The sequence below is a fragment of the Rattus rattus genome, chromosome 1, assembly GCF_011064425.1.
Source record: "Rattus rattus isolate New Zealand chromosome 1, Rrattus_CSIRO_v1, whole genome shotgun sequence".
NCBI lineage: Eukaryota > Metazoa > Chordata > Mammalia > Rodentia > Muridae > Rattus > Rattus rattus.
Window position 1 is genome coordinate 199,016,119 of NC_046154.1, and position 144,179 is coordinate 199,160,297.

The window sequence follows — 144,179 nt, forward strand, 5'->3', positions numbered from 1 at the left end:
TCCCTCCGTCTTTCCTTTCTCACAAAGCTCTCTCCGCTGAGGCTTTTGTTTCAGAACTCGTGGCTGCTTGGGCTCCATCTCTTTCTCCCTAGAGACTTATCTGCTCTCTGCAGGTTTCAGCACCACACACACTAGACGGGGATGTGCTTTACAGTCAGCGGACTTAAATAATTCGTTTCCTTCTCTTCTGAGGTTTACAGTATTGCACTATGTCGCGTTCGATGTCTTAAGATGATTAAGAGAAAACCGTTTTGTCTTATTTTCTAGTTGTTTTCCATGGACAGATACCTACAGTAACATTTCCTCCGTTACGGCCGGAGGAGGAAGTCTCGCTTCCATAATTATCTTATTAGCCATTCATAGCCAGGGCTGTTTTATCGATGCCGCCACAGATCCCTTCTCTCCTATAGAGATGTGAATATCATAGAAGCAGTCAAGTTTAAGGGTGGATGGAAACTCATCGAGGTGTGGTTGTCATAGGAGCTCACACAAAGATTCACTGTGTGCTGTAGATGTTGGGATGCTGCAGTTGGGGCATGAGCCCCCCTCATTCCACCTCAGAAATCCTTGGTTCAGTTTACAATCAACAAAGACTGACTTTGGTTTTCTGTCTCAAGACATGTGTTTTCATCCAAATCAAGAATCATTACTGTAAGAAGACTCGTGAACCTGACATTTATTTGGTTGTTTTCTTTTAGAAAACGGTGTACACTGGATGTAAATCTCAGTCTTAGTGTGTATGTTATCAATCAGTGACTACATGCTAGGTTGCTTCTACTAGATCGCATGTGAGATTACTTCTGCTTGCTTGTGTAGCTCCATTGACCCATTCACTGTGTGGCAAGAGAAATTTAACGTCCACTCCTTTAACACCTGTTATTGGAATGCTCTCCAAATTAAAGTCTTATTAATCTCCCCTAATCTTAACTGTCTACAATAAGCAGACTATTTCTTTTTTCTTTTTTTTTTTTTCCGGAGCTGGGGACCGAACCCAGGGCCTTGCGCTTGCTAGGCAAGCGCTCTACCACTGAGCTAAATCCCCAACCCCCTATTTCTTTTTTTAAATAGTGTTTTCGCTTTTTTTTTTTTTTTTTAAGATTTACTTATTTCATGTATATAAGTACACTGACGCTGTCTTCAGGCACACCAGAAGAGAGCATCAGATCCCATTACAGATGGTTGTGAGCCACCATGTGGTTGCTGGGGATTGAACTCAGGACCTCTGGAAGAGCAGTCAGTGCTCTTAACCGCTGAGCCATCTCTCCAGACCAAGGGAACTATTTTTACATGTTAAAGTTTATCAAAGTCATTCCAGGAAGCTACATAATAGACAATTCATTCATTCTCTCTCTCTCTCTCTCTCTCTCTCTCTCTCTCTCTCTCTCTCTCTCTCACACACACACACACACTGTCTCTCTCACACTCACTGTGTCTCTCTCTCTCTCCCTGTCTCTCTCTACACACACACACACACACACACACACACACACACACACACACACGAGACCAACAATCTTAACAGCTGAGTCAAAGCACTGAACCATCACAGACACATTCTGAAAACACAGGGGACATTCTCATCATTACAGTATTTTATTTTTGACGAATGTCAACAGTGTTTCCGTTGTTGTTTATAAAAGAAAGCCAGTTTGGTTTTGTTTCCCCCATTTCCTTTTTAATAAACATAGGTGGCTCTGTAATGTGAGGACTGGCATTTATTTTATTTTATTTTATTTTATTTTATTTTATTTTACTTTACAAGTTTTACCCTGATGATGAATGGCAAACTCCAAGAATGGCTTCCTTCCACTTTAGCACAGAACTTGTAAGGAGAGGGAAAAATCCATTTTCTCCAATAGAGTTACTCTGGGTATAATGGCTACTCCAGGACCAGCTAATATTCAGGAGTAACTGACCGACATTGTATAATGAACTCCATGGTTTTGTTTGATTGTTTGTTTGGTTTGCTTGTTTGTGTTTGTTTGTTTGTGGGGTTGTTTTTATTTGGTTACAGTTTGGTGAGGTTTGTTTTTTCTTTTGTGGTGTGGTTTTATTTTGTTTTCTTGGTTTTGAGGGTGGTATTGTACTGGGTTTTTGTCATATTTTTTTGAGAAAGAACTTAAACCTGATGGGTAGGGATGGGGAGAGGATCTGGAAGGACTTGGGGAAGGCTGTGATCAAAATATACTTAGATTTAAATTGTCTTCAGTAATAACAACCATAATTAAAAGAGCATTTTCTGTAAAAAAAAAATGTATTCGAATTTGTTTTCCCACTCCTCTGATATTAGGCAGTGAAATTGTGTTCCATCTTCCCCTTTATCGAAAAGCAGTGGTTTTGTTAAATAGCACAGGAAAGAGAGCAGCCTGGGTGAGCAGGGCATTCCAGATGTGAATTCCGGAAGACAGGCTCTGCAACGTTGCCTGGTAATGGCATTGGCTGAGCAAAGCAGGGCGGTTGATGATGCCCGTCTGGCTGTGTGTGCTGCAGTAATGAGCTGTCCTGTGTGGCGACAACGTTCAGTTCTTAGGTGATCAAGTGTGTAGGAGGAGGTGCGTGCCCAGGCAGGTGACAGCTGCTGACTTGAGGACAGACTGACTGAAGCACAAAAGAAACAACCAATTTTCTATTCCTAACTAAAAAGAGCATCTTATTAAGAAGAGGCTATGTGTGCATGAAGCGAAAATCATTTTCTGTTCCCATCCCTTAGGCTTCATACATGCGTACTGGAAATATCATGGCATGTACTCTTCAAGATGGTATTATATAGAAATAAATGTGAATGTATTTATGACCGATAGATACGTTTTTGTGTTATTATAGTGCGAATCGTCTTCTAAAAGCAAAACTAAATTGTGCGTAACACTCAGCTCTTTCCAATTTCTCTTTGCGACCGTTCCTTTCCACAGTAATGTGTTACAAACACAACTCAGGTATAACTGATATGCCCAGTTTCGGGTCCAACACCTATAGATGCCAAGATAACTCTAGTGGGCATCTGGTTGCAGAAAGGCTGCTCATTTGGGAAGAAATCACTCTCCATCTTCTCTTTTCAGTTAACTGCCCGTCCTAGCGCCTGTACGATGTACATGGCAAACTCCCTGAGAATGCTGGGAATGCTGTAATGCTGTGAACAAATGCTCAGAATTTTGGATGCCAGATTTCCTCTTTGAGCTTCTGTCAAAAGCTGCTATATTCCTCTTTATGTCAGGGTTGTGTGGTGCTTGTCATTTTAGTGAGTCTGGTGCTCTAAGGGAGGTCATATTCTTTTTTTCTGTTCTAGGTCAGTACCGAGTGTTTAGTGGATCTTACAGTGAATGAGTGAATAAATTAATGAAAAGATAAATGAGGTCAGAAACACAGTGATAAGGCTGAAACACACAAGGAAAGGAAGCATACTGAACTAGACCATAAATGGGAGAATTCTCAAAGCAAACACAATGACTCCTAACATATTATAGCCAACATTTATCAGTCAACACGACCATAGTTTTACTAGAAAAATTTAAAAACACACCTATTCTAGGTAAATAAACTTATTTAAAACGGTGGGGGTAAAATTTCAGTTCTTGGATGGATTTCCTATAAAGATACACTCTATCACTATTAAAAATATCTGACCCCGTATACACAAACTAAGGGTTTTCCTCCTTAGAACCCAAAAGTTATTCAATCACAGATTTCTTTAAGACAGGATTTTGCTTTGTAGCCCAACTAGCCATGAACTCTGGTGCTGTTCCTCCTCCTTAGGTGCCAGAGGGCTGAAATTACAAGATATCATGTGCCACCACAGGTGGCCTAAATTCAAGTGCCTGTGATTGTGTGTGACTGTACACAGAGTGTGTAAGAGTGTGTGAGAGTGCGTGTGAGTGACTATGTATGAGTGTGTGTGAGTGACTGTGTATTTGTGTGTATGTAAGTGAGTGCGAGTGAATGTGTGTGAATGTGTATGAGTGACTGTGTGTGAGTTCATGTGTGTGGGTATGTTGTGGGTATGTGTGTGAGCATGTTTGAGTGTGAGAGTTTTTTGTATGTGAGTGTGTTGTGAGTGTGTGTGTGTGTATGTGAGAGGGTGAGCATGTTTGAGTGTGAGAGTTTTGTTGTGTGTGAGTGTATTGTTAGTGTGTGTATGTGAGTGTGTATGTGAGAGTATGTGAGAGTTTTATTGTGTGTGAGTGTTATGAATGTGTGTATGTGTGTGAGTGTGTGTGTGCACATGCATGTGCACATCATGCACACAGGACAGAGGAGAGGTCAGCTGTCTTGCTACTTCCCTTTTCGCCTTATTCCCTGAGGCAGGACTTCTCATTAAGCCAAAGCTAGGCTAGCAGCCATTTAGTCTCAGGCATCCTCCTGTTTCAGCGTTTCAGCACTAGTGTTACAGAAGCACAATAGCCCGGACAGCTTTTTATTCATTTGTCAGGGATAGGGACATGCTTGATCAGTAAGGGTAAAGACTCTCACCTGCTTAGATAGCTCTCCAGTACCAATGATTTTAAAATAACATTTTATATACCTCTACAGATACGATATAACATCTCCTGCTGGAGAAAAGTGAACAGAATAAATGTTGTTGTGGTTCGTGGTGGTGGTGGTGTTGCTGCTGCTGCTCCTGCTGCTGCTGCTGCTGCTGCTGCTGCTGCTGCTGCTGCTCCTGCTCTGCTGCTGCTGCTGCTGCTGCTGCTGCTCCTGCTCCTGCTGCTGCTCCTGCCTGCTGCTGCTGCTGCTCCTGCTGTATCTGCCGCTGCTGCTGCTCCTGCTGCGGCTGCTGCTCCTGCTGCTGCTGCTGCTCCCTCCTGTCATAGCTGCTGCTGTCTTGTTCCTGCTGCTGCTCCTCCTGTTGCTGCCCTGTTCCTGCTGCTGCCCTCCTCCTGCTCCTGTTCCTGCTGTTGCTGCTGCTGTTCTGCTGCTCCTGTTCCTGCTGCTGCTGCTCCTGTCCTGTTCCTGCTCCTGCTGCTGCTGCTGCTCCTGCTCCTCCTGTTGCTGTCCTGCTGTGCTGCTGTCCTGCTGTTGCTCTGCTTCTGCTCCTGCTCTGCTCCTGTTCCTGCTCTGTTCTGCTCTGTTGCTGCTGCTCTGCTCCTGTCCTGTCTCCTGCTGCTGCTGTCTTGTTGCTGTTCCTGCTGCTGCTGTTGCTACTGTTCTGCTTTGTTGTTGTTCTGTTCCTGCTGTTGCTGCCCTGCTGCTGCTGTCCTGCTGCTCCTGTCCTGTTGCTGTCTCCTGCTCTGTTGTTGTTCCTGTCCTGCTGTTGCTGTCCTGTCCTGCTGTCTCTGTTGTGCTGTCCTCTGCTGCTGTTGCTGTCTTGCTGCCTGCTCCTGCTCCTGCTGCTGCTGTCTTGCTGCTCCTGCCCTGCTCCTGCTGCTCCTGCTGTTGCCCTGTCTGCTCCTGTTGCTCCTGTTGCTGTTGCCCTGCTGCTGCTGCTGCTGCTGTTCCTGCTCCTGCTGTTCTGCCTGTTGCTGCTGTCTGCTGCTGCTGCTGCTCCTGCTGCTGCTGTTGCTGCTCCTGCTGCTGCTGCTCCTGCTGCTCCTGCTCCTGCTCCTGCTGCTCCTGCTGCTGCTCCTGCTCCTGCTCCTGCTGCTGCTCCTGCTCTGCTGTTGCTCCTGTTCCTGCTGTTGCTGCTCCTGCTGCTGCTGCTAGAACACAGGCTACTTTCTCTGTAGTCTAATCTGGACTCGGATCCACTAACAGCTTAGGCTGGCCTCATTTTCATTGAAGCCCTCCTGCCTTAGCCTCTGAGTGCTGGGGTAACAGACATTTACCACCACATCAAATGGAACACTTGTCTAGAAGGGGGGAATGTCCTCACATCAGGATAGATTGCTGTTTCAACATCACAGACAACTGCTGCTGAAAATCCTCACTCCTAGGAAGCTGTAGTGTGACTGAATTTGTTCCCCTTTCAGTTCTCAGCTGGTATTTGCCAAGAACAACCTGTAGAGGGCGTCCTTACACCAAGAGCCATAAAGGTCTGAGCAATATTATGGAAGAAAAACCTTCAATGAAGACCAGATTCCAAGTCTGGGGTAGGGTAAAAAATTCTATTGTGTTGTGAAATTATTACCTGTAACTGAATGACACTGGCTTTACAATATTAAAGGGTTATAAGTTTGCCTAATATAGTAAAACATTATACAAATGCATATTCACTGCAACAATAAAATAATAAAATAAAATGTTAGGAAAAGTTTTCTTCTTTTGAGACAGAGTCCCAGGTAGCCCAGGCTGGCTTCAATCAGATTACAGAGTGTGCTACCACAGCCAGTTCAAATATTTTGTTTTAAAGGAAGAGTGGTTGTAAAGCTTTTGAGGCAACCCGTCTTAGCTGTGATTTGCTCAACGAGGAATCCTTCCGAGAAGGGGCTTTGAAGTTAGAGCGACCTTGAGTAGAATTGCTGCTCGTGCCACTCACCAGCTGAATATCTGCGGTTAGTTTACCAGACTTTTAAGGCTTTAGTACCCCATCAGCAAAGTGAGAATAGTAACAGTAGCTGCCACTACGATGGAAAAGAAGTTAAAAAATGAAGCAACATAGAGGTCAGTCACAATCGACATTCTTCTTGTGTACCTTCCGTACACAATACCCCTTTCTATCTGCTGGATATCTGGACAGATTTCATAGTTGTAATAGATGTTGTTGTTGTTGTTGTTGTTGTTGTTGTTGTTGTTGTTGCTGCTGCTGCTGCTGCTCCTCCTCCTCCTCCTTCCCCCTCCTCTTTCCCCCTTCCTCCTCCTTTTTTTTTTTTTTTTTTTTAAACTTGCAAGCGACCTAACATTTGTTGGACATGCACACGTCCGCGTCCGGCTTCTGCTGTAGTTTGTTTGCTTTCCCCTGAAGAGAGAGAGACCCGATGCTCTACGGAGGACTGAGTGGAACACAGCCCAGCTCCAGATCTAGATCCTTGGGGGCATTTGTTGGAAAGACACTGGGTGCCTCCTCCCCACCCCCAAAAAAAGAAGCAAACAAAGCTTTTTCGGAGTCTGAAAACTTTCTGTGTTTTTGAAAAACCGTTTGTTTCCGCTTTTACTGCATATTCAAGGAGGCAGGAAAGAGGCAAACATCCTTCCCTGCAGTAGGTAATGCTGCAAGCCGCCGGCCGCCAGCTAAGTGCGCTTCCCACAAGACCCTCAGTCTCGCCCCCAAACTCCCAAGATTTCAAACACCGGGCATGCGTTTCCATTTTTTTTCTTTTTCAAAATCCAATTTTAAGAGGAGACCAGGGATGGGGATGTGGGGGTTACAGCTATCATAGAGGACCTAGGAACTATTCCGGCTGCAACTGGGTTATCAAGAAGACAAACCGCGCCACCTGTCGGGTATCTGTCCAGTGCAGAAATAAACAAACGTCCTGAGAGGACAAGCGGGATCTCGGTATTTCAACTTCCCAGGAGAGCGCAAACTGTCAGCCAGAGAAGTCAAAGTTTGCAGACAGGCACACAGAGATGCAGTCTGAAATGTAGTTCGAAGGAAAAGGGTGAACTACGTGCGTTCAGTTAGCTCCGCGGGGTGGAATGGAATTTATCACCATCTTTGACTACCAATTGAGCCCAGTTTTTGTTCTTTACAGCACCCGCGTCATCCCATCCACACGTGTCTCTTCGGGTGGCAGGAGGCTCGAGTGACGACTCAGAAGTCCCTTTGGGCGCGTTTCTCGGTTGTGTCCCCATCTTCATTTACCTGGCGCTGGCGAGAGAGCGAGCAAACCAGCCAGCCAGCACCGTCTCCCGGGTACCGCGGCCCCGCCCACGCGGCTCCACAGCGCTCCCTCGTGGCGGCCGCCTGCGCATCACCGGCCGCTCTCAATGCTCGCCGGTGCCAGCAGTTCCCGCGGTTCCTCCCTCTCGAGTGTGATCCTCGAGCTGCTGGCGCTGCGGGACCTGCTGGCATCGCCAGCCTTGCCAGCATCGTGTCTCTGCGGTCCCCTCTCCCTCCAGGCCCCCTCCTTCTGCGCGGCCGCGCATCCACTCCCTCCTCTCCAGCTCTCCCAGGCTCACTCGCACCGAAGACTGGAGACTTGCACGCCCAGTCGTTTAAGTGGGAACAGCTCCAGCCCCGCCAGCTGCAGCCAAGGCGAGAACTTCACAAGCAGCGCAGGTTGGGTCGCTGAGGCAGGAGTTGCACCACCAGCGAGAAGGTCCTGAGCAGCATGGCCCGGAGAAGAGCCTTCCCTGCTTTCGTGCTCCGGCTCTGGAGCATCCTACCTTGCCTGCTCCTGCTACGAGCGGATGCAGGGCAGCCGCCAGAGGAGAGCTTGTACCTGTGGATCGACGCCCATCAGGCCAGAGTACTCATAGGTAAGGTCCGGCGTCTGCACCTTCTCGGTGGTCCTCGGTTTCTCCCTTAGAGCAGAGACACGTGCACTGAGTGTATTTTAAAACAACTTCAAGGGCTATTGCTCCCTCCTTTTAAAATCAGGATTCTCTATTTAGAGGCTTATGAGATTTTTCTTTAAAAAAAAAAAAAAAAAAAGCAAAGCCGACCCAACATTCCAATCCTGATGTTGCTAGTCCTGACTGCAGGGTTCTAACAGGAACCCAACATTAGCACAGGCTTACTCTACTGTGTGTTAGCAAGCGCGGTTCTTATCACAGACAGAGGGAAAAATAACTCTGATACTGTTGTTGGTATCAAAGGCAGGTGCTCTATGAAAAGCAGTGACCTTTCTGCATGAAACGTCTGTTTCTTGGAAACGCTACTAGTTTGATAAGTTTGTTTACTATTTATACAACAGGATTTGAAGAAGATATTCTGATTGTCTCGGAGGGGAAAATGGCCCCCTTTACACATGATTTCAGGAAAGCCCAACAACGAATGCCAGCCATTCCCGTCAATATCCACTCCATGAATTTTACCTGGCAAGCTTCAGGGCAGGTAAGTTCCACTAACAGAGGGGTAGGGAAAAAAATCACTCCTTTAGCATTTCTTCTCCCCGGTGGCACGCGGCAATAATAATAATAATAATAATAATAATAATAATAATAATAATGGTGTGTGGTGTAGTACAAATTACAATTTTATACAAGTAAGTTCTTGCCTGATTGCCAAAGCAAATAAGGGATCGATCAGTTCCAATGTATTTACAGTTGTCAAATAAGTGGAAAACTCTAAGGGTCAATGTGCTTACCATCACTATTTTAATAAGATTTGGTATCATGAGGCTTTGAGTATAAAGACTCCAACTATCTTTATCATAGTGTTTCTGTAATCATTGATATTAAAAACTTAATGGAGTATTTAGAAGATGTTCTATACTAAGTGAGACTCATTTGTGACGTGATGTATACTTCAAAAACAGAATGAGTTCATAGTTATTCATGACATACATTTTAAAAGGCTGACACGTTGAGTGTTGCAAATACTTCACATTTCTTGAAGAAGTTCAGAGACTCCAAAAGAGTAATATAAAATTATGAAAAATAAAGACTACTGATTTTCTGAAGGGACCATTCAAACTGTTTTCCTATGAACATAAAAGAAAAACTCAATCTATGTTACTGAAGCATTCCTCTTAGTACTTAACATGTAAGTGCCTTGTGTGTTTCCTTTTATAGATCTTCAGGACAATATTAATGTCCTCTTATTTGGGAAGGGTAGGGCATTTGTGTGACTTTAAAATTGTCTGGAGGACAAGTGTACATCATAAATTCTGCTCATTAGTTGGTAAAAATGTGTCTACTATGAAAACTATTGTAATTATAATTAACTGCACATTTTCAGGGTTTTTTTTTAATTCTAAAATTGCTTAAATAGCCATTTTCAAGAAGAATGCAATCAAGAAAACACTTTATAAAAAGCAACCATGCTAAATCAGGAAACCACTTTGGTTCTCCGTAATTGCCTATTACAGTGCACTCATGACCATTTCGGCTGACTTTTTATCCTCAAGTTTGCTCTATTTAAAAAAAATCTTTTAAAATAGATCACATCCAGACTGTCAATGTTCCTTCTGCTACATGTTCTCTCTCTCGCTCTCTCTCTCTCTCTCTCTCTCTCTCTCTCTCTCTCTCTCTCATTAAATGATGTTTGGTAGATCCAGGTCAGACGTTTAATGGTCCAGTTTGCACGGAGAGGTTGATTGAAGCCTCTGTTGTTCTTTTCCCTGCCTGCGATCCTCTCCTCGTAGATATTTTATGTGCAGTTTTGTTTGGTACATTGGGAAATCACTAATGATTAACTGGCCTTTCATGGTTTCCTTTTCTTTCACCCAAATCTGTTTGCTGGTGGTTGACCACTTGTCACCATGCTCAACAGTCTATATTTTAAAGATGCCTTTTCATAATAATGTTAGAAAGTAGTTTAACCCCCACCCCGCCAGATGAAAGGGGTTCATAATTGAAGAATGGTAGAAAATCCCAAGCTCCTAACACACACACACACACACACACACACACACACACACACACACACACACACACACACACACACCTAGAGAGAGAGAGAGAGAGAGAGAGAGAGAGAGAGAGAGAGAGAGAGATCAAAAATTAAAAGCAAAGACTTCAATTCCATGCCATCTCGTCTATTGCTTTTTAACATGCATATTAGCAAACCTGATTCACACAGTAGTCTCAGGACTGTTTTTGGAAGGGTTAAGGGAACCTGTAGAACCATCTAAGGATGGAATCTCTAGTATTTTGTTTCTTCCTGTTTAGGTGTTCACTCACTGTTTGGCTTATCTCTTTGGGCAGAACAACAGTTCGCCCTGGAGTAAGTTACTTTGTTCACTATGGAGAGATAACAATGTTACCCCTTAAGTAAGTTACTTTGTCCTCTATGGAGAGGTAAATCCAGGTCATTACACGCAATCTGAGTGTAGCCTGACTAGAATTTCACAATGCCAAAAGAAATGTGTTTTAAATCTTATTTAAATATAACTAATTTTGCTCCCTAAAATGTTGTGACTCCAGCAGCAAACAGTTTGACATGCCAGGGGAAGTTGAAGATGGGAAAAAAATAATGACTTCAATATCAATTAAGTATTTTGAGAGGCATCCACAGCTACAGCCAAACCACATCACAACATGAAAAATGAAAAGTTTATCCTATTATCTAGTTATTCAATCCAAATGATATCAAACACTTAGGCATTTCAACACTGCAGAAATGAAACATATCTGATTAATTAAATTTTAAGCTGTGGCTCTTTTAGTAACATGTAGACAACGTTTTTGTTGTTTTTGTTTTTGTTTTAAGATAGAAGACCCAGTTAAAACAATAGGCGATCATGTATTTCTAGGAAGTTTTGAGTCCAATCACCAAAAGTGTTGAGAGCTATTTAAAGCCTATCCCACTGTCAACTTCAGAGAAGTTCAAGGAGCAACTACAGTGATCTTCATTTTCCCGTAGGGAATCGATCAGATGTTTTGCAGGTGTTTTCGGTATGTGGGAAATTGTGCAGACTCTCATGTTGAATAAGTACATGGGATGCCAAACCAGACAGGCTGACTCTGGTGAGGAAAAGCTCAAAGGCAACCTCTCAGTGAGACAGTTTATTTCCAGAAACAAATCTTAAGAAAATTGAATACACAAATCCACAGTTCGCTGAGAAGTCACTTAGAGGCCCAGCTCTCACAGCAGCATGTGATGAAGCAACAGATATTTTCGGCATCACGGGACACCATGGGAAAAATTTTTAGTAACAGATTAGTCTGTGATATAGCACCTTTGTTTGATTTTGTCACAGGCAAATCCATTTGGTCAGCTTCCAATCTTTGAAAGCATAATCAGTGTCATAGAGGGACTGGGATATTCAGTTTCCCCAGCAGTGGGCATGTGCTGATCTGTCATCTAAAAACTAATTTCATATTAGACCTGTGTTAATGGATGAGTTTGTGTTGGGTGAGTTTAAATCACATTGGATGAGTTTAAAATTGTATGATGTTCTATGTTATAAACACTTCGTCAATATCAACATCCTGTATCATCTTCGTACTACACATCATCAATATCTATTATCCCATATCATTTCTGCACTACACATTACTCATGGAAACGGCAGAAGAGGTGGTTTTCATAGGCAGTCATCTATGGAGGTCGGGTATCTCGCTAGTGTTTATATGGTCTTCCTAGCTTCTGAGGTCCTCAAAAAACAGGTTTTTGAAGTCTTCCCTGCCTGAAATCCTTCTACCTGAATTTCTTTTCTCTCTTATTTATTTTTTTCTTTCTTTCTTTTGGTTAGGTGGGTAGGTGGGAACGTTTGCCCTGCTTCCCCTTCCATATTAAACCTGTTTTGTGGCCTGCCTTTTCTAACATCGTTTGGCTGGGAAGAGTTTCCATTGAGAAAGGCTTAGCTTAAAGGCTTTGCAGTCACGGAGAGGAAAGACCCTCACTGCTGGGTACAACTGCCTAACAGTTGTTATTCTTCAGCGAGCCCGGGCCTCACTCCTAGTCTCTAAATTTGAGGCAGGCAGAGACCATAAACAACCATTTTTGGCTTTCTAAATTAGGCTCTAATTAAACATTTTATTTGGAAAATAACACTTCCTAAACCCCAAGGCTTTCAAGTAAAAATTTTAATGGGAAGTTTCGTTAGACAAATCTGAACTCTAACTTTAGGACATTGATGCTGAGTTCCACATGAACGAATCTGGTGTAAGGCCAAAATGTTTTATGGATGCAACTCCTATGAGTATAGATGAGATCTTCATATGTAAGGCTGGTACAGACTTGATCTTTTAGTGAAAGCATAGCCTATTACCTGCAGTAACACGAGGGCACTGGGACACTAGGAATCTAGTACTTAGTGAGGTTTATTGTTTGTTGTTAGTTTTGAATGCATCTATATTTTTTAAAAGATTTATTTATTCTATATAAGTACACTGTAGCTGACTTCAGACACACCAGAAGAGGGTGTCAGATCCCATTACAGATGGTTGTGAGCCACCATGTTGTTGCTGGGAATTGAACTCAGGACCTCGGGAAGAGCAGTCAGTGCTCTTAACCACGGAGCCATCTCTCCAGCCCCAAGGATGCATCTATTTTTATGTTATTTTTTTCTTTACTTTTTCTTTTCTTTCTTTCTTTTTTCTTTTGCACAGTTGATAAATTCATACTGAGCCATTCATCCTGATTTTCCATTCTTATTATGGCCAAAAGCCTGAATTTCTTAGTTGGATGATGAAGTCTGGGGTGAGATTGCTGTCTGAGGACTAGGGATTCTTTGGGTGAAGATAACCAATCAATATGAATTTCCAATCTATCACCCGAATTCCGGAGAAAGCTCTAACCCTCACTATTGGCAGGTCTAGATCTGAGAGGAAGCTTTTGGTAATGTGGTTTTGTTGAGCTCTTACAGCCACTAGAAGCCCACAGTGTAGCTTCATTTTCACAATATTTTAAGATATCTACTGTCCAGGGGGATGTGTGTATTTTAGAGGACTTGAGTTTATCAGGCTGAACCGCATGCTTCTTTGTGGTTTTTAATTTATTTATTATGTCTGCATGGTGTGTGCACACATGACACCTGGGCGAGAGCCAGAGGACAATGTACCCAGTCTCTTCTTTATTCCCGTGAGACATGATCTCTCTTAGACCCCAGAACTAGGCTAACAGCCAGCATGCCCCAGCAATCCCGTCTCCACCCAGCACACACAAGCACACCTGGCTTTTTACATGCATTCTGAAGATTATAGTTCGGGGCCTCATGTTTCTGCAACAAACATTGCTCACACTGACCCCCTCCTCGGCCCCCTCCTCTGTGCTTAGACATGTCCATCAAGAATAGAAAACATTAAACTGGATAAATCACTCAGTAGCCAAAGCACCTGATGCAAACAGTTTTGGGGTCAGTCCCCCACGTTACCCAGAGCTACAAGAATATATAATAAATACGCTGAGATGGCAGTGTGTCGAAGGAAACATTTCTAGCGTGGAGACTTAATTATAACTGAATTGATGATCCTCATCGGCTCCCTATCAACTAAAACCAGTCTTGAATGATTGAAATCTGATAAAAAAAATAACAATGGTGACTAAAATGGTACACAGAAAGCAGGAGATCTTTGTCTGGGCTGGCTTTATAAATGAATCCAGTCGGTCACACCCAAATTCAGCTGTTAAGTGGGGAAAGCAGCACTAAAAAGGAGCACACCCACTCGCTCATGAGCACACACCACACACACACACACACACACACACACACACACACACAAAACAAAAAAATCACAAACCACAAAGGAGCGCATTTATGCAGTTCAGCTGGACACACTCAAGTCCTCTAAAATATACACACACACACCCCAGGACAGTAGACATCTTAAAATATTGTGAAAAATGAAACTACATTACCTGGGAACAACCCAGGCCATTTCTCCAACTTGCCAACTCTGGCGTTGGTTAATTTTGTTAAGGATCAGAATGATTGATTGTACTGCTGGGTTTCAGTAACCAACTGGATGGTCTGCTCCATCAGTCATGTGCTGTTGCCATGACAGAGAACCTCTGCTCCCAAGGCAGTGTTGACACGAAACCACACTGGTTCCATTAAATTTTTCTGCCAGTTGGCTGTCTCAAGTTCCCCATTAGAGTAGCTGCGTTCCAAAGATATGTAATGAAGTGGGCTTCCTCTTTGACAAAAATCAGAGAATAGCCACTGTGTGTGTGTGTGTGAATTTTAATTCAAGAGCATCCCTTTCATCTTCAAAAGTCCTTGCCCTAGCCTCACCACCACAAGAACACGCTTAAGACCCCCCTGGAACCCCACATTTATAGTAATACTATTATTTCAGTCCCTAGATCTCTCTCTGCATTTTCTCCTATGGGAGCTAGGATTGTTTTAGTAGCCAGCTCCAACCCAGTGGGTTCCATACCTTGGTACTCCTGGGATTTGTAATCAAACATAATGTGTCTTTCCATCGCCAAACGAAGGAAATACCTTGTTTTCTGACCACTGTTGCACGATTTCAAAAAGGGAACGTGGCTATGTTTACATACCACGGGCATGCTATTTTAAAGGAGGTACGCATCTCGAAAGGACAGCTTTAAACCTTTAGTGTTAAGATTCTGCTCTGCCCCGGTCTTTTACGCTGTGCTGTGGACATGCCACTGGGGATCAAAGAGTAAGTGCAGAAAGCCCATTTCATTTAGCAAATCGGGCATATGCCAGCCATCTGTCGCAGGGCTGATAGAAAACAGCAGTTGGTTCCTCAAACTTGAGCCAGAAAAAGGGGGAGGGGCTTTATTGCTTAGAGGGGATGAGTTACAAGGTACCTTGCAAGCCACATCTGGTTCTGTAGAGGTCTACATGGCATAAATGTAAACTCCGTTAGGTCTCTCTTCCACAGCAGTGTAAAAGCACGTAAACAAACGCTCCACTGATAGCCTTTCTGCTTAGTCCCTCTCTGATTTGCTGGCACAAATAAAAGGTGTTTTAAATTCCCATGGTGAGGCATGTAGGTCTTTTGTTTTAGGTTGAGCTCATTTAACCTGCCTGTCTCCCGATAACTCAGTGGATGTTTTGAGGAAACATCCGTGGGGAAGCTGAGTTTATGACAGCGGCTCTCACTCTGTGGTCCGAGGATGCCTCAGTGAACCAGGGCCTTGCTGACAGTAGTGGTTTAGCCAACTCACTCCAGTGACGTGCGAGCAACACGGTTACACGTCCAGGGAGCCGAAGGGATAGGCATTGTCCTCACGTGTAGCCTTTCCTTCTGACTCAAGCACCGTCAGACACAGGGCACAAAACCAGGGAGGACGTCACAGCAAGGGGTTTGGCGGTATATCCCTCACTGCACCGTAAGACTCAGATGAGGTTGGAAAGCACAGGCTTGACTGGGATCCAAAGAGATCCACGCCTTCTCCTAGTGAGGAAGGAGGCTCTCTAAGCAGGGGCTGTGTGAGTTACTTCCCTGAATGATTGGTCACTAAGAAAAGCCCTAAGAGTTAGGATAGCCCAGTGCTTGGTGGTCCTGAAGGGGAAGGCATGCTTCCTGTGATGGTCGTGTGGCACCCTAACCCTCATCTGCGGGTAGTGGGTATCTAATGAGGAGGAATTAAAAGGTCAAAAGACGGAGAGGGATCTGGGTGCAATCCGCTTGCTCTTCCTGCGAGAGAGCGTGCTCGTTGCCTTGCACATTCACGCCGGGGATGCTTTGTTCTTCCTGTATGTGTCGAGTGGTTGATGTCTCCTCCATCGCTTACATTCAGCTCTGCTTTTTGTAGATGCCTCTGGCAGGATTAGTGGTAAGTTCTCTCTTTTCGATCTTTCTTCCTCCTTGTACCCACTGACTTTGGTGGTTTGGACATGAAACTCTAAAAATGCCTTCTACAAGCCCAGAGAGGTGGCTCAGTGGTTAAGGGCAGATGCTGCTTTCCCAGAGGACCCAGATTTGCTTCCGAGCACCCACATGGTGGCTCACAAATGTCTTCAACTCCATTTCCAGGGCATTCTACACCCTCTGCTGACCTCCGTAACATGTAGTACACATACATACATACATACATACATACATACATATACATACACACATACATACATACATATACACATATACATACATATACACACATACATATACACACATACATATATACATACATATACACATACATACATACATACACACACATGCATACATACATACACACATACATACATATATACATACACACATACATACACACACATACATAAATAAATACATACATACATATACACACACATACATACATACATGATACATACATTCAGGCAACACTCATATACATAAGATAGAAATAAAGCTTTAGAAATAGCTTTTTAAGGGACTAGAACTTAAGAAATGAATTTAATTTCCTAATGGAGTCTCAGCTTTGAATACACCACAAAGGGCTTATATAAGGAAACCAGTAGGTTAATTTGAAGAAAACAAGTGGGTTAGCTTGCCTTTTCAATCCCTACAAGTACCCTATAAATATAAACGGAAGTAAACACAGGACTGTAATCAAGTTTGGTTGGTGGCCTTCCCATTCGAAGAAAAGGAAGTTAGACACTGTGGGTTTATTTAACATATGCTTGATTCTCCTAATATTTACTTTTCTTTTAAATTCCATTATTGCTTAAAACACAGTAAAAATCACAGGATTACTCCTCTTTGTCCCCATTTTCCTCAGACAGACATGGAGAGTCAGTTTTCTGAGCTTTCTTTGGGATTTTATGGATGTCTGAGTCAATGTTCTACTGCTGTGAAGTGACACCAGGACCACGGCAACCCTCTTTTTTTTTTTTTTCTTTTTTTTTCGGAGCTGGGGACCGAGGCAACCCTCTTCTTCTTCTTCTTTTTTTTTTTTCTTTTTCTTTTTCTTTTTCTTTTTTTCGGAGCTGGGAACCGAACCCAGGACCTTGCACTTGCTAGGCAAGCGCCCTGCCACTGAGCTAAATCCCCAACCCCGGCAACCCTATTCTTAAATTTATCTTTTTTTTTTTTGATTTGTTGTGGACTTCAAATCATGTACCCCAATCTCCATCCCTTCATACCCACCTTCCACCCTTGCAGCCTCCCCGCCCCTCACAATGAAAACGATCTCCTTGTGAAAGCTGTGGTGTGTCACAGTGAGTCCCACAGGAACCCCTTTTGTTTATGCTTCTTTACTTGTAAATGTTCACTGCAATGAGTTATTGGTCTGGTTCAAGCCTCTGGCTTCTCCTACACCATCAAGACTGGATCCTCACTGGGACTCCTCTCAGATATTCTGTTGTTGTCCTGCGTCATGGAGATCCTGCAGCTTAGGATCTGTAGGACCCGCCCTTTCTCGTGCCCCAGCAGTTCACAGATGGGGTTGATGTTGGGGTGGGGCCAACTCAAGGCCTAGATCTGAGCTTGGGTGGAATCTACGCCAGTCAGTCCATTAGCTCTCCCACACTCACACCCTCAGGACTGGCTCACATGCAAACCCTGAGACCAGGGCCAGCCTCACTGTTTCCTGGTCAGGGTGGGGGTGGGGGGCAGCTCTCCTGAGGGGTAGGGCCAGCTCTCCTGCTCTCACAACCCCAGGACCAGCTCTCCCATGATGCCCAAGAGAGGGGTGGGGCCTCAGATGCAATGGACCCAGGTGCAGTCCAGGCAGGAACATCTGCCTGGCCCTTGGTGGTAACACAGCCCTGCTACTTCAGGGCCAGGGACCCAGACATGGCCCTCAGGGGCAGCACATGCCAGGAGCTCACCCTCACTGTAGGCAGCATCCTCAGCTACTCAGCATGCTCGAGTCTTTAGTTCCACCTTTCTTAATTGCCATATAACCTTCTGCTTCTCTTTCTCTTCGTCTCTGTACCACTTGCTTGTTCATCACGCCAGGGGCCTGCGGCTGTCTGGAGTCGTCTCAGGAGCGTGATGCCCTACCTATGCCGTGTGGCAGAGGTGACCTCAGATGTGGTCTGCCCACCCGGAGCTTGAGGTGCCGCACTAGGGGTCATCGTTGGCTTGCTCCCTGTCCAGGCCTTGTGGCACTGGGCTTGGGCGGTCACGTGGCAACTTTTATAAAGGAAAGCATTTAATTGGGGCTGGTTTAGTCCATTCTCATGGCAGGAGCATAACAGCACACAGGTACACAGACATGATTCTGGAGAAGGAGCTGAGAGTTCTACATCCAGATCCACAGGCAGCAGGAAGAGAGGACACTGGGCTTGGCTTGAGCATTTAAAATCCCAAAGCCCTCCCCCAGTGACACATTTCCTCCAGCAAGGCCACGCCCACTTCAAAAGGCCACGCCTCCTAAGCCCTGTCAAGTAGCACCACTCCCTAATGACTAAACATTTAAAACAGTGATCCTATGGGGAGCATCCCTATTCAAATTAGAATAGTAGATGAATTTGATGAAAGAATCTTATAAATGATCAAGGGATATTTAAAATCCAATCCCCTGAGTAAAATCTCACAGAGGCACAGGGATAAGTGCTTACGTTACCAATGTGGGAAAGCAGAGACTATGTAGTCTCTGTGTCTTATCCAGAACTTAGAGCATGCTTTGTAAGAAACACAGGATCAAGAGCCCTCAAGAAAATAGCATCCAGGGGTTGGGGATTTAGCTCAGTGGTAGAGCGCTTGCCTAGCAAGCGAAGCAAGGCCCTGGGTTCGGTCCCCAGCTCGGGGGGGAAAAAAAAGAAAAAAGAAAAAAAAATAGCATCCAATTAGGAAGGCAGACATGTTACATTGATGGCGCACGGAATGTGGAGCATGGGGTTGCAGAAGGAATTATGTGACTGCAGAGAATCGTAAAACAATATCTGACTACTGAACTAATTGAGCAAAAATAGGCAAATGAACAGCCTGGGGCGAGACATCGACAGACATGTGGTCACCTGGGTCTCTGGTTCTCTGGATGGCTAACGTGGGCTGTACAGTGTAGGAAGTGGAACAGGAAGTGATCCTAGATGACTCCATCAAGTCACAGCCTCTGGGACTTGGTCCATAGACAATGGCTAACCAGTCACTGGAAACACAGAGTACTGAATATCCTCAGACTATGTTGATATCAGGTTGAGGAGCACTCAACTGCAAAGACATCTGGGAGCAAAGGAGAAGACTGTGGATGGAGAGGAGGGAAATACACTGGAGAAAGATTTGGGCAATTAAACTCTGAAAGTCATAGTGCTGGGAATAAGGAGTCACTTCCTCTTTGCTCTACTGTCAGCCTTTCTGTCACACACACACAACATGTGCACACACATACACAGATATATGCATACAGACACAGACACACACACACACAAAACATGTGCACACACATATACAGATACATACATACATACAGACAGACACACATACACACAAAACATGTGCACACACATATACAGAGACAGACTGACAGACAGACAGACAGACACACACACACACACACACACACACACACACACACAAAATGCACATGCATGGACACATACTACCCCTAAATGCCTGTCTTTCCTACCTCAGGACTTTTGTTCCTAAAATTCCTTTTGCTTAGAATGTACTTCCTGCAGAATTCTGTGTAGCCCTTACACTTTTGACCCCTATTTATACCTCTGATAAAATAGCACCGCCTCAGAGAAACTTTCCTAAAATAGCCATTACACGGTGCCCTATATTCTGGGTACTCCTTCTCAGCTTAGAATGATGGAGACCCTTGGTTACATTTGGCTTTAACTGCCTGGCTCTCTGTCCCATGTGAGCTCGTGAGAATAAGAACTCTGTTTTGTTTACTGCGTGTCTCCTGATGCCAGGACATCCTGGTTCCTAGCTCACAGTTGACAATTCTATGTTGGACAAATAAAGGAGGCATGTCTAATTATTACTGTCCTTCCACAGATAAGGCAATCCAGTCACAGAGGAGCCAACACTACTCCACTAATAACTAACAGAGTCAGGATTTATACCCAGACCCTTTAGGAAAGTACCTGAACTTCGCTAAAGTTTAGGAAAACAGCACTATGTCCCCAGAGCTTGGGGAGCACAGAGGGCGAAGCAGCTGGTTTGGGATGGGGGAACAGGGTATGACTTAACAATGGAAAAGATGCTCATGGAACTGAGCAGTTGGGGAGGAGTGGGGCTTAGAGGAAGCGCCGGCATAGGGAGAGTCAGAGGGGTTGCAGAAGTGCATTCTGGGAGAGAAGTACACACTGTCTGGATTTAGCATATGGAAGAGAGAATACTCAGTGTGGGAGGGGTACATGGAGGAGGACATGAGACAAGTCATTTGGTCAAGGCAAGAAACACTGGAGCTGTAGGAGAGGTCACATGGCCCATCTGTGTTCTGGTGAGTGTGGTTTCAGTCCCATCTAAACCCTACCAAGTTCTCTAGCATGAGTCTATCCCTACAGTAAAACATCTCTACCCAGCGAAGATAATGACATCTTTATACAGAACAAACCATCTATCTCCAGTTTTAGAAGCCACCAGAATTCTTTCCTCTAGCAAGGTTGTATTTATTGTTGTTTCAAAGGACTCACTTTTAAAATTCTGTGTCAAGAATAATAGTCATTAGTGGCCTAGAAGGTAGCATAGTAACAGACAGCTTCCCTGGCATCCACAAGGCCCTGGGTTCATCCCCAACACCCAGAGAAACAGAAGCCAATCCTTACCACAGCCTCAGTCAGGTGCTCTCCTGAACCGTTTATGAATTCCCACTCACAGAATCCTCACAACACCTCTAGGGTTCTGTACTAGCTGTTATTATTGTCATGATTGTCATAAAATACCTGAAGAAGCAACTCGGGAAGAAGCTTTGTTTTGTCTCATGGCTCAGAAGGCCTGGTGGAGTCTCTGGTGATGGAAGCCCTTCCCATCTTGGCGTATCTGGAGCAGAGGGGTAGAGTTGCAACCAGAAGAAAATACCACCTTAAAGGCCCACCCCCTGCAACCCACGTCTACTAGCTACTCCACAGTTTTAAGTGTTCTACAAGGTCCTGAAATAGAACTGCCAGGTAGGGACTAGGTATTCAACCCAGAGCCCGCGGGGGAGCTTAGACACTCAAAGCACTACAGGTAGGTGGCGTTGCTCTCCCCAGTCTACAAGAAGGAAAGGCCAGTAGTCAAGCTATTGATCAAACGCACACTGCTAAGAATACGCCTGGGAATTAGAAGTGTAAAAACATTCTGCGTGCTCCAGGAGCCTTCCTCAAATCTGTTCTATTCGTTCCAAAAATCAACAGTTCAAAGAACACAGTAATGCTCCCTGTATCGAAGTACAGGAATCATAAATTTCGATCAATGCAATTGCCTTCAAGAGAGGAAAGATGCTGGCATTTCTGAGGCAAATGTAACAATGGTGATGTGTCCTCTGGGTCAACATGGATAAAATGAGCTCTCCCTGTTCAGAGAAAGTCCTTTCATCTGATTGGCGGAGAACTCCAAATGAGCCATCTGTGTTTCCACAGATGTCCTGAGGGAGGTGCTATGAGGGCTTAACCCCAGAGGACTTTTTGCTACCATTCGGGCACATTAACAAGCATGTATATCTTAGAGGTGACATTGCTAAGCAGGCAAGATCTGAGTGGCATCTGGAAAGACGCAGAGTGGTCAAGGCAAGGAGGTCAAGACAGGAAGTGGTCAAGGCAAGGATTGTTAGATGGACACTCAATCTATCGTGAAGAGCACGTGGGAAGGTACACAGACATGAGAATCATTGGTGTATTTGCAAAATAACCATTATTATTAGTGGTTAGAGTGTAAAGAATAGAAACTGGGGATCGTGGGTCTAAAAACGTAAGTTTAAGAAGGTTATGATAGTTATTCGCATGCCAAAGTTAACATTATTTTATAGACGATGAATGGGGAGTCACTGAAAATTTAAAAGCAAATGATGTCTGAGTGAGGGATAGAGGTTGATAGGTTGAAGTTTGACTGGAGGTTTGGGGCCACTTTGGGAATTATTCGATGAGCGTCCACACTCAAAGTAAGGAGATCCAGGTAGGGCATGAAGGGAAGGATGGGTTCCTCTCCTTCTTGGTCAGTATAAGTAACTGCACATGATATTAATGGAAGTAAGGGACTAGAAGATGAATTAGTGGATGGCAGTGTAGTTAGAGGAGCGAGCATTGGAGATGCAAAGACAATTAGATTCCATGGGAAACTGCGGGTATTTCCCACACCAGAGCACACAGTCCGGTAGACACTCGAGATTTTGAATCTAGAGCTAAGACGGGATGTGAATGACAGAAATACCGAGTTTTGAAGTTTAACTCTTTCCTGTCCCCTTTCCTTCTTCCTCAAGTCAATATTTACTAAGGTTCTACCTAATGCCTGAACCTGTGACCAACACTGAAAAGACTGGAGTGAGCTCAATGTAAAGCTTGCTCTGCAGAAGCACACGGTCCAGCATGGAAACAGGTGTGACCCCAAATAACAGCAGTGCACTCTCTGACAGCTTGTAATTGCAGGACGAGCAAGGCACAGGAAAGTCCTAGGGAGGGAGTCTCAGCCCAGTAGAGAGGGCGAGCTAAGCTCTACAAGACACTACCTGGAGCACACAGCATGTGGAGCACAGTCTGCTCCCCTTGGTGACTCGTATGTCCTTGAGCCTTGTGGACTCTGCCTTCCACCTGCCACAACCATTTGGACTGGGGTCTGACTAAGATCACCATTATTGCTTGGTGGCAGAGCAAATCAACTCTCCTAGGCAAACCACCTGGAAATACTCATGATAAACCACTTTGTGGGAGTCAAAGATGAGCCTGAACAAACTTGGTACGCTGCTTGTTCCTAGGACTGCTCCAGGATTGGCCATGGCTGTGCCACCAGGAGGATTTGCCTCTGGCACTATCCAAGGGAAACCTTTTTCTTTCAATGACAGCCAGATGATCCCCTGCAGACTCGTAGAATATTCCGGTGTTTGGTCTTTCAGTACTTAGTGAAGTCATTAAACCATTAAAATTCACTTTAATTTTATTAATTAAGCAACATTTGTTAATTACTCATAATTAATTGCTCATTCATTAATAATTAATAATATTAATTTCTACTTCCATTTAGAAGTTGATTAAGACTGAAGATTGTGTTTATGTTGTTATCATTTCAGGCAATGCGAACTATTTCTTGGGGGTGTATTTCCTACCTCAACACCTTTTGAGGCTTGAGTACCTTCTGGCTAATAGACCCCTAAGAGTGTTGGATTGTGGGTGTTACCCATTTTAGTAACTCATTAACATTTTAGTTAGGCATTGGAAGACCAAATTTATCAAAGTTATGCCACCCCTGTTATTACAGCTCATGATATAGTCAAGAGCTGATTGCCACCAAAGAAGGGAAGGATTTCATCACATATTAGTGGCCTCTTTCTTTGGTTTAAACAGTGCTTGGGTTGAAGGAGGAATCAAGTTCAAGGTCATCTCTCCACTTGGTGTTTGCTTTGCCTTTTCGGTCTATAGGGTTAGAAGGAGCCATTTAGTTGCTGGAGGAGGTTGGAGGGCTCTTCCAACCTTATCCGAAGTATTAGAGAACTCTGCACTTAGCCTCTGATGGAACATGCCCAGTGGCAAGGCACTCACGAAGACATGGTTTTTAAAAGAATCTTTTTTGGGCTAACCACAGTTGCTTTTCATAAAAACCCACAGTCTGTCTTCCCACTACAACCTGAATATCTCTAAATTCTACAGCAATGGGGCTCAACCTGTGGGGGTGCAACCCACTTGGGGGTCGAGAGGTTGGATGACCCTTTCACAGGGGTTGCCTAAGACAATCTGGAGAAAAAAATATATTGGCATCACAAGTCATAACAGTAGCAAAATCACAGTTGGGAAGTAGCAACAAAAATGATTTTATGGTTGGGGGGTCACAATGACATGAGAAACTGTGTTAAAGGGTCGCAGCGTTAGGATAGTTGAGAACCACTGATGTAGAGAGTCCTGAGTGAATTTATGCTCTCAAGTTATCTCACTTGCTCTTCTTCCTGAGCAATGACCTGGTAGTTACTATGGCTACACAAAGCCCACCCCAGATAGGGCTAGTTTGACCCCTTGCCATGGTGCCAGGTTGCTTCCCCGGCCTGGGCAATCAGTCCATACTCTTTAAGCAGTGATCACACAGCAGGTCAAGCTGTGAAAGCCAGGCTAAATTCTTCACAGGTCTTGGGCCACAGGGCAATTTGCCATTCTGTGAGAAAAAGTGAGGGACCTATCCCTTTCCATTGAGTTTTGTCTCTTGGTGCCTTAGACCCCGATCCTGCAGCTTGGGTCTCCTTAGATGTCTAGTCACAGCATTTGAGCCAGACCTTAAATTCCTTCAGTGACCTTTGTCTCTATTTTCCAGGCAACTTCATAAAAAGTTCTACCTTTCTGTGCATGCTAGAAGGTGTCACAGACAACCAGAAGCACCAGATCCCAATCAGGGCTCTGCTAGGATGCCTGGGTGGGTCCCATCTAAAATTCCTCATTTTCCAGAGTCTGTGGGTTAAAATTTAACCTCTTTCTCATTTGAGACCAGACCATAGGCTCACATTCCCTTCTCTGTGCCAAACTTGCTACACCATGTAATCAGGTTTATATTTCTTCAACGTCAACTTGTATATTTTTATGCAAATACAACGTTCTCCCAGGATAGAATTTACTAGGACTTTACTCTGATAAGCAAAGAGTTGCTTTGATAGAGTTAGAGATTAGCTTATACAATTTTGAAAGCATATTTTTGCTGTGTAATATTTCGGTGATCAAGAAGAAGGGGAGTGCTAGAGAGATGGCTCAGTGGTTAAGAACACTGGCTGATTCTGCAGAAGGAACCAGGTTTGATTCCCATCATTCATGAGGTAGCTTACAACCATCTGTAACTCCAGGCCAGGGCCTCTGAGACTTTCTTCTGGCTTCCACGTGCACCAGACATGCATGTGGTGCACAGACATACATGCACACAAAACACCCATACATATAAAATAAAAGTAAATAAATCTTTTAAGAGGAGGAGGAGGAGCCATGGAAGAAAAAGGAGGAGGGGAAAACAGACGAAAATGACTTAGAGCCATTTTTTATCTAATTTACTTCCCACAAACATATTATTATCCCTACTTCTCAAAATGAGAACTAAGTCCCCACCAGGTTAGATGATGCACCTGAGGCTGCAGCTAGCAAGCAGTAGAACCAAGATATACAACCAGGTAGTCAAAACCCACGATGAAATTGCAGTTTGTACTCTTAAAGTCATTATTTTCCCTAATCTGTTTTTATTTGAATATCATATTGCACTCATATACAGCATATCCTATTGTATGCTGTGAGGCATGGTTTTAAGTGAGCACCCTGACAAAGAGATTTTAATAACTTGGCTGATGATTTACTCGAGTTTGCCAGTTTTAGAATAGCAAAGCCAATTTAAAAGTTTTGTAGGAACACCTTATAAGGAACACCTGTCAATAAAAATGCCGATGGCCAATGAGCTGAGGCAGGAAGCAGGAGGTGGGACACTGGCAGGAAGAGAGAGGATTCTGGGAAATGGTGAGCGACTGAAAGGAGACGCTGGACAGGAAGGCCGGAGAGAGCAGCAGGGAGTCAGACGGAAGTAGACTAACAGGTAGATTAACTGGGAGACACTGAGGGAGATGTTGAGGAGACTCGAAGGAAGAAGCTAGACCGAACTGAAAAGAGAGAACCAAGTGGTAGACATAGAATAGTTTGAATGGGTTACGTAAATTACGAGCTAAATCAGGGAATGAGCCAAAGCTTATAGCCTAGGCATTTATTAGTAAATAGTCTCAGAGTCGTCACTCCACGAGCCGAAGCTAGGAAAGGAAAACTTGGAATTTAATTTTTACAAAATGTATTTTGCTTATTTTATGTTTGTATATGGGGTCAGGGGCAAGCTCCGGGGTATGTGTGGAGGTCAGAGCACAATTTTCAGGAGTCAGTTTTCTTCCTCCACAAGGCGGGACCTGGGAATGGAACTCAGGTGGTCAGGCTTGGTAGCAAGCGCCTTTACTCTGGAGAGTAAAGCGATCTTGTTGGGCAGGATGTCAAAGTCAATGATTTCCAGTGACCTAATTTTATCATGATACTAACAAGTGACTTTTATTGGGCATTGAGTGAGCTAAGCAATTTATCGGGATTGTTTCTCCTAATGCTTTAATCAATTCTGTGGGCTGGGAGTTTTACTTCTATCTCTTTACATTCAATGGGAGAAATGAATGAGGCCCATGGGAATTGTAATTGTCTGTAGGTCACACACTGGTCGCCTGTAGGAGCATGGGTCTGAACCCTGGCTGTCAGATGCCAAGTCATATGTATGCATAATTTCAGCATTTCATCGACACCCCATAAACATAGCACGGCTTGCTCTTCCAAGTAATTTCGATTTTGAGACAGGGTCTCGTGTAACCCAGGGTGGCCTTGAATTCAGTATATAGCTGGATTTCTTTCTGGTGCTCCTGCTTCTGTCTCCCAAGAGCAAGCAAGGATTACAAGTGTATGAATCTGGCTGTATGCAAAGCTGAAAACATCATGCTAAGGAAGTGCCTTATCAGCTGAACTATACCCCTTGCCCGCAAGTAAATCTTTTAGAAGTCAGTTTCCTTTGTAGTGATATCAGAGCACTTGAGAAAGATCTAGTTCAGAAGCCGAATGAAGGCATGGTCCACTCAGCTCCAGGATGGTTAACTGTCTAAAGATTTCTGTTTCACTGAGTAGTAACACCTTCCAGGCTTCTTCGATATCTGCAGCCTTGAGCTGGGGGTGTGGGGGGGGAGGCATTGTTGCATGTCCCATGCTGGGTGGGACCCGAGGAAACACTCATAATGATAAGGAGTTGATACATCTCTCTTTTTTTTAAAGTATGTATTTTATTTGTATGAGTACAACATAGCTGTCATCAGACCAGAAGAGGGCATCAGATCCCATTACAGATAGTCATGAGCCACCGTGTGGTTGCTGGGAATTGAACTCAGGACCTCTGGAAGAGCAGTCAGTGCTCTTCACCGCTGAGCCATCTCTCCAGCCCTCGAGGACTAGTTTTTTATCGTCTAAAATTCTCTGTGAAAATTTAGATATCCAAATACAAGGAATAACTGATAGTTGATCGTGAACGGAGTTTAGCCAGAAGAAATAGTTCAAACCTAGTGTTTAATAGTTGCACATCTTTGTATGATGCACAGAAGGTTTGTGTTTGTGATTTTATAGACATGCTTTTGCCTGCTGGCAGCGGGACTCAGTTGGTACAGTGCTTGCCACATTTGGAGGAAGGCCTCGGTTCAAGCTCCAGGACTTCAGAAAGCAGGCAGAGTGGCTTGTGCCTGTATGTCATGTCACAGCACCCAGATTCTACGAGTCCAAAGTTCAAGGTCACCTTCAGTTGCATGTTGACTTTGAAGCCAGCCTAAGCTACACAAGGCCCTATTTTTTTTTTTAAATAAAAACCAACAGGAGCCTACTTAATGAATATTATTTTAGTTACCAAATAACTTTTAGTTGAAAATCCAAGTGGAGTTCCATCCCATTTGATCTAAACAAAAACAATTGTCATTCATCTGGTTTTTCGTACTCAACAGTTCAGTCATTTTTAAGTTGTACTTTTTGTTCTCAACTCCTTGAAAAGCTTTTCCATCCTGAAGGCTTTGTGTGGATGGCATTTCTCTGTGGGAAATCGTCCTCTCTATGGAAAACACTGTATGTTAAGAGAGGGGACAGAATCTACTTGTGTGGGGAGGACACTGGGCCAGAAGTAAATTAGGCTAAGGGAGGAACTCAGGATGCTTGTATGAGCTCCAAACACATACCCTAGGGGAGGAGCAGAGTGTCTTTCATCTAGTCCACACATGGACATACTAGCAAAGAAGTATGATTGTTCATTTTATAGGTCAACTTGAATGGACCAGGAGGTGCCTAGATATGTGCCCAACATTACTGTGGGTGTGTCTTGGAGAATGTTTCTGGGTGGGAATTAAGTCAATAGGCTGAGTAGAACACATTGACCTTTCTAATGTGAACGGGCCCCATCCAATCCACTGATGGACGGTACCTGAAGACAGCCTACTTATAATTAGACAACAGTCATCACTCCCAGATTTTCTCCTTCAGGCTGAAACAAAATACTTGCTTCCTGGGACTCTAGTTACTGTCTTTCAGAATAAAATGACAGTGTGGGCTCCTTTAGGTCTTTAGCCTGACAGCTACATATTCTGGGATTCGGTAGTCTCTGCTTCATGTGAATTAATCACCTCTCCCTCTCTCTCTCTCTCTGTCTCTGTCTCTCTCTCTCTCTCTCTCTCTCTCTCTCTCTCTGTCTCTCTCTCTCTCTCTCTCTCTCTCTCTGTCTCTCTCTCTCTCTCTCTCTCTCTCTGTCTCTCTCTGTCTGTCTGTGTGTGTGTGTGTGTCTGTCTGTCTGTCTGTCTCTGTCTCGTTTCCTCTGACTCCTTTCCCTCTCTGTGTATATATATATATGTCTCTTTCTGTTTCTGTCTGTCTCTGGAGAGAGAGAGAGAGAGAGAGAGAGAGAGAGAGAGAGAGAGAGAGAGAGATCTCCTCTTAGTTCAATTTCTCTAGAGATCCTGAACAATAAACCCATTCAAAGATCACAGTAGCTGATCGAGCCTAAGTCTTGATTAACTTAACTTAAACTCTTGGGGCCTCATAGTCAAGTACTAAAATGAAATCGATAATTTACTTTTTTTTTGTTTGCAGGGACAGCAAAATACAGTCGCATAATGTGTACAAAGTGCTTGATACATAGTAGACACTGAGGAAGTGGGGTCTTTTCTTCTCTCTGTATTAATGAGCTGTTACAGCTAGGTGGGAGTCGTGGGGCCAGAGAGGCTGCCAGATCCCAAGCTGGGAGTGTGTTGGCAGGGTGCCCAAATTCCACTGTAAGTGAATGGCATCCTCCTCTCTGAACTCTGAATGTCACACTGAGCCTGCCTCAGGAGACCTGGCTTAGAGCCCAGCTCCCACACCCGCTATCTGGGACCTCAGACAAGTATTCCACTTTCTCTCTCATCTGTCGCATAAGGGGGTTTCTTTCTCTTCTAAAATGCCTCTGACTTCTTATTAGTCAGTGTCTTTTCTGCATTGTTCTTAGCCTTGCGTTTGAACTCAGATTATAATAGTAGAAACAGTCCAGACTGTACCATCACTTGTCAGAGTGATGAAATAAATCAGTGGTAACGTTTCCAAACACTGTTGGCCTACAGAATCTACTGAACTCTATTTGGACAACATTTATGCCCTGTATTAGCTTGGGTCCACTCCCACAGTTTGACTAATGAGATGACTTCAGGAGCTGAGCTCTAAGACAAGAAGACAGAGGAGTCTTATTATTAATATCCGTCCTTTAAAACCTTCCCCAAATCATACCTTCTTTGTAGATGCTCATATTTATTCCTGGCTTGGCTCTTTGCAAAGGACTAAGAACTCTAAGATTTTTCTTTCTGTTAAAAGACAGGCTTTCACATCTCTGCTTGTCTTTGTAATCATTGTAACTCGCAAAACCCATTACTCACTAGGAACACAAACTGAATCCCATTAGAGTGCCATCCTTGACTTCCGAAGCACAGCGTTTCTTTTGCCGGATCCTGATAAGTTCTTCCTCATTACTTTTTCCCCCATTATTAACTACTGCGTTTGTTCACTAAAAGCTTCTGGGAAATACAGAAAAAGAGAAAGAAGATGGAGGAAGGAAATCCTATGTGTGCAACTCACCTAGGAAAATGCTAATATGTTGGTGCTGGTCTGAGCAAAGTAGTAAGTCCCATCTTCTCTGTTGGTTGCCTAAGAATAGGGCTGCACTTTCCTTCGTATTTGCCAACATGCTTTTGTAAACTTCATTTTTAAATGGTTACTCTATATCCCATCGCATATGTAAACGTTCTCCCGTCTAAACTATTCATAACGTTTGACTATCGTAAATAACGTCACAAAGAACAGCACGTGTATGTGAAACTTTTTCCATATTGAGATTGCTTCCTTAGGACTAAATTTCAGAAGTGGAATTTCTGAGTCAAAGACTCCAGATCCACACATGGGCTTTTGGCCCACACATTACCACTGACCTTATAGTGGCTACTCCACATACTTCCAACAGAGTTATGAATGAAATGCTATTTTTCCTGTTCTTTCATGGCCTTAAAAGAAGCCCCCACAAGATGCTTCCCAACTGGTCCTGGTAGCTGTTGAGGCTTTTATTTTTCTTCAGACCTGGCAAGCCTGGCTCAGTAAGATTTTCCTGCTGTAGGGGGCAGCGAGCGATCAGTGTGTGGTAGGCAGTTCTCTCCCGTTAGACAAGGCTGTGGGTGTCCTTCAAGGTAAGAGGGCCTTAGAGCAGTGGTTCTCCACCTGTGACCCCTTTGAGGGTGGAACGACCCTTTCACTGGGGCCACATTTCAGGTACCCTGCATATCTGATATTTACGTTATGATTCATGACAGTAGTGGAATCACAGTGATGGAGTAGCCGTGGAAGGAGCAGTTTTAGGAAGGTTGGGAACCGCCGCTTTGGAAGGATGGTTATTACCTGTGAGCACAGGACTCGTTCAACAGATGCTGCGCTGCCGTCTACAAACAGAAAGGAGGCAGTAGGTGATTTCTAGTGTACAAAACGGGGCACTTTGAACTCACTAAGACGGCACGTTTTCTACTGGTTTTATTTTATATTTTTGTTACATTTTATTTTTGTACGTGAGCATGTGAGTGTGCCAGAGAGCAAGGGTGGATGACAAGTGTCTGGAGTCAGTTCTCTTCTCTATCGCATGCAGCCCTGGGGTCTTCAGACTGAGCCATCTCGCTGACCCCTTCACTAATTTTATCTTTATTTTAGGGCTTACTTATGTTATTTACATGTACAAATGTTTTGCCTACATATATGTAGGTGCATCATGTGTGTACCTGGTGCATGCAGAGATCAGAAGAGGGTTTGGAAATGGAACTTAGAAAATGAAACTCCTTTGGCTGTTGATGGCTATGTGGGTGCAGGGATCAAAAACTGCTTCTCTGCAAAATCGACGAGGGCTCTTAATTGCCATCTCTCCTGCTACCCCTTCTACTAATTTTAAACAGATGAATAAACCCTAAAGAGCCTTTTGTTTGTCATACACACATACAGACACACATACACATACATACATACAATACATACATATATACACATACATATACACACAACATACACATACATACACATAAACATACACACATACATAGGCATACATACACTCACATACACACACATGCATACACATATACACACAATACACACAATGCACATATACACAATACACACGCACATAGACATACACACATATGGACACATACACACAATACACACATATGGACACATATACATAAATATACACATACACAATGCACACACATGGACACTTACACACAACTATACATACATAATATATACATATATACATATACACACATACATAGACATATACACACATGCATACACATATACACACAGACATACATACACATACACACAGACATACATATACATATACACACATACATGCACACACACACACATATATATATACACATACACACACATACATAGACACACACACATATACACACATACACTACACACATACACAGGCATATGTGCCCATAAATATTTAGAAATAATCATGACTGGAATATTTACTATTGTATATACTCTTCAAAAATGTTTATCTTAAATAACATATTTTGCCTGCATGGGGGTTGGGTTTCTTCATTTTCATGGGAGAAGACAGTGTGAGACCAATAGGTAGTTGTGAGAGTCGTTAAAACACTGTTTCTCAACCTGTGGGTCACGACCCCTTGGAAGTCGAATGGCTCTTTCACAGTGGTCTCAGATCACATATCCTGCATATCAGACATGAAGATTATGATTCATAGCACTAGCAAAATTATAGTTATGAAGTAGCAATGAAAATAACTTTGTGGTTGGGGCCACGACAAAATGAGGAACTGTATGTATTTAAGGATGGCAGCATTAGGATGGTTGAGAAGCACTGTTTTAGAGAGGACTCCCAGGCAGGAGCAGGGCTGGTGACATATTTGAGCCAATGCCATTAGTGAGTAAATAGCAACTGTTCTTAGAGAGGAAGGGTAGGCCAGGTCTAGTGATTCACCTCTGAGTCTTCCAGAGGCAGCAGCAGGGGATTGCCACAAGTTCAAGGCCAGCTACAGAATGAGTTTACCAACTTTACTGTCAATCATATTTCATCAATCTGAGGGAACTATGCCCACCCCCTCATGCACACTCACAGCAGAGAAGAGAGCAAGACATAATGATAGTAGAAAAATAAAAAGGCAAGTATAGTGTGCTTTCTCTCATGGAGGTGGGGACAGGAGGCTGGCAGGTTGGGGACAGAGGACAGAAGGTGACAGGGATGAAATTAAGAAAAGCACAATGACACACACATGAAATGTCATAATGAAATCCACTATTTTATACACTAACCCCCAAAATAGTTCATTAAAAAATAGGCTCTTCACCAACCAGGCAGCGCACACCAGCCGATACGAGGCCACGTCACATACACAGCAGAGGACGGCCTGCTGTGGCCTGTGAGAGAAAACACACCTAACCCTCGAGAGACTTGGGGCTCCGGGGAGTGGGGGTGTCTGGTGGGGTGGGAGTGGTGGGACATCCTCTTGGAGACAGGGAAGGAGGAGTGGGATGAGGAACTGTGGGAGGGTAGAACAGGAGGGAAGTAATGACTAGACTGTAAAAAAAATAATAATAACAACAACAACAACCAGAAAGGCATAAAAATAGGTTCTTACTACAGTTATTCAAAAGGGAACGGACAGACAGGGAAGGAGCACAGCTCTACAATGTGGGCTTAGTAGAGGTTGCCCTGTGTTCCCTCTCTACCCCCCCCACCCTCCCTTCTGCTCTTCCACAAAGAGACGACAAGTCCAATTTGCCAGTCAGAGTCTCTAGGGCTGTCTGGGCAGAGGAAGGACCAGATCCTGCAGAGTCTTCAAGGAGAGCACCCAGGTGGCGGCAGGGCTCAGGTCCTGCCTGAACCTTCACTTCCGGCAGGTTTACTCTCTGTGGAATATGATCAGGATTGGGGCAAATTCCTGTTTATCCGCCCCTGGCCACGAAGCAGCGCATCTTCCTCCTGCTGTCTCTTCAAAGAGAGGCGTGTCCTGCGGCTGCTGTGAGAACCGCACACAGTGTAGACATGGGACAAGCAGAAGGGAAAGGATACCTGTGGTAGGGAGAACTCACTCTCAGTTGCCTGACTGGCATTCTCTGTCGTCTCATCAACTGGCTATCACAACGTACCTATCCATCCTCACGAAGAATTGATAAAGGCCCAGTGTGCCTCCATGGGTGTTTCTGCCGTGATTTCTAGCTTGATTGTTTGGTTCCAAGGTTGCTCATTAGATCTTACTACCACAGAACTAATATGCTGGGCTTCAAACACTGTTGAGCTTATGTATTCTCTGCAGAGATGCGTATTCAAGAGGAACCATGTCTGCCCCACCCTACAAAGCAGGGCTCTTTGTTAAACCTGGGGAGGGGAATGTGAGCACTTATATATTTCCAGAAGGTAAGGCACCCAAAGAATAATTTCAAGCACCGCAGTTTTCAGAGGAGAAGAACAAACATTAGACATGACAACAGACTTCTGCCAACACCAGAAGCAGCTAGCGATGGAGCTGGTGCAAGAGCATGCTTTCTCAGAGCCAGAGCCAAGATCTCCCCTTTGTTTCCATCTTCAACTCTTAGTCTGTGAGAAGGAATGGTATCCTTGCACCACAACCCAACAGCCCCAGGATATACGGAATGAAAACGTCCTTACTGTGTCTCAGTGTGTAGAATAAAGACACCCGCTGATACACGTTACCCAGTCCAACACACAGGCAGGCACATGTGAATTTTAGTGTTCATTTTTGAAGCATTAGTTGAATGGGCTGAAGACAGTGACCATTTTGTCCTGGCCGTGGTGTATTTTATTCCGCACAGTGTCCAGGATATGGAAGATAGCCAACAACGACACCCGAAAACATTAGAAGGGGGGCGAGGTTGCACATGGGAGAGGGGTTGGGTAGGCTTTGGACTCGGAGCCTAATTAATATCCATATCTATGTGCCCTTCTAGCATCTTTCCAGCTTTGGAGTGTCATGATCTGCCATCTTACCTCATAGGGCCACTATGGAGACTGACTTGTATGTAAGACCCCTCTGAGTTCCCCTAAATGCAACCTCAGTAAAAGGAACAAATAAAGATCTTTAAAAATATGATTGGTTGTTTGAGAGATAGTACCTATCTTTAAATATAGCACTGTTTTTTACATGATTTTAGAAAGTTGTCCTGTCCTTGTGTAAACATTTCTTCCCAAGCCAGTTTTCTCAGATTGACTCTGTCTTTTACCCACTATCCATGGAGGAAGGAAGGGCATTGTGCTAACACATATTTCCTAACCCGTGTATTCTGCCATTTTTCCCTGAGTTTATTCTGCAGCCACCAATTTTAGAGTTAACACAACCTTTCCTTTTCTCTTTGCTCTTTCTTCCAGTTAATAAACACATTCATCCTATGGTATTTCTTACCCTTGCAAGTTTTACTCTAGTTTTAGTGGCTTCAATTTTTTTAATATATTATTTTTTACTTATTCACTTTGTATCCTGCCCCCTCCCGGTCATCCCTCCCACAATCCTTCCCCCTACCCCTTCTTCTCTGAGTAGGTGGGGCCACCCTTCATACCTCCCTCTTGGACCTTCGAGTCTCTGTGAGAATAGACGCTTCCTCTCTCACTGAGGCCAGACAAGGCAGCCCGGTAGAAGAGCACATCCCATGTAGAGACCGCAGCTTTTGGGACAGCCCCTAGTCCAGTTGTTTGGGACCCACATGAAGGTCAGGCTGCACATCTGTTGCATATGAGCAGGCAAGCCCAGGTCCAGCTCATATATGTTCTTTGGTTGGTGGTTCAGTCTCTGAGAGCCCCAAAGGTCCATGTTAGCTGACTCTGTTGGTCTTCCTGTGGAGTTCCTCTCCCCTTCAGGGCCACAATCCTTCTTCCTACTCTTCCATGAGAGTCCCCAAGCTCCACCCACTGTTTGGTTTGTCCAAGTGTGTGGTAATGGCTTTATGTTTTAACTAGTCAAGAACATCCGGAAGTTGGTCTATCCCTGAGTTTTGGAACCTACTCAATTTAAGGGAAGCCATAGGTTTTCAGTGTCTTCATATTTTGTTTATGTCATTAAAAATTCCCTAATAAGTCCATTTCCAAGACTAAAGCAATCACTACCCAATCCATAATCCTTTTAAACATAGATCTGTGCTTAATTGGGTGGCTAGGCCATCCATCAGGATAGGAAAGGCTAGAGTGCCTATTTTTCAGTCAGTGTGCCAGGTCAGAAGGAACTGAGACTGAGTTTTTAAATAAGGTATATTTCTTTCCATTGCTCTCATGCCCTTGTTTTAAGGAAACATTGGTGTGGAATTTGGTCTGGTATTTTCTACATCCTCAGACTTTTTTTTAAAGTCTAGGTTGATATATATAAATATATATATATATATATATATGCATATATACATATATGCATATATATATATATATATGTGCATGCCTGAAACCAGTACTGAAGCTGTCAATGTTTAATCTGCAGTCACCCTTTTTAAATGAATAAAATAATGAACAAAAGATACTCCATTCTCAGAGCTTTCTGGTTTCCATGCGTCCACTGAATTGTGATTCAGGTCACATCAGCCTCCCTGACTTGTGTACATCAGTGTTTCTATTGATCTGCCTCTTTTCTTCTCATCTGGTCTGTCATCTTCTGTCACAACTGGGGACCCTAATGAGCTCCCTGGGATTTTCTTTAAAAGCGGCCAAATTGGAAATGGTTAAGAGCCTAAGCCGTGGCCCCTTTGGGGTGGCTCATCTTCTTTGATCTCCCTTTTGTACTGTGCAAGACTTCGCTCTGTGAAGTAAGGCAGACACTGGAATCGAATGGTGGCTACAGCCTCTGCCTTTCGGAATGACGCTCAGACGGAAGGAGTGAGGCCAAACATCAGAATTTTCAGTGCCGATGCAAAGAAGGCATTGGAAGTCAATAATTCCAATTTTAATTGGAATTGTTAATATACCAGTGTATTTTCAAGCGGAGGTTCTGGGGAGGGGAAGGAGAGCCTCAACACTCTCTTGGCGTTGCTGATTTGAACTCAGGGATATGGACCTGTATATGCCTGCTGCTGAAAATTGGCATTTGCACCTTTTAAGTGTGTTCCAAAAGAAAGAAAATCCTTGATTAGTGGTAGCAAAACTGGCTCAGGTGACACTGCGGGGCCCAGTCACAGCTACTGTAAGGACAGGAGACCAGTGAAGAAGAAACACCTCTGCTTGGTCCTGTTGTTGTTGTTGTTGTTGTTGTTTTCTTTTCTTTTCTTTTGCTGTTGGCTTTTTATACTCTTGTCTTTTTGAAGTCCTAAAATAGAATCTAAAGCTCAGAGCCTGATCTTTCTTCAGACACCGTTCACTGTGTCATCAGTTGTTCCTGCACAGTTCAGATTTGTTGTTCCTCCCCATGGATCAGAAACCGTTGGGTGTGTTATCACATTCATGGGGACACCACTTGCTACTTGTCCACTTGCTACTTATCTTCTCTTTCAAGCTTATTGCCCTTCCTAAACGGAGGCAGTTAAGCTATGCCAAACATGCACATTTCCAAATTCGCTAATGCAATGTAACTCATTTTAATGAGAGAGGTGGAGAGGGAGAGGGAAAGAGAAGGTGGGAGAGAGAAAACCTAAATCATTACTTGTGGGCTCCCAAGGCAGGTCCAAATCACTGTGGAACTTTACACAAGAGCAGGCCTTTGTAAATGAATATATCTTCATTATACGTCTAACAATCGTACACAGAGGGCTCTTTATCTCCTGGTTTGTTGAAAGCACACAGGCCATGCAATTAAGACAGAAGTTACTAGCTTTGCTTAAAATGCTTTTACAAAAATTAGCATCTACTGAATGTGAGAGAAAATATTTGTATATGGTTGTAGGCTTTCCAGGAACCCTGCCCCTTCAGACCCCACACCCAAACGAGGGCTCTGACAAGTTCAGGGCTGGTAGTACCTGTGAAAAGTTTCATTGCCTTTTATCGAAGTTCAGCAGCTATATTTAGGGAAGAGATATGTATCCCACACAGGACCACAAGCTAACGGAGTGATCGTAACATATGGAATTCATAAAGGCCCAATTACAGGGCCGTCATTGTCTGCTGTGGTTTTAACTCATGTAAGTTATGGATTATACTTTCATGAGATCATAATCAAAAGGTTACTCTTTGGTAATGGCGTGTTAGAACTTCAAAGCCATCCTCTGGGCCTTGAGAACAAAGGCTTAGAAGTTTGAACGTAGGCCAGAATCAGTCTGTACGAGTTAACGATATTCAACCATCCGGAAGCCGGATCAACCTAGCCACACACGTGACCTTTCTCTCACCACATCAGATCAACAGTCGTCACTAAAAGATGACAGTTGATTCAGCTTTAAGGCCTCTCTCTCTCTGTCTCTCCCTCTCCCTCTCCCTCTCCCTCTCCCTCTCCCTCCCTTCTCCCTGCCCCTCTCTTAAATAATCAACCTGACTAACCAGGGTGTCTGCTCAAATTTGTCTCAGAACTGCTCGTCGAGACTCGAAAGCGCTGTCATTCACTGCTCTCCTAGAATGGAGTGCTGATCATTAATTAGGGACAAAGCTAGGCAAAGGAATGGCAAGGACTGTGGAATTTGCAGAAAAGTGTCTTGGAAGCGAGAAAGGGACTGGGTGACGTATACAACAAGTCAGAGTATAAAGAAGGTTGCGGTTCATCCTAGCATTCTGGCGTGCCTTAAGTGAACGACAAAGGAAGACTGTGGGATTGGCTAACACCACAAATGGAAAGTCGGTTGCCTCCCCTTGGCTCTTAACATTCTCAAATAAGTATTGAAGTGGGCTTAAAACCATTACTCCAAATAAGCAAAATGCCATCGTGGGGAGTCAACCTTGTGCTCCTTCCCAGCTAGCCCGGAAGCCTCCAGTGTAGGCGGTTTTTCCCTGGGCATTGTGATGGATCCTTGGGTCCGTGCCCTGGGGTTGAGATGAATCCTTTAGAATCATCCTTGGATTTTGCTCATCAGCCTCGGGTAGTAAAATGTCCTCAGATTATTGTTCTGGTCTTCATTCAGAGTTAATGCTTCTTCCCTGTCTGGGCTGTAGGTGGTGGTCTGGGAGTGGGGAGGGGCGTTATGGTTGCTGCACCTCATTAGGCCCCTTCTGTTTCCCTGTAGATGGAGGCCTAGGTAGGGGCAACAACACAGAAAAGAATCAAGGCGGAGGGTTTTTGTGACTTACTGGAGTGTCCTCTGGGCCAAAAGAAGTTTAGAATTGTGTCGCTCTCCTGGAGCCCTCCCCTGGAAATGTTGATGGCCTTGCATGTGTTGAGATGGAAGCTCCAGCTTCCTCTGCTGGATGCTGGTAGCCAGGGTGGTCCATTCGGTCCACAGAGCCTCCATGTTGTTTCCTGAGCATGCCAGGTGTGCTGCTGTCCCAGACACTTAGTCTAACTGTTCTCTTAACCTTTCCCTGACACATGCTTGCTCTCCCCTCTGGTCTAGCCTCTGGTAAGTCGTCGTCTCATAGCAAGCAGCCTTTCTGTTCCTACTCTCTAAAGAGCGCCCCCCCTTCTACCACCACCCCCAACCCCTGCCGTGCTAATTTTAGTCCCCCGTTCTCTCTGCTTTGCCTTCCCACGCTGCATACAGCTCTTGGCCACTGAAGCATTTTGTTTTCCACTTCTGTCCTCTTCTTCACCCCATGGAGAGCAAGCTCTCTGAAGACCAGAGCTTGAGTTCATCACTGAATACTGCACCCCAGCACCCGAAGCCATGTCTGGCCCATATTGAGAAGGTTCAGTAAGAACCCACTAATAACTAAAAGAAGGAATGGACAAAGAAAGACTGGTTGAATAGGATGCTTTTCTTTTGTTGTTTTGTCTAAGTTTGAAAACATTATTATCATTTGATATTATTATTATTATTATTAATGATTACTGCCATTGGTTAGAATTGACTTACTTTAAAATCTCTACCATGCTAGGAGCTGTTGGCCAAAATTGATTGCCGAAGCAGGAGATAAAGTCTGTAAGAAGGAAACAGGTTTTTAGAAATCTAGACACAGCATAATTTAACTACAATATCTTACTGATGTATGATTTCTCTCTATTCCCTTAGTAACATAGGAAATTGGCTGTAAAGGATAAAATGTTAATGTATTTTTAAGAGAAAATTCTCACTTCCTTAAGTCCAAGCCAAAAGGCCAGAATTTCTCAAAGGAGGGGTCAATGTCCTGTCTTCTCTAACACTTCTCTTGTCTGATGTGGCACTGGCCTCTATCGCTAACACTCAGAGCCAGCTCAGACCTGTGCCTTCAATCTCTGATGCTGCAATAGAACCAACAGTTTCATGTGTGCCAGGGGACCGCTCTGTCACAAGCTCCATCCCTGAACCTTTTAACGTTTGATATAGGAGCAGAGTCTTGCCAGGTGGCACAGGCTGGTCTCAGACGTGTAATCCTCCTGCTTCTGTCTCCCAAGTGGCTGGGATTGCAGGTGTGTGATCACACTCAACTGCTTTTTGCTTTTTAAACAGTGAGAATTCACCTCACTGTTGTCTCTGTGATATGAAAAGTTTCTATCAATTAGAGAAATGAAAAAACGTGAATTAGGGTAAAGAAAAAATATGAATAAGTAAGTAAATGTGGACTATATGTCACATATTGTTCTCTATGAGTTACATATAATATATATATAACTTAAGAGCTTTAAAATACTCCTTGATATGATGAAACACACAGCTAGTATTTAGATTTCCTATTATATGTTGCAAATTCCACATAAGGTCCACATCCTCTTGCCCCTCTTGGTCTCTCAATCTATGGTTTCCCCTCCATCTTTCACCTAGAAAAGTGACTGAAGCTTTCTGTTCTTTTAAAGAAATTGAGTCCCTATAAAGTCTGTAAGTGAACAGTCTACTTTCTATGGCCTAATTGTGTCTCCGTGGTATGGTTCACCTTGTCCATCTGTCATCTACATTTTCTATTTGATGATATTAATGAACTTATTTTAAAATTAAAGAGAATTCAGCTTCTTCAATCCTTTCTCTAACTCTTCCAATGGGGACCCTGTTCTCAGTTCAATGGTTGGCTGTGAGCATCCTCCTCAGTGTTTTTCATGAGACAGCTATATCAGGCTCCTATCAGCATGCAACTCTGGACATCATCAATATTGTCTGGGTTTGGTGGCTGTATATATATGGGCTGGATTCCCAGGTAGGGCAGTCTCTGAATGGCCATTCCTGCAGTCTCTGCTCTAAAATTTGTCTCCATATTTCCTCCTATGAGTATTTTTGTTCCCCCTTCTAAGAAGGATTGAAATATCACACTTTGGCCATCCTTCTTCTTGAGCTTCATGTGGTCTTGTAGATTGTATCTTGGATATTCTGAGCTTTTGGGCTAATATCCACTTATCAGTGAGTGCACACCATGTGTGTCTTTTTGTGATTGGGTTACCTCACTCAGGAAGAGATTTTCTAGTTCCATCCTTTTGAGGATTTGCAACCCCATAATAACAACAAAGAGTACCAACCAACCAGAGCTCCCAGGGACTAAACCACCACCCAAAGAGTACACATGGACAGACCCATGGCCCCAGCTGCATATGTAGCAGAGGATGTCCATGTCGGGCATCAATGGGAGGAGAGGCCCTTGGTCCTGTAAAGGCTGGAGCCCCCCAGTGTAGGGAAATGTCAGGGTGGGGAGGCAGGAGGGATGGGTGGATGGGGAGGGGGACACCTCATAGAAGCAGGAGGAAGGAGGATGGGATGGGGGTTTATGGACGGGAAACCAGGAAAGGGGATAACATTTGAAGTGTAAATGAAAATCCAACCCCCCCCAAAAGAAAAGAAATACAAGAGAGAGAATATTCCACTTCTGCTTGCACGTGCTAACTCAAACTGTACAATACAGTTTTTGGAGTCTTAGACACAAAGATTGTTAGGGGCTATTCTCAAGTCCCTGCTCTGTTTCTGAGTCCTGCTGCTTGTACCCACAGCACAAGGATGATCAGGCTGAAGACCTTAGAGGTTACCCTTGATCCCACACCTCCAGCCCAAGCACCCAGAATCCTAGGCAGTTCTCCTCCATGAGCTTATGCCTCCCTCTCCCAGGAACCCACACCACTCTGTCCAATAAAGTACTTTGCCTTGATCCTGTTAATGCTGACCAGCATCTGTTGACTGCTTGCCACATGTCAGCTTTCGACATCACCCTACATACATTTACTCCTCACAACCTCATTGTGAATGGGATGATGGCCTTCCTCAGCCTCCTCAGGCTTGCTGACATCCAGCCAGAGCTGTTTCCTGTTTTCCCTCTGCTGGGAAAAGTTGCCTTTTCCCCTGTGTAACCTCCTCTCGTTGAGCAGATCTCCGTTCTTCCATCCTTCCATGGGGCAAGTCTTTACCACCCCCACAAATAGATCAAAGTGCACATCTTAGGTCACCATGCGGGTCTCTGTAACTCTATCGTAGTCCTAGATTTTTAAGAATTATTCAATGGGAGACTAACTTCAAACTCTACAGGGACAAAAACTAAGTAAGGTAGGTGGCGGTTCTTAATTGTTTTTTAAGTTGTATACTCCTTAAAGAGTATAGCAGAAACAAAGGTCCATTTTTCTCAGAAAAAAAATTAGTCATATACCTATGGACACACAAGTACAGATTCCAAGGGTGTGTGGAACTATATGCAGAACTTCAATTTCAGGTATAGTTTTAAGGAGGAAAAGCACATAACGCAACTAGGGAATACGTAGAGGCTAAGAAGGGGAGAGACAGCTGCCATTTGTACATCAAAGAAGGACGGTTGCTTATGGAAAAACAAATTCTAGAAAAACACAGATGGAGACATGTTCTCTGGAATTCAAAGATCATGGGTCTTTGTACTGAGACGGAAAGAGGACTGAGCAAGACTATGAAGGCCATGATTACACTCTTCTGGAAGTGATGGGTTTAGAGACAGAATCCGCATTCTCCCACATTTGTGTGCATGAGGAAAGATGACATCATTGATGGGGGCCAGGCTCTGGGGCTCGGGAAAGGAAAATGATGGGGCGTGATCTGAAAGGACCATTTGTTTGCAGGTGGATAGATGAGAGCTCTAAGAATTCATTTTGGGTAATCATTGTTTCCATGACTTGAAACATTGTTTTGAGTTGAGAGAAGGAAGGGGGATTGAGCGAGGACTTTGGAGAAACAATGGGATTGTGTAGAAGGGAGAATTAAAAGAATTACCCAGGGATCTTGACAGACAGACTTGGCCGCACAGATCTAGCCAGAGCTCAGAATCCTGGAGGGGGGGGGCAGTCAGAGCCACAGAAACCTGACTGTGGTTGGTGGGTTTTTATCATCGGCTTTACCCAGGAAATGGATCGGAGCCTGCATCTGTCTCTCCCTTTCAGAAACAGGATAAACAATGGACACATAGGCAAATACCACAGGGGTGCATGAGCTGACTGCAGTCAAAGGGTGCCTTGGGGGCTGTTGAGGTGGCTTGGTGTTTGCTGCCAAGCTGACGATCTGAGTCGGACTCCTGGGACTCACGTGATGGAAACGCAGAGCCTTACAAGTTGCCCTCTGACCTTCACGTGAGCACTGTGACACATGCATGCGCCCGCACATGCACACACACAAGACAAATGAATGTTCTGAAAATGTCCTCAAAAGAGCAATTTTAAAAAGCAATTTTAAAAAGGCAGTGACTTTTTCTAAAGTGTAAAATGAAATGTAGAGAATAAATGGATAGCCTTTTACCGTGCTAGTAAAACTTAGCCCTCTGGATTTTGTATCCATGAGGTTATATTTCCCTTTTCCGGTTTGGCTTCTAGAAACAGGACAAGCTAACCATTGGAGAATATCTTGCAGTTGGTATTTTGACATATGGAATTTCAATTTCATGAGCAAAATATTTAAATTCAGACAGACCCCATGACTTTCTCCAAAGTACTTTGAACGATATTAGCCTAGGCTAAGAAGAAGAAAAAAAAAACCTATTTTTAATCTTTGTTTTAATGAAAGAAGCAAGTTAATACTGTCCATGTGGATTCAATAAAAATATATTGAAGGATTTTTGAAAACTACGTAGACCTCAAAACCTTAGGAAAACATGACCTTGTTTGAAATAGTTTGAAAGTCATCACTGAGAATATTTCCTGATGTTTCTAAGTCAGTTAAAATATCCAAACACTTGTTACCACTAGAATGAGTAAGCGCACCTATAGAGATAAGTACACACCACACAGAATGGAGAAAGGAAGGCAACACTCCTTTTGCCTTTTGGGCACAATTTACATGTGTTTCCCAAGTTTGTATGTCCATTTTATACATGCTCTGTCCAAAAGAGTGGAACGTGCTGATACCGACCCCGTGACATGTGAAGGAACAGACGAGAGAATGAGATGCTAGTGAAGAACACGTAGACTTCAGGATGGTACGGGCAATTGTTCATCTTTAGTAACGATTAAGGAAAGTTCTCTTAGCATTTTTTTCCCTGCCTCAAAGCAAATGAAAACTCACCATTGTGTGAAGCTTTAAAGGCAAAAATCAGATATGTCCTTAGACAAGAAGAAGACGGGGGTTTCTTTTCTCCTCTTCTCTGAACACTCGCCTGCTACTGAAGCTTAACGTTAGCCCTCATGTTTGCCAGCAATTGGTGAGCTTCCCATTCAGACTCTCCTCATCTCTAAAGTGCCAGGTAGACCACACGTAACTTCTATTTCTCTCTTAGGTCCCTCATCGTCCTATATTTTAATTACCCAGCATGGCATAAGGGGAACTGGAAGTATTCAGAAGCCCAAGGCTGCCGACAGTGGGCATGTGGGCATATGGGTAGTCTGCTGAAAGCCATGTGCAGAGAAGGGCTGTATCTGTAGTTAGAGTCTGGAGCTCAAACCCAGCACATGAGAGGCACGCATCCTACCAAGGAGATCTTCCTCCAGCCCTACAGAGAGGAGTGAAGCTACGCTCTGTGCACTTCTCCCTGCTCCCTTGGCCTTGAGACAGACCTGGAAGAGACTTTCCTACCACCTAATGCCATCTACTTACTTTTCTAGTTTCCCTGTTCCCTTTCTACCTCAAAATAGATACCTTAACTTTGGGGTCATTTGCTACAAAGGCTCGGCCGTAGCCCTCTTTTGCCCCTGGGTCTTGAAGAATTCTGAAAGAGAGCAACTAGCCAATGGCCTGTCAGCTTGCCAGGTCTGTTTCTGGTTTTCAGAAGCAGTGATGATTCCAAACGCTAGGAGGAAAAATGGAAAATGTCTTAGAAATTTCAAATTTATGGGAAGCCCAACTGTGTGATCTCTTGCCAGTTTTAGTTTACAAAACTCGCATGGTCCCAGATGTGTTTACTTGAACTTTAAGCTTTAATGTCACCATTATATTCCAGTAATTTCACTCGCTACACCCAGCCCACTAGCCGTGGTCTGGTTTGGTGTACATAAAGATGATCACTAGAACAGAACAACCGGGCTGCCTGGTATTCCCTCCCTATGCAGCTTTCCTCGCAATGCCAACTAGTGAAATAACTGACTATTCTCTGTGGAAAGGTGCTGTTTCTTATTTTGATTTTGTACACACAAAAATCTTTTTCCTGAAAGCCAGTTGCAAAAGAAGGCACAGGGAGGGAGGGCATAGTTGATATTCCTACAATTACCAGTCTTATTACAATTACACCCTGAACGTTACAGAAAGCAAAGAGACTAGAGCTCCAAGTGGCAGAACTTATGGACACCACTATTCTTCAGAGGCAGACTCTGTTGATGTTGTCCATTTATCTTCCTTCTGGGAGTCTCATGGCCGAGGGTTTGTTCCAGAATAAGCACAAACTACACACAGAGTAGCTGGATATCAAGTATCATTATTTATTTGGTTGCCCTTTAAAACAAAAGCTGTCCATATATGTTCTATGTGAGCAGCAGAGGGTGACCAGGCCGCAAAGTTGGAGACATCCTTCGACCCACAGAGCCAGTCAGTGATTGTCAAAACAGAAAGTTCTGCCCTGCAGGAGAGATGGAAACTAGTGTTACCACAACGTGTTCTAGAGTGCAGTGCTAGACCTTTCTCTTCACTTCCCGGAGAGTTTTCAAATTCTTTAATTGTGCCTGTCTCCAACAATCTATTGGGGGGAAACATATCCACATATGCCACTCTTACCTACCAGGAATCCACAGTTGCTAGGGGCTGGACACTTAGCCTAGTGTCCTGCTTAAAAGGAGTAAAAGCTAGGTGTGTTCCCATCAAAACTTTGTTTAGTTCGGAAGTCATGATACATATTTGTGAGCGGTTGAACAGTATTACACAGTGGTTTATTTATTGGGTCACCACGTGCTGGTTGAAGTCCAGAGAAGTCAGCCTAGGTGAAGGCACTGAGGTGAATATGGCTGTGGTGGCACTGCAGGCCAAGAGAATTCCAGGAGATGATACCTGTTGAAGGGGAAGACATGAAAATACTGACAAGGTTAAAGACCTCATCCAGGAGAGAAGGAGCATCAGGAAAGGACCCAGACATGGGATAAATGATATTTTGATATTTCAATGAGAATGGCAGTTTGTTTTGTGGCTGTTTTTTTTTGTTTGTTTGTTTGTTTTCTTAAGGAAAGCAAGGAGGACTTATAGCAGTGCCAATATGAGAGAGAAAAGGTTGGGTTAGAGTTGAAAGAACGAAGCAAAGGAGAACAAGTCAGGTAAAGGTAGCACAAGAAAGGGGAAGATAACGTTCCAGAGCCCGGCTCGAGGGAGACAAGAGAGAACAAAAAAAGACAGTGAACCACGCATAGGGTCTTTGCTATTGGAAAAAGAATAGTACCATTCCCAGGCCTGAAGAAGCCAGCTGTATCAGGCGATAAGGAACCAGGATTCGAGAGTGTACGCATGGGCAGGAAGCAGGAGGACAGAACGTTCTGCACTTGGGCAGGAGGCGCTCACAGCACTTGTTGAGTTGTAGCCACCCGCAGGCTCATTCACATCGCTCCGATACAATATCTGAGACGGGTGACTTACAGTGAGGAGTAGAGTTATTAAGCCATGGACTGGGGCCTCTAGAGAGGCCAGCAGATTATGGCAGCAGCAGGCAAGGTTAACCATTCGGTGTCCATCCAGGAAGCAGAAGGAGTGCCCCAGGAGGTCAGGATTCTCTTTGAGGGCGTGTCCCCCATGGTCTAAAGACCTCCCACAAGGTCCCATCTCTGTAAGAGTCCCTCACCTTACAACTGCACCATCTGGTCACTTTAGGGGACACTCATTCAACCAAAACAATCATCACCTAAATGGTGTCTATAAGAGGATTAGGAAATTGGTACAAACACGACGAGAAAGGGAAGAAGGATTAGGTCCTTGTAGTTCAGTCCAGGTGAAGTCACTGGGAGAAGGAGTCTGGTGTACCATGATGACGGTGACTGCTGGTTGTTCGAGGTTTGCTGTGATCAGAGCAGAGAGAACTGGTTTGGACTTGCAGAGAAAACAAAATGTGCAAGGTGATTCAGCAGTACATTCTGGAGCTTGAAGGGTGAATGTTGCGTGTAATTTTAGAAACATGATTGCTCTTTCTTGTGAGCTTTGCCACTCTCTGGGAGCTGCAATCACTCTCCGGTGGCCAACCACCCGGCAGCCAGCTCCACCAATCTTCTAACAACCACCAGGCTGTGCTTTCTGCTATCCAGGGGAGTTGCCACAGATGGAAAACACCAGACAGTTCTAACACTTTAAAACCAGACAGATAACACAACTGCTGGGCACAGAATCTATTGCTCTAAAATCAGTTATCCTCTGTCAGGATTCCACCTGAGGCTGAAGCCACCACTGGTTCTACGTTCTACTCGCCCCCAGGCCTTACATGGTGTCCATGCTCCTCTCCCCAAGGCCTGGCCAACATCCCCCCGCCCTCCCTCCACTTCCTCCTGCCTGCCTGCCTGCCTGCCTTCCTTCCCTTCCTTCCTTCCCTCCTTCCTTCCTTCCTTCCTTCCTTTCTTCCTTCCTTCCTTTCTTCCTTCCTTCCTTTCTTCCTTCCTTCCTTCCTCCTCTTCCTCTTCCTCCTCCTTCTCCTCCTCCTCTTCTCCTCTTCTCCTTTTCCTCCTTCTCCTCCTCCTCTCTCTCCCCCTTCTTGTCCTCCTCCCCATCCCCTTCCTCCTCCTCATCCTCCTCCTCTTCTTCTTTTCTTCTTCCTCCCCCCCACCCCCGCCCCCGTCTCTTCTCTTCTCTTCCTCCTGGGACCCGGAAATCCCACCTCTTTCTCTTCTTCCAGCAACTGGCTTCTTTCATCTGTACTGACATAATCAAGAAACAATTGGGGAATCAGATTTACTATCAGCCCCTCCCCCTACAGGTGAGGAGAATGTGAGGGCTGTCAGTCTTCTGTCATGCAGGAGGCGGATTATCTTAAGCATTGAGCATGCCTGCTCATTTTGTTGGGGTTTTAACCTTGTACTGTTCCCTTTCTTGTTTATTTAGATAGATATCTCCCCACCCTCCCCATACAGTACAGGAGCTATTTTACGGCCCACGATACTTCTCATACCTAGTACCCTGCTGATCTGAATGCTCTTGAATGCTATAATCATGGTAGACTGTTAAAGGACAGTAGAGAGGCATAAGACTGGGGGTTGGGGTATAGTCAACACTCAGCATGGGTTATTTAAAATGTTGAACCTACTACCTGCCCTAGGCCTTGAATCTGCAAGAGTTTTAAATATCCTTTGGAGCAAAGAGGAAACCTTTAGACTTTTACTTTTCTCCTACGGCCACTTGGGTCAATATCATGAGTTTAATAGAGGTTTGGGGGCCATGGTCTTATGAAAGACTGATTCAGAGGTCTCTGTGGTTATCATGCTTATTAGACTAAGCATCGTCTCCAAGCCTAGGAGTTCAAAGGTAGAAAAGAAACACTAGATTCCTCCCAGTGTTAATGTGGGTCTCTGCTTCTTTTTCTCTGTCTGTCTTCCAAAAGCCCCAACCAAAGGCTTCTGAGTTGTTCAACTCTGCCTCTTAAGAGATGTCTTCATCTGTCTGGACGGAATGACGCCGATTTCAGCCAAGTTCATTGGAGGCAAGATGAATGGCTTCCAGCACTCCTCCCTTGATAATATTTGTGTGCCTTTTATATTTCTCCATGAAAAGAAATTGTTTTACTGTGCGGCAGACCAGTCCAGCAAAAATTTTTTTCAGCAATTTAATTTAAAAGTGACCCGATCATTCTGCTGAATAGACTCATTCTTTGTTTGAACACAAAACACTCTTCATGTATTTCCCAAAACACTGCCCTCCTTACCTCTCTACCTGAATTTCCACTAATGTCATTTAATAATAATAAAAAAAACGTACTTTTTCCTAATAGCAGTCTCCAATATAACTTTGCTGTTACAGTTCATACGCAGAGCTCCTTTTATCTAAGTAATAAATCTGTAATTTGTGAAACTTGTTCCCAAACTCTCAGGCTGGTTCTCTGTTCTTTTTGGCATAGAGTTTGGATTTTATTCGCCTCCAAATAAGTTTTTCCAATGGAGAGATTGGGGTCTAGGAATATTTATTATATTATAAATAAGGTAAAAATGGAAAGTTCTGTCTAGAAGGTAGAACATGACATAAATCTAACATTCGTTTGAGCGGCCATTTTATGACTTTTTAACTTAAGTCCTTAAGTTAAATGCTGTGGCAATGACACGCACACACACACACACACACACACACACACACACACACACACACACACACACCTGGTAGCAATAGGTAGAACTCTTTACAATTGTAAATAGATTTTTCTAAGAAGCCAGGGGTCAAGGCTAGACAAAATGTTTAATTTGCAAGTAACCTTCAAGTTAGAATATTTAAGATGTAATTAAACAAGTAAATGGGCAAGAATCCTTTGAGAATGCACATGTGTGTGAAATGAATATGGGACTGGTGGAAGACCCCAGCAGGTCAAGGCCCTGTAGCCAAACTTGGCAACTTAGGCCAGTCCCAAAGACCCACATGACGAAGGACTGAACCAACTCCCAGAAGTTGTCCCCTGACATCCCTAAGTACTCTGTGCCACCAAGAACACTAAATAAATAAAAAATAAAGTTGAAATGTAATAAGAAAAACCTTACAAACCCAAAACCAAACCAAGTACGAAGAAAATTGTGTACTTCAGAGATGAGAGCACAATTGCTGTCCTCAGTACGAAGGGTAAATAGACAAGGTTTGCTCCTTCTGCTGACAAGATCTAAGAAATGGTTTTGACCAGTCTGTGCATGGAGACTTCTTAGATCCAGAATCACAGTGACTGGTAGTAGGAAAGCCAGAATGTGTACCAACGACCAAAGAAACTAAAACAATACCGGAAGTCCATAGTGTAGCGCCAATAAGGCCGGGGTATTCTAGAGAAACCCATCTGGCTCGGTCTCTCCCTGCTCTGTAGTCACACTAAGCCTACTTAGAAGACAGTGAACCTTAGAGACCTAAGTCTTCCTGGCCTGCATTATGTGATGCTACAGAGAACTGAAGGATCCTGGAGGTTGCGTTTCCAGGATCAAACTGAGCTCCTCCCTGATCCACACGGCCTTCCAACATTATGGAAAAATATTTGGAAAAAACATTCGGGAATGACCTTAACGCCCATTGTTCCTCTTACACATTCAAGGATCTGAACCAAGGATGGTTGTGTGAGCATGGATGCCCAGAACTGAGCTCCAGTGCTCACTCAGATCAGTCATGGCCGCTAACCGCCTGGACCTGTCAGTGGGCCCAATGCTTGCTTTTAAGTTCATTCATTAAATTTCACAATAAAACAGACCACACACTGAAACTGTGGAGAAAGCAGAAAACATTTTTTTTTAAAGTTATTATCAGTTCTAGTTCCGCAATGTCTTAATCTCAATGTTCCAGTTTTCTTCTTATTAACAAAACCATTTAAAAACAAAAACAAAACAAAAAGCCCACTAGTTTCTTACCAAGACAACCTTAAAGTTTTACAAATGTAACTTTAAACATATCGCATACAGGAAGGCAGTTTTAATTCCCAAAGTGATAAAGCTCAAAGGTGTGTTTGCGGGGTAACGGGGTAACGTATTGTGTAGGATTTGAAGTCTCTTGGTCTACCCTTGCAGGTTTTTACCGCCACTCTTTAATTAGTAAAGTCTCATTAGTAAAGACTTGCTGTTGACTTTGGCACACGGTGTCCGTCAGCGGGCTTTGCTGTGCTTTTGTTGTTTGCTCTTTTCTCATCTTTGGTGGCACGGATAACCAGAAAATAGTTAATTATAGTGGGGTCCGGCGTCAAGTCCTTTCACAGTGCCACTTCGACTGTGTTTACAATAAAATGTTTTAGTGATAAATACCATGGAATCAAGTGCAGAGTGGGTACGGTTGATAGAAGTCATTGGAAACACCTGGGTCTCTGAAAACTGCTGTCCTTCTCATCGATTTTTCTGCAGGGACAGAAATACTATTCATTCTTCCCCCTCAAAGGAATTCATTGTAAATTGAATTACCTTTCCTGACAGCCTTGCTTTCATGAGTTTTCTTCAGATCTCTGCCTTCTTTTCCATAGGGGGGACACTCCTCTGTCTCGTGAACCGACCCTCCCCCTTCAGCAGATGAACTTAATAAACGAATTCGCCTAACTCTGTCACTCTCTAAGGGAACAAACGCAGTGGACTTCTGGACGCTTTGGAATCACTGCTCCAAACCAAAGAAGGGGGTTTGGTTAATGAAGGTTCTGTTTTGGCTCCATGAACCCAGGGAGTGTTTCTTAGCTCACTGTTCACGTAGATAGACTCTGTGGCAGCTGCAAGTCTATCTTTATCTTCCAGGAAGTCTTTGGCACTCGACAGTGATTTAAAGCAGAGAGTGGTTTGAATGGCTTCTGTGCATTCTTCCTATTTTCCATGTTATAAAATAAAAACTAGACTGAATGTAAGTGAAAATCGCATTCTTTGAGGAAAAAACCCCTGCAGTCTCACTCAGTACTCCACGAGTGGACTGTAAGTCATGTCTGTGACTAACCAATCCAGAGCTCTGTCCCTACAGAGGGTGGCCTGACCTCCCCGCTTGCCTACCTTGCAGGCTCACGTGTGCCTTTTATTACTCACTCGTTATTCTTAAGCAAGAACAGACTGTTCCTAACCTAAGCCATGTTTTTAAGAGTGTGTGTGTGTGTGTGTGTGTGTGTGTGTGTGTGTGTGTGTGTGTGTCTTCAGAAGACAAAAGGAGGTATCAGGTGCCCTGGGGCTGGAGTTAGATCTGGAGTTGTGAACCTGGGAACTGAACTCCGGTCCCCTGGAAAAGCAGCAAGTGCTCTTAACTACTCTCCATCCAGCCCCCACGAGCATCAAAGCACCACGGTTAGACCAGCCATAACTATTTTCTGTCTTGGTGGTCACCTGAGTAGCAAGACGTTTTCCGTAACTATTGACATAGTGTGAAAATGAAGATGTTTACATTGTAAAGTTTTATGGCTTCTTGTCATTCCAATGTTTTTGTTTTATGTTGTTTTAAGCTTTTAGGCTTCTCTCTCTATTGAATGGACACCTTCAATGGAAACCTTTCAAACTTAATGACACCATCTTTAAATTTGGGGCTTTAAGTGTCTTTTTTGCCATTAGATTTCTATTTCATTAATCACTATTTATTACAGCTCTACAAATTCTGACTAAAAGATTCCTCTCAGATTAAAAAAACAAAGCAAAACAAAAAACCAACTAATGATCCAAGAGGCTGAGCTGGATTCTCTAAGGGCTGGTCGATAATTGTTTTGATATATCTTATGATAATATTGTAGAAGTTAAATGACCTTTTGAGCAAGCAAGCTCTAAATAAATGCTTTGAGCATTTTAGGGACTCTCTTCCTTCCAAGCATGGTCCAATTCCATTGGTACAAAACAAGGAATGTGAATTATGGCTATACGATGTCTTAGATGTCTGGGGCTGAAGATTTCCCAGAGAGAAAAAGATTACACTCCCTTCACGTGGATGGTCCATCCAGAAATGCCTTCTCAATCACTGTGGTCTCCCTGGTGCTGACTGGTAACACCTTTTGTTGTAGGCAGAGTACTTCTATGAGTTCCTGTCGCTGCGCTCGCTGGATAAAGGCATCATGGCAGACCCAACTGTCAATGTCCCTCGGCTGGGAACAGTGCCTCACAAGGCATCAGGTGGGTGGCCTTTGCTTCGGAGAAGGGTTTGCCTCTAAGATTTAATGGGGATGAGGATCCACTTGTCATCCATTAGAGGGATTGTGGGATGCTCTCCTGAGGAGAGCTGTTTAATTTGGGGCAGATTAGTCATCATCCTTCAGGCAAAGAATTAGGATGAGGATAAAGAAATGATGGGTTTACACTTTCCTCATATCCCAGTGTAGCCCAGACCACACCCAAGTCATTAGTTGATTCTAGCTCCTTTCTTTAATAAAGGAAGAAAGATAACAGAAGATAAACACATCTGATTAAATGGATCTATACACACACACACACACACACACACACACAGCAAAGTTGGTTGAGAATGAATGATAAACAAGACAAAGTTCCCCAACGTCACAACAGTGTCAGAAACCCTGTAAGGGACAGACGGACGTCAATGCAAGCCTCCAGGTCTACCCCTTCTGCTTGGCTGAGAAAACCATGTGTGAGATTTGGTCCCAGCCTTTTACCTTGTGTGATACCTGCACAAGGGTTACCTAACTTGATCATGGTGAGACCAGAACTGTAGCTCCATTTTAGAAGCTTAGGAAAATGAAGGCTCTCGCAGTGTAACTGATATGAACAAAGTCAAATGTTAGCGATAAGTTCAAACGAAGTCAAGGCTAGAGCCCAGGATTTCTGGTCTTTAGGAAACAAAAAGTGCCCCTGTGTTTTGTCATCTATGTCGTTAGATTTGACACTTCATGACCAGCACCATTTAAGGACTTTTCTGTCAGCTCTTACCCTCATAAGGATAAAACTATTTTAACATGTCTGTTATGAATATGCTAGCATTTGTTTCTCCGCCCCCTCATCTTCTTCTTCTTCTTCTTTTTTTTTTTTGGTAATGAGATTGTGTTTTTAGAGTTTTCATGCTATAAACACCATGAAGAATGTCCTTTGAAACTACTAGACGCTCACAGCTATAAGGGAAGGGGTCCTATTTGTCTGACTTACTTAGGCTTCTTCCTAATGCAAGGCTCAACAAACAAATTTTCCTTCTGGGATAGAACACCTGTCCTGATTTTATTAGACTGATGTGAAATCTCAGTGCAGCCTACCGATGTTTTTATATTGAGATAATAGAGGTTTTATTAGTTTTTATTTGTGACATATAAAATAGGTTTCCTTATCTTTTATCACTTTCTTCAAGTTATTGGTTGTTTATTATTTATGAGTGGGAGAATTCATATTGCTAAACTTACCTTTCCCCTTTGCAATTTCCCCCATTCCTTTTATGTTTCAAAATTAAGACCCATTTCGGAAAGCTGCCAAGTGATCATTTAAACGTGCTTCTAGTATCACATGAGAATTTGTTTCGGCAGTCGATGAACGAGGAGCAGGAGCCTGTGTTGTTCTCGGTCACTGGCTTTCCTGATGGAAGAGGCTCTCTTGCTGTGCCCATACATTTCTGTGCATAGCGTCAGCATAGTGTCAGCATGCATAGCGGCAGCATGCATAGTGGCAGCATGCATAGTGGCAGCATCATAGCGGCAGCATGCCCGTGGTGTTATTGGGGTTTTTGAAATAAGTGATGGTGGCCCCTACTTCTAATGTCATTCTTCTGGAAATGTTAAGAAATTGTCAAGTGTCAAGTGAGAATCCCTTCAGAAACTGACTTGAATCTGTAGGGTGATTAAGAAGTGAGGCCCCTTTACAGAGACTGGGTTGCTATGGTCTGCCCTTTCCAGAGGACCTGTGTGGCATGCGACAGTGGAACTTGAGGGTAGCCTTTCTAGATCCCAGGGGAGCAGGATCCTAGCTCCTTGCAGTCATCTTCCCAGTGCTGTTGTGAGAAGCAGCCTCCCAGGTAGGAGCAAGACCCATGGCATTCACCAGAGAAAGAGCAAGGGTTTGTATTTTGGAGATTCCAATGCCTGAGATTAGTTATCTTAAGGACATGGACATCCTACTCCAAATACATGGATGTTTTGATTCCATTAAGATAGCAGCATCCTCAGGGCTTTACTAGCTCAGGGAGACAGCAAGCACCCAACTCTGAAAGTTCTTGGAATGCAGTCACTACATAAGCTCTTGCCATGGGATGTGATTTTTTTTTTTTAGCTAAAGATAATTCTGTATACATTTTTCTTGCCTGCCCCCCCTTTTAAAGAAGAAACTAAGAATGAACACTTAGCATGTTTCTCACTGTCCAATTTATATTTTAATTTTTTCCCTTTCCTTTTTCTGACTAGCAAAACTCACGTGGAAGCTCATGAGAACTCATTCAGTCATCAGCTCAGTTCGCTGCATGGCTACTTTGGCTGAGCCTCCAATAAAACTCAAATCATTACATTTCTAGCTTTGTGCTTGCATCGGACATCTGCCTAACTTTAACCATTTTGGGGGTCTAGTAAAATGATTGTAGTGACAGATTCTACTCTTGGAGCTAGTGACACATCACATATTGAGTCCGTGTTGAAAGAATGTGCTTATCAGGAAACATGTAAATTCTCATGCTATGAAATCCAGAAAAATAACACTTAGAAGCCGGAGAGATGGCTCCACCAGGAAGGTGCTTGCCACACAGAACTCTGGCAAACGCTGAGCTTGGCAGTGCAGAACCGTCATCCCAGAAAGACCAGGACAAGAGGATCTCCGAGATTTGCTAGCCAGCAAGTGAGGAACCCTGTCTCAAAAGATAAGACAGAGGGCAATCAGGACCCATACATACAGTCACACACACATACAGACACATACAGACACACACATGCACACACACATAGAGACACACACACATACATACAGACACACACAGAGACACACATACAGACACACACAGTCACACACACATACAGACACACACATACAGACATACACACATGCACACACACATACAGACACATACACAGACACACAAACACATACAAATAATAAAATTAAATACATTAAATTGAGAGGGCAAAGCAGATGCCACTTGGGATAGAGATTTACAAAGGAGCAGGCTTGTTTTCAGTGGTGCCCCCGCATGGGCACAGGGCACAGCCTGCTTTTACCTTGCACCTTGGTGTGTGCACGTACTTTCTTCTCCTTTCCTTCTTTTCATTTAGAAGCAGATGTAGGGTTTGTTCGCAAAGCCGCAGGTGCAAGAAGTTTACGGGGATCTCAGATCATTGCGGGACAGCGATTCGCTACCCTCATTAGCTTGGTCACCACAGTAGGAGAAGCAGAGGGACCTTGAATTATTAAAAAGTAACCAAATCAGTGTGCTTTGCTCTTAAGCGTCCAGGTAGCTTTCATTATTGTGCTGGGCTGTTTTATACCCCAATCTGCTAAGCTGTTCTTTTATCCCACAGGAGCCTTTGTGCCTAGACATCTCTTGATCTTTAATAGTTATGAAGTGCCTGCCTTCTGGCATTTGAAGAGAACGAAAACAGGAAACACAAACTGTGGCGTGATTCAGTAAAATTACAGAGTTATATGCATATTTTTCCCTCATAAAGCCAAGGCCTGCCTCTTTGAACACTCTGCCATTGCATGAACGGCAGTATGTCTGAGGAATTCAGTGTGTAGAAATTTTTAAGTATGTGCTCATGTTGGAGGGACACCTTCTTGATTTCTCTGGGCTGGTGTTTGCTGAGAGACCGAGAGCTGCAGCTGCTTGAAGCACTTACTTAGGTTGAACAGTCTTACATACATGTGTATGTGTGCATGCATGTTCCTGGGGTGGGGTCCATGCTAGAGCACGTGTATGTGGATGAATGTGAAAGCCAGAGAATGACCTCGGGTGTCATCCATAGGAAAACTGTCCAACTGACTTGAGAGAGGCATCGCCCTGGAGTTCACCAAATCAGACTCTGTTACTCAACCAATAAGCTTCAAGGGATCCTCCTGTCCCTCCCTCCTCCAGGCCAGGATTACAAGCGTGTACCACCATACCCAGCATTTTAATTTAATATATATATAAAGGGAGGAGTCCCGCAGCTCCTCCCTAGTGCATCCCTGCCTACCCACCCACCCAATTTCCTGTTCTCTCCCATTCTTTATATATACACGTACACATACATATACACATACACATATACATCATATACAGCTACACACACATACACATATACATATATACAAACATGCATCATATGTATCATATACATACACATATACATCATATACATATGCATATTCACATACACAAACATATACATCATATACATACACATGTACATCATGTACATATACACACACATACACAAACATATATATCATATACATCATATACATCCACATTCACATCCACAAATACATCATATATATCTACATACATACACATATACATATCCATCCATCCATCCATCCATCCATCCATCAAGGCTAACTGTGCTCCCAACTCTGTCACACTGTGCTGGGATTTTTGTCTGGCTTTCACTCTGCATAGGACTTTGTGCGCACCATCATACATGTGACGCATACATGCTTTGTGCGCATACATGTGAGTTCATATGTATGGCTGCCCTGCTACGTGCAGAAAACAGCTTCCTTGTAGTCATCCACCATTGTGGCTCTTACAGTCTCTCGGCCCCCTCTTTCCAGGAGATCCCAGAGATGTGAAGGGACATCCCACTCAGTGCTAAGATCTCTTCATTACTTTCTGTAGTGCACACCCAGCATTTTCACTGGGTTCTGAGGGTCAGACTCAGGTCTTCATACTCACAAGGCAAACACTTTACTGACTGAGCTATTTCCCAAGGCCCTCATTGAGTTCCCACTGCCTCTCATCTTCCTTCCTTTAAGGGTAGTGGTCAAATGGCGGGATGCTCTGGAGTAAGACCCATGCCCACGTGCTCATGGAAGGGGTATTCAGTCAGAATACATTTTCATTTACTTCTCCGTAAGTCAGTTTATGTGTGGTCAACTGTGTCTGCATGCGTACGGAATGCCACGTGAGTTCTTCTGTCTTGGTTTTTCTAAATTGGTCTCATTCAGCCCGCTTTAGATTACACGGCACAGCCTGCACTGGGCTGTGCAATGCCTGGCCTTGTTTCATTCAGCCTTTGGTAAAAGTAGACCTCTACACACAGGTTTATCTCTGCTGAAGGGCGTGGCTCTATTCCTATGATCTCCTGGCAATGCGAGGGCCTGCAAAGGAACTTCAGTTTTGTGAGCACATCAGGAAGATTGTATGGCCAGGGTGTGTGCTGGTGGGAGCCGCTCCCAGCTCTTTTCCTCTTCTAAGCCCACTTACTAAGGGAGGTATAGTCACAGTCCAAAGGGAAAAGGGTTGCCTTGGTTTACTAAGATGAGTCTGTGCTTGGTAGCTGTACCCATCATGCAAAGCTCTGTGTACACTCACTGACAGTATTTCATTTGCTTGTTTGTTTGTTTATTGTTTATTTACTTAAGGCAGAACTGGAGCTTACAGCTAGATCAGTCGTCCCCAGTGGGTGGTATGGTAATCCATTATATTCTGGAAAGTTCTACAATCAGTCTCTCATCCAGAAGTCAACATCTGATTAGTCCATTTCACCTTGTGACTTGTGACTGTTAGGAAATCGGTGGCCTCCTCATCCTTGTTGTGCAGAAACATTGTGAGTTGCTACATCCTGCCTCCTAGCTTTGTTGTCGATATCTGGACATGACAAGTACCCAGCAGACGTGCAAGTGACTCCAAGTCGAGAAGCTAACTCATGAGACACAGCCTGTCCACTGCATTCGCTTAGCACACCAAATGCCATTACACTAACACGCATCTTGATAAACAGTAACCTGGATGACTCAGTCACTACTGGAGTCCAGGCCGAATTGCAGAACATTTTCAGAGAATTTGTGTTGATACTTTCAAGCCAGAAGAATAAAAAACAAACAGTAAGTGGGCTATTGTCCCAAGGGCTCATTTAATGGAAATTACATTCTATATTATGCCTATTTCTGGCTCTTTAGGGATGGTAATTATACCCACAAATGTCTCATTCTAATTAATAAATTAATGCTTCCCTTTTGTGTCTTTAATTTCCAGATCAGAAAAAAAATTTTTTTTCTTGGAGCTGGGGACCGAACCCAGGACCTTGCGCTTGCTAGGCAAGCACTCTACCTCTGAGCTAAATCCCCAACCCCTTTTTTTAATTTTTTGAGACAGGATTTCTCTGTGGAGACCAGGCTGACCTTGAATGCACACAGATCTGCCTGCCTCTACCTATCAAGGGCTAGGATTTTAAAAATACCCTGCTTAAAAAATTAAAAACAAACAAACAAATAAACCCTTTTTAAGGTATGAAAGCTGGTGCACCCCCATAAGTTCCACAGAGGATACCTGGGTGATCAAAATACCATCTCCACTTCAGTGGAGAGACACGAGAAACACAGAAATGTGAATCTTTGCTCCCTCTTGCTCTCTCTCCCCGTGATTTCTGAAAAACCAAAATCAATTGCCTAAACTGACTTCACAGCCTCACCTTTTCTTACAGTTGTTCAAGTTGGTTTCCCGTGTCTCGGCAAACAGGATGGGGTGGCAGCATTTGAAGTGAATGTGATTGTCATGAATTCTGAAGGCAACACCATCCTTCGGACCCCTCAAAATGCTATCTTCTTTAAAACATGTCAACAAGGTGAGCACTGACTCAAGAGAAGGTTTTGGAGGAGAGGAGATCGGGGTTTGTTTTGTTTCCTTTTCTTCGTATATATACTTTGTAGGGGAGGGATGGTGTCTTAGGATTTTACTGTTGTGAAAAGACACCATGACCAAGGCAACTCTTACAAGAATAACATTTACAAGGATAATTGGGGCTGGCTTACAGGTTTGGAGGTTCAGTCCATTATCATCAAAGCAGGCACGTAGCGGGATAAGATACAAAGCCACAATCACACTATGGTCCTGCCAGGACCTCCTTGCTTTACCCTGGGTATCCACTAATCAAAGGGCATAGCTCCTTTTCCCTTCTAGCATTAAGTTCAAACAAGCTAAGGAGGCAGTCAATGCTCTAAATGTATACAAACAAAGCCATCTGCTCTCTGGCAGTGACTATTGATGGCAACACCCCTCATTCCTCTGGTTCGAGAGCAGGAGAGGGAACAGTTTATTCAGCTTACACTTCCACAGCACCGTTCATCCTTGAAAGAAGTCAAGACAGGAACTCAAACCCAGGAACCTGGAGGCAGGAGCTGTTGCTGAGGCCATGAATGAATGCTGCTCACTGGCTTGCTCATCATGGCTTGCTCAGCCTGCTTTCTTATACAACTCGGGACCTCGAGTCCAGGGATGGCTCCACTCACATTGGGCTGGGCCCTCCCCCACTGATCACTCATTGAGAAAATGCCTTACAGCTGGATCTCATGGGGGCGTTTCCTCAAGGGAGGCTCCTTCCTCTCTGGTGACCCTAGCTTGTGTCACGTTGGCACACAACACCAGTCAGTACCCTCTACTTTGGGAGGTAGGCAGAAGGAAGGCCTAGTAAAAATTGCTTCACTTTCCTCCTGTGCGACCTCTACTGTTGGAAATAAGATTGCAGGAAGAAGATTTGAGTGAAGACCTAGGACAGGTGTGGAGGGAAGGTAAAGGATTGTGGGTATTCAATCAGTTACATTAGGTGCATTGAATTGTAAATGACCACCAAGGTCTCAGCCTGACCTGGTGTGAAGGGCATGCTTCATGCCTTGTTTCTCTCTGGTGCAGCCGAGTGCCCCGGAGGGTGTCGAAATGGAGGCTTTTGTAACGAAAGGCGGGTCTGCGAGTGTCCGGATGGGTTCTACGGACCTCACTGTGAGAAAGGTAAGCAAAGGATTCGACTTGCTTCCTGATGAACGTAGATGCCACGGACACCCCACGTGACTCTCTGTCCTGTGAAACACATCTCTTGAGATTGTTTTTTATTATTATTATTATTATTATTATTATTATTATTATTTACTATTACTAAGTATTTTAAGCATCAGTAAAATTTAAATAGCCACAGAAGACCTATTGGAAAATTGTTCTTCTACGGGTTGGTTCGTGTTAATGCACTGTATGGCCAGAACTTGGGCCAGAGAGCTTCAGCCTCTGCTCTTTGTGGTCAAGCCTCCAGCCAACCTACATTTATTTACAGTGCAATTTGTGATACCCTTATGACAGTTGTGAGGAGCTAATATCACAACTGATTTGAAGTCCTTCCAATTAAAAACAGCTCGATTCCCAATTAAATCCATTCCTGAATATAAGTTATACCTTAGCATAAACTGAAAGAAGGGCTGGGAATAACTCAGGCAGTGCATTTATTTCAGAGGTTACTGTTTCTGAGAACATTATATGAAAAGAGAATAGAGAAATTATTCGTCATGAGACCTTTAAATACCAAGAACTTCTTTGGCCAGAGTAAATGAAAAATGTATTTACTTTTAAGAAATATGAATAATTCCTTATTTGCATGTATCAGAGTTTGAAGATCAAGGAATAGGGCATAAAATATTTACAGTTAAGAAACCACATCATAGTCAAGTTGATTCTGGGAAAGATTTAATCGAGAATTCGAAGAAGAACAAATTCAAAATTCTTGTCTAAGAACTTGGCTGAGAAGTTGAAAAGCAGCCAGGTTAATGTCACAAAACAACTTTAATATAGAAAAATTGTATAACTAGAGAGTAAACATTTTAGAGTCTTCCACAAAGTCTTAAATTGTGGAAATTTTTGACATTGCAAAATGACCCTGTACCAGAATCCTGTTTGGCCTCAATCAGAGTCCTTTCTCCCCATAAGCCCTCTGCATACCTCGATGTATGAACGGTGGTCTGTGTGTCACTCCTGGCTTCTGCATCTGCCCGCCTGGATTCTACGGTGTCAACTGTGACAAAGGTAATGGGATTTTTGTTGTCGTCGTCGTTGTTGTTTTTAAAGATTTATGTGTGTATGTATGTGTGCTAGCACACAAGGATCTTAAGAGGCCATAAGATCCCCTGGATCCTGACTTACTGATGGTTGTGAGCCTCTCTGTTGATCGAACCCCATCCTTCTTAACCACTGAACAATATCGATGGCCCCAAATAAGCATTTGTAATGTCATCACTTTGTAAACACAGTCTGTCCTGTGGGGTGAAGGCAACTGCTGTAATAACCAGAAACCCAATTTGCTTGACCCAGCAGAATTATTCCCAGAATGCTCCAGTGCAGGGATACAGGCCAGTGACCTAGACAACATCCGTCTGTGCTCCTCAGACAGGGTAGGAAGACAGGGAAAGAAATATGGGGACAAAGAGAAGCCTCTTATCAGCTGTGCCATGAAGCAAAAATCCCAGCTTAGTTAATGTTTGCTGAGAAGGTTGCTGGCGCACAGGCAGGACTCATTTCCTGGATACTTTATGTTAAAGTAGCAGGAGAGTCTCAGTGCCTATGACCTTGTGTAGGTCCTTACTCAATGTCTGTTTACAAGAGGTCGGGTGCCTTCTTCTAAACATGGCAGCGGCATGTCAGACTTCCTTCACAGGGAGTGGATTCCAATTTGGCTTTGAAAAATGGCCCGTCCACTTAGCCAGCCCACAACTTCTCAGTGGGAGAACATCTTTAAGTATTCTATGAAGTGTATGGGTTTAACGAAGGTATCCCAGTATTCATTGTGCTGCTGGCTGCAGACTATTGATTTATTAATAAAGTAGGCTTGCAAACAGACCGACAAGTGCTGTTTTTTTTCTTTCTTTTCTTTTTTTTTAATCTTTTTATTAACTTGAGTATTTTTATTTACATTCCGATTGTTATTCCCTTTCCCGGTTTCCAGGCCAACATCCCCCTAACCCCCCCCCTTCCCTCTATATGGGTGTTCCCTCCCATCCTCCCCCATTACCGCCTCCCCCAACAATCATGTTCACTGGGGGTTCAGTCTTAGCAGGACCAAGGGCTTCCCCTTCCACTGGTGCTCTTACTAGGCTATTCATTGCTACATATGCAGTTGGAGCCCAGGGTCAGTCCATGTATAGTCTTTGGATATTGGCTTAGTCCCTGGAAGCTCTGGTTGGTTGGCATTGTTGTTCATATGGGGTCTCGAGCCTCTTCAAGCTCTTCCAGTCCTTTCTCTGATTCCTTCAACGGGGGTGCCATTCTCGGTTCAGTGGTTTGCTGCTGGCATTCGCCTATGTATTTGCTGTATTCTGGCTGTGTCTCTCAGGAGAGATCTACATCCGGCTCCTGTCGGCCTGCACTTCTTTGCTTCATCCATCTTGTCTAATTGGGTGGCTGTATATGTATGGGCCACATGTGGGGCAGGCTCTGAATGGGTGTTCCTTCTGTCTCTGTTTTAATCTTTGCCTCCCTATCCCCTCCTAAGGGTATTCTTTTTCCCCTTTTAAAGAAGGAGTGAAGCATTCGCATTTTGGTCATCCTTCTTGATTTTCATGTGTACAAATGCTGTGTCTAAGAAGCATCTCTGGTGCTCTCCCATTCAGCACAGAGCAGTACTGCAGTCCCTGTGCTTTCTTAGCTTTTGTACATGTGTGCACTATGTTTTAGAAAGGAGGAGGAGTTAAAGCAAAAAGTCCTTGGTGTGTTTTAGAGGAGTGGCTTGAGGTTGTCAGTACTTTCATACCCGTGTCCGGTTGGATTCTTGACAACCTCCAGGATCGATGTGGGAAGCATCGCACCCTCCGCTCCCAAAGCAGCACACCGAGGCTTATATCTCTCGAATCACTCACCGAGGTTTATATCTCTTGAATCACTGTCCCAAATCTATTCCCTCCGCTGTACCTTGCTACCCGTCACTCTACCTGGTCAGACCCCACCTCCTCCCAAGTGACCTGAGACTTGATCAGACATCTTGGGTCGTGAGTTTTTTCTTCCTTCAATTTGGAATTAGTCTATTTGCTTCCCGTCTTCCATCCTTCAACTCGAATAATGACTGAAAACACTTGCATCGGTTATATTGTTCAAACCACAGTGTTGGATTAAAAATATTTTAAATACATATTCCCGAAGACAAAGACAACAGTAACTTTTAACAGCAGCAAGTCAGTCAAATGAGCCAGAGTGCGTCTTCATTCGTTCACAGTCAGCATCTGGTGCCTCTGCCATTTCAAAACTAGGCATCTCTTGAAATGGATTAAAAACTCAAGCCTGTAGTGGAACTAGTGAAAATCCAGCAAACCTTCCCAGACTTGAACAGTGAACTCACACATACCCATGATCAATGGACTGATTACCAAGACCTGTCTAGCCAGCTTTGGGCATTGCTGCCTGGCTTATATAAGGAAAGGCCTACTGAGGTCTTTGTTTCAACCTGGGCTGCTTCATTCCTCCTTAATACAGTCTGGTGGTTCCCTGCTTCCAAGAGGGATATTGATGCTGAACGTAGTACAAACAGCCGATAGGCATAGCATGATACCACAGAGAACTCCTGGACTCAAGCAATCCTGTCTCCAAAGTGTCTGGGACTGCATAGATGCACATACACATGTACACATATATACACACACACATATATGTATATATTATATACACACATGCACACATATATATGTATATATTATACACACATACACATATATATTATACAAACATATACACACACATATACACCCATATATATGTATATATTATATACACACACATATATATGCTATGCAAACACATATATACATACATACACACACATATATTATACACACATATACATATATACACCCATATATATGTATATATTATATACATACATACACATACATATCTGTATATAATATATACGCACATGCACACACATATATAATGCTACAGTGTCAAAAATACTTCAGAGTCATGAAGAAAAAAAATACCTTTGCATTCCAGTGCATTTCAAATTTCATAATATTTTGTCTTTCAGATGAAAGACTTTACTACATGTTATACTCTACTGATTTTTTAAAAAACTCACTTGGAAAATCTGCTGAAACTCTACTTGGTCTCACTAGAGACCCGGGAGCATAAAACTTATGAACTTTACGGGCTCAACAGAGGATTCTTCTGTTATCCACCATAATAAGGAGCTGCTGAGACACAGTGTCATTGGCACAGAGGTAGACGTCAGCACTGTCTTTTGGAGCACTGAAGAATCATGTTCCCATTGGGCTTGGGGACGTCTGTCACAAACTTTAGGAAATACCTAGTTAAGTGCTGGCCAATCCACTCAGCCACAGTGAAAGGTACTGTGTCTGGCTCTTGGTAAGCAAAGTGTGTATTAGCCTACATTCTGCGATAATAAAGCACCCGAGGCTGGGGTTTTTACAGAGAAGTCGGGCAATGAAGCTCCCGGTTCCGGAGTCTCAATAGCGTGCCACCATCTTTTCGGCTCTGGTGAGAGTCTCAGGCTACATTGCAGCGGGGTAACTGGCTTCACCGTGGGAGTACTTACAAGGACAGATTACAAGGCCAGGCAAGTCCAGAGAGCTTCCAGGGCTGGACGGCCCTGTAGCATGTCACTACTGAGGTGGATGGTCCCTGTAACCTGACCACACTCCATTAAACCCCACTCCTGAGTGATTGCAACTCTTCTCCACACTGTGCTCCGGTGACCAAGTTCAAAGCTTACGAAACCATAGGACAGAAATGTTGAAAACCTTGGTCAGGATGACAGAAGTAGGTTTAAAAATAGTAAGAATAAGAAGAATTCATCCGAGTGTTGTCCTGGTTGGGCTCACTGTGGCTGGGATGAAACACTGTGACCAAAAGCAAATTAGGGAGGAAAGAACGTTTTTGCCTTACACTTCCACATCACTGTCCATCACTGGAGGAAGCCAGGACAAGGCTGGAGCTGATGCAGAGGCCATGGAGGGGTGCTGCTTACTGGCTTGCTCATCCTGTCGTGCTGAGCCTGCTTTCTTATAGAACCCAGGGATGACACCATCCACAGGGGCTGGGTCCTCCCTCATCCATCACTAATTGTGAAAATGCCTTACACCTGGATCTTTACAGTTCCTCAACTGACGCTCCCTCCTTTCCGGTAACTCTAGCTTGTGTCATGTGACACGAGACTGCCAGGACAGCTGTGGTATTGATGCCTGTAACTCCTCATTCTGGTGGCTAAGGCAGAAGATTGATGAATTAAAGAAAGACTAGCAAGGGCTACGTAGCCATATGCTAACTCAAGAAGAAGGGGTGGCGATGGGCGGTCAAATTATTACATAGCCAGATTTAGCACACTCTGTTTCAAGTGTGTTATCAGGCCCACTGTCCTTTACACATCAGTGGGCATCAGAGATAGTGGGGGGTGGACCAAGAGAGCATTGATCCTGATGTCCTCTTACCCACTCCTACTCTGGGGCATCATATGGACGAGTGGGGAGACAGGACTCACTTGTGAGAACAACCCCACAGCCCTAAGAACGCTATGTCCACATGCTGGCCCAGGGTGCTGTAGTTCCTAAACTCCCAATCCCATACCAGAGCCATCTGCCTCCGCCCACTTCTACCTCAAGATGCCAAGCGCACCGTCGCCCTCAGCCGGGAGGGGCTTGTGGTTTGAATGCAGTTTGTCAGTTAAGAAGCCTGATGTTCTGGGACGACCTTTCAGTTGAACTTCTACAGAGCACACACATTTTATCCTTTCTGACTTTCACACCGGAAGCCTTTATCCATCTGTTTTATACCACACAGGGATAAAACCAGGACTTACAACTAAGACTAAAAAAGCTAAGCTCCAACTTTTAGTTTTGGGCTTTTTTCCCCCCTTTGATATGGGGCCATGTACTCCTGGCCTCAAACTCACCACATATCCAGAAATGAGAGTGGCCTCCCCCTTCCTCTACCTCCAGGGACTCTGGGACTACAGGCATATATGTTTCTACACCTAGCCCAAGCTCCCAATTTAATCTTCTTTACTGACCGATGGAAGCTGCCTACTTTTCACTATTTCCTCTCTCCTCTTCCCACTTCTCTATCCTCTATCCTCTACTTTACGTGCCAAAAGATCAGTGGAATTCAAGAAACTGATGCCCAGAGGGCGGGGCTTGGGCTAAATGACACTGTGTTCATCTCTTGGAGTGTCATTGTCTTTTCACTCCTCATGCTCATCACTCCCAGTCATGCTCATCCTCACAGACTGTCTCTCTGGATGCAATTACTCGAGTCTTTCTCCAAGTACCATGACAGCCCCTTTTGAAATCCTATTCATTAAAACAAGCCTCCATTCCTCTCTCGGAGAGCCACTTCCTCCTGGTTGGACCTGACACTCTTATCTCTTCTCTCCCTTTATCTAACCCAGAGAAGTTTCTTCCCTTTATCTTCCAACTTGATGCTTTCAAATTTTTTTCTTGGATTTGTAGATTATTTTTAGAGCATAGATTGTATTTATCATACTTTTTTTTTTTTGTAGGAATGAATACAGTGTGTGATAAGCCTATTCTCTCTTATATTGTGAAGTGGAGTCTTTGTATTTTGACGGCAATTATAACTTACATCGATTATTTTAAAACTGTAAAGCGGGTTGTTCATTATGTAGAAGGTATTAGACACATGCCTAAGAAGTATCGCCCACTTTAAGTGAAAATTCTGCTAGGCTTAACTTCCTGTCTAACGAAGCACCCTGTCATTCATTCTAACAGCAAACTGCTCGGCCACCTGCTTTAATGGAGGGACCTGTTTTTACCCAGGAAAATGTATTTGCCCTCCAGGACTTGAGGGAGAGCAGTGTGAACTCAGTAAGTACAGACCTCCATATTCTTTTTAGCTTGGGGGTGGGGAAACTGAAACTTGTCTGTCTTGTACTTCCTTTTGCTACCGACCAGTCCAAAGCCTAGTCAGACCAGGGACCTCCTGTGAGGTCTTAAGCCAGTGGTTTCTTTTTACTGGATTTGACTGCAGCCGGCTTTGTCTGAAGGCTAAGCTGAGAACTTACCCAGGAGGCTCAGGACAAATGCTCTCAGAGATTTGTTTACCCACAAACACAGAGGGGTTGTTGGTTCTTCTGCCAACCAATCTGAACCTACTGACCTATCTAAGAGGAAAAGATAGACACCCTCCCCAAAGCAGGGGTGGGGGGACAGTACATAGCAACTAAAACACACGGCACCCGGATTGACTCCCAGGGTTATATTACATAAAAGGAGCGGACACACAAAAAGGGTTTACCCATGAGTCCATAGTTTTCAAGCTCAAGAATACAATGTAACTGATTGAGAATGGAAAGTGGAATTGCTCGTTGTGGACCAAAAGGAATTTAGAGGGAGATGGTGATGCCTGTGAGATCTATAGCAGTGTTATCCGAGTGCCGTTAGAAAACATGCAGAGCTGTGAGCTTAAAATTGACACCCACTCTGCCCGTGCTATACATGGCTGGCTGTCATGTTTCAATACAAAAAGCCAAAGAATGGGATTGTACCACAACCTAGAGCTCTGCAAACCACTCAGATCTCTCTTTGAAACTGAGAAATGAACCAATTCAGTCTAAGCATCACTGTGACCCAGAAGACAATTAGCACGGAAGCTCACAGAGGCACGAGCCATACAGCAGTTGAGCCATTGAGCCATCGAGCCATCCGGTGTGCCTGCTGAGGGGTCTGCTTCTGCCTTTCCCATGTGTGTCCTGTTGAGTGGGGTCCTCCCCAGCTCTCCTTACAGTCTCTAAAGCACTGCTGTGCTTGCTTGGTACAGCCATTGTTTCCAAAGCTGAGGTAGATTCAAAATTGAATACTGCTAAGTTCCTATTTTAACTTTCAACCTCTAATTTATTTGTGGGTTTTTGTACTTTAATGAGTAGTAGATGAAGTAACCATTTTTATAGAGTTCAAATGAAATAGCCCCGATGTTTCCATAGAACGTGTAATTAATCGTCAGGATGTGGTTTCTGCTCTTATTAATTACTCTTTCCTGGCGACAACGTCTCGAGTTGGCTCAGGTTTCTCCCGATGCTCAGCCCCAGACACTGCACACTTAGTTTGTCTATGAGTCTTTGCTCATGGTCTCGTTTCATGTGAGGGTGCCCTTTTATGCCTTTGTGTTTAGGAACCTTCCTCAGGCAGAGGTGCGCGCCTCTCTCTCTCTCTCTCTCTCTCTCTCTCTCTCCTCTCCTCCCTCTTTCATCTCCTCCCTTTTCATCTCTGTTCCTTTTTCTTCTCTCTTCCTGTCTGCTTCCCTTCCAGCTGTCTCTTTCTCCCTTCCCCCTCGATTTCCTGCTTTTTTTTTTTTTAATTCTAACTGGACCAAAAATGCAGGGTTTTGAAAAACTCATCATAAAATTTCAGGGTTTTATAAATTCATCATAGATCCAACCACAAGTTTTATTCAAATTCCTTTAGGGGACTTCCTGTTTCAATGAAAAGAAACACCATGGGGTGTGGGGGAGGTGGAAACAGGTGTGGAGTTGAAGTTTCTCTAAGTGTGTTCGGACAAAATGCAGAATCGAACTATTTATTCTTATTTTTTAGCGAATCTATAATAAGCATACTGTCAGACAGCATTTTAAAGTGTATCTCCCTGCATATCCACAAGTTATGCCATGTCCTCTATCTGATTTCAGAATGCTTTATCGCCCCCACCCCCCAAGCAAACAGACACACAAGCGAACAAGCCAACATGTATACCTGTGATTGTCAGAAGTGTCCCCAAGTCCCCTCAGAACCCCAGGGCCTGTCAACACCCGTCTACTTCCTTTCTCTTTAGCTTTGCCTGTCCTGAGCCTCTCATAGAAATGGAGTCATACGAGATGCAGCGTTTTGAGCCCAGTCTTTCATTTAAGGTCACTGTTTTCAAGGGTCACACATGGAACAGACTATGGCAGCCCTACACTCGTTTTCATTGCGAGTACCATCCAGTTGTGTGGATAGACTCCATTTGTTTACTCATTACCAGATGAGAACAACACAATTGTAAATATTTGTGAGCAAGTTTCTACGCAGACTGGTTTGCATTTGTGTGTGTGTGTGTGTGTGTGTGTGTGTGTGTATGTGTATACATGTGCATGTGTGTGTCTGTTTATGTATATCTGTGTGTCTTTGTGTGTATCTGTGCTTGTGTCTGTGTGTGTGTGTCTGTGTGTGTGTCTGCGTGTACCTGTATGTGTGTGTATGGGAATATGCCACAGCATATATGTGCAGATCAGAGGACAACTCTCGAGAGTCCGTTCTCTACTTCTGCCTTCTGGCTCCTGGGGTCTGGACTCTAATCTTCCAGGTTGATTGTTGGTGCATTCCCTGCTGAGCCATCTCAATGACCCAAGTTTGCTTAGAAGGAGAATTGCTGGCCCATAAGGGGATGTGTTTTTTGAGATTGTTTCTCCTTTCTCAGCTCCTCACTCTGACCACACTCAATAATCTTTGTTAAGGAAATGTGTCTTCTGTCGTCTGTCTTCTTCTGCCTGTCTGTCCAATTTCCATTTCTCTGGCTACTACCAGTGATAATGCCTTCTCAAGCCATGTTGATACTACCCTATGAGATACCGTCACTGGGTCAGTCAGAGCACCCTTAGAGCCGTCTGGATGCCAAATATGCATACATCTTACTATGTAAGGCTAATAGGTCTCCTAAGAATCTTCCATAGAACTTCAGCTAAAAAGGCCACAAAAATTATTCGTGTCATTTTATAAATAAGTTTAAAAATAACTTAGCAGGACCTCGTCATAAAGGTTCTCTGCAGAAAATAACTTGGACTGTTGAAGAAAATAATCAAAACACATTTATTGTTGTAAGGCTCAGACACCGTGGTTGTTAGCCCTTGAACACCCTGTATTTTTTTCATCCTTTTGTCTGTGAAACAGAGTCACAAAATGAAGCTATCCCACCGTCTCATGGGTGGGGGACATTTGATGACCTCACTGTGTATGCCTTTTGGTCTGGCATTGTTCTCACAAGGACTCCTCCATGGGTTATACTACAACACTATTTAAACAGTGAAGTCTCTTGTCCTTAGACAACACTTCATCTCTACAAATAGGTTAACCCTTGGGGTTTCAGTATACCCATTTCCAACCAATATAATGTGGTTGTCAAGTGCTTTTCTGCAAAAGTAGTCAATTTGAAAACACTTTGGATGTTCCAAATACTAAAACAATCAGATGGCAAGGTCTGATTCTACAGTCTTTGAACTATCTATGACCTGTCAGTCCCTTGAATTCCTGAGAGGTAAGAGCCCAGAAGGGCCTTCCTCCCTCCCTTCCTCCCTCCCTCTGTCCTTCCCAGCTGATAAGAACTGAAGAGTTTTTATTTCCCTCTTACTAAGAACATAAACATTCCAATAGAATCAGGGAGAAGACTCTACCAGTCATTCTGCATTGTTTCTGACCACCAAGTTCACTCCCCCACCCCCACCCCACCATCCCACCATTCCACCATCCTATCATTCCATTATCCCACTACCCCACCATCCCACCAACCCACCAACCCACCATCCCACCATCCCGCCACCCCACCATCCCACCACCCCGCCATCCCATCACCCCACCACCCTGCTACCCCGCCACCCCGCCACCCCCGCCACCCCGCCACCCTCCACCCTGCCAGCCCGCCACCCCGCCACCATGCCGCCCACCGCCCTGCCACCCCACTTTATCCACCCTGCCAGCCCGCCACCCCGCCGCCTGCCACCCCCGCCACCCTGCCGCCCTGCCACCCCGCTGCCCCACTAACCCGCCACCCCGCTGCCCCCGCTTAACCCGCCACCCCTGCTGCCCCGCTAACCCGCCACCCCGCTGTCCCCACTAACCCACCACCCCCCTGCCCCACTAACCCACCACCCTGCTGCCCCACTAACCCACCACCCCGGCTGCCTCACTAACCCACCACCCTGCTGCCCCACTAACCCACCACCCTGCCAGCCCACCAGCCCACCACCCCGCCAGCCCACCAGCCCACCACCCTGCCAGCCCGCCAGCCCACCACCCCCCGCCAGCCCACCAGTCCACCACCCTGCCAGCCCACCAGCCCGCCACCCCAACAGCCCACCAGCCCACCACCCTGCCAGCCCACCAGCCCGCCACCCCAACAGCCCACCAGTCCACCACCCTGCCAGCCCACCAGCCCGCCACCCCAACAGCCCACCAGCCCGTCACCCCGCCAACCTGCTACCCCACCATCCTGCCGCCCCGTTACCGTTAGCCAAACATCCTGCAGCCCCACCACCCCGCCACCCCGCTACCCCGCCATCCGGCCACCCCGCCGCCCCACCAGCCCAACACCCAACCAGTCCACCACCCCACCCAACAAGGAGCCCGCCAGACTACCACTCTGCAATTCCACCATCCCGCCACCCCGCTACCCCGCCATCCTGCCACCCCGCCGCCCCAACACCCCACCCAAAAAGTAGCACACCACTCGTTAACTTGTTCACATGGAAGGGACGTGTGTCTTCCTTTGCCCCTAATGATCATTCCCCATGGAGTTGGCATGATCAGCCCCGAAGCACTGGTGAGAATTCTGTGTCATGATCCAGTTTTGTGGCTATTATTATTATTATTATTATTATTATTATTATCATCATCATCATCATCATCATCATCAGATGGTTCTTTGGAAATTTGGAGTTAGAGCCTTTTCTCTTAATTAAGAGTGGGCTCATCATTAAGCAGGAGAGAGTGTTCTTTAGAAAACAGGACAATTAGTGGTCAATAAAACAGGTGGTCTTTGGGCCTCAGACTGTAGCTTGGTTGGTACAAGAATACTTGTCAAATACACACAAACCCGTTTGATCCCCAGAGCGGAATAAAACTGTTTATAATGGCATGCACTTAGGACCCTGCCCTGGGAAGGTGGAGATAAGAAGATCAAAAAGGAGTTCAAGGGCATCCTCGGCTACACAGTGAACTGGAGGCCAGCCTGGGCTACATGAGACTCTGTCTTGAGAAGGAGAGGCGGGGAGCTTTAGGGGAAAAAAAGCCAAAGTCTAGCGTATTGCAGATTTTCAAGGTTTACTGTCTCTGTGACTAAATGTGCTTTGTCCAACTATAAATGAATAAAGTTTGGAGGAAGGGGTAAAATACAAAGTAAAAACTTAAGTGTCTGTAGTAGCAAAACACTTTTCATACGAAGTTCAACTCTTTGGTTAAAAACAGTGCATATTAGTAAATAATATAATAGTTTGCTTCATCCAAACCTTTCTTTGGCCATAAAGAAAAGAGCTCAGGAGTGAAAGGTAAGTTTGTTAATGGCAAAGATTTCATTATATAATAATAATAATAATAATAATAATAATAATATAATGATAAGGAAATGAAGAAGAGCAGAATCCCAAACTGGTACCTGAACCCTAGTGGTCGCTGGCTTCTCCTGGAGGTCATCGCTCACTAGGCAGGATGTGGCTTAGGCTTTGGGGTAACAGCACCTTATCAGTGACTTCTAAAAAGTCATCCTTCGAATCGGAAAATCTAGATTGCAGAGGAAAATAAATATGGAAGGTGCTAGGCTAAGCTACCATCAGGTGTAGCTACAGACACACTCACTTCCAGAAGAAGTGATATGCAGGAACCAGAGGTTATAGAAAACTTCAGGTAGTTGAAGTCAGCCATACACTATGATGTAGAACACTGTATAAAACTACAGGCATTTATGAGACAGATTACTTTCAGTTCATTCATTGTGGAAAAAGAACATTATATGTTATATGCTATATCTTATGTTATATACTGTAATATCACATATATAATTGGCTTGTCTCCAAAACAAAAACAATATAAAAGCCAGTATAGTGATGTGCTTGTAAAAAGATAAAGAGGAGAAGGAGTATGATTTTGGTGGAAGTGTGGTGAGATGTGGGGGAAGGGGGTGCCTCAGCGGGCCCATGTTGAGGCATTCCTTCCCCCTGAGGGACCAGCAAAGCGGAGGGGAGTCAAGAGGGTAGTAGAGGCACAGAAAAGCAGAGAGAGAGAGAGGGAGGCAGAAAGAGAGAGAGAGAGGGAGGGAGGGAGGGAGGGAGGGAGGGACGTAGAGGCCAGCCATGAGCACGTGGAAAGAAAAGGGGGAAGGCAATGGGGGGAGAAGGGAACAGAGATGGAGCAAGAGAGCCCGGAGGGGCCAAGCAGCCCCCTTTATAATGAGTCAGGCACTCCTGGCCGTTGCCAGGTAACTGTGGGGCGGAGCTTAGACAGAACGCTATCACATAGACCTAAAATAAACGGCAATGACTGACATGTCGGCAATGACTGATATTTCAAAGCAGTTCTCCTCTCAAAGCTTTGTTATTCCTTTGAAGGATGCGATGACTGTCAGTAAAGTCTGGGCTCCTCCCATCCTTAGCTACTTCTCTCTCTCTCTCTCTTGCAGGCAAGTGCCCCCAACCCTGCCGAAACGGAGGTAAATGCATTGGTAAAAGCAAGTGTAAGTGTCCGAAAGGTTACCAAGGAGACCTGTGCTCTAAGCGTAAGTACCACACAGTGGCAGTATAGGTGCAGGGTAGCTGAATTAAGTGTCCTCTCTGGATATAGTGTCCACGCCCCCTGCGTGGTGTCTGCGCATCAGAGCTGACCTTCTGCCCTGAGACATACGCTTCGGTCGCTTAGCCCACCGGTGTTGTGAGAATCCCTGAACATAGAATATTTATGCACACAGCCAGATTCTTTCATTGCTTGTCTTGTTTCGTTTGTTTGTTTTTAATCTACTAGGGCTTTTCTTGAAAGGAATAATCTTCCAGGATGCAGCAGTGTCGAGATCTCACTGAGGGTCTTTGTGTAGGAGACGCTTGAGGCTCAGTGTAAAGATTCTTCCTAAGGATTTTTTTTTTTTTTTCAACTTTGAAGCTTTCGGCCGGAAAGTGACTTAGGAAAAAAAAAATAGTGAGGGGAGCCAAAACTAACGCAATCTAAAGGGAAAGCAGCTACAAGCTATCTTTTTAAGAAGAAACAGAAAAGCCGAGGAAACACAGCTTTGCTCTGCTCTCATTCTAGCTGTCTGCGAGCCTGGCTGCGGTGCCCATGGAACCTGCCACGAACCCAACAAATGCCAGTGTCGAGAGGGCTGGCATGGGAGACACTGCAATAAAAGTGAGTAGTGGAGCTGGCTCCGGGGAGCCCGGGGAGCCCTGGGGAGCCCTGGGGAGCCCTGGGAGCCCTGGGAGCCCTGGGGAGCCCTGGGAGCCCTGGGAGCCCTGGGGAGCCAGGTAACCTTACTTCAGCCCTGCTCACTGAGTCATTAGTGACACTTCCTCTCCCGGTGGCCTCTGTTCATCTCTTCTATCAACATCAAAGCCAACCTAACTTCAGAATAGCAGAAGGCCTGAAAAATGCCACCAGTTTTGTAAAACATCTCCAGAAACAGTCTCTAGGTTAAATTAATAATTTAATTATTAATTTACTTCAGTAATTTGGTGTGCTGAGGGAGGAAACTGATTAACTAAAGTTGGTCTTCTTTCCTTCTTTTTCTTCCTTCCTCCCTCCCTCCCCTCTCCCCCTTTCTCTGTCTCTTTCAATCATGTTTCTGGGAACCCAACCTAAGGCACAAGCCTTGCTAGACAAGTGTCCTGGTGGAGCGCTATACTCTGTCCTTAAGATTTTAAGTGAACACCAGCGTCTACTGACCTCTTGCTTCAAAAATCAAGCTTTATCAACTCATATGTAATGAGCAATATGTTTTTTGAGAGCTTTCAGTGGCACTGGATGTAATTTAGATGAGTCGCTTTGAAGGAAAGAACAGGCCCATGGAAACCCTTCCTGGGAAAATATTCTGACGTGACCGTGTCTTTCAGATTTACTGACTATCCCAAATAAACTAGCGATATAGATAAACTGCAAGAATACTGTATACACAAAATGAAGCCCGATAAATTGAGCCATTCAGCATCGATGGTGTACCCCTCTATGCCCAATGCAAGCATTAGAACCACATGAGCAAGGAGGAAGGAAAGACCCTGCCTTGTAGGGAACACAATCTAGGAGGCAGAGTGGGAATGACTGACAGGCATATGAAATGACAGAGATGGCTGTCACCTAGAGCAGCTTCCTGTGCCTGTGTCCACTGTTTACCTTGATTTAAGGAAAAGGAGGTGTTGTTCAAGGAACACTTTAGAAACAGATGATCCCAATCTTGCCGTACCTCCAAAACAAGATACGTATTTGAATAAATAACTTACATATCCAATATCTTTCTAGACCAGTTGTCAGAGGGCAGTGCAATGCAGCCCGGCGAGCATGCCCAGTGAGCTGGGCACAAAGGTACTGTCACCCATCCAAAATGAAAGCAAGTCAGAGCCTTCCCGTCTTCGTAGTGAGGAGCCCACAACGTTGCACTCCACAGTAGACCATACTGGTTCACCTGCCGTCAGTAGTTCCTCTGTCAGAGAGAGCATTGCACCCAAGAAGATGGCCTGGTACTGGTTCAGTTGCAAACCTATTCTGGGGTGGCCACCCATCTGTTTTGTACATTAGCTAAGAGAATTAAGCTGAAAGAATGGGGTTTATTTTGACTAGGGGAGGTGACAGGGAATGTCTGAGTCACAGAGTTCTGGTAAAGAGCAGATTCCCAGTGGGGTGGCATGTTGGGAGGTCCTAGGCACCCAGGCATCATAAAGGAGAGGAGGCTCTCGCACCCCAGCAGGGAGGTTGGGCTTCATGGGTGGCGAGCCAAGCAGTACGGGAGCATGTTGACTCCAGTGCACTGTTGGCTCGCGTTTTGACCGTTCTGTGAGCTCGTAGCCACCACACTGACAATTCAGTATGAAACACACCCAGCAGCTGGGCTCTCTGCTCTCAGTAGTTGTTTGACAGCATGCTTGCATTTAAAAACCACAAGGAACACACGAAACGTTGGATTTGATCGACTCTGATGCACAGGAAGAGGGAGACAAGATTTTTTTTTTTTAAAGATGTAATTGCTGTCTTGGATCCTTTGTAGGAAAGCAAAAGATGAGTTGGTGTCTTCCCTCCCCCCCCCCAGCACCTCCAGAAGTTCCCAAATGGAAAAGAAGGAGGCTTCATAAACAGATGGATAAATAAATTAATTAATTAAAAAGAAAGGAGTTTCATACATAGAGCTGGAGATGGGCAGATGACTGCTTAGCGCAAAACTCACAAGTCCTACTGATAGGCATCAGTTCAAATCATAGCTCTTGTCTACCATGCTGGGCAGAGGTCCTGATACCAGCAGGACTCGTGTGTTGTCTGAGTGTGATGAACTTGGTCCTGGGATGGATAGGAAGACTGGAAGCTGCTGTGTTGAACTGCTTCCACCTAAGTGAGGCTGGTTGGGTAACACAGTGAGAGGAATCAGTGATCAAATTCTCAGTAGAACCTTGGAGACCTGAACATGGGACCAGCCCTTCTGTTCAGCCATCCTGTAGTGGGGCTAGAGGCATAGCTCACCTGGTAGAGCATGTGCCAGCGTGCCCAGAGAACGCAGTTTGAGTCCCAGCACCAAATAAACCTGGTCTGGTGGTGCACTCCTGCCACCCCCAGGTCTCAGAGGGCGGAGGAAGGAACACCAGGAGTTTGAAGTCAGCCCAGGCTACAAGAAACTCTGTGTGTGTGTGTGTGTGTGTGTGTGTGTGTGTGTGTGTGTGTGTGTGTGTGTGTGTGTGTGTGTGTGTGTGTGTGTGTGTGTGTGTGTGTGTGTGTGTGTGTATGAGAGAGACAGACACACACAAACACAGACAGACAGACAGAGACAGAGACAGAGACAGAGAGATTTCCTACACAGCCAAAATATGTAGTGAGATAGTAAGGCCGGTTTTGGTGAGCAGACCTCGAACCTGTCACCTGCTGTTACTCAGGTAGAGCTCTGTGTGGTCACTTTGGTCTCACTCAGGGTTAAAGAGGAAACTAGTTTTATTTGAATGGTTAATGAAAAAATCTGAAGAGCCTGTTTTTGTAGTTTCTTTTCTTCTAAGCTGTGAATAATTTTGCAGGGTACGGAGCCAGCCTCATGCATGCCCCGAGGCCAGCAGGCGCCGGGCTGGAGCGGCACACGCCTTCACTTAAAAAGGCTGAGGGGCGGAGGGATCCACCTGAATCCAATTACATCTGGTGAACTCCACCATCTGAAACGGTTCGAGTTACGCCGAGTTCACAGCCTTTGTTAACCTTTCGTGTGTTGGATGTTCAAATGATGTTCATTACACTTTAGAGTACTGGCCTGAATTTTATTAGCTTCATTATGAATCACTGGGCTGATATTTACTTTCCCTTTTAGGTTTCCTAAGCATGTCTAGCATGATGGTATAGATTTTCTTCCTTCAGTCCTTTGGGACAGATCTTTCATGTCAGTTGATCGGGTTAAAAAATAAAAATCTGTCTCTTCAGTATGTAGTTGACAGATACTTGCAAAATCACGACACATTTGTGGTATTGGAATGGGGAGCCCTAGAGAGGCGAAACTGGGCGAAGATACATAAATCACAAGGTTTTGGATAAAGCAGATAACAGTGTTTAAGCTACAGTATTTCACATTCTGTTGTCAAATATTTGGACACTTGTCTAATTAGTATTTCAATTGCCCCCCCCCATCTTGAATACGTACAATCTATTTCGCCCTTACTGTTACTCTAGACAGTTCAGTTTTGAGGGGGGAACAGAGTTAAAGGGAAAACATCACACTTGTGTTAGTGGCATTTAAACAATATAATATATTGTAAACATGACAAAGTAAGGAATATAATGTATGGAGTCTTTGCCTTGGATGGAAGCAATATAATATATTGTAAACAAAACACAGCTCTTACATAGTAAACATTTTATACTGTTTGTATGTATCAAATAAAGGTGCTGCTTTCTCTCTCTGAGTGCTGGGTCTTTGTATGACTGCTCGATGACAGAAATAAAGATGACTGCTGATTGGTGGTCCAGCCCTCCGACCCCTCAGCTCTCCCTCCCTCCCTCCTCTGTGCCCCCTCCCCACCAGCTTTCTAATTGTACCCCAGCCCTGCTATAGGACACTGCTGTCACTGCCTGCAAGACTCCCAGTTAGGTCACATCTCAGCTTGCCCTATCTTTCCAGGCATCTGCTCTGACTAGGATGGACTGGCACGGAATGGAATAGCAGAGACCAGTTGAGGTTTAGGGGAAGGGAAATGCATGGCTCTACAGTCTGATAAAGCCTCAAGTCATAGCAGAAGGCAGAAGGGCAAACAAGAAGGAAGACACAAGAGCAGAGGGAGCTGAACTTGTGTTTGCAGCAACCAAATGCTGGGGTAACTAACCCACTGGGCAAGGACATTCACTAATGACTGATGGAGGCAGAAGCCTCATGATGTCATCATGGCTTACTAAGCGCCCCTGCTAACAGGTGCCTTGGGAATTACACTTCCCACATTAGAGCTCTGGAGGGGCAGGGGCGCTTGAAGCCATACTGATATCCTACTAGTGGAAGGCCTACTAAGACTGGTTGAATGTATCGGAATTTCCCAAATATAAAGTATCACTGTTGGTTATTTAACCTATTGACCCCACGTGCAGTAGGTGCTACTACCCTATAAAGCAAATATTACTGTCTCCTTTATTGTAGGTAGGAAGCCAAAGTATGGAGACAGTAAAACATTTACTCTAGGACACAGATGATAGAGTTTTAGCCATGCCGCCTGGCTCCAAGGAGATGACACTATGTCGCTTGATCAGTTGTATGATACAGGAGGTGAAATATGGGAAAAGAAGTAAGACTACATGCAAAATTACAGGCTGAAGCCATCTACACCAACGATCCCTCACCCTATTTAATTGTGGGCTCCACTGGAAATTCCTGAGGACAGTGGCTGGGGATGTGGCCCTGTTGGTAGACTGCCTGGGTTCGATCGTCAGTACCACATAAAGCAGACATCTCTAATCTCAGTACTCAGGAGCTGAGGCAGGGGATTCAGAAGCTCAAAGCCAACCTCTGGTACATAGTGAAAGTTTTCTTAAAAGTTCTTTTATTTTTTATTTATTTGTCTGATTATATGTGTGGGTACCCTGGGAGGCCAGAGTAGGGTGTCAGATCCCCTAGAGCTGCATTTACAGGTTGCTGTGAGCTACCCGACATGAGTACTGAATTCCAGTCTTTTACAATCACAACTGAGCCAACTCTCTACCCCACACACTGAGTTTGAAGCTGGCCTCTGTCTCAAAAAGAGGAGGAAGAGGAAAAGGAGACTAGCATGCTAATATGTGCACCATAAAAGCCAGAAATGTTTACAAGGCAGAGAAAAGTGTAAGTATAAACTGTAATATTCGATATCTAATTCATATACACCCAATGTTACACACACACACACACACACACACACACACACACACACACACACACACGTCCCAAAGGACACATCACGTGTAAGTGGAGAAATATAGTCTGAAATGACTATGATTTAGGGTCAGTGACTCAAAAGAGATTCAGACCTAAGCAGGAGGAGAAGTGAGGAGGGTTCCAGAGTTGCTTGGTTTAAAATTCCATCGGGTTGCCTCGTTAGAGATGCCTGGTAGGCACTTCAAACGCAGCGGGGTGCTCAAGGCCAACAACTGGCTCATTATTAGCCATATTATAACAAAAGAATGCTAATTACATATCAGCCATTTCTGATATAACGTACCTGAAAGCTTTATCTAGCTAGGTGTGGTTTTGTTCACTTCCGTTTTTTAGATTCTGTACATAACTGGCATTCTTTGCTAGTGACCTAATTACCTACACATGGCCTTTATTATTTGGTTGAGCATTGAGGGTTCCTAGCTATTGGGTATTATTATGAATCTTTATCTAAAAATGTGTGCTTGGTTACTTTGTTAATTTATGTGGAGCCACAACAGTGGAATCCAGCTTTAAAACAAAGACTGAAAATCGAGAATTTATAGGATCTGAAATGATTTTTGTTATTTATTTGAAGTTACCCATAAGGGAAATAGGAAGGTGTAGAAGGAGGAAGAGGAGAAAGAGGAGGAAGAGGAGAAGATAATTGCATAAAATACCTTTATACATATTTTAAGAGTATATGTATAAAGGCCCAGCCAGCAAAGGCGCTTGCTGACTGACAGCCTAAGTTCAGTCCTCAGAAGCCAGATGGTAGGAGAGAATTGTGCCAGTTTGAATAAGAATGGGCCCCCAGGGGCTGATATGTTTGAATGTTTGGTCCTCAGTTGGTGGAACTGTTTGGGAAGGATTAGGAGGTGTGGCCTTTCTTGAAGGAGGTGTGTCACTGGGCAGTTTTTGAAGTTTTAAAAGCGTATGCTAGTCTTAGTCTCTTTCTCACTCATTCATGTGTGTATGTGGGGTGGGGGTGGGGACTGGGGATATGTATAAACTCTCAGCTATTAGTCCAGCACTGTGCTGGCCTGCTGGCCTGCTTTCACATTCCCTGCCATTATGGTCATGGACTCACCCTCTGAACTGTAAGCAAGCCCCCAAAAAACTCTTTCTTCTGTAAGTTGTCTTGGTCACGGTATTTCATCACACCAATAGGACAGTGGCTAAGATAAGAACTGATCCTGTAAGTTGTTCTCGGAACACCATATTTTTGCTAATGGCATGAGCCCCTCTCTCTTGGGGATTTGTTCTAATGCTTTGTCTTATTCCCACTCCCAAAAGCAGCGCTTCCAGACCTGAGGGTCCCTGCACCCAGCTGGCTTTGATTGATGGTAAAGAATTGGGGTAGGACTTTTAGATTGTGTGGCGGGCAAGAGACCTAGAGAGAAAGGAGAGACAGAGGATAGCCATGATGGGGAAGCAGAAAGATGAAACATAAAGATCTGAGGGCATGTGGTAGCAGGGATGAAATACAGATTTTAAAAGATAATAACTCAGGAATAGTGGAGGGGAGCGTTTGTTAGCTGTGAGAGAATTTTGAAATGCCCAGACATTGAACTGGTCAAGGCATATCAAAATTAACTGGTTGCACACACTTGAGCATGCGTGCATGTGTGTGTGTGTGTGGCCATGCATGTGTGTGTGCGCTTGCTTGTATGCTTGCCAGTGTGTATCTTAATTCGCAAATCCAGAGAGCTCTTGGGTAGGTGCACATGCAATCCGCTGGGAGTCAAAGTGGCTTAAATAATTCACTGCTACACCTCTCCACACAAAATAAGTAAGTATAAAAATAGTGAGAAGTTACTAAGGGGGCAAAAATGTCTGAACAGGTCTGGAAAAATGTGCACTGTTTGGCTTGGTGAGATGAAATATGTAGGGAAAAATGGGGAAATAAAAATGAAGTTTAGACAAAAACAAAAACAAAAAGTTGAGGAGTGAAGTTAGTCAGTGGTCAAACGGTGTGTCCAAACCCTTGTCTCTGTGCTCTACTTCAGCCACATGCAAGAGAAAGTCATTGCTGGTTAGGCTACAAGTCTCAAAGGGTATAAATACAAGGTAAAATGGTTGCTCAGATGTTAAACCACAGAAAGGATCTCCATAAAGGAAGAAAGATTAAGACCGGGGCTGGAGAGAAGGCTTAGTATTAAGAGAACTTGCGGCTCTTGCAGAGCACCAGAGTTGAGTTCCCAGACCCACATCAGGCAGTCCACAACCACCTGACGGCTCTAGGGGGTCCAACAAGCTCTTCTGGCTTCCAAGGTCATCAGACGGGCATGCGGTACACAGACATACCTATGCGTAGGCAGACGTTCATACACCTGTAACAAATAAGTGAATATCGTAGCAATGAAAGGAGAAAGGGGAGAGGGGAAAGGAAAGCGGATATGGTGAGAAAGTTGCTTTTTGCCATCCTTCAAAGAAAACACATTTTCTTCCACATTCACTTGCAGAGGAACTATATGAAGAAGGGAGAAAGGAAAACTCGGTCTGGATCCTGCTTCTAGTCACTATCTGTGGTGGTTTGAAAATGCTTGCCCCACGGTGGGGCACTGTTTGGAGGTTTGTCCTTTGTTGGGTAGGTGTGTCACTGTGGGCGTGGGCTTTAAGACCCTCATCCTAGCTGCCTGGAAGTCAGTCTTCCACTAGCAGCCTTCAGGTGAAGATGTAGAACTCTCAGCTCCTCCTGCACCATGCCTGCCTGGATGCTGCCATGCTCCCGCCTTGATGATAATGGACTGAATCTCTAAACCTATAAGCCAACTCTCATTAAATGTTGTCCTGATAAGAGGTGACTTGATCATGGTGTCTGTCCATAGCAGTAAAATCCTAAGACACCATCCCAAGACTATTTGTTTCTGCCACACTCTTCAGTAAAGTTCAGCCAACCTACCCCAAGAGATTAAGCATCTTGATTTTTTAACACATTTCTTGAAATTCTTACCATCACTCCAAGTGCTTTCTTACCTGGTTCTTCTCAATCTGGGAATGAGCCATTTTCCCATCTCAAGTCACACTATAATCACTATGATCCTTGTGGCAGATTCATCCCAGGTATGTGGGGCCTTCAGTCTGCTCTAAATGGGAGGGGAGAGAGATTTGTCTCCTGTGGGCTCTCACGATGCTAGTGGCTCAGCCCAGGCCTTTCACACGCTATTCAAATTCTCGACCACTGAACTACATCCCCAGCCCTTCCTACAGGTCCTCAGACAAAGGCCAGAAGGCCATGTATTCCATGACACGCTGAATAACACGCACAGAGCAGTGACAGGGCTCTGTCTTTGTATATTCTTCCAGAAATCACGAGTATTCACAGTAAAGTACAATTTAAGAAAAGCATTTCTACCTAGAATGGTACCAAGGGAAGGGAGTACACTGGGATGAACAATTCCTCAATAGGGTAATGAAGAGATGTCGCCATCTCAAAAGATTTTTTTTTTCTGAAAGCAATAAAGAAGAAGGAAAAAGCAAATGCCTCTCCAAAGACGCCTGCCTTTGGAGTTCTGTTGTAATAATTCCTAGGCAGTTTGGGCAACTGTGCAAATACAAAAACTTTAATAAGCACGTAGAATAAATGTGCTCCACACGGCTCAAGATTAAGAAATAGAAACCACGTACAGGAAACTGACAGCAGAAAACAAAACACTCAGGTGCTCTGTGAGCACCTCAGCTCTCCATTTTCAGAAATACTAGTGTACTCTCCAAATGTAAATTGATTTTTTTACCTATTTACTGATTTATAATTGATATGTATATAAAAAATTACAAACGAGAAACATTTTAATAAGCACCGGATTCTCAGTATTTCCCCTGAGCAACAGGTCTGTCTTCCTAAACATGTCCAGCTATTAAAGTGACCTGACAGTTCTTGAAAGTTGTAACCACCTAGATGTCCACAGGTGACAGGAAAAGCTACATAGATGTCAAAAACGTCCATAAAATCCACCAGAGGGGCACTGAAATGGACGACAGTTCAGAGTGAATACTCAGCTCTCTGCTTCACTGGACATGACAATGAACAGCTTTATAGTATATATGTGTGTGTGTTTGTATGTATGTATTATGTATGTATGTATGTATGTATGTATGTATGTGTGCATGTGTATGTGTATATGTGTGTGTATGTGTGTATATGTATGTGTTTGTATATATGTGTGTGTATGTGTGTATGTATGTGTGTGTATATATGCATTTGTATGTGTATGTCTGTATTTGTATGTATGTGCATATATGTGTGTGTTTGTATTATGTGTGTATATGTATGTGTTTGTATGTATATGTGTGTTTGTGTGTATGTATGTGAATGTATGTGTGCATGTGTGTGTTTGGATATTTGTGTGTTTATATGTATGTGTATATATGTGTGTATGTGTGTGTTTGTGTGTATGTATGTGAATGTATGTGTGCATGTGTGTGTTTGGATATTTGTATGTGTGTGTTTATATATATGTGTATATATGTGTGTATGTGTGTGTTTGTGTGTATGTATGTGTGTATGTGTGTGTGTATATGTGTGTGTATATGTGTGTGTGTGTGTGTTGTGTATACACATAAAACTTTTCTCTATGTTTAGACTTGACTTCCAACCCTAGGAACTCACATTATGTGCACTCAAAAAAATGTTTTTATGATTTGTCAGTCTAGAACACCTCTGGTCCCGAGTGCTTTGGTCCTTCCATTGTGCCTGTCCTGGCACATTTACAGTCTCTGCCCTGGCACGAGCCAGATGGCTCTGCCTTCAGTTCATGGTGGACAGGCCTTGAGAACCAGTTAAGTTGGTGACAATTGCAAACTACTTCTGAATTAATATTGCAAATACAAAACCCGGAAGGCCCAGAGGGGACAAGTTAAGGGGACCAAATTAATTTGCTTTAGGTTTTAGTCCAGTGAAAGTCTTTGAACTTAGGTTCCTGATTAAGGAAGAAAAAGAAAATGGGTAGTTTTGAATTTACAGCTCATGAGGGAAGGATACTTTACATAATTCTGTGGACAATCCATTATAACCAAAAAGATCACTTTGGATCATTCCAATTTCTGGCTTCTGTTCTTTATTAGGAGACAGAAACATGGAAACCTGGCTGAGCCAGGATCATATGCCTTTGACAGACAATGAGTTCATCCCAGCTACGGAATCCTAATTCAATGAAGAGCCACATTTTTCCAGAAACCCCACAACAAATGTCCCCAAAGCCCCAATTTGTCTTGCCTTGAATTAAGAAAACACCCAAAAGTTAAAAAAAACAAAACAAAACAAAAAACTTTCCCTGCTCTTTAAACCTGAGTAGTTGTTAAGAGTTTGAACTTGAAACTAAGACGGGGCGTGCTTTTGGAAGAAGCAAATGCTGTCTCTTCGGACACAAAGCCATCACGGTCTTTGGCCTCTTTAATGGGGAACCCTGGGCTTATGTTGAAGGAGCCGAACTATAGGTTTTCTACTAGAGCTCCAAAGATTGTTTGTTTGTTTGTTTGTTTGTTTTCCCTCACTTAGAGAGTCTGCCCTGGCTTGTTTATTTGGATTGCATACTGTCCTAAACCAAAACCAGACTGCCTTACAATTGTGTGAACAGCTTCAATATCACAAGCCGAAGCAAGCCCTAGGCAGCAGCCATCCTGGCTCCACATGTAAGCCACCCTTGAAATCACAATGGGAACACAGGCTATCCCGTGACAACCTACCTCCATGTAAGTGACTTTCAAACATACCAGGGGAAGTAATTGTGGCAGTTGTGCCTTGAAAGAAAACAGGGACCTTTGAAACAGACTATCAGGTTGAAATTGAAACAAGTTGGAGTTTCCCCGGCTTTTGCCAAGTATCTGTTGATTTTTTTTATACGGATGTCAGCCAGAGATTGACAACGTAGCTTCGTGCATGACTAAGATTCCTGGCAAAATGGAGTCAGAGAAGAAAGGCTTTCAGCTTGCCTGTGTTACTCTACCACGAATGTAACATCACCAACCTTAAAGAGAGGCTATGGAAATGTGGATTTGCACTGCTCTGTGAGGGGACTAAGGACCTTCAAAGACAGACCAGGGGAGCAGGAGGGCAGGGGTGGGTGGGAGGGCTAAATAGCATTTGTGAATGCTAATGAAGCAATACAGAAGCAGGAGACGCTGTGTGGAGATACCAAAATTCTGTCCTTTGGGATGCTAATTTCTCAAACATTCATAGGAATTAGATGGACATAGGTTCTGGAGTCAAACATGTATAGCAGACCAGGGCCAATACGGGCTGAGGGTGTCCATGCAGTAGCACCTCTCAGAGTCCAAATAGCACCAGTTTGCTGTGTATCCACACAAAGGATCAGCAGGCTGGGTTCGTAACCTATTTGAACAAAGATAGCGTTTTCTCCATGAAAGCATCTTCCAGGTACAAAATCCTGTCCAACACACCCCTAGTTTGAAGTCCCTAAAGTTGAGTCATCCCTAGACTTTTTTCCTCTCCTGTTTTTATTCTTGTACTGTCTGTTTGAAGCTAATTCAAAGAGAACTGAACCTTGTAATTTACAACACAAAGGGCTTGTGGTTTGAATTGTAAATCAGTTGGTTTTAGGCAATTTGCCTATTTTTCCCCTACATATATGTATTTCAAGAGAAATTGACCTGTTTATTTTAGATTTGTAAAGATATAAGGACACTGGAGAAGTAATTCTTATAAGGACTTCTTTCGTTTTCCCAGACAGGGTCTCACTGTGTAACTGGCAGGGTCTCACTGTATAATTGACTAACCTGGAGATTTTTATGTAGTCTGGGCTGTCCTGGGACTCATAGAAATCCCCCTGTTTCTGCCTCCCAAGTCTAAAGGAGTTAGGCCCTCACATCCTCTTGTAAGTATTTTTAAACTTAGGTTAAAAAATTTTAATTTATGAAATCCATTTTATCAACACAAGAGTAAAAAGATCCTTATAACATGTTCATTTTCAGGGTGTATGGCTTAGTTAGTCACCATGTCTATCACAGAGACAAATACCAGAAGGAGGAGGAGGGGGAAGAAAGGGAGAGGAGGAGGGAGAGGGGAAGAGGGGAAGGAGAGGAGGGGGAAGAGGAGAAAGAAGAAAAGGAGGAGGAGGAGGAGGAGGAGGAGGAGGAGGAGGAGGAGGAGGAGGAGGAGGAGGAGGAGGAGGAGGAGGAGGAGGGAGGAGGAGGAGGAGGAGGAAAGGAAGGCCCAGAATATTTTAGGCTCATGTTTTGGAGCCTTTGGTCATAAGCTAGCTCCATTGCCATGGGGCAGAGGTAAAGCTGAAATGTCACAGAGAAAAGGGATCACTGAGAAAAAGAACCTCCTTTCTTAGGAAGGGAAGATGCAGGGGTTGGAAGGAAGGGAGGAGGGAAAGGGGTGGGGGAGGGAGGAGGAGGAGGGAGGGAGGAGAGAGGGAGAGAGAGAGAGAGAGAGAGAGAGAGAGAGAGAGAGAGAGAGAAGAATCCTTGTGACAAAGATCTACAGTTAAAGGCATGCCTCTATGTGATTTAGTTCCTTAATTCCGAAATCTCCTAATGGTCCGCTGAACCATTATTGAAGTCCCCTCATGATCACCATTTAGGGACCAAACCTTCAATACATAAGCTCTTAAGCAGACATTTCATGTCCAGACCCCAGCAGTACAGAAACACCCAGCCTGTAAGGAACCCCACAGACTGCCAACAAAACACTTCCTTAACCCATCTCCGGAATGCACTTCCAGTGAGTCTATTAGTTCCCCACCTCTGTAGTGTTTAGGTTTTCAAGTATCATTCAACTCTGAATTGAAAATGGCCATGGCAGGCAGAGAACAAAAGGTAACCATGCTAAAAAATAATAAAGTGGACAGTGTGCCAGGAGAAATGAAAGACGGGGAATGAAGAGCTGACTTTCAATCTTTTTTTTTTTTTTTTTTATTCCCTTTCCCGGTTTCCCGGCAAACATCCCCCTAATCCCTCTCCCTCCCCTTCTTTATGGGTGTTCCCCTCCCCATCCTCCCCCCCTTGCCGCCCTCCCCCCAACAATCTAGTTCACTGGGGGTTCAGTCTTAGCAGGACCCAGGGCTTCCCCTTCCACTGGTGCTCTTACTAGGATATTCATTGCTACCTATGAGGTCAGAGTCCAGGGTCAGTCCATGTATAGTCTTCAGGTAGTGGCTTAGTCCCTGGAAGCTCTGGTTGGTTGGCATTGTTGTTCATATGGGGACTTGAGCCCCTTCAAACTCTTCCAGTTCTTTCTCTGATTCCTTCAACGGAGGTCCCATTCTCAGTTCAGTGGTTTGCTGCTGGCATTCGCCTCTGTATTTGCTGTATTCTGGCTGTGTCTCTCAGGAGAGATCTACATCCGGCTCCTGTCGGCCTGCACTTCTTTGCTTCATCCATCTTGTCTAATTGGATGGCTGTATATGTACGGGCCACCTGTGGGGTAGGCTCTGAATGGGTGTTCCTTCTGTGTCTGTTTTAATCTTTGCCTCTCTCTTCCCTGCCAAGGGTATTCTTGTTCCCCTTTTAAAGAAGGAGTGAAGCATTCGCATTTTGATCATCCGTCTTGAGTTTCATTTGTTCTAGGCATCTAGGGTAATTCAAGCATTTGGGCTAATAGCCACTTATCAATGAGTGCATACCATGTATGTTTTTCTATGATTGGGTTACCTCACTCAGGATGATATTTTCCAGTTACAACCATTTGCCTCTGAATTTCATAAAGTCATTGTTTTTGATAGCTGAGTAATATTCCATTGTGTAGATGTACCACATTTCTGTATCCATTCCTCTGTTGAAGGGCATCTGGGTTCTTTCCAGCTTCTGGCTATTATAAATAAGGCTGCTATGAACATAGTGGAGACACGTGTCTTTTTTTTATATGTTGGGACATCTTTTGGGTATATGCCCAAGAGAGGTATAGCTGGATCCTCAGGCAGTTCAATGTCCAATTTTCTGAGGAACCTCAGACTGATTTCCAGAATGGTTGTACCAGTCTGCAATCCCACCAACAATGGAGGAGTGTTCCTCTTTCTCCGATCCTCGCCAGCATCTGCTGTCACCTGAGTTTTTGATCTTAGCCATTCTCACTGGTGAGAGGTGAAATCTCAGGGTTGTTTTGATTTGCTTTTCCCTTATGACTAAAGATGTTGAACATTTCTTTAGGTGTTTCTCAGCCATTCGGCATTCCTCAGCTGTGAATTCTTTGGTTAGCTCTGAACCCCATTTTTTAATAGGGTTATTTGTCTTCCTGCGGTCTAACTTCTTGAGTTCTTTGTATATTTTGGATATAAGGCCTCTATCTGTTGTAGGATTGGTAAAGATCTTTTCCCAATCTGTTGGTTGCCGTTTTGTCCTAACCACAGTGTCCTTTGCCTTACAGAAGCTTTGCAGTTTTATGAGATCCCATTTGTCGATTCTTGATCTTAGAGCATAAGCCATTGGTGTTTTGTTCTGGAAATTTTTCCAGTGCCCATGTGTTCCAGATGCTTCCCTAGTTTTCTTCTATTAGTTTGAGTGTATCTGGTTTGATGTGGGAGGTCCTTGATCCACTTGGACTTAAGCTTTGTACAGGGTGATAAGCATGGATCGATCTGCATTCTTCTACATGCTGACCTCCAGTTGAACCAGCACCATTTGCTGAAAATGCTATCTTTTTTTCCATTGGATGGTTTTGGCTCCTTTGTCAAAATCAAGTGCCCATAGGTGTGTGGGTTCATTTCTGGGTCTTCAATACTGTTCCATTGGTCTATCTGTCTGTACCAATACCATGCAGTTTTTATCACTATTGCTCTGTAATACTGCTTGAGTTCAGGAATAGTGATTCCCCCTGAAGTCCTTTTATTGTTGAGGATAGTTTTAGCTATCCTGGATTTTTTGTTATTCCAGATGAATTTGCAAATTGTTCTGTCTAACTCTTTGAAGAATTGGATTGGTATTTTGATGGGGATTGCATTGAATCTGTAGATCGCTTTTGGTAGAATGGCCATTTTTACTATATTAATCCTGCCAATCCATGAGCATGGGAGATCTTTCCATCTTTTGAAGTCTTCTTCAATTTCTTTCTTCAGAGTCTTGAAGTTCTTTTTGTACAGATCTTTTACTTGCTTGGTTAAAGTCACACCGAGGTACTTTATATTATTTGGGTCTATTATGAAGGGTGGCGTTTCCCTAATTTCTTTCTCGCTTGTTTCTCTTTTTTGTGTAGAGGAAGGCTACTGATTTATTTGAGTTAATTTTATACCCAGCCACTTTGCTGAAGTTGTTTATCAGCTTTAGTAGTTCTCTGGTGGAACTTTTGGGATCACTTAAATATACTATCATATCATCTGCAAATAGTGATATTTTGACTTCTTCTTTTCTGATCTGTATACCCTTGATCTCCTTTTGTGGTCTGACTGCTCTGGCTAGAACTTCAAGAACTATATTGAATAAGTAGGGAGAGAGTGGGCAGCCTTGTCTAGTCCCTGATTTTAGTGGGATTGCTTCAAGTTTCTCTCCATTTAGTTTAATGTTAGCAACTGGTTTGCTGTATATAGCTTTTTACTATGTTTAGGTATGGGCCTTGAATTCCTATTCTTTCCAGGACTTTTATCATGAAGGGTGTTGAATTTTGTCAAATGCTTTCTCAGCATCTAATGAAATGATCATGTGGTTTTGTTCTTTCAGTTTGTTTATATAATGGATCACGTTGATGGTTTTCCAGATATTAAACCATCCCTGCATGCCTGGGATGAAGCCTACTTGATCATGGTGGATGATTGTTTTGATGTGCTCTTGGATTCGGTTTGCCAGAATTTTGTTGAGTATTTTTGTGTTGATATTCATAAGGGAAATTGGTCTGAAGTTCTCTTTCTTTGTTGGGTCTTTGTGTGGTTTAGTTATAAGAGTAATTGTGGCTTCATAGAAGGAATTCGGTAGTGCTCCATCTGTTTCAATTTTGTGGAATAGTTTGAATAATATTGGTATGAGGTCTTCTATGAAGGTCTGATAGAATTCTGCACTAAACCCGTCTGGACCTGGGCTCTTTTTGGTTGGGAGACCTTTAATGTCTGCTTCTATTTCCTTAGGAGTTATGGGGTTGTTTAACTGGTTTATCTGTTCCTGATTTAACTTCGGTACCTGGTATCTGTCTAGGAAATTGTCCATTTCCTGCAGATTTTCAAGTTTTGTTGAATATAGGCTTTTATAGTAAGATCTGATGATTTCTTGAATTTCCTCTGAATCTGTAGTTATGTCTCCCTTTTCATTTCTGATTTTGTTAATTTGGACACACTCTCTGTGTCCTCTCGTTAGTCTGGCTAAGGGTTTATCTATCTTGTTGATTTTCTCAAAGAACCAACTTTTGATTCTGTTGATTCTTTCTATGGTCTTCTTTTTGTTTCTACTTGGTTGATTTCAGCTCTGAGTTTGATTATTTCCTGCCTTCTACTCCTCCTGGGTGTATTTGCTTCTTTTTGTTCTAGAGCTTTTAGGTGTGCTGTCAAGCTGCTGACATATCCTCTTTCCTGTTTCTTTCTGCAGGCACTCAGCACTATGAGTTTTCCTCTTAGCACAGCTTTCATTGTGTCCCATAAGTTTGGGTATGTTGTACCTTCATTTTCATTAAATTCTAAAAAGTCTTTAATTTCTTTCTTTATTTCTTCCTTGACCAGGTTATCATTGAGTAGAGCATTGTTCAATTTCCATGTATATGTGGGCATTCTTCCCTTATTGTTATTGAAGGCCAGCTTTAGGCCGTGGTGGTCTGATAGCACGCATGGGATTATTTCTATCTTTCTGTACCTGTTGAGGCCCGTTTTTTGATCAATTATATGGCCAATTTTGGAGAAAGTACCATGAGGAGCTGAGAAGAAGGTATATCCTTTTGCTTTAGGATAGAATGTTCTATAAATATCTGTTAAGTCCATTTGGCTCATGACTTCTCTTAGTCTGTCTACGTCTCTGTTTAATTTCTGTTTCCATGATCTGTCCATTGACGAGAGTGGGGTGTTGAAATCTCCTACTATTATTGTGTGGGGTGCAATGTGTGTTTTGAGCTTTAGTAAGGTTTCTTTTACGTATGTAGGTGCCCTTGTATTTGGGGCATAGATATTTAGGGTTGAGAGTTCATCTTGGTGGATTTTTCCTTTGATGAATATGAAGTGTCCTTCCTTATCTTTTTTGATGACTTTTAGTTGAAAATTGATTTTATTTGATATTAGAATGGCTACTCCAGCTTGCTTCTTCCGACCATTTGCTTGGAAAGTTGTTTTCCAGCCTTTCACTCTGAGGTAGTGTCTGTCTTTGTCTCTGAGGTGTGTTTCCTGTAGGCAGCAGAATGCAGGGTCCTCGTTATATCCAGTTTGTTAATCTATGTCTTTTTATTGGGGAGTTGAGGCCATTGATGTTGAGAGATATTAAGGAATAGTGATTATTGCTTCCTGTTATATTCATATTTGGATATGAGGTTATGTTTGTGTGCTTTTCTTCTCTTTGTTTTGTTGCCAAGACGATTAGTTTCTTGCTTCTTCTAGGGTATAGCTTGCCTCCTTATGTTGGGCTTTACCATTTATTATCCTTTGTAGTGCTGGATTTGTAGAAAGATATTGTGTAAATTTGGTTTTGTCATGGAATATCTTGGTTTCTCCATCTATGTTAATTGAGAGTTTTGCAGGATACAGTAACCTGGGCTGGCATTTGTGTTCTCTTAGGGTCTGTCCAGGATCTTCTGGCTTTCATAGTTTCTGGCGAAAAGTCTGGTGTGATTCTGATAGGTCTGCCTTTATATGTTACTTGACCTTTTTCCCTTACTGCTTTTAATATTCTTTCTTTATTTTGTGCATTTGGTGTTTTGACTATTATGTGACGGGAGGAGTTTCTTTTCTGGTCCAATCTATTTGGAGTTCTGTAGGCTTCTTGTATGCTTATGGGTATCTCTTTCTTTAGGTTAGGGAAGTTTTCTTCTATGATTTTGTTGAAGATATTTACTGGTCCTTTGAGCTGGGAGTCTTCACTCTCTTCTATACCTATTATCCTTAGGTTTGATCTTCTCATTGAGTCCTGGATTTCCTGTATGTTTTGGACCAGTAGCTTTTTCCTCTTTACATTATCTTTGACAGTTGAGTCGATGATTTCTACGGAATCTTCTGCTCCTGAGATTCTCTCTTCCATCTCTTGTATTCTGTTGGTGAAGCTCATATCTACAGCTCCTTGTCTCTTCTTTTGGTTTTCTATATCCAGGGTTGTTTCCATGTGTTCTTTCTTGATTGCTTCTATTTCCATTTTTAATTCCTTCAACTGTTTGATTGTGTTTTCCTGGAATTCTTTCAGGGATTTTTGTGACTCCTCTACTTGTTTATTTATGTTTTCCTGGAATTCTTTCAGGGATTTTTGCGATTCCTCTCTGTAGGCTTCTACTTGTTCTCTAAGGGAGTTCTTCACGTCTTTCTTGAAGTCCTCCAGCATCATGATCAAATATGATTTTGAAACTAGATCTTGCTTTTCTTGTGTGTTTGGATATTCCGTGTTTGCTTTGGTGGGAGAATTGGGCTCCGATGATGCCATGTAGTCTTGGTTTCTGTTGCTTGGGTTCCTGCGCTTGCCTCTCGCCATCAGATTATCTCTAGTGTTACTTTGTTCTGCTATTTCTGACAGTGGCTAGACTTTCCTATAAGCCTGTGTGTCAGGAGTGCTGTAGACCTGTTTTCCTGTTTTCTTTCAGCCAGTTATGGGGACAGAGTGTTCTGCTTTCTGGCGTGTAGTTTTTCCTCTCTACAGGTCTTCAGCTATTCCTGCGGGCCTGTGTCTTGAGTTCACCAGGCAGGTCACTTGCAGCAGAAAAGTTGGTCTTACCTGTGGTCCCGAGGCTCAAGTTCGCTCTCGGGGTGCTGCCTACGACCTCTCCGCGGCGGCAGGAACCAGGAAGATCTGCACCGCCCTTTCTGGGAGCTTCAGTGCACCAGGGTTCCAGATGCCTTTGGTGTTTTCCTCTGGCGTCCGAGATGTGTGTGCAGAGTGCAGTCTCTTCTGGTTTCCCAGGCGTGTCTGCCTCTCTGAAGGTTTAGCTCTCCCTCCCACGGGATTTGGGTGCAGAGAACTGTTTATCCGGTCGGTCCCTTCAGGTTCCGGTGGTGTCTCAGACGCAGCGGACCCGCTGCTCCTGGGCCCTCATCTATGGGAACCCAGAGGCCATATACAGTTTCCTCTTGGGCCAGGGATGTGGGCAGGGGTGGGCAGTGTTGGTGGTCTCTTCTGCTCTGCAGCCTCAGGAGTGCCCACCTGACCAGGCGGTGAGGTCTCTCTCCCACGGGGTTTGGGAGCAGAGAGCTGCTGCGGGCAGGGATCCACAGGTTTGGGACTCCCGCTAAATACCAACTTTCAATCTTAAATTCTCTCACAGTTGGGTCTTATTTGGGAGTCTCAAAGTGATGCAGCTTAAGCTAGATATGGCCATCTTGTCTCCCTGGCTGGGCTTCTTCTGTATCCCTGATGGTTGTCTCCCAAGCACTGAAGAGTTTGGCCATGTGAGCACTCAAGATGATGGAGGTGGAGATGATGAGGTGATGGAGGTTGGAGATGATAAGGTGATGGAGGTGATGGAGGTGATGGAGGTGATGGAGATGGAAGTGATGGAGGTGATGGAGGTGATGGAGGTGATGGAGGTGGTAGAGGTGATGGAGATGATGGAGGTTATGGAGGTGATGGAGGTGATGGAGGTGATGGAGGTGATGGAGGTGATGAAGGTGATGAAGGTGATGGAGATGGAGGTGATGGAGGTGGAAGAAGTAACCTTTCCTTCATACTGTTTCCAACCCTGCACTGCCCTTGCATGCCCATGTCCTCAGAGTTGGATCTTCTGAATATCATTACTCTTCTTTGGGGACCAGACAGGGAGCTTCTAATTAGTGCCAGAGCTTGATGTGTGACAAGGAAAAACAGGATTTAGCTCTCACTCTTGCTCCATCCTGGTGTCATTTTTAGCAGTGGCAGTGGGTTCTACAGCAAGTTACCACAAAGTCAGAGTTCCAGTACAGACATTTCTCCTCATAGCTTTGGAGGACAGAAGTACAGATTTAGTGTCACTGCCCAGAAATTGAGGTGTTGTTACATCTCTCTGAAGGGTCTGTGGGGAGAATGTGTTCTTTCCCTCCTTCAGTTCCTGGCAGCCACCAACAGTCCTTGGCTTGTGAACACATCTTTCTCTATTCTGCGTTCATGTGTGCTCTTCTTTTGTGTTCCCATGTTCAATCCCCATTGACTTTTGTCCCCTCTTAATAATATTAGTGGTGGCAGTTGGGGCCCACTTCAAATTCAAAGATAGGCTCAAAGGTCATTAGTTATGTCTTTTTCATAGGTCCACAGTCTCCAGTTCCAAGAATCACAATATGAACAAATCTTTGGAACCACCACTTAGTCCACTACAGCCCTAATCCATCAGGAAGCAGAAATCTGTTCTGTGTTCACTGTGAGGTCTCAGGCAGGATTTCTGTCACCAAGAAGCCATCAGCCTTTAGAGGCAGATAAAACAAGATAGAACTCATAGCAAGAAGTCAATTGCTAGGATAATAAAAAGATACACCACTTTAGAAAACATCGTGACAGTTTATCAAACAAGGTAGATGTGGACTGACCTTACAGCCTGGCAATTCTGCTCCTGGGAAGCTGAACTCATGTTTGTGGGGAGTGGAGGAAGACCTGAGCTAGTGAAGTCCTGAGGGAATGTGTATTGTTGATGTGGGCGCAGCTGTGTCAAGGATGTAATCTCAGACCCATGGGAAATGCCAAAGGCTTCCCAAGGTGAGACTCAAGTCTCAGCAAAGCCTTCCTTTGGTTCATGTGTGGCTGTTGGGAGTCTGTAGATAGTGTCCACCAGGGATGTTTAAGGCCTGCAGACTGCCCCCTACAGAGAGACAGCCCCCTGCAGAGAGACTGCCCCCTGCAGAGACTGCCCCCTACAGAGAGACTGCCCTCTGCAGAGAGACCCCCTACAGAGAGACCACCCCCTACAGAGAGACCACCCCCCTGCAGAGAGACCACCCCCCCTGCAGAGAGACCACCCCCCCTGCAGAGAGACCACCCTCTACAGAGAGACCGCCCCCTGCAGAGAGACTGCCCCCTGCAGAGAGACTGCCCCCAGAGAGACCACCCCTGCAGAGAGACCACCTCTACAGAGACCGCCCCCTGCAGAGAGACTGCCCCCTGCAGAGAGACTGCCCCCTGCAGAGAGACTGCCCCCACAGAGAGACTGCCCCCCGAAGAGACTGCCCCCCTACAGAGAGACCGCCCCCTGCAGAGAGACTGCCCCCTATAGAGACTGTCCCCTACAGAGAGGCTGCCCCCTACAGAGAGACCGCCCCCTGCAGAGAGACCGCCCCCCTACAGAGAGACTGCCCCCTACAGAGAGACTGCCCCCTATAGAGAGACTGCTCCCTATAGAGACTGTCCCCTGCAGAGACTGACCCCTGCAGAGACTGCTCCTACTGAGATCAGATAACCCTGGGTGTCCTTGTTTTTCTGTGTGAATTAATCAAACCTCCAGGCTCAAATGGATGCAATAAACAGTCTGAGCTTCCAGGGTGCTGCAGCCTCTCCACTAGAGAGTCAGTCCACCAATCCCAGCTTTCTCTGTGTAAGTGTGCTTATCTTTTCATTCCCTTGTTGGTCCCAATCAGATCATAAGCCTCAGAGGACTCAGCATCAGTTCATAGAAAAACTTGCCCATCAATACTCACAGCAATACTGTTATACTAGCCAAAAAGTGGCCTCAACCCATGGCCATCGGCCTTTCTGTGGCACTTTGGGTCAGTCTCAAGGTATCTCCTATGGGTATCCTCTCAGGAGAGTTGGTAGGCCTTTCGAAGGTGTATAATTTACCACAGGCAGTTGACTGAAAACTTTCCAGAGCTTGACTTTTCGATGGACCAATCTAGCAAGTATTTGAATGTTCCGAACAAGACTTTAAAAACAATATTTTTGTGTTTAACAAATCATCTTTTTCTGCTCTCTCTCTCTCTCTCTCTCTCACACACACACACACACACACACACACACACACACACACAGAGAGAGAGAGAGAGAGAGAGAGAGAGAGAGAGAGAGAGAGACTAGACAGTGATCACATGTGTGATCATATACAGTTGAGACCTCAAAGAAAGGGCTAGTGTGGTGATTGACTCATTGAAAACAAAATACTGTGTTCCTGCAGAAGACGGCCCTCGACACGTGTGCCTTCTCTGGGTGGCCTTTTCATGGAGATAATTACTAAACACAAACAGAAATGCTATAGTCCTATTTTGTCTGCTAAGGTAACAGTGGAATGGCACCAGAGACAAACTCTGGGACTTTACTTTCAGAGAACTACTAGCAATATGTTCTAAATCCCTGACAGGCCATAAGGCAGACTTCAGTAACAATATTCCTGCCACTAAACTGCAGTATATCAGGGCTACAGAGTTATCTTTGATCACATGTAGTAGGGTGTGATGGTTTGCATATGCTTGGCCCAGGGAGTGGCACTATTAGAAGGTGTGGCCTTGTTGGAGGGAGTGTGTCACTGTGGGGTGGGCTTGGAGACCCTCCTCCTAGCTGCCTGAGGATGCTCAGTCTGTTCCTGGCTTCCTTCAGGTGAAGATGTAGAACTCTCAGCTCTTCCAGCACCATGCCTGCCTGGATGCTGCCATGTTCTCGCCTTGATGATAATGGACTGGACCTCTGACCCTGTAAGTCAGCCCCAATTATAAGAGTTGCCTTGGTCATGGTGTCTGTTCACAGCAATAAACCCTAACTAAGACATAGGGGAAGTCAGTTTGTAACACATGTTCCATTGATAAACTCCCCCAGCCCCCCCCCAAATAGAGTTAACTCCTTTATAAGATTGATTTATAAGAACAGCATGGTCTGTGGACGTCTGGGACACAGGATGCAATGTCCACCCATAATTGTGGTGATGATGGCTGCCATGCCTTAAATTTAAAGAAAAACCCACGGGAAGATAAATGGCCAATAGCCATTCGAAAGAGCATTTAATGTCTTCAGCTAGTGTTCGTCAAAGACAGATTCAACCACAACGAGATCCGTTTCACTCTCGTCTGTCATTCTGGCAGCATGAAACAAGATCTCCCCCCTGTGCTGCTAATGTGAGTACAGAATCGACACAGCAAGTTAGAAGAGGAATCTCACATACTCAGTACACAGCAATGCTAGGAAAATACCATACAGAGATGGGCCGTACAATGCTTCCGGGATCATAAAGTCGGAAAGTGGAAACTTCGTCTAAAAATAACCGTCCATTTGAACAACACTGGACATATAAATGAGATGTGTGTACGTGAGAGAATACTAGGCAGCGGTCAATGATGGACCACAGCTATGGAAACACAGCCCCTTAGGAACTCGGCACTACGTACCATACAGAGAAGCCCATGCAGTTGCTCTCCATTCTTAAAAGAGGCAAAATTACACCCTGCTCCATTTGGAGACACATAAAAAGCAACATAAAGGCACTCAACAGTGGGGTCAGGAGGCACACAACGTGGCTTCCAGCAAATCACTAATGGCCTCTTCCTTGTCTGAATATTTTCAAGTCTGGAGGTATCAGAAATCAAGTAATTCTAAAACGTGTTTCGCCATAAGTAAATGATGGTAGGAGATGAAGAGATCAGAGGCAAGAGGTGGAAGAAAACGCTTCATTAAAGAAGGTGAGAGGCCCTAGAAGCGGGGTGCTGGGCTTTCTGGGTAGTGATGGGGAAGAGGTAGTTCTGAAGCCCAGAGGCACAAGTCTGAGGGACAAGTGGAGAAACCGTAGAAGACCCAGTGTGGCTGGGATGGGCAGAGCAAGTGGGAGGGATGAATAGAAGAAGCCTCGGAGGAAGGGCTAGGTCTCGTCTCAAAGGCCATCACAAGGGATTTAGGCTTGCACTCTTAAGTGCAGGGAGTGGAATGAAGAGCAAGAATTTGACATATGTTTAAGGGATTGAGATGCTCAAACCACAGAGAAATAAGTCACAGCATCTCCTGCACTCGGCCATAGTAGGCTCTTAGAAAGTACTTGGAGAACAAGTGACTACAACAGGCAATTGTGGAATCATTACCAGTTGTGATCTCTGAGAACACCTACGAGACACCGTGCAAACGAGGTGAAAACCTCCAGCTAAAACTGTAGTTGTAATGTATGACTCTAGTTTTGGGCAGATGGGAAGCTCAACAAATTTAGAGAGATGATAGATTATATAATAAAGTCATCTAATTATAGAGGAGATTCATAGTATACAAATAATGGATAAATAATTGCAAGACAGATGCTAGATAATAGAAAAATAAATCAAACCATAAAGAAATATCACCATACACAGCAATGTTTTTAGGTTGCAAAGTTACAAGTGTATTTGATTGTGTGTGTGTGTGTGTGTGCATGTGTGTGTGTGTGTGTGTGTGCGTGTGTGTGTGTGTGTGTGTGTGTGTGTTGTTTTTTTGTGCATGTCTACGTTTTCTGTAAAAACAACATATCACTTTTATATGGGAAGTACAAAACAGGAAGTACAATTTCCCTAAAAAGTCTTCCTAACCACATTGTATTCTTCAAATTTTCTATGACAAACATAAGGAACTAAGTTATTTCTTTTTTAAATTTTATTATTTTACTTATTTACATTTCAAATGTTATCCCCTTCCCAGTTTCCCTTCCACAAACCCTCTATCTCCTCCCTCCTTCTCCCTGCTTCTATGAGGGTGCTCCTCCATCTGCCCACCCATTCCCACCTCACCACCCTAGCATTCCCTTATGATGGGTCATCGAGCCTCCACAGGGCCAAGGGGCTCCACTCCCACTGATGCCAAATAAGGCCAACTTCTGTTACATATGCAGCTGGAGTCATGAATCCCCCATGTGTACTCTTTGGTTGGTGGTTTAGTCCCTGGGAGCACTGGGTGGTCTGGTTAGTTGATATTGTTCTTCCCATGGGGTTGCAAACGCTTCAGCTCCTTCAGGCCTTGCCCTAACTTCTCCACTGGGGTCCCCGCGCTCATTCCCATGGTTGGCTGCAAGCATCTGGATCTATATTGGTCAGGCCCTGGCAGAGTCTCCCAGGAGACAGCTATATCAGCCTCCTGTCAGCATGCACCTCTTGGCATTCAGCAATAGTAACTAGGTTTGGTGTTTGCATATGGGATGAATCCTTAGGTGGGGCAGTCTCTGAATGGCCTTTCCTTCAGGAGCTAAGTTATTTCATCACAATTAACTCTCTTTCTGGGTTCCAGGGGATGTGGATAGCATTCACCGTTCACTGGCTGTATTCGTAGCGAGTGGCCTGCAGCCCGTCAGTATGGCTGACACCCAGTAGTTTAATAAACCCACTGGAGTCTCTACAGAAGAATTTCTAATGGTATCATGGAAACAATTTGGATGGTGGAAAACAAATAATTAAAAAGTCATTACATTATCTACCCAGGCAGGAGGAGAATTGCCTAATTTAACCACAAAAAGTTGCTACAAAAGACGGAGATAATTACAGTGTAAATGGATCCTCAAAACGAGAGAATCATTTGATTTTAATGATACCTTGAGAGAAAATGAGGAGTGCACGCAGGCTATGTTTGCCAGAATCGTGTAAAATAGCTCATTAGCACCCTTACTGCTTAGATGCCCAGTCCTCCTGGGCGATTCTTGTTAATTTCATTTGGTTGTCTGGGCCTGATGTCCTCAATTGCCTGAGGCCCGCTTGGTCATGACAAAACATAGGTTTCCCAAGAGACACACTTCCTTTTAAGTTTCTACAGGACTCAATTTGTAGCAGGATTTCCTCCATCAATAGCCAAGAACATCTTGCATTGCCAGAAACAAAACAAAACAGAAAAACAAAACAAAAAAAGGTGACAGGGCAGGTGGATCGATGGACAAAAACCAAGCAGAAGTTCTTTAGGGTACCAAAAGTAAGATTTCCACAAAACCTCTGACAGTCTCTCAGAAAACACCCCCATCCTCCCCCTGCACCCCACAGAGCCCACCCTTTTCTAAGGACCTGAGGAGACCTTGTATAATTCAATCTTTCAATACGAGTGTCTGATTTAAGCAAGAAAAGCTGCAGAGGTGACGAGTGCTCATTTAGTCCTGTCACATTCCAACTTTGTAGATGAAGTCCCCGAATCAAGAATCAAATAAAAAGAGCTGGAAGCTGGAGAGACGGTCCAGCCATGAAGAGAGCATACCCATCTCCAGAGAAGCACACAGTTTCCATTCCCAACACCCATGCCAGGCAGTTCACAGCCCCCCGGAACTCCAGTTACGAGGGGAATCCCACATCTTTAGCCTTAGCACCTGCTCACACATGAACAAAGAAAGAAGGGCTGGAGAGATGGCTCATCCACTAAAGGCTAGGCTTCCAACCAAGCACGTAAAGAAACACATCTTTGAGGAGGCCAGGAGGGTCATCTGTGAACATTCTCTGGGATGCACGACTGTAGAAAGTACTGAGGCCCACAAGGAAGAAGCGTCTCGTTCTGCCCTGAACAGCAAAGATGGTTAAGCCTGCCTTCTGCAGAAAAGATTTCCAAAAGAAGATGGGTGGAGAACAGGTGACCAGGGCAACCATGATGGCATTCCACAAACACATTTCACAGAGAAGCTCAAGCCTAAAGCAGTTTCCCCCAACCATGAACATCGTGCATGTTACCCATGAACTTCATGCATGGCATTCCTTTGAGGTTGACCTCCTAAGGTCATTTTTTACATAATTAAAATTAAAAATAAACCTTTAATAAAGAGGAAAGATCCTGCTCTGTATACCCTGGATTCTTCCATCCACAACATTTTTTTAAAAAATGTGTTCATCATCCATGACCTTGGCTTTGGGAAAAGGACTGATTTACTTATTTTATTCTTTATTTACTTATTTTATTCTTCTCTCATACATTACAACCCGGCCTCAGTTTCCCCTCCCTCTGCTGACTTGTTAGGTCTTTATTTGAGTTTCTTAGCAAAAAGTAGAATTATTCCACAATATTTTTTTTTTTTTAAGATTTCTTACTGTTGTGGTTCACTGAAAGAGACTGTAATAAGCTTTTATATGAAATTCACTGTTTTGAAACGGGGTAAAGGCTCCTTCTTGTAGAGATGAAAGTTGAGTCTTTGGATATTATGATCACAGAAAAGAAATCCAGGAATCACCCACCCTGACCACAACATTCCTCGTGGGAGTTTCTGAGGAAGCCAAAGTCCTAAGAAATACTAGACGAGCTCTCCAAACTCCCACCTTACTCCCTGATATTCTAGTACAGATCTTGTTTGGCCTTGGAAACTCACACAGGATTCCCCATCTCCTCTCCCAGTTCCTTCCGAAATGTAAAAGTGGTTCAAACGTGATCACAAAGGAGAAAGAAATGAAGGCAAAGAGAAGTAGAGAGGGAGAGGCCAAGAGAAACAGAGGATTATAAATTCCACAGAGCAACTCTCCTCTAGTTTAACCTTCTACCTGCCGGATCAAAAGCATTAGGAAAGGTTGGGGATTTAGCTCAGTGGTAGAGCGCTTGCCTAGGAAGCACAAGGCCCTGGGTTCGGTCCCCAGCTCCAAAAAAAAGAACCAAAAAAAAACAAAACAAAAAAAAAAAGCATTAGGAAATAACTCGTTGATGTAATAAAGGAAAAGAACCCTACATGTTTACAGAGAGTATAAGTTAAATTTTCATTGGTGAATGGAAGCCTTCTTCCACATGACTGTTTGGGATCCGGGTACTTTCTCCGGGCTCCGCCTTTAGAATTCAGTTTTTACAAATTCATTCTTCATAGGGAGTATGTGTGGATGTTGACCCAAAATGCATCTGTGATAAAGGCCATGTGATCAGGATGGGCTCCTTGGAAAGCTGCGGCCTTCTGAAAGGTCCTTAGGTTTGTGGAGGTGTGCTCTGTCCGGTAAATCATTCTGTGGGGCTCCCTGGCCGTTTTCACAGGATGTAGTTATAAACACCCCAACTTCTGGGAACTAACTGCCTTTGAGTAAGTGGGGGGTTTTCTGACAGAAGAAGCTGGAAGAGAGGTTGTGAAAAGCAGGTAGTGATACTATGTCCTCTGAACAAAGCGTTCTCCAGCCCTGCCTGGGAGTTAGTGAACTCAGAACACACTCCCTCCTTACCCTACCTCCCCACAGCAGCAGAGCACATAGGGTCTCTAACGTAACAAGCACCCTTAAGGTAAAAACGAAGGCTGAGTTGCATTTCCAGTGATCCTCCCTGACTGAAAATTATAAATCAGCGCCTAACCTTGTTACTCATTGAATCTGCCATTGTCCTCAACCAGGGCGAAATAAAACCTGTATGGCAAATATTTATCTGGGAATATTATAAAAGGGGGGTCAGAGACTTCTCCTTACTGGCCTGAAGCATATGTGTTTCTTGATCAGCAAGAAAAGTTGCAGGCCTGAGTTCAGTCTCCTACAACGAAATCAAAGTAGTGTCTGTCTGTTTGCTTATTAAGCAGATATCAAATCTCTAGGATGCTGGGGCAGAAGAATTACTGTAAGTTTGAGTTTTAGGCCTGAGCTACAGTTTGAGGTTCAGACTGAGATCTAAGAAAGAAAAAGAAAGAAAGAAAGAAAGAAAGAAAGAAAGAAAGAAAGAAAGAAAGAAAGAAAGAAAGAAAGAAAGCAAGCAAGCAAGCAAGCAAGCAAACACACGGAAACATGAGAGGTTCTGAGGGACACAGCTACAATATGAAACCTCTCTGATTAGTTGGTGTCTGGCAAGAAACGTGAGGTTTCCTCATACAAATTAGGATATAGAAATAAAGATATGTTTGTGGGTGGATGTGGACCCGTGACTCCTGGGAGTGGTGGCCAACTCCTGTGGGAAGAAAATAAGACGAGGGTTGAAAAATTAAGGTTGTGCTCAAACAATGACAAGAAGATAGAAGAAGGGACGTTATTCAGCTCGGAGTGGATCTGCTCGTGGAGCTAGAAGACCCTTTAACACAGCTCCTAGTGTTGTGAGGAACCATAAGATGATTTCGGTCGCTGCTTCCTAACTGTAATTTGGCAGCTGCTATGAATCACAATGTAAATGTCTGATTTACAAGGTATCTGATATGTGACCCCTGTGAAAGGGTAGTTTGACTCCCAGATGGGTCATGACGGGCTGAAAACAGCTGGTCTGGAGGAACTGGGCACATAGCATGTACATCTAATTCTAAGGAGGGATTCATTAGATTGGGGTTTGTGATCAGAGCTGATGAGCAGGACCATCAGTAGCCAGAAAGCCAGAGAAATCAGCAACTCTCAGTCAAAGAACCTGGAGGGAAACCTTAGGATGGGGAAGATCAAAGATGGAAGCCCAGTTCAAGGCCGGTGACCCCAAATGCCACAGAGAGTCACTCCTGGGGTCCAGGTTCAAAGTCAAAATACCCTGAATGGCATCTCTGGTATCAGTGGCCCTAACAGTGTTGCCTCAGGGGGAATCCAGCTCATCTGGGAGCTCTTCCTTCCTTTGGCTTGTAGCTTGACTTGACCCTTCAGTCCTGGGATGGGGCTACCCATGTTGACAGCCGGGCTTCCCTTCTGCTAATCTGCACTAGAAATGCCTTTACAAACACGCATGTATCTTACCAGTTCCCTAGTTCTCTCTCTCTCTCAGCCCAGGTAAGCTGATGAACTACCATGACAATAAAAACATGCGAAGAGTGGGGGAAGGGGAATAAATTATAACCCACCACCCACGGAAGAAGGAAGCCACAGTCTACTCGGAGTTGCTTTATAAGCTAACAGATTGACAGTGTGATGATGGCCGTGACATTTACAAAGATTGGATTACCTTCCCTCCAACTTAATTATGGTCACAAAGTAACAGCAATGGAGGGGAGAAGCCAGGCAAGCACACATCTAGTAAGTGACCCCTGGTGGTGAGTTGTATCACAAATTAGAATCTGGTGGCATCTGAGAGCCTGGGAGGGGAGAGATACGTCTTGCCTCTGGGCTCACTCAATTAAAAAAAACAAAAACAAAAAACAACATTGCTCAAACTCCACTCAGGAGGAAATAGCTTGTGTGTGTCTGTGACGACTTCAGCCAAGTGCCTGGAACAGCTTTAGAGGGGGGAAGATCTTCGTCTCGGTTTCAGAAGAGTGCTGCGTATGATGATCTGGATCCAGCCGGCCTGGTGTGAGTCAGAGCGCCGTGGTGAAGAGCTCCACAGAGTGGAGTTGCCCTGCTTGTGGCAGCCATGAAGTGGAGGGCTACAAACAAAAACAGACAAGAAATGAAGAATGGCTTTCCAGGGCATCCTCCTATTGCCTCTAATCGGGCCCACCTCATTCTCTGCCACCTTCCAGGACTGCCTCCACACTGATTCCATCAGGAAAGACTAACCCCCTGACTAGGCCAAAGTGCCCGGGATCCACTCACTTCCTGTTGCAGTTGGAATATGAAATGTTCCCATAAGCTGTGTTTGAATACTTGGCCTCTGGCTGGGCACACTGTTTGAGATGCAGCCTTGCTGGGAGAAGTGTGTCACTGGAGCTGGGGCATGAGGCTTTATAACCTGGTCTTACTTCCTGTCAACGCTGTTTCGTGACTGCTAACGCATTGTGACCAGCTGGTCACCCTGTCACCACCACACATTTCCAAAAATGATGGGTCACGGCGTCTCATTCAACTGTGGGCCGTATACGTCCTTCCTTTTTTAAGTTGCTTCTTGTCGGGTGTTCTGTCACAGTAAAAGCTGAACTAGTATACACTTCCCCAAAGCTCACCAGCTGACAGCCAAGTCTTTGTCATGGGCTTTGAGGGACAGTTTGGGTTCATACTGTCACGGTGGAGAAGCTCATATTGAGGGATACTGCTCTGAAGCTCTAACCAGTGAACGTTTCAAGTGGGAAGGCCAAGGAGAGACTCACGTTGCCTGTCATAGGTGGATGAGGTGAAGCAGGATTCTCGGCTGGACCTTTGGTGGACATGGGCTTTAATGGGACAGCGGACAGAACACAGGGGGCCTGAAGTCTTCCCCCGATTGCCCGAAGCGTGGCTGTCAGCATCCTGAGTCTGGAGGCTGCAGTGTGAGACCGTGTGAGAGAATGTAGGCTGTAGGCCTTGGATTCAGGAAGAGGTGGCATCTGCCAGGCCCCAAGGGAACTGGATATCCCCAAATTCTAATGGTTAGAAGAAAGCCAGCACTCCTCAGGAACTGGTGAAGATGGTTCCCCTCCACCAAAAGGGGCCATTTCCCTTCTGGCTGGCAGAAGAGACAGATAGCTAGGGTGCCAATTAGCATCCCTGAAGGCATGCTGGCCTCCGGGGTCCCTCAGTATCGGAGAGCACCAGTTACACATTTCAGAGTCTACATTAGCATCATTAGCACACTGGCTCTTGGCGCCTCCTCTCCTACCCTAAACTCTCTCCAGCTCACAGGCTTCCTTATAACGCTGCCATTTTGATGCTTGCTTTTTTTTTTTTTTTTTTTTGTCTTCCTTTCTCAGTCCCCCCCCCCCTCTTACCCCCCCACTTCCCTACCCCCACTTCCCTACCCCCCCTGCTCCAACCTCCCTTCCATGCTCTCCTCCCTCTGCTCCTGCCTGTCCAGGCTGCTTGCTACTTTGTCTCTTCCAAATGACTCTACCTCTCTCCTCCTCTCCTCTCCTCTCCTCTCCTCTCCTCTCCTCTCCCTCCTCCCTCTCCTCTCCTCTCTCCTCTTCTCTCTCTCTCTCTCACTTTCTCTTACACACACACACACACACACACACACACACACACACAGCCCCCCCCCCCATAAAACCCTTCACCTTAACCATTCCATGGAAGTGTCAAGCCATCAGTTTACATGACACTGGGCCCGCAACTTGCCACGGAGGGCCCTCCAAACAGTTGTGTTGCAGCGACCACTTCCCTGTAAGCTTGCTTTTTGTTTGTAAAACATTTTAAGTACATTTTAAACCGAAGGACTGATATGTTGTGCAGTGAAAACAGAATCCAAGGGAGTAGACTCTCCTGGGAATGTCAGGGTGTCACTTGCTCTCTCCAGCGAGAGGGAAAGAATGTATCAGGTGGGGAGCTCTTCTGGCTTTCTCAGAGCAGCTGGGCCTTTGTACTGGACTCTAGGGTTTTTGGATTTTTCCCCCCCTCAACAATGGAGTGCCAGAGCAGAGATGTGCATTTGTTATTGAGGATGGCTTCTCTAAGGCTTGGGTTTTTAATCCCGTGCTTAACAGAACTTAAGCTATAAAAATGCCAAGCACCTGTCTGCTGGGTTTCCTTCCCAGGGGACCACAGTAACTGCCATGTTGTTCCCAGCTGACATCTGTAAACTATGTGTGTTCGGTGGCATTTTGTCCAGAAGCCAGTATTTCTGAAGGACAGGGACAGATGGCTGGAGCTAGGATCCCAAAGGAAAGCAATTTATTTCACAAACAGACACACTTACCACGATGGAGAGGACTAGTTGTCTTTCCGGAGCCCACAGCCCTCTTTGGCAGTGGTGTTGGGGTGGAGACTTTGAGAAGTGACTAGGTCATGTCACCTGGGCCCTGTGAAGAGGATCTGGACCCTTACAAAAGAGACTGTACAGAGCTCTCCTCCTCCCATGCTCCCCATGAGGACAAACCATGATCTGACTGCCTGTAAGTCCCACAGTCAGCCCTTGTAAACTTTATGAAATGGGAAGCCATGACAAAACGGTTATCCCGAGACAGTCACTGAATGATGTGCTGTGACCCAAAGGAAGGCACTTTTAAGGCAGAAAATTTCAGTTGAACTATTACATCCTCTCAGAAGCATAAAGTCACAATTTACTACTTGGTAAATATTTTAAGGAAGAGTATGCCCTGCTCTTGGAAGTCTCCTTGCTCCATCTAACCCTCAGCCAAGCCTGCCATCCACCTGACTTTAAACAATGCTTAGCTTTGCCAAAAGATGTTCCACTTTTTCCTCTCTCTGTGTTTGTCGTGCTGGGGACCAAGCTTCGGTCTTTGCACATGCTTGACAAGTATGTTACATTAAGCCCACCCTGGTCAACGTTTGATCAATACTATTTCATGTAGAAGCATGTGCTCACAGGATCGTGAGGCCCTCGGGTGGCCTCTGTGGGCTGTCACCTGGCTCGGCTTCCCTGCAGTGCTAAGTCACTTGCAGGGGTGGTGAGCAAGTGGACCTGGCAGGGAGTCCATGCGCAGACACAGAAGGAGCTGCTGAGTAAGGTTGCCAGCAGGGGGCACCCGGTGATTCCACCCACTGCATTTGTTAGATCAGACGGACCGTGGAGACCTTGTGTGTCTTATGTCGACCCTGTGTGAGTGTTGTTTGAAATAGAAACACGAGTGGAGTTGTGGTGCCGTGAGATTTAGCCACAGATCTAAATACAATTTTGAACTTATGTATTTCTTAGAAGTCCAGACTTCGAGTCTCTCATAGGCCCTGAGTCTTTCATAGGCTCCAGACCCGTGGTATTAACAGTGGCACAGTTTGGGGGTTGCCCACTTACATCGGTCGATCCCACTCTCGGGGTAGGCTATCAGATGGAACTACTCTTGTGCTTGCATAACACTAATCTCCACAGAGTTCAAGAAGGAACAGATGTATTCGGAGCAAGCCAGCTGAAGCATCCCTCCTTCCTTCTGCAGTTTGATCGCCTAGAGATGGGATTAGCCCGTGATTGTCGACCACCTCTGACAATCCTGAAGGCCACTGGTGGCCACTCTTCACTGATCCTCTCCGCATACTGTGTCCTTCTTGTTTATCTCTGTCCCTTCCTATCTTTTTTTCTCTCATGCTTTTATTGCTCGTAAGGGTTCCAGTTACGCCTCATTGGCAGTCATATGCAGAACAGAGGGAAAGGAAAATGAGGTGACACCAAGCAAAAGGCAGGATGGGAAGAGGACAGAGGACTTGCGTAATGATGTCACAGGCCTTTGACCAAAGAAAACAATGAATACACTAATTTTTGTTTGTTTTTAAAGAGACTTTGTGGAAGTTGCTAGGGGAAAAAATGACTAAGTAAGAGGTTCTGGTTTTGTTTGTTTGTTTGTTTATCAGCAAGGAGGAATGACATCATCCAAACTCCAGAATGTGAAATCTGCGTTTGCAGAACTCAGGTTTCAGTAGACCCAGCACTGCCTGTGATGTTTCAGCTTGTTGATGTGATGTGAATTATAATCTCCATAGAAACACCTCTTGCAGCATGTCTGGGACTGAATTAATTGACATGAGGAGAAGATTTGCCCTAAATCTCCCATGGACTGGGGTCCTGGGCTCACTCAGAAAGGAGAAGTTCTCTGAGCACCAACGTTCATCCCTCTGTGCTTCCTGATGGGACACATGTGACCAGCCACCTGGGTCTCCAATGGCCGACTTCCTCATCATGGTGGACTGTACCCACACACTGTAAGCCAAGTAAGTCCTTCCTTCCCTGAGTCAGTTTGTCAGGTGTCCCATCACAGCGGCTAGAAATACTACATCTTCCTTGTACAGGTTAGCAGGCACTCCACAGGTTTTTTCCTGTCAAAGTCCATATGCTTGGTCACCGCAAGGAAGCCATATCCTCTGTCCTCTGATCCTATCTTCCTTCCCCTCAGGTCCCGTTGAAGTGGCAAGCCCCAGCAAGTCGAGAAACGGAGTGCAGTGTTATTTGCAAAAGCGGGCATCTGCATCCATTGGTCTGGCCTTCAGAAGACACAACACAAAAGAAGCTTCATCTTTACCACCTTAGATCAAGGGCAGCATTTGGTGTGGGTTTCCCCAGTTTACCTGTGTAGAAAGTGTCGAAACCTCTCTGGGGAATCCAACCTTTTTGTCTTTTTGTGGTTTGTTTGATATTCATTACCCTCTCATCCTCAATGACCCCTTTCCCTCCCTCCCAGACTCCACCCTCACACTCCTCAGTCCCACTCAAATCCTGAAGGTTCTTAAGGGCCTGCCATCATCCCCTCGCCAGCCCACCTGGCGTCTCCAAAGACAAAGGGTAAGGGTATGGCTCCATGCTGTGAGCCATAGCACCAGGCTCTCATAGCGAGGGGCATAGCCTCCTCTCACATTCCCACTTTCTGCTCCGTTCACGAATTTCTACTCCCCTGGCTTCGAGAAAGCTTCTGGGCATGGTTTTTCCTGCATCTCCCATTGCGTTTCAAGAGAAACAACATCCAGAAGTTTGAAAGGCTTTAAAAGGATATTCCATCTGATCCTGTGCCTGCCGAATTCATGCTCCGATTTACCTTTGGGCCCTTGCCTAACCCCGCTAATTCAGCTCTTCTTTTCTGTGTCCATAAATTATATTTAGATTTTTTTCCCCTCTTCCCCCAACTTGTTTAGTTTCCAGGATAGAGGAAATTTCGTCTCAGGCTCTAATTACAACTCCAGCCTAATCTGTCATTTGTTTCCAAGATGTCTGAAGAGGTGTCTGTCTCAGTTTCTACCCCCCGACCCCCAAACTAGCCTCTTGGAACGTAAGCAGCAATTTCCACAAGCTTCTGCCATTAGCAATATTTCACGACGGAGCCTGAATATATGCTCCTAAACAGCTACACAGCAGCAGAAAGGTACAGAAGTTTAAGCAGATGATAGCCTGGCTGAGGAGGACACACAGCCATCCTTCCCCAAAGTGACCCCGATGGGGTAGCTCAGGCAGCATACGGATGTGAGTCCACTCCCCAGAAGTTGGGTACAAAGCTAGGAGTGGTGGTGACTGACCACATGGACTCCTCCTCCAGGGAGACAGGGAAAGACCCCTCACCCTCCTGGCCAGAGAGCCTAGTCCAACAAGTCTCAGATAAACCACTTAGATTGGGACTGGGAAAAATAAGGTAACTGCTGGCAAGAGGGTTCACCAGGTAACAACCCTTGCCTTCAAGACTGAGGAGCTGAGTTTGATCCCTGGAACCCACATCAAAGTGGAAGGGGAGTGCGAACTACAGAACATCATCCTTTGACTGCCACATACACACCATAACACATGAACATGCATCACACACACACACACACACACACACACACACACACAAAATCAATCAATACACAAATATAGTTTTGAAAATAAAAATTATAAAAGAGATGAGGTGGATAGCTCCCATGGAAGGATACCCAGTTTGATCTCTGGCACCCAACACGCATGCACGCACACACACACATCCACATACATGTACATGCACACACACATACACACATACATGCACATGCACACATGCACACGTGCACACACACGTATTTCGCCTGGCATTGGGCTTTGAAGCATCTCGCCTTCAGCTATTATAAGATGGCAGCTGCTTAAGCGATGCTTTAAGTTTGTTTTAAAGAAAGAGTGGCCTACTGTTTTTCTCCCTCAATCCTCACTGCTTAGCCAGTCATGTGTAGAGGAGCCAGGAAACCCTGGCTGTGGAGGGGAAGATCTGTCTGGCTTTCCTAACGGTTTGCCCAGTTACCGGAGCCTCACAGCACATGCCAACAGCCACACCACCGAAGAACCAGCCAGAAAAGGCCATGAAAGGAGAAAGCGGCACATGAAAGCAATTCTGCTCCAGTAAACCATTTCATGGCCTTCAGGGAGAGGCAAACAGCTCTAAATACAACCTGAAAAGTGCCCAGCAAGAAATGAGCTGCCCAGTGAGGGCTCTACCCACGGAGCTGCTGAGTTACCTGAGCTGGGGGGTGGGGGATAAACACTTGTCCTGCACAGTGTAGCTTGTGTAGATGCATTGTGTATCTACTGAGGTTGCTACACGCCAAGAGAGATTTACTTTAACTTCAGAAACCATCTTCCTTGCACACACACACACACACACACACAGAGAGAGAGAGAGAGAGAGAGAGAGAGAGAGAGAGAGAGAGAGAGAGAGAGAGAGAGAGAGAGAGAGAGAGAGAGAGAGAGAGAGAGAGAGAGAGAGAGAGAGAGATTGAGTGTAGGGATGGGAAAATGTCTGTAAGAATCATAACATGTAAGAGAAAGTCCCAAGAGGTTTCAAGAGGTTTGCTGTGTTTAGAATCAGTTTTATCAACCCAGCTTCTGAGATATTTCACAGAGCACCCACGTGCAGGATACAAAGACAGAGAGCTGAGCTCTAATGGGCACCAGAGAGCAGCAAGCTCTTTTTCCACCGTGCGCTCTTAAAGGGTTGGTAGTCACTCAGACACGGGGGAGTAACTGTGCATGCACTCAGGCTTCTTACCCAGGGCTTCAGAAAACGCTCGGTGTGAATAACAGTATAAAAAGTGGCCCTGGGGACAAACATTATCTTAATTAACTGGGCAAGAGTAGTCCCAGCTCAGTTTGTCCCAGTCACAGTTGGTAGAAAGAAAATATGGCTGCAAAAATGTAAAATATTTAGCCCAGGGTGGTGGCTCAAAGCTCTTTCCTCGAAAGAACAAAGACCTGAGTTCGAACCCCAGAACTCATGCTTTGAAAGTCCAGCACAGTGATGTGCATGATGTGCATATGCAATGTCAGCACTACTGAGGCAGGGGCGGGATTCTCAGGCACCCGCCCCCCCCCATCAGTCATAAGAAAAAAAAAACCTGACTTTTAAAAAAGGCATTGCCTGAGGAATGACAGCCAAAGTTTTCCTCTGGCTTCCACATGTGAGAATACACATGTGCTGCATCTTCTCACATATGTGTACCCACCAATATGGAGGTGCATGTATACACACGCACACACTATAAGATATCGGTGAGTTTATGCAGCATTAGGGGGTGGATCGAACAGTGCGTAGAGTGAGTTTCCAAGGTGACCATTGGTTACTGCTACCCACTCAACCCAAATGTTAAACAAGGATGCCATCCCTTCTTTTAGACAATAGCATTTGTTACCCAGGAGCCTCCACATTTTGGGGCTAAGTTCAGGGGTCAATCCGACAGATAATTTTCTTTCTTGGAACATGATCTCCAAGTGTCCCTTCCTCCAATCTAACTGATTGACACTCTGCTAACAGAATAGCCACAGACTGGAATAGAAATAGAAATAGAAATAGAAATCTCACAACCGAGGATGAAGATCAAATACGGGAAGGCAGATGGCAAATGGAGTTTGCCTTGTACCGCCTTATCAGTAGGTGGAGTGTCTTAACTTTCATTTACTATTTGTGTGCACTGGCTGGGGTTCTTGTGGAAGTCAGATGACAACTTGAGGGAATTAGTCCTTTTCTACCAAGTGGGTCCCAAAGAGCAAACTCAGGGTGGCAGGCTTGGTGGCAGGCACCTTTACCCGCTGTGCCATCTCACCAGCTCCAAATGTTTTCAAGTTGATTTTTGTTTGTTTGTGTGTTTGCTTGTTTGTTTTCAAGAATGGATCAGATGAGATTAGGTGCATTCAGAGAGGTGGGAGAAATGGGGTGGGGCTTTAATTAGGGAAAGGAAATAAATACAGAAAGGGGATAAAATGACAGCAAGGAGGTCTAAAACAGCCAGAAGGAATCAAACAATTATCTACCAAATACTTATAATATATGTAAGCCTGTGTAGATACATACATATACACATACACATGCACACACACATACATATACACACATAAAATTTAAGGGATATTTTCCCCTCTGGGCTGACAATGTCTCCCCACAAGAACTAATCAAAACCTCATACCAGGCATGAAAAGCCCTCTTTTGAATTGTTGGTCAAGGTTATCCAAGCAACTTCCAAAACATCGCAGGCTATTTATGTTGACTTGGTTGCCTCCCAAAGGTAGAAGGTAAGTCCCTTATGTTTAAGACACTATACACTTCAGAGACAAGACCTGAAGACCCTGACCTGGAAGCCTCCTCCCTAAGCCTAGCTTTCGTGGTGCCAGAAGGTACCACACAAGCTTCCAATGGAGGGAAATGACCCACAGAGGCTAGCATAGCCCGGTAACCCTAGAGTGCAGTAATAGCACACACACCTTGGTAGTAGCCAACAGCTCTCTAGTTGGATTTAAGGCCAGCTCAAAAGGGCCTTACCTTTTGAGCATACCTAGTATTTGAAGCCTAGCCAGCTACTCGGGTCTAGTGAAGTCACAAATCTTTAGCTATTTTACTAGGCCAGCATAACCCCTGAGTTATACATTCTCGTTCCTTGTCAAAGAACTTCTCTTTGCAACACATAGAGACCACAGTAGAAAACCACAGATAATCAAAACACAGAGCTGTGGAACTTGTCCCAAATGAGACAACTACAGCACAACTCCTGCAGCTAAGGCTCCAGGATCATTGCAGAGGAAGGGATGGAAAATGATAGGTATTCTCCACCCATGAAACGAGCCAATTCAAGTCAAATTAAAGCATTTAAAGGCAGGTTTATTGGGGAGGGAGCTCAGGCTGGGGGAGTTCACTGGTCCCAAAGAACTAGAGGAGGGAAGTTGCCACGGGGAGGGAGACAGAGGGGAAGGTGAAGAAAAAGAACATGCACATAAAGGGAGAGAAAAAATTGTAGAGAAGGAGAGAGAGAGACAGAGACAGAGAGACGGAGAGAGAAAAGAGAGAGACCAAATGTCTGGATTACATAGGGAAGAGTTTCTGGGAGAGGGGAATCCTAGCCCCTGGGCTGGAGAGTTTAGCATAGAAGGCAGAGTATTCCAGCCATAACCTGTAACAGGCCGAGACTGAGGAATGCTGGGGGAACCTGGAGGCCAGGTCCACTTTGATATGTTAAATTTGCACCTCAGCTCCTTGTCCTGGGTCTTATTCCCAATATTGCAGTCTTTTGTTGATAACAAATGAATGAGGGATGATGTAATTATCTGTGATTACTTCCTGCTGATACTGGGGTATTGGTTTTGGGAGGGGAGAGAAAGCTGGAATGTTGTCCAAGTCTGGGAAGAGCAGGCTGTTTTAGCTGCTCTCTATGTTGTGGGCCGTCTGGGGCTAGCCCCTTCAGGAGCTGTCCTGGATGCAGAGGTTGAAGGACCACCTGGATCCAGCAAGGATGCTGGGACATGTATATGTTAGGGGCAAAAGATAAAGTTAAGGAGTTTAGGGTGAAACGCTTTCTTGGGTGTACATTTGAAACTTTTAGGCTCATGGTCTTGGAAGTTTGGAGGGCAGGCCCCAGGACCAGGAAGGGGGGATAGATTCCACCCTCAGAAACAGGCAGGCGAGGAGAGAAACAGGCTGTTGATTGACAGTAATTACCTGGAGTCCATTTGACCTGTGAGAGGTAGATCCAAGAGTATTCCCTGAAGCTTACATGGATCTTTTCACATTTACAAAAAGAGATACATTTAAGCCACTACACTGCAATCTGTAGTGAAATCTGCATTGTACAAGGGCAGTAGACTCGTGCCCTCGAATCACGGTAGAAGCTTGGGAAACCATTTAAAATCTTGAGCTTGTGACTAAACTAGTTGATCCAGAGTGGAACGTTTGATCAGAGTTAGACTCATAGTTTATCAGAACTCCATTGATCAATGCCAAAGCTCGGAACGGTCTTCATACAACAGTCGCACAGCAAGGGGAGGAATTCTGGGGCGTTCCTCATTCCTTCCATGTACCTCAAGTCACTTTATCACCATATTAGTTTTTCTCATCCTCCAAAGGTCCTGAGTTCAATTCCCAGCAACCACATGGTGGCTCACAACCATCTGTAATGGGATCCGATGCCCTCTTCTGGTGTGTCTGAAGACAGCGACAGTGTACTTATAAATAAAGTAAAATAAATTTATAAAAAATACCCCACATTCTTGCACCCTCAAACACATGCTTAGATACTTTGGTACCCTCAGAACTTACATGAACTTTAAACTTTATGGGTTTTCCTCTCCAATTATTCACCATGAGACACGGTGGGTGATTACTGGGAGCAGACACTGGGAGCTGAGTTCCTTTAGATGAAGGAATAGTAAAAAGATACTTCTTGCCCTAGTCTAGTCTTCAAGCTCCTCAGAGACACGAGAAGCATTTGAAAGCTTAGAGATCGAGCCTCCTGGCCTCTCAATACTGTATCTCCCAACACACATGAATGGCGCCCGAGACAAAACCCTGACTACTCCAGGGCGTGTGGAGTCAGAACTTTTGGGAATATGGGAAAAACCCATCTGGGCCACAGAACGCAAAGCTAAGTGTGTCCAGAAGAGGCCCTCTATATATAAGAAAGAGAAGCTCCTGGGGTTGGGGATTTGGCTCAGTGGTAGAGTGCTTGCCTAGGAAGCGCAAGGCCCTGGGTTCGGTCCCCAGCTCCGAAAAAAAAAAAAAAAAAGAAAAAAAAAAAGAAAGAGAAGCTCCTAAAGTGAATGCAGCCAGCAGGACCAGGCCAGCCTCAACACTGCCTTAGCTGTAGGGAAAGCAAACGTTTCTAACTGCAGCTGACCCACCCTCTGCCTTCAGGAGTTGCCTCAGTCATGGCTTCCTTGCTGTTTTGGTCCTACCACATTCCCCTTTTTCCTTTTCATACACTTACAGCAGTAGTTTGCTTTTATTTCACTTAAAAATGCATTTATGCTCTTATTTTCATTCTTCTGATATTTGTCTATTTTTGTTTATATATTTATTCTTTTTTAAATATATATTTAATTATATTATATATTATACATTATACTATATATTATATATCAATTATACATTATATATTATATAATTGTTAATATTATATATAAATATATAATATATAAATGCTATATATAATGTGCATGTAATGTATTGTTTATCATATTATATATTATATGCTATATATTATATTGTATATTGTATATACTGTATATTATAATATGTGTTTGTATATTATATTATAACATATATTATTATATATGGATATATAGATACATAATATGGTATATAATATATATCATATGTGTAATTAAATATATATTATATGAGTATTTTGCCTACATTCTTGAATGCGCACTGCCTGAGGGCCTGGTGCCCGCAGAGGCCAGAAGAGGGTATCAGATCCCCTGCCACTGGAGTCACAGATTGTCGTGAGCCATTACTGGGTGCTGAGAACTGAGCCGAGGTCCTGTACAGGAACATTCGGTGCTCCTACCTGCTGATCCGCCTCTCCAGGATCTACACACTTATTTTCACAGGGCATCCTTTCCCTCTTGGTTTTTCCCTCCCTCCTCAATCATCTTCTCCATTCCTCTCTTTCCTGTCTTGTCTTATTCTCGCTTCGTCTGCTTTCCCCTTTCTTTGGCTTCTTCTTCATTTGCCCATCCACCATTTCTAACTTGCTTGTCCAGAACATTTATGATACCGTACTCTAGATCATTTTTGTGTTTTTCATGACATGTTGGTTAGATTTCATTGGCTTGTGTCTACTCAGGTTGGTAGTGTCAGGCTCCAAAGGAAACACAGTTCCCTCCCTCCCCCCACAATCTGGTGGTTAGACAAAGGCCAGCATTGCTCAGGAACTTGTGGAGCTGGTTTCCCTCTAACAAAAGGAATCATCCCCCTTATCAGTGTCACAGGACTAGTGGTTGTCTGGAATGCTTATTAGCAAACCAAAGTGCACTCTGACCTCCAGGTTCCCTCAGTATCACAAGTACCTGTTAACATGTTTCAGATGCGTGCTGGCATCTAGCCCTTCTCCCTCCCCCTCCCTAACCTTAAACCTCCAGCTCATGGCTTCCCTCCCCATAGCTACTTACTCTCCTTATAACCCTACTATTTTGGACTATGTTCCCTCACTCAGTCTCCCTCCTCCCCCTTTCTCTGTTCTCTCATGTTCTCCCTCTCCTGATCTCTTTTCTCTGCTCCTGCTTCTCTCTTACCCACGTCCAGTCTGGTAGCCATGTTCATTGCTTTCTCTTTCTGCTCTGGACTCTTCAATGCCTCTGGCTGTCCTCTCTCATATCTACACTAGAAAGCTTCCTCTCATCCATGTTATGGAGAGGGTGTGTCATCAGTTTATATGGGCACTGTTGCTGTTACCATAGTTTCTTTGATCTTCACTGAGTGGTACAGAGATTGAATGCGTAAGAGCAGCCTTCCCTCTAAGAAGATCCACAGATAAAACAGGAGAGATCAATAAATCAGCACCTGCACAAATTGGAACACAGAAACATGAAAAGACAAAGCCATAAGAAGTCCTCCCAAGGTTTTAATTCCTCAATTACCAAATCCAAAGACACTGAGAAGTTTGAAATGCCAAATGAGAAAGTCTATCTGTAAGCACAATTAACAACTTCACCTAGACAAGGAGCCCTTCTCCTCACTGTTGAACTACGGCTGCTGATAGACTCTGCGAGAGGGGCTCCTTTGTCTTCAGCTAAATACCTACCATGAGCCCACCAGGCTCTGGGGGATACTTTCAATCCCGGGGCCACACAGACAGCCCTAGAAAACCCAGAGGACACCAATCAAACAGGAAATCAACATGGGAATGAGGGAGGGAAGACGGGAGTGAGCCGAGTAAGGCACCCTAATGTATTACACATGAGCAAAGTTATCAAAGAACAAGTTCAATTAATAAAAAACGATTGATGACGTCAGAGAGAAAGCAGGTGAATGAATGAAGTAAGGAAATAAGTTGAGGGTATCACCAGGACAGTGAGCAATGGGGAAGAGGCAGACCTCAACAGAGAAGACAAATCCAGAAAAGACAAAGTGAGATTTGGGGGAAAAGAAGAACCAAAGTGTTGGAAATGAAAAAATTACACTCAAACGGATGCAAGCAAAAATAATGAAATCCTTACCAACAGACCAAATATAAAAATGAATACAGGCGTGGGAATCTGAGGAACTTCTACATTTGGACACTACTAAAGAAAAAAGAAACTCAATAAGACTGAGAGGAAAAAACAACCTCAAGAAACTGTGGGGATAGAAGGTGCCTATAATAAAAAGGAAGGAATCTAAGGGCATAGAGAAATCTATTCAATGAAATTAAAGAAATGTTCTTTTATCTGGGAAATTTCTACCCAAACATAGGAAGCACTTAGGACCCCAAACACACATGATAAGAATCTCTTCATTATAACATTATAACCAAAACGTTAAGGTCATGAAACAAAGAAACAATATTAAAAGATGCATGAGGAAAAACATAAACAAATAACAAACACATAGAAAGGCCACTTCAGGAGAATAACTTCCAACTCTTGGCAGAAACCTTAAAAGTCAGGAGAAGGCCTAAGGGTGTGTCTCAAGCCCTGAAAATAAATAAATGCTAACCAAGAAACTTTAGTAACTTCACGTTTACAATTGAGGGATAAACAAAAGAATCTCAAGACAAATACCAACACAATCCCTAATTGAGCCGATGAATGCTACAAAAGATAGGTATGGGAATCTACCCAGAGGGAGCAGACAGACTGAGGATCAAAGGTGAACCGTGTAAGAACCAAGGAGGACCAAACTCAATAAACCAGCAAGTCCCTAAGGCAAAGAGGGGTCCAAAAGAAATGCAAATGAAATAGAAATCGTAACCAGTCACAAAAATAAGAAACAGAATGATGGGAATTAGTTAACACCTCTTAAAAACAACTACAAATGTTGATGGACTAAATTCTCTAATAAAGTGATACAAGCCGGTTGGATTGAAAAATGAGATAGTGCTCTTTCTTGCCCATGATAAATACGCTCGTCGGCACTGACACTCACAGTCTGAAAACACTGAGATGCAAATGCTATAGTTAGCAAGGTTAAGCAAATGCCAGCTATGGCTATGCTTCTAGCTACTGAAGTGGCTGTCAAGTTAAAATCAGACAGAAGAAACATCAGGGCGGGGGAAATGACTCATTAGTAGCACTTGCTGCTCCTCCAGATGACCTGGGTTCAGTGCCTCAGATCCATATCAGGTGGCTCAAAATGGCCTGTGACTCCAGCTCCAGGAGCTCTGACACCCCCTCTTCTGACTCCTCCGGGGTACTGCACTCAAATGCCCCGAACCACACACAGACACACATACGCACAGAATTTAAAAATAAAACTAAGATCCTTTCTAAACTGGGAAGACAGAATAAAGTCGGTGATTGTTTTTAAAAGGAAAAACCCACTAAGGATAGGTAACAACTGAAACGTAATGCATCAAATATTGACACCCCAGATTTCCTGAAATAAACACTGCTGGACAGATCAGTCGAGACTGGACAGTAATGGGTGAGGCCCATACTCATTTTTCATCAGTAGATAGATCATTTAATCGCAGACAGAGAAAATCAATCAGCAAAAAGACTTTAGAGTTAAATTGCACTGTAGATCAACTGAACTTGATAGGAGTCAATAGGATTCTCCATCACAGAGTCACGGAAGACACCTTCTCCTCAACGGCCCCGACCTTCTGCTGAAGTGGATGAGAGGTGAGATACGTAGACTACTTTTAAAATACAGAAAATAATTTTCTGTATTTTTACTTGACTCCATATAGTGGAACAACACGAGACACCAGTAGAGGAGGAGTTGCATTCATTAAGTCCATGGGGATTAAGGCAAGTGCTCTCAAATACTAAACCTGGCATTGAAGCACCTGAGGAAAACTTGAATCCCCAGAGTCAAATGGAAAAAGAAGGGTAACTTAGAACTTTGGGGAAACACCAAAGACAATTTTACAGAGGAGACTATAGCTTTGAGTGTTTATATTAATTGTCAAAGAGCTTACAGAAAAAGAACAAATGTAAACAATAGAATAAAATAAAGGGGGTAAGGAAGGTGAAGGAGGACACCACACCAATCTGTTTCCATGCATCTCCATGGAGAACACACCACACACACACACACACACACACACACACACACACACACACATACACACACACATACACACATACACACCCAGACATATACACACATACACACATATACACACACACACACACCCAGACATATACACACATACATACACACCCAGACATATACACACATACACACACATGTACACACACAAATGTACATCCCATACACATATGTACCTATGAATTCTATGCATGAAAGCCTGAACCCATATACCCTACACACCCATAAATACCTATGCACACCATGTATACACACAATACTAATGCACACACAAACATACTCGTCCTCTACACACAGAGACCAACGTGCACACACACACTACACACCACACACATACACGGGCATATGTGCTCACAAAAATTTAGAAATAATCATGACTGGGAAATTTACTTTTGCACATTTACTCTTTGAAAATGTTTATACGTTAAATAATATATTTTGCCCACGTGGGGGTTGGGTTTCTTCATTTTCGTGGGATAAAACAGTGTGAGACCAGCAAGGAGATTTGCCAGTCAGAAAGAGGAGGTTCAAAGTAATGAAATAAAAGATTAAAAAGGAGATATCCAAGACACCAAAAAGTTCCAGGGGATCATGAAGAAACACCTTGGAAAACACACAAAAAAAAATTAGATAAATTCCTAGACCCAGAGACCTAACACAATTAAGTCAGGAGAATACAAACAATCTGGGCAGATCTCAGTAATGAGATGGACTCAGTAGTAAGAAGAATCCTATGGAGACTGGCAAGGTGGCTCAACATTGAAGGTGCTGGCTGCCAAGCCTAGTGACCTGAGTTCAATCCCCAGAAACTACACGAAGGAAAGAGGAAGCCAACTTGTACAAATTGTCCTCTGACTTCCACATGCATGTCTTAGCATGCATGTGCCTTACTCCCCTCAGATAGATGATAGATAGATAGATAGATAGATAGATAGATAGATAGATAGATAGACAGATAGACAGATAGATGATAGGTGAATGATTGATAGATGGTAAGTATAAATATAGATAGATGATAGATTATAGATAGAAGATAGAGCAGATAGATGATAGATGATTGATTGACAGATGATATGTATTGATATAGACAGAGGATAGATAGATGATAGAGAGACAGACAGACACTTGTGGGGAGATCTAAAATGTCTTTGGGGTGTGTGTGTGTGTGTGTGTGTGTGTGTGTGTGTGTGTGTGTGTGTGCATGTTTTGTCTCTGCACCACATGATCATGGCACTGACAGAGGCCAGATGCTCTGGAACTAGAGTGAAAGCTCTTGTTTGGCAGCCCTGTGGCTGCTGGGAACCAAACCCAGGTCCTCCATAAGACAATGAGTGCTCTTAACTACGGAGCCTCCTATCCAGCTCCAGTGTTAAAGATCATTTTTATGTATAAATCTCCCACGAAATGGCAGAATAACTCAGCAGATAAAGGGACCTGCTATCACGCCTGATGGTCAGAGATCTACCACCAGCATATGGAAGAAGAGAGCAAATGTCAACAAATTCTCCTCTGACCTCTATCCATAGAATGCAGTGGCATACATGTGTGTGTATGTACGTACATGTGCACATGCACGTGTGCGCGAGTGCACACACACACACAGACTAAATAATATGTGATCAAAAAAAGTGTCCTAATAAAGAAAAAACCAAGACCTGACAGATTTACATCTAAATTCTACCAGACCTTTAAAGAAGAACTAACAACTAATACTTCTCTAATTATTCTATAAGATAGACAGGGACTCCTGCACACCCAGGCACATATGGGCAGCACCAAATGGACCTAGTGAGTTATCAACGAGAGAGAGAGAGAGAGAGAGAGAGAGAGAGAGAGAGAGAAAGGTAGAGAAGTTGGGGGGAAGCAGGTTGGGGTAAAAAAGAGTGGCATTGGTGAGGGGAGAAATGTGGTAGATATAATCATATTTGATTGCAAACATATATGAAATACTCAAAGTATAATCTTTGACATTTTAAAAATAGGAAGGGATGGGGTTGGGGATTTAGCTCAGGGGGAGAGCGCTTGCCTAGGAAGCGCAAGGCCCTGGGTTCGGTCCCCAGCTCCAAAAAAAAGAACCAAAAAAAAAAAAAAAAAAAAAAAAAAAGGATGGTACCAAACCAACTCTGACGTCAGTACTGCTTTGCATAAAACCAAAATAGAATAGAAGGAACATGTATCAATTTAATAAAAGTTATGCATAACACACCTATGCCCGAAATTATACCAGGGAGAAAGTAAAAATGTTTCCTTTAAAGTCAGGAATGAAACAGAGTGTCCACTGTCTGCACTCTTAACCAGCCTAGGACTTGACAAATTAGCTAGAGCAATAAGGCAAGAGAAAGAAATAAAGGTGATAAAAATGTGTGAGTTGAGGAGTCACTTGGCTGTTCTGTGCTCCCTGGAGCTGCAGGGCTTGACCAGCAGCACCTTGCCAGCACGTGCATGGATGTGTTACATGTGATGGAGGTACTTCTCAGGCAACTGCATTCTGCGTGTCAAGTCCATGCATCCATTCAGATGAATACGAGCAAAGTGGACAGGGTCCCAGGCAGCTTTAACAACCAGTTTCAAACCTATGCTCCCTGCTGTGCTGTGCTGTTCCCGGGGATGGGCAAGTCAGGTGATTCTATTCTCTGATTGGCTAAGGCTGATAGCATCATATCAAATAACTCCTGACCAGGGCAGACTGGGGGAACATTTTCATAATAAACAGTGTGAAAACGCCCCCAAATAAAGTATTTATTGTCATCACAGAATGGTAGAATAATTTGCATGCCCATGGAGGAAGCCACGGGTGGAGACATGATTCTCCCTAGCCTGTCTCAGCAGTCAGCTAGATAGAAAGCTACCATACAGAAGGAAACAGAAATGTTAAACTGCAACTTGGTGTCATGGCTTCTACTAACCATGGATCTAGCCTGTCAGCACAGTCTGTCCTCCTAGCTCACCCTCGCTGTAATCTCTTGGTTCTGCAGCCAGTTTCTGTTGAACAGGTGAGCTGCTGATCCTGGAGCTTCTCCCCCTCCAGTTGTCATCCCTGATACTGATTTCCTTCCGTGCTGAACTTGTCCTGAGATGGCTCCACTCGTCTCCCGTGCTACCTCCTGCTCACAATCTCTGGAAACTTTGAAGAAGTCTAGAAGTTGCTCCTGCCAGACAGTGTTTGTGTCTGTGTGATTTTGTGACTCACAGCGTGGCTTGCTTTATCTTGGGGGTAGCTGTTGGGAAGTCATGAGCCACAAAAATCCCATTTTCCCAATTAGTGTATTTCACGGCCTCTCTGAGCTGTCATCACAAGGAAGACACAGAGAGGAGTCTTCCATCCTTTATAATCTACCTTGAAGTTAAAGGGAGTTCTAGCCACGAACCAGGAAGTGGCTTCGCACAGCTCGCAGGCTGACGACTGCTGCGTGGAGATGCCCACGTGGCATTGATGAATCTTTAGTCCGGCATTTCCTGCAAGTCGCTTACACTTGATTACCGGATTTTACAGGCTGAGCTTGTCAGCTCACAGAAAACAGCGTTCTGGGCTCTAGAGAGCTTTGCCTCATGTCGGTCCAACTTCCCCTTTACTATTTACTTTTATGCCTTCTCCCAGCCCCTTCACTTTTGTACTTGATGGCTTTCCAGACTTCATGTTGAGCCAAAAGAATTAACAGATAACCCAAGGCAACGACTTCATTGCTACAGACTCCGAGTCCCACCATCACACTGAAGAATGCAGGATTGTAAGGCCTCTCCTTTCGAGATTCCATCCAAGAAAATGTGAGATCCAGCGGTTGTTAACCGTCAGGAAGCTGACGGGGCCAGGGCTTTCGGCAGTGACTGCTCCTTGGCATAGTTTTGCTACCTAGGGAAAGGGGAGCTCCACACTCTCCTGCTGGAGTGAAGGGAAGCTTTCTTAAACACTTTGACATGAGGCTTGGCTTGTCCTCTCAACCAGTTCAGCCCGTGTGGCTCAGACAACACCTCCTTTCTTTCGCTTTACGTAACTTGTTTAAGATTTGTAAATTTCCTGGACCAAAATTTTGTGGCCTGTCTGAACTCCTTTTCTTCCACTAAACTTCCATCTTCTCTTTCTCCGGAGTGAGACCCGGCAGGCGAAGATGGTGGCTCTTCAGTGGTAGAAGTCCCTCTAACATCCCCAGGGGATGATTTGAAGCAAAGACCAATCCGTGCATTAAGGGCAGCTTAATGACTTCATTGTGCTTAGGATAAGGTGTCGGGCCCCTCAGCACGGCTTCTCTGTGTAGGATGCCGCCAGAGAGACTGGGAAAAGAGCCTCCAAGTTTACACCCCTTCCCTGCCACAGGTCAAAGTGGCGTTACCACTGTTGGGTGTGCAATTTTGACCTAAAGTCAAGAACAGGGCCTTGGGAAGAGGGGGCTAAAGAAGGGAAGAGATGAGAGAGCGAACATGGGGGAAAGGGAAGAAATATTTTCTGAGTCATACAGTGTATTGGCATGTGGCTTTATGAGATGATTTCCATCTGAACTTGAAGGTTGGCCTTTATAAGTTGAATCTGTTCCTAATGAATGTATCTCTCTGTGTCTCTGTCTGTCTATCTCTGTCTGTCTGTCTCTGTCTCCGCCTCTCTCTGTCTCTTTCTCCGTCTCTCTCCCTCTCCCTCTCTCTCTCCCCCTCTCTGTCTCTGTCTCTGCGTGTGTCTGTGTGCGTGTGTGTGTGTGTACATGTGTGCATGTCTGTGTGTGTGTGCATGTGCGTGTGTGTGTGTGTGCAGGCAGACATGTGCACGTGCATGTGAGCGAGTGTGGGAGTGCCTGTGTGTTTGGTGTATGGAGGCCAAGAGATCATCCTCAAAAGCATCACCTCCCTCCTTTGACAGAGAGTCCAGGCCTGGAGCTCACCAATTAAGCTAACCTGCTTGGTCAGTGAGCTCCAGCGATCCTCCTGTCCCAGCCTCCCTGGTGCTGTGATTCTTAGCCCAGCATTAATTAATGGTTACTGGGGATTGAACTCAGGTCCTCAGAGTTGTGTCAAATATTATTGAATGAGCTATATCTCCTGCCTGGGCTCTACCTCTTCCTAGCTATGATGAATCGGGCAAGCTACCAAATCATTTTCTGCCTCAGTTTCCTTCCCTTGCATGGCTTATGTATGGATTAAATGAGATACGTAGCAAGCACTTTACTAAGTGGGCTCTCCCCAGACCCAGCAAACACACCCTCAAATTCACATTCACTGTCTAACAGAGCTCAGCTGTGCTCCCCAACCCCCAATTCTATAGCTAGCTCTTCAATCTACTGATCATTCCCTTTGGTGTTCAGAAGGCTTTTTTTTTTTTTTTTTTTTTAATTAACTTGAGTATTTCTTATTTACATTTCGGGGTTTCCAACATCCCGCTAACCCCTCCCACTCCCCTTCTTTATGGGTGTTCCCCTCCCCCATCCTCCCCCATTGCCGCCCCCCCCAACAGTCTAGTTCACTGGGGTTCAGTCTTAGCAGGACCCAGGGCTTCCCTTCCACTGGTGCTCTTACTAGGATATTCATTGCTACCTATGAGGTCAGAGTCCAGGGTCAGTCCATGTATAGTCTTTAGGTAGTGGCTTAGTCCCTGGAAGCTCTGGTTGCTTGGCATTGTTGTACATATGGGGTCTCAAGCCCCTTCAAGCTCTTCCAGTTCTTTCTCTGATTCCTTCAACGGGGGTCCTATTCTCAGTTCAGTGGTTTGCTGCTGGCATTCGCCTCTGTATTTGCTGTATTCTGGCTGTGTCTCTCAGGAGCGATCTACATCCGGCTCCTGTCGGCCTGCACTTCTTTGCTTCATCCATCTTGTCTAATTGGATGGCTGTATATGTATGGGCCACATGTGGGGCAGGCTCTGAATGGGTGTTCCTTCTGTGTCTGTTTTAATCTTTGCCTCTCTATTGCCTGCCAAGGGTATTCTTGTTCCCCTTTTAAAGAAGGAGTGACGCATTCACATTTTGATCATCCGTCTTGAGTTTCATGTGTTCTAGGCATCTAGGGTAATTCAAGCATTTGGGCTAATAGCCACTTATCAATGAGTGCATACCATGTGTGTTTTTCTGTGATTGGGTTACCTCACTCAGGATGATATTTTCCAGTTCTAACCATTTGCCTACGAATTTCATAAAGTCATTGTTTTTGATAGCTGAGTAATATTCCATTGTGTAGATGTACCACATTTTCTGTATCCATTCCTCTGTTGAAGGGCATCTGGGTTCTTTCCAACTTCTGGCTATTATAAATAAGGCTGCTATGAACATAGTGGAGCACGTGTCTTTTTTATATGTTGGGACATCTTTTGGGTATATGCCCAAGAGAGGTATAGCTGGATCCTCAGGCAGTTCAATGTCCAATTTTCTGAGGAACCTCCAGACTGATTTCCAGAATGGTTGTACCAGTCTGCAATCCCACCAACAATGGAGGAGTGTTCCTCTTTCTCCGCATCCTCGCCAGCATCTGCTGTCACCTGAGTTTTTGATCTTAGCCATTCTCACTGGTGAGAGGTGAAATCTCAGGGTTGTTTTATTTGCATTTCCTTATGACTAAAGATGTTGAACATTTCTTTAGGTGTTTCTCAGCCATTCGCATTCCTCAGCTGTGAATTCTTTGTTTAGCTCTGAACCCCATTTTAAATAGGGTTATTTGTCTCCCCTCGGTCTAACTTCTTGAGTTCTTTGTATATTTTGGATATAAGGCCTCTATCTGTTGTAGGATTGGTAAAGATCTTTTCCCAATCTGTTGGTTGCCGTTTTGTCCTAACCACAGTGTCCTTTGCCTTACAGAAGCTTTGCAGTTTTATGAGATCCCATTTGTCGATTCTTGATCTTAGAGCATAAGCCATTGGTGTTTTGTTCAGGAAATTTTTCCAGTGCCCATGTGTTCCAGATGCTTCCCTAGTTTTTTCTTCTATTAGTTTGAGTGTATCTGGTTTGATGTGGAGGTCCTTGATCCACTTGGACTTAAGCTTTGTACAGGGTGATAAGCATGGATCGATCTGCATTCTTCTACATGCTGACCTCCAGTTGAACCAGCACCATTTGCTGAAAATGCTATCTTTTTCCATTTGATGGTTTTGGCTCCTTTGTCAAAAATCAAGTGCCCATAGGTGTGTGTGGGTTCATTTCTGGGTCCAGAAGGCTTTTTAATTAATTTCATCTGTCAATTTTTGGGATTACATCATATATATATATATATATATATATATATATATATATATATATATCCATTTCAGATGAGAGGTCCTTGTCTAGGCTTGCATCATGAGTGTTCTGCCTGTATTTTCCTCTAGTATGTACAAGGGCTAGAAAGAAGACCATAAAGAAATGAAAGATCTTACAGGAATTGGATAAATGAGAGAGAAATGATTAAATGATTCAGGGACATGCGACATTGGAGCAGAGGGCGACTATTTGTGGAGAAAGGAAGAAAAACAGCAAAGTATGGGCAGGGTAGAGGAGGAGAGCAGCAGGAGACGGAAGTAAATAACAAAGTATGTTGACACATGCTTACGGAAATGCCAATGAAGCCCATTGCTTTGCAAGCTAACTAATTAATAATAATAATAATAAAGCAAACAAAGAACCCTTTGTTTGCAACACAACTAATTTGGGAAAGATCACTCTCTATGAGAATGAGTAGAGTCGTGTAAGAGCGAATCTGGGAGGACCAGACAAGAAGCCATGCCAATAAACCAGACAAGAGCTAGAGGTGTTTACAACAGAGTGTGTCAGCCCCTGGCACCCACCAAGCACAGCAGACAGGAGATTGGGAGATCTCACGTGTCAGATCCCACCTTAGAGCTAGGGATCCCTGTATCCTACCAGAGTACCTCATGAACAGAAAGTGCCCAATGTGTACTTGGAGAGCCTCCGTCTCTCCAGCCAAACCAAGTCAGTGAAGTGATCTGACACTGTGGTGGAATCCCGGACAGTTTCCTTGGGTTTGGAAACAATGTACACTTCAGATCACATGCAAGCTGTTAGCAGTGGGAGATGTTTCAACGGCACGGATTACAGTGTTGCTATTTACACTGCTCCAACCACAGGACTACATTTTTCTCTGCTAACATGGGATTCCAAGTGCTTTATAGCAAGCTCGAGAGTTTGCTTACTGAAAGCTGGCATGCATAGGGAGTCATAAACTTCTTTTCAATTTCCTGCAGAGACTCCATGAACCCTTTCCCAGAAAGCAAAGCTGGAATTGTAAGTAAGTGTTTGTATCGTCAAACTTGTGAGTAAATCTGCAGGTGAAGAAATGGAGATTTTCAATAGGAGTTTGTTCCATTAATGGCCACTGAAAAATGTATCTGTTGAATTGTTCAAATCCCTAAATTCTGCTTAATTTAGACAAGGATTTTTACTTTTTTTTTAAGGAAAAAAAATATCATTATCTTTGATTCTTAAAGATAATGTCAACATTGGATTTGATTTTTTAATTTATTTTCCTTTTATTAAAAATATTTTTTTCTCACATGCTATATTCTGATTGTAGTTTCCCCACCTTTCCCTCCTTTCCCACCTCCCCTCCCATGCAGATCCACACCTTTCTGTCTCTCACTAGAAAACAAACTGGCATCTATAGACTACTATTAAAATAAAATAAGATAAAACAAAAACTAACATATCAGAATTAGACAAAACAAACAGAACAGAGGCCGAGAGAAGACACAGGACACAGGAACTCATTCATCTACACACTCAGGAGTCCCATAAAAACACTAAACTAAACTCTATACATATATGTCTTTTATCTGTAAATATATAAGTTATATATTAAATATATTTAAAATTAAAATAAAACCAATAAGATTCTTTTAAAAGAAAAGAAATAAAGAGCTCTGACATGGAAAGGACCCCCCAAAGATGCCCTGGAGATCTCTCTATCTGCCATTGACTGCCGGGCCTGTGGCCTATCCTTGAGTTCAATCTATCGGCCATCTACTGCTGAGCTGTGGCCTGTCCTTGAGAGTAATTTCATTCCCCAGTGAGACTTCCTTGAGTGAAATTAATATTTCATTTATGAGTGGTTATCTATCAGAGATAGCTTCTGGGCTAGAGCTAGCGACACATGTTCACATCTTTTAGCTTGAGGACCCTAACTGGTGCAGACCCACACAGGCCCTGTGCACGCTGCCAGAGTCTCAGCGAGTTTATACCTATCTAGGTCCTGTTGGTTTAGAAGGCCTTGTTCTCTTAGTATCCTCCATGCCCTCTGGCTCTTTCTCTCAGGCTCCTCTTCCACAGGGGTCCCTGAGTCCTGAAGGGTGAGATTTGATGGAGACATTCCATTTAGGTCCCTGTCTTAGTTAGGGTTTTATTGCTGTGAACAGACACCATGACTAAGGCAACTTTTATAAGGACATTTAATTGGGGCTGGCTTACAGGTTCAGAGGTTCAGTTCATTATCATCAAGTCAAGAAGCATGGCAGCATCCAGGCAGGCCTGGTGCAGGAGGAGCTGAGAGTTCTACATCTTGTTCAGAAGTCAAACAGGAGAAAATTATTGTCTTTGAGATGGCTTAGGAGGAGAGTCACAAAGCCCATCCCCACAGTGACACACTTCCTCCAACAAGGACACACCCACTCTAACAAGGACACACCCATTCCAACAAGGCCACACCTACTCCAACAAGGCCACACCTCCTATGAGTGCCACTCCCTGAGCCAAGCATATTCAAACCACCACAATGTCTTTCCAAGGTCTCTTTCTCCCTGTATAAGGCCTGGGTGACAGTCTCGGTATTTGTTCCCATTTGCTGCAGGAGGATCTGCAGCCATCTGATGATGGCTAAGCAAGGTACTATGAGCAGAGCAGAAGTCGTTAGGAGGCATTTGATTGCTACTTTTTATTTTTTTAATTGGAAGTCCCTGAGCTCTCTAGACTCAGTCTCAGGCTCTTGGTCACCCACGCAGGGTCAGTTATGGGCCCCATCTCATGGAGTGGGCCTTCCTAAAGAGGGAAACAAGAGCAACCATCTTAAAACCCAACGTCTCATATTAATCTGTTGATTTGTCTCTTCTTGCCAGAGGAGACTTAAGAATAGAAAGAGAGTCTGCTCGTTCATTCGGCCACATTCACAGAAGCACAGCGTCTCGTCATTTCACAGTGGTTAAGCAAGGAGCAAATATAATGCATCTGTGTATGCGGAGACCAGAGGTTTGCTTCACCCTCCTCAGCTTATGCTGTGGCTTGTGTTGTTTTTGATACAGCATCATGGGGTCTCCTACTTGTCCTGCAGCTTCACGTTAGGCTAAGGCACTATGTCCCAGGGATTGACCTGTGCCTGCCTCTCTACCCCTGAGATTATAAATGGGTGTCCTTGCCCCTCACCTGGCTTTTATATATGGAGTCAGAGGCTCAAACTCAGGTTTTCATGCTTGTGCGGTGTGGAGGTCTTGGTTGTCCACCAGACTGGATCTGGAATCAACTAAGCAACAAGCCTCTGGACACAGCTGTGAGGAATATGCTCAATCAGGTTAACTGACGAGAGATGACCCACCCTAAATGTTGGCAGCATTTAGTGGTGGCGTGGATATAAGGGGGTCTGAAGGAAAAGTCCTTGTCTTTCACCTGCTTGGCCTTTCATCTTGCTGACAAGTTCCTCTCAGCATCAGGTAGGGATTGCTAAGTCGGCTACCAGGTGAAGACAGTTATTATTGGAAAATTATATTGGACTATATAGTGTAAGCCAGTCTAATAAATTCCATTTGTAATATACACATATCCCATCCATTCTATGAATGCAGCAGGTTAATACACACACACACGTGCACACACATACACATGTGCACACACATACTCATGTGCACACACATACACACACAAGCACATACACACACTCATATGCACACACACATGCACACACACACACACACACACACACACACACACACACACACATCCCTGTGAAAATTCACATCAGTCAAGGAAAAAGAAAAAAGGTGCCCATCCGTTTCTGGCTAATGCTGGCCCACACAGAAATTCTTTGCAGCTCACGTAGACCTGGCGTTATATACAACACTTCACATGCACTGTCTCCCCTCTTTCCTCTAGGTCTCAGCCCCAGGTTATACTCTGAGCAGTTAAACATGTCTTCCAGAGACATGAACCACAAGCTTGGCTATTTTGAACAAATGGAAGCTCTACAGAGCAGAGATAGCATCCCCGTTATCTCTAAGGCAGACTGGCATGAGATTTACCCCTCAAAGGTACCGCCATAATTACTCTGTAAGTAGACCAGTGTTTCTCTCTTGGGGTAGCTGTTATCCAGAGGCATCCTGCCTGCCTGTTCTTCGGTACTGGAATTGGCTCTAACTCCCAATCTTGGTGGATGAATCCAACAGAGGTACACTGTCAGTAAACCTCAACTTCAATCGTGCTGGCCGAAGGAGCAAAGCTTTCCTTCCTACACGTCTGGTTAGTATGATATGAACTACCACAGTTCTACTAGAGGCTGTGCTCCTTTGGCTAAGCCTCACTTTGTGAACTTAACATTTTTGAAGCTAGTTTGGCAGATCCTTGTCTCTTCTATTGAAAATAGACCCGTTTCTCATACAAAGATCCTGATTACAGTTTCCCCTCCTCTACTCCTACCAGCCTCCCTTCCCTCTACTTTCCCTCCCTTCCAGATCCACTCCCTTTCTGTCTCTCACTGAAAAGAACAGGCTTCAAGCCAACAAGAGGACAAGAGTTCCAAGAGCAGGCAAAAGAGTCAGAGACCCACTGGTTCTCACAGTTAGGACTCTCATAAAAATGCTAAGTTAATATTTCCGTGCACACGCACACGCATACACACACGCACACGCACAGGACCTGGTACAGACTCGTGCACACCCTGTGCTGGCTGCTTCTGTCCCTGTGAGCTCATGTGTGCTTAGTTGCCTCAGGGGGTCTTGTTCTGCTCTCTTACCCCCTCTGACTCTTACACTCTTCCAGCCTCCTTTTCCATAAGGTTTCCTCAGCTCTGAGGGGAGGGGTTTGATGGAAACCTTCCATTTAGGGTCTGTGTCTGTGTCTGTGTCTGTGTCTGTGTCTGTGTCTGTGTCTGTGTCTGTGTCTGTGTCTGTGTCTGTGTCTGTGTCTGTGTCTGTGTCTGTGTCTGTGTCTGTCTCTCTCTCTCTCTCTCTCTCTCTCTCTCTCTCTCTCTAATGTCTGGCTGTGGGTCTCTGCATCTGGTCCCATTTACTATGGGAGGAAACCTCTCTGGTGATGATAAGGAACATTTCTGTGAATACAGCAGATTATCATTAGGAATCAATTTTACTGATTTTTGTTTGAAGTTCCATAGTGTTTGGTTTTACCCTAGATCTCTGGGCTATATAGTCTCTCTGGTTCTTGGTCAGCCAAGCAGTGTTGGGTATGGGTCCCTTCTCAGGGAGTGGGCCTTTGTCAAATCAGACATTGGTTGACTACTCCCACATGTCCTGGGCCACTGTCCTGGCCGATTTTGCAAGCCGGAAGTAGACCCTTTCTCTCATCTCTTTAACATTCTCAGTTTCGTCGTTATCACTGTTCCTGTAGAGAATTCTAACATAGAAAACTAATAAACATAGCAAGCAAGCACTTTACCAAGTGGGCTCTCCTGAGGCCCAGCAAACACACCCTCAAGTTCACATTCACCGTCTGACTAACAAAACTCAGCCGTGCCTGGGTAACCCAGACAAGGGGTGGGGTGGGCTCCCATTTTCAGATGGAATGGGTGTCTGTCATTTCTTTGAATTCCTTTAGGCCACCCACGGGCACTAAGTGTGCGGAGCAATGAGACCATTTTCAAAAGGTGCTTCCGGAGAGGTTTAAGAGACAATAAGAAAATAATTTGTTAGTTCGTAAGTCAGCTGACAGGGCTTTTGATCATTCGAACAAGACAGTTCTGCCTGCGGGGTAGGGAGGAGGGGGTTCAGATTTTTGTTGTTGTTGTTCCAGAGACTAACACCAGCAGATAGAAATCAAAGGAGGTGTTCTTTCAATAAAGGAAATTCCAGAAGAGAGGCCGGGGTTTAATTAAAATTGAAGCCTTTGTTTCGGAGAGGGGGGCTTTTCTTTCTTTTGCAAGAGGAAGGATACTGAAGTATACAGCAGCGTGCCCTGGCTGGTGAGCTACAGGTCTCCAGCAAGTGAGGATCTGTCTGCGCCGTGGAGCACCTCAGCGAAGGCTTGGAGGGCGTTGTGCCTGGAGTCCCATCTGACTTAACTCTCAGCACACATCCTCTTCACAATATAATGAGTGTTATTACTTCCTCGTGTGGCCTGTGGGCTTTGTTAATTAAAGAATGGAAAGGTACGGGGGTTCCAACCTTTTGCTTTTAATTAATCAAAAGATGTGGTTTCCATCTTCATGTGGCCGGGCAGCAAAGTATTTAGTCTGCCTTCCAAGTCTGAGAAGAGTCTGGCGAAAAAGCTCAGCTGCTGCTTTGAGGTTGTGGACCTGGCAGAACACAGGGACCGGCTGTCCTTTCCTTTTGAGATGTTCAATCAGTGATACTGGCCAGACAGATGCCTACTATAGTATCTGGAGAAAAAAAATATTAAAAGTTGTCCCATGTCATCATGTCAGCATAAATCTGCTTCTTAAAGGAGACAAATACCCAGGTTCTTGGTTATTCATCCAAGGACTAGACATTCAGTCCCAGGAGAGAAGCAGCTTGTAGCACCAGAGTCTGTGCTCTTTGTCCTGTTGGACTGTCTTCCTGCCTGTCAGACTTACGGAAACATCTAGTGTCAGGTCATTTCTCCATGTTCAAATAGTCTCTGTACTTAAAATAGAAATATCTTAACCAGGAGGAAAACACGGCGGTGCTTCAGCAAGGGAGCCATTGAGGGCTGAGTAGGTGCTGGCATCCGGCCTTCTAAAGGGAAGGTGGAAACAGTCAGGGTAAAGGTTGGCAAATGGAGTATAGCTGGTGTGCCAGTCCTGTGCTTTTAATGCTGAGGGATGCCAAGAGCTCTCTTCGAGGAGGTGCCTGGGAACAGTGTCAGTCCTACAGGAAAGAGAATTGTCACCACTTAGTGACGTCACCCCTATGGAGTCCATAGTAGAACAAAGTTCCCACCATTGGGAAAACTGACCACTAAGCTACCAAAAGAGGTGAAGCGGCCCAAAGTCAAACCAGTCTCCTCTCTTAATAAAAGACCGAGTCGTTATAGGATGATGATGCTTGCAAGACAACCTCTGAGGAGGGTGTGGGAGGAGGCAGAATGGAGGCCCCTGTCACTCCTTCTTCCGGCCTCCCATCAAAGCAAATCAAGAGGCGCCAACCACGTTCCTGTGGCCTCAACACATCGTCTGGCTCCCATGAAGGCAGAGCTTTTTCTCTCCATAGCCAAGAGTCTGCCTGAAGCAGCTGGACTTGTTTACAGAGAGCCTCTGGAAGGGGCTGGAAGGAAATAGGTGCAGAGAGAAGACGCCCCTTCAGTAGGCCCCGTTGGAAGCCAGTGCCCTTTGGAAGAGCATCTGTGAGAGTAATGGCTTAAAGCATGAGAGTAAGGATCGAACAAGCAACGTCTCTCAAAATACACTTGGAGTATATTAAAGTAAAACAAGTGCGAGTTCTACTAACCTATGGGATTCTTGACGTGTCCGTTAAATAGGGGATGCTGAGGCTGAGGATGCAGCTCGCTTGGTAAAATGCTTCCCACACAAGCACAGCAGCCTGAGTCCCATCCCCAAGACACTCGTGAAAGAGCACAGTGTGGAGATGCCCACTCGTAATTCCGCACCGGGCAGACAGAGAGAGGTGGTTTCCTGTGGTTTGCCATCCAATGTCCCAGAAAGACACCCTTTTGGGAAAAAAGAAAGAGAGAGAGATAAATAGCTACAGAAGCTAATGTCTCCCACATGAAAATATGATAATGTGTGTTGTTGTAAAATTATAAAAAATGGTGTCTTTTACCCTCACTATATCTGGTACCACAGTGCCCCAAGATATCTGGCAGATATCTTAATCTCAGTCAGCAAAGCCTCTCACCCCATATCTGCTCCATCCCATATCACACTGCTGATGGCCTCTCTCTGAGCCTGGCAACAATCTCTCTACCCATCCAGTTCCCGAGGCAGGCTGCCACCATGCCAGACATATACATCCCAACTCCATGGCAGCCCAGTGTCTCTGCCACCACACACGCTCTTAAACTCTAATCGTCACAAGAAAGAACACACAGCACAGTAACCTCTGACCCAATTGACAAGATATAACTGCCCACCTAGACACACAAAGCCCTGTGTACATCCATCCCTTAAGAACACTCATAACAACCTGTAAAGGTACAGCATGGAATCTTAACATCCGCCTCCATGTTCTCTTGGTGGCTTTTCAGTCTCCTCAATCTCCTCCCATTCCAGTCTCCTCTTCCCTCAAACTTTTCTCCCGCCCATCCTTCCTTCTCATCCAATGACAGACCCCGTTCTGTCTTGTACCTGCCTCACCTGTATGACATCATCCTGCAAATGTGCCCATGTGAACATGAACCTGCAAAACACACACACACACACACACACACACACACATGCACACACACATAATATAAATAAAAAACAAAAGATACTACATTTAAAGCAGAGGCAAGTTTAACATTTTTTAAAAGAACGTTTGTTAAAGATATATAAAAACTATTGGTCTTTTTGTCTTTGCTATTGTTTGAAAATGTTATACATTTATTTAATACATGTGATTAAATCTACTCTCTTCTAATTCCCTCCCCTCCAATTCTTCACCTATAACCTCACAAATCCACATGCTCTTTCTGTGTGTGTGTATATTTGTTTATTTTTTAACTTTTTATTGATTTTTTTCTTGCGAATTTCACACCATGCACCCCAATCCCATCCCCTCATATCCACCCTCTGCCCTTGCAACCTCCCTCTGAAAAGAAAACAAAACAAAAACAAAAAAGCCCTCATGGTGAATGCTACAGTGCGTCACAGTGTGTCACACTGTATACCTTTTGTCCACACACCTTTATTTTATGCAAATGTTCATTGCTGTGAGTCATTGATCTGGTTTTGTGATCTCTGGCTTCTGCTTCACTGTCAATACCGGATGGTCACCTGTTGTTGACCCATGTCATGGAGATCCTGCAGCTTTGGATCTTTAGGATGAGTCCCTTTCTGAGCTCCAGCAGATGGGTAGTTGTTGGGGTGGGCCTTGGGATACAGAGACGACTTATCCCAGCATCTGTCCAACACTGCCCCGGATAACTCACCCTATGCTGCAGACAGCAGGGGCAGGGGCAGCTCTCCAGGCTGCAGGTAGCAAGAAATGAGGTAGGTAGGGCATTTGATCCATGCTACCTCAGGGTAGTCAAGAGGTGGGTCCAGTCGTCCCACACTCATATCCTGGGGTGGGGAGGGGAGGGGGCTCACCTGTCCCCCCCAACACCAAGGTCGCCTCTACTGTGCAGCCCACCATGTGCTCTCTTTTTCAAAGCCCATTGAGTCTGCTGGTGTTTCCAGTACATGCATGGTGGTAGGATCATCAGAATGTGGGTAGCCTCTCAGTGCCTGCATCCCTGAAGAAAACTAAGTCTTCCTCTCCCAGAGCCATTGATTGCCAATTGCTTCTGGGCCCCTCCCAACAACTGTGCTGGGAGTTTTGTCTGGCTTGAGTCTTGTGTATGCAGTCACAGCTGCCATGAACTCAGATGTGCAACTTCCCTGCTGTGTCTGGAAAACACTACCTTCCTGTAGCCATCCCCTACATCTGGCCCTTCTAATCTTTCTGCCTCTGCTTCCATAATACTTCCTGAGTCTTGGGGGGTAAAGAAGTGTGATAGAGCTGTTGCATTTTGAGTGAGCATTCCATAGTCTTTTACTCTCTGTATGTTGACCAATGGTGGGTCTCTGGATTAACCACTATCTGTTAGGAAAGAAGCTTCCCTAAGGCGAATTGAGAGGCACATTAATCTATGTGCACAAAGGACTTAGGCACAGTCTATTACTATGACCATTTAGCAGAGTAATGGTGGTAGGTTCTCCCCTAAGGCCCTTAACTATCCATGGGTTCTTGGCCCAGCTAATGATCTCAGGCATGAATGCTATCTTGTAGAGCATCCCTTAAATCCAACCTGAAGTGGTTGGTGATTTCCAGAACACTCATGTCACTATTGCACTGTTGGGTACGTCTTGCCAAGGGAGTTGTCATTGTAGCTTATGATCCTATTGGTCTTAATTTGGATAGGAGTTTTAAACTTTAGAGTGCTCACCACTTCTACATATAGATGAAGTTCCATGTAGGATAAGGGGATTCTGGAAAGCAACCTCGGTTCAAGCTCAGTGTTTGGTGTTTGGACCAATAAGGCAGAAATTGATGTCACTGCATATGCACAGCCAGGAGGACTTTGGTCCCTTCTGTTATCTGAGCCACGACAGTATCTCAAGATGTCTGAAACAACTGTACATTTGTATCAGTCTCTATGACCACAGTAGGTTTCAGTGGTCAGAAATTTCACCTCCCCTGTGTTTGAACTTTTGTTTTTGTTCATTTAGCTGTTTTCAGAATGGTAGTTTTGGTTTTTTGGGGGGGCTTTTTTGTTTGTTTGTTTTTGTTTTTAGAACAGTTTTAGGTTCAAGGCACAGTTGAGAGGTAAACATTACACATTCACTTATGGCTTCCCCATTATCAACACCGTCCACTAGGAGAATACATTTGATACATCTGATGAACCCACATCCCATGGACGCATCCTCATTCCCTCCCCATATATCCCTCAGTCCACCATCTAATTAGGATCCGCTCTTGGTGCTCTATAGCAGATGGTTTGGACCAATACATGCATCCCTCATTGTAGGACTCTATGGAGTTATTTTCCTAACCTGAAAATCCTCGGTGCAACCCCTGCCTTCTTCTACCTACTGGCAACTATTGAACATTCTATCATCTCTGTATTGTAACTGTTGCCTTTGCCATGATGATCTTTATTTCCTGGCTGTGCAGGTATTCCCACAAAATCCAGAATGCCCTTTCCCACCCCAAGGTGTACGGTCAGCCGCGTGATTAGCTCTGGCCAGAAGAATCCGGGCAGCCGTGGGCTTGCAGCCGTCCTGAGCCCAGACCTTCAGATGCCTTATGTGCTTTCAATCTCTCAGTATGTTTCCCTTTCCTTGGGGAAAGTGTGTTCACACCGGTCCACTTGTCAAAGGAGAAGTGAAACAAAGCTGTCCAGAAAACTGCTTATGGATCTACAAAACCATAGCAAAGGCAAACTCCGCCAGGCGGGCTCAGCCTGCATGAGACAACCAAGGCACCATGAAGACCAGCCACATCCTTCCAGCTGACCTGCAGAGAGAAACGCGGTTGTGTGCCCTGAGATTTTTGTGGGCTTTTAAGTGTAGCATTGGCTGACGGGTGCACTGAATTTGTAAGTTAAACAAGTGTTCAATCTCAGTTAGTCCCCGTGCAGTCGAGTTAGAAGTTCATAATTCTCAGTGTTTTCCCATGCAAATGTGTGAACCTCATCCAAGCAGAGTCAGACCATTCAGTCAGGAGTGTTCAGGCGCTGGGCCAATTTGTGTAAAAAATGTTTCAATTGCATTCATTGTGGGTACCCAAATATCAATAAGCTGCGTTGTCCATGTGTAAATACAAAATCTAGGGAGTCTACGGTGTCACGGTAGTAACTTTCTCAGCTTGGCAGGTCACTCGAGCAGCCCCTGTGTGAGCAGAAGGCGATGTAAGATGGCTTCCCTATTTGTAAGAAAGAGAAGCCTGTTTGCAGAAACCCGAAAGGATGGGGGTTAGGGTTTTCAGTTTTCCCCTGGTCCTGGGAAGAAGCTCAGGTGCATGGTGTCAGTGAGTAACGTGAAAGATGAATGAATGACCTTAAACATGAGCAGTGAGTAGAACTGCATCCGTACTCTGCCTGGATTTCCCCTGACCATCATTCCCTCTGTGATGCCCACTCCCTCTTTTCTTATTTATTTATTTTTTCCTGGCTTCAATGCTGCTCATGAGTTCTGACTCTTCTCTTTCCAAACTCCCTGAAATGGTATTGTTTGCCCACTGCCATGCACCCGCACACAATGCACACACATTCTAAATCGTGTGAAGTCCTCAGACAGTGCCTCTGCGGGGTTGATTTTTCTTTTCTTCCTTCCTTCCTTCCTTCCTTCCTTCCTTCCTTCCTTCCTTCCTTCCCTCCTTTCTCTCTTTCATCTTTTCTCCTTGCTCCAATGCCCCACCACGTTGGGGATTTAACCCGGGACCTCTCTCACAGGCTAAGCAAGCACTCTAACACTGAGCCCTCAGCCTTGTGGCAGAATTTCTGACTGAGATGAGCTAGAGGCAATGACTAGCATGAAGTGGGCACTCCTCCTGGAGGTGTGGGCAGACTGAGTAGAGTTTTGACTTGGAACGCTGGCTTATTAGGAGAGGACTGGGGGGATGGGGGAATTAGTGGGGCAATCCAGTCATTCTTTGGCATCCTCCCTTCTGAATTGGGAAGGATAAGACCGTACCATATTTGGGCCCCAGAGAATGAAGGAACTCACTACAGAACAAATGAATACCTAAGCGTAGGGGCATGCTGAGGCAAACTTGGAGGCAAACAGAATGAAACACCAATAATCAATAGAACTGAAGCATTTATCTGCATCCAAGTACAAACTCAGCCCACCCTTCACAATCTCCTGTTTCCCGGACATTTCTCTGAACTAAGTTCCTCCATTGCCAGATAGAAGAGGTTCAGCCCACAGCCAATGGGCATGCAGATCTGAGCACTATTACCAAGCTGAAGAAGTGCCCGTCCCCATGCTCCAAGGTGACAAAAGCAGCAGCACATCTACCTCCAGGACATGGAATATCTAAATGTAAGTCGTGGGACAACTCTTATACAAGAATGGGCGATACGCACCATGTACTAAACGGTTCATAGTGATAGAGCAGTGGACTCTGTGATGTTAGCCAAGCAAATTTAAAAAGTGACCTTCAGGGGTTGGGGATTTAGCTCAGTGGTAGAGCGCTTGCCTAGGAAGCGCAAGGCCCTGGGTTCGGTCCCCAGCTCCGAAAAAAGAACCAAAAAAAAAAAAAAAAAAAAAAAGTGACCTTCAGGGAGGAGAACCTAGACGCTGACACCCACACAACACACCCACTTGGAAATGGGAGTGCACACTTGAAACCCCGGTGCTTGTAGGACTGAGACCGAGTCACTGAGTTCAAGGCTAGCCTAGGCTACAGAGTGAGACTCAGTGGCTCGGCTATGAACCAACCTGAGGTGTAACTACTTTAACTTCAGCTGCCTGAAAAAAACAATTCTTTTTCTCTGGATCTCCTAAAATACCTGAAATCCTAGAAGGTAGCAAAGTCATATTACTGGAGGCTGAGAAAGATGTAAAAACAAAACAGGGTAAATAGCAAGATGCCAACAAAAAAATGCTCACGAAAGCCCTGCTGGTCATAGAATAGATTGAAATGTTCTTATACAATAGAGACTGGAGGCCCCAGAGAAGGGGGATTCCCCAGGGGATAGCACCGTCTAGAGGTGAAGGGGAGGGCAGAAGGGTGAAGAACTCTCGGTGGGGGGGGGGAACATTTGGGACATAAAATAACTAGAACAAGAAAAGTTTGTTAAATCGTAGTGCTTAATTATTTTTAGATAAGAAAGTTCATTAAACAAACTACAGAAAAACTGTGGCTGTTACAGCTCAGACAGAGTAGACAAACAAAAATGTCACCCTGGATGCTAAGACCTCATCAGCTCTTCTTTCTGAATCTGACCCAGTTCTTCCCAGGCCCACAGATGCTGATTCTCCCTGCCCAAGACACTCAGCTTTTTTTCTGTCCAAGGAAGATCCTTTTTGGTTTAAAAAAAAAAAAAAGCCCCAACCCCACAAAGAGATTCTTCCACACTGACTTTACGTGAGTTACCTACAGTGTGGCCTGCTTTAAATATCATTGTATGCCCAGCACCGGCAAGATGGTCCAGGCTTTCCTATAGAGCAGTCGACAGATGCTTCCCTCCATGTTTCAATTTGGTCTGAAAACAAGGTTCTTAAAGCCTAAGAGTGGTTCTCAACCTTCCTGATGCTACTGTTATGAATCATAATGCAAATGTCTGACATGCAGGATATCTGATATGCGACCAACAAAGGGATCATGACTGACATGCTGAGAACCACTGCCTTAGCATCGAGGCCCTTACCCATTGAGATAACTCAGTGGGTAAAAGCACTTGTCATATTAACCCGATGACCTGAGGCCAATCCTTAGAGCCCATGGTAGAAGGAGAGAACCCCTGACTTTCCTTCCCTACTACACACAGGCACACACACACACACACACACACACACACACACACACACACACACACGATCAAGTACATTTTGAAAAGTAACATCAAGATCTCCAAAACAAATACTTAAACCAAAAGAAATGCATAGGCTAAACAGCTTAAATCCAAGTATAGAGCGGGAGCACCCACCCCCTCGGGATCCTACGACCAATTCAATCAAATAGAAATAAATAAATAAATAACCCACTAACCTACGGAGAGTTAAACATCTGCCTCAGACTTTCACTGCATCCAGTCAGATAAAACTTTAGGACAAGCAGAAATATGTGAAATGTATCTACGGTGTGTGTGTGTGTGTGTGTGTGTGTGTGTGTGTGTGTGTGTGTTTAGCATTCTGAGGTGAACGATTACTTCCAAACACTGGTGCTAGGTAGAGGGGACAGGTGGAGACCTCTGTCTGATCCTTCCCCTCAAAGCTTGGAGAACCCTGTGGAAGAGGGGGAGGAGCCACTGTTGGAGCCAGAGGAGTAAAGGACACCATGAGAACATGGCCCATAGAATCAACTAAGCAGGGCTCATAGGAGCTCACAGACACTGAAGAGACAATCACAGAGCCTGCGTGGGTCTGAGCTGGGTTCTCTGCAAAGACATTGTGGTTGTTAGCGTGCTGTTTCGTGGAGAGTCCTGACAGAGGGAGTAGAGTCTGTCTCTGACTCTTAACTAGTCTTACTGTATTGTGCTATGTGTGCCATGTTTGGTTGATGCCCCTGAGAGGCCTGCTCTTTTCTCAAGAGAAACAGAGGAGGCATGGATCTTGAGAAGAGAGGAGGTAGGACAGGGACTGGGAGGAGCGGGGAGGGGAGGCTGTGGTTGGGGTGCATTGTACGAGAGAAGAATTAAAAATAAAAACCAGAGGGGACAGAGGAAAACATGCCCCTGGGACATCACTTACATAAGTTTGTCGTGTAAAATGAGCACCAATCCATCCCAACTGGACACTCCAAGAACCTCAGACTAAGAGTCTATCGTATGGGAGACCAGATGTTTAGTGCCCTCAGTCAGGTGATAAAAACAAGCACAAATTCACGACAGAAGAACCTCAGTGGAGTTCATCCTATAAAACCAGGGCAGCTTCCAGTAAGAACAGAACAAAACAAACAAGTGAACGGGGCCAAAGAAACCACAGACCACGGATCGGAACCTTAGTGACTCCAGATACAGCCATCCAGAGGACCGCAACATCAAATGAGCGTATTTAACGGCCTTTTGTAAACAGAAGGCTCTGGAAAGAATGGTCCCAAGAGAAACAAAAGAGAACCTTCTGCAGATGGAAAGTTCAGTAGTTGAAATTAATTCAATAAAGCAACCCAACGCCTACAATACATAACCACAGTTCGAGGGGTGGGGGTGGGGTGGGGGAGTAATGACTCGGGAACAAAAACTGAGGAAATTATCTAAAATTCAATCTGAAGACGAAATGAGAAGGGAGAGTAAGGTACACAGAGATGGAGCCTTCCAGCATCGTGGGGGAAGATGCTAGACCTTGGTGCTATTATTATAAAGATAGGAGGACAACACCCGACAGATGCCCAAGCCTGGGAGGTCTTGAAGGATGACTCCACAGTGACTCACCCTTTTAAAGAGGTGTGGCAGGGCAACAGCTGAGGAGGAGGAATTTAAAGACCTTGCTTGGGTTAAGAAAGGTATTTCACTGAGGGTTTCAGCTCTTTGATTCAGATTTTATTGAGATTTTCAAAGGGAATTTAAAATTGAGAAGGAAACAACCACATCACAAGTATGAAGTGATCCCCCGCCCTTGAATGGAAGCCTCTGATTTATTTTATTTATTATCGGAGGGTGGCATGCCTGTCATTATATGCTTGTGGAGTTCAAACGACAACTAGGCTCGTGATTTTTCTTCTTCACAATTCTTTTAATTGACTGATTGATGATTGACTGGTTTACTTTACATCTCAATTGAAGTTTCTCCTCCCAGTTACCTCCTCCCCTCCTCCACCATCCACTCCTCCTCCTCCTCTTCCTCTTCCTCTTCCTCCTCTTCCTCCTCCTCCTCCTCCTCCTCCTCCTCCTCCTCCTCCCCTCCTCCTCCTCCTCTTAGAAAAGGGGAGGCCTCCTGTGGAAACCGACCAGCCTTGGCATATCAAGCGACAGTAAGACGCATCTTCTACTTAGGTTAGACAAGGCAGCCCAGTTAGGGGAAAAGAATCCCAAAGGCAAGCAAAGAATCAGAGACAAACCCTGCTCCCCCTGTTAGGAGTCCCACACAAAGACCCAGTTTCACATCTGTCACATGTGTCCAGAGGACCTAGGTCCATCCCATGCATGCTCTCTGGTGGTAGTTCACATCTCCCCAGGCCCCTCACCTCCTCACACCCCTCCCCGACCCCCCAACTCCTTCCCCATAAGTCCTCTTTAATTTTCATATCTTTTTGTTTTAAAGTAGACATAAACTTTAACCCAGGTTGACCTGAATGTAGTCCAGGCTGATCCTCCTATCTCAGCCTCCAAAATGCTGGGATTGCAGGCACTTGGCCACTTCCAGCTTCACAATTAAATTTCTGGATATTATTGACCACATAGGATTTGAGGTTCTCCAAAGCAAGGAGATCGTTTGAAGTGCTATGGAGTGTACAGACTTTTCATCTTACCGGAGGAAGGAACAAAGGAAGATGGATTAAAATAAATAAGCAAGAATTAAAAATAAGTGTGTTAAAAGTAGAGCTGGTTGAAAGAGCAACAAAGCATTGGGAACTGCAATTTAGTCTAAGTGGACTAACTCATCAGATCAAAGGCAGAGATTGGTCT

The 144,179-nt window shown here is 44.5% G+C and overlaps 1 protein-coding gene across 1 annotated transcript; it reads left to right on the top strand.

The window, feature by feature from the left end:
• Window positions 1-7,566: 7,566 nt before the first annotated feature.
• Window positions 7,567-78,159, top strand: Wif1 (WNT inhibitory factor 1). Its single transcript, XM_032913062.1, has 10 exons — window positions 7,567-8,289; window positions 8,727-8,866; window positions 52,471-52,579; window positions 59,008-59,148; window positions 60,213-60,308; window positions 61,272-61,367; window positions 67,070-67,165; window positions 73,716-73,811; window positions 74,336-74,431; window positions 77,287-78,159. The coding sequence occupies exons 1-10, from the start codon at window positions 8,142-8,144 to the stop codon at window positions 77,406-77,408; spliced, it is 1,140 nt and encodes a 379-aa protein (XP_032768953.1). The 5' UTR covers window positions 7,567-8,141; the 3' UTR covers window positions 77,409-78,159.
• The last annotated feature ends 66,020 nt before the right edge of the window (window positions 78,160-144,179 follow it).

Excerpts from the sequence above, each read along its gene's own strand:
- Wif1 (XM_032913062.1), top strand. The coding sequence starts at position 8,142 with ATGGCCCGGAGAAGAGCCTTCCCTGCTTTCGTGCTCCGGCTCTGGAGC. Across the intron at positions 8,290-8,726 it reads TCAGGCCAGAGTACTCATAG|GATTTGAAGAAGATATTCTG; the intron begins GTAAGGTCCGGC and ends TTTATACAACAG. Across the intron at positions 59,149-60,212 it reads CTTTAAAACATGTCAACAAG|CCGAGTGCCCCGGAGGGTGT; the intron begins GTGAGCACTGAC and ends TCTCTGGTGCAG.